Source organism: Leptidea sinapis, chromosome 34 (genome assembly GCF_905404315.1).
Source record: "Leptidea sinapis chromosome 34, ilLepSina1.1, whole genome shotgun sequence".
Taxonomy (NCBI): Eukaryota; Metazoa; Arthropoda; class Insecta; order Lepidoptera; family Pieridae; genus Leptidea; species Leptidea sinapis.
In genome coordinates, this window is record NC_066298.1 from 332,467 (window position 1) to 476,645 (window position 144,179).

The 144,179-nt window shown below is 33.7% G+C and overlaps 9 protein-coding genes and 1 long non-coding RNA gene across 39 annotated transcripts in view; 5 read left to right on the forward strand and 5 right to left on the reverse strand.

Moving 5' to 3' along the window:
- Positions 1–7,996, forward strand: part of LOC126974829 (uncharacterized) — a 17,490-nt gene extending 9,494 nt beyond the window's left edge. The window contains exons 6-8 of the mRNA XM_050822498.1: positions 2,797–2,905; positions 5,903–5,962; positions 7,040–7,996. Of these exons, the coding sequence (XP_050678455.1) occupies positions 2,797–2,905; positions 5,903–5,962; positions 7,040–7,219 (349 nt within the window). The 3' untranslated portion in view covers positions 7,220–7,996. The remainder of the gene's footprint in view (positions 1–2,796; positions 2,906–5,902; positions 5,963–7,039) is intronic.
- Positions 7,997–14,257: 6,261 nt separating this feature from the next.
- On the reverse strand, positions 14,258–78,058 carry LOC126974857 (E3 ubiquitin-protein ligase Bre1). 23 transcript variants are annotated; one of them, XM_050822546.1, is made up of 17 exons: positions 77,882–78,058; positions 77,623–77,780; positions 76,840–77,026; positions 76,159–76,344; positions 74,762–74,982; positions 73,024–73,284; positions 71,921–72,094; positions 71,225–71,482; positions 70,992–71,093; positions 70,577–70,695; positions 69,621–69,774; positions 29,100–29,255; positions 26,971–27,162; positions 24,214–24,406; positions 23,343–23,437; positions 22,313–22,444; positions 14,258–20,620 (listed from the first exon to the last, which is right to left on the reverse strand). In XM_050822546.1, the coding sequence occupies exons 2-17, from the start codon at positions 77,773–77,775 to the stop codon at positions 20,468–20,470; spliced, it is 2,736 nt and encodes a 911-aa protein (XP_050678503.1). In that variant the 5' UTR covers positions 77,776–77,780; positions 77,882–78,058; the 3' UTR covers positions 14,258–20,467. The 23 variants fall into 23 exon arrangements, with proteins under 23 accessions (XP_050678503.1, XP_050678495.1, XP_050678497.1 ...); XM_050822538.1 differs by having other exon boundaries at positions 77,623–77,787; XM_050822540.1 differs by lacking the exons at positions 69,621–69,774; positions 70,577–70,695; positions 70,992–71,093; ... (5 more) ...; positions 76,840–77,026; positions 77,623–77,780 and adding exons at positions 31,914–32,067; positions 32,870–32,988; positions 33,285–33,386; ... (5 more) ...; positions 39,133–39,319; positions 39,916–40,080 and having other exon boundaries at positions 77,871–78,058.
- Positions 52,157–62,772, forward strand: LOC126974877 (ribonuclease P/MRP protein subunit POP5). Of its 6 annotated transcripts, none has more exons than XM_050822579.1 (3): positions 52,157–52,248; positions 61,689–62,156; positions 62,417–62,772. In XM_050822579.1, exon 2 carries the CDS (start codon positions 61,774–61,776, stop codon positions 62,143–62,145), a length of 372 nt encoding a protein of 123 aa, XP_050678536.1. In that variant the 5' UTR covers positions 52,157–52,248; positions 61,689–61,773; the 3' UTR covers positions 62,146–62,156; positions 62,417–62,772. The 6 variants fall into 6 exon arrangements, with proteins under 6 accessions (XP_050678536.1, XP_050678533.1, XP_050678531.1 ...); XM_050822576.1 differs by lacking the exon at positions 52,157–52,248 and adding an exon at positions 56,885–56,904; XM_050822574.1 differs by lacking the exon at positions 52,157–52,248 and adding an exon at positions 61,489–61,599 and having other exon boundaries at positions 62,314–62,772.
- Positions 54,680–59,846, reverse strand: LOC126974863 (FGGY carbohydrate kinase domain-containing protein-like). 2 transcript variants are annotated; one of them, XM_050822557.1, is made up of 6 exons: positions 59,746–59,846; positions 59,479–59,608; positions 59,151–59,338; positions 58,201–59,066; positions 56,668–56,890; positions 54,680–55,294 (listed from the first exon to the last, which is right to left on the reverse strand). In XM_050822557.1, exons 3-6 carry the CDS (start codon positions 59,334–59,336, stop codon positions 54,938–54,940), a joined length of 1,632 nt encoding a protein of 543 aa, XP_050678514.1. In that variant the 5' UTR covers positions 59,337–59,338; positions 59,479–59,608; positions 59,746–59,846; the 3' UTR covers positions 54,680–54,937. The 2 variants fall into 2 exon arrangements, with proteins under 2 accessions (XP_050678514.1, XP_050678515.1); XM_050822558.1 differs by having other exon boundaries at positions 59,475–59,608.
- On the reverse strand, positions 62,132–65,943 carry LOC126974864 (caspase-8-like). The gene has a single exon (XM_050822559.1). The coding sequence runs from the start codon at positions 65,369–65,371 to the stop codon at positions 63,791–63,793; it is 1,581 nt and encodes a 526-aa protein (XP_050678516.1). The 5' UTR covers positions 65,372–65,943; the 3' UTR covers positions 62,132–63,790.
- A 4,581-nt stretch (positions 78,059–82,639) lies between the features above and the next one.
- On the forward strand, positions 82,640–83,764 carry LOC126974830 (piggyBac transposable element-derived protein 4-like). Its single transcript, XM_050822499.1, has one exon. The coding sequence runs from the start codon at positions 82,640–82,642 to the stop codon at positions 83,762–83,764; it is 1,125 nt and encodes a 374-aa protein (XP_050678456.1).
- An 8,622-nt stretch (positions 83,765–92,386) lies between these two features.
- On the reverse strand, positions 92,387–97,553 carry LOC126974862 (FGGY carbohydrate kinase domain-containing protein-like). 2 transcript variants are annotated; one of them, XM_050822555.1, is made up of 6 exons: positions 97,453–97,553; positions 97,186–97,315; positions 96,858–97,045; positions 95,908–96,773; positions 94,375–94,597; positions 92,387–93,001 (listed from the first exon to the last, which is right to left on the reverse strand). In XM_050822555.1, the coding sequence occupies exons 3-6, from the start codon at positions 97,041–97,043 to the stop codon at positions 92,645–92,647; spliced, it is 1,632 nt and encodes a 543-aa protein (XP_050678512.1). In that variant the 5' UTR covers positions 97,044–97,045; positions 97,186–97,315; positions 97,453–97,553; the 3' UTR covers positions 92,387–92,644. The 2 variants fall into 2 exon arrangements, with proteins under 2 accessions (XP_050678512.1, XP_050678513.1); XM_050822556.1 differs by having other exon boundaries at positions 97,182–97,315.
- On the forward strand, positions 94,470–99,844 carry LOC126974879 (uncharacterized). The gene is made up of 3 exons (XR_007731586.1): positions 94,470–94,611; positions 99,396–99,535; positions 99,715–99,844. It is a non-coding gene; the product is annotated as an uncharacterized LOC126974879 (long non-coding RNA).
- Positions 99,839–103,642, reverse strand: LOC126974865 (caspase-8-like). The gene has a single exon (XM_050822560.1). The coding sequence runs from the start codon at positions 103,076–103,078 to the stop codon at positions 101,498–101,500; it is 1,581 nt and encodes a 526-aa protein (XP_050678517.1). The 5' UTR covers positions 103,079–103,642; the 3' UTR covers positions 99,839–101,497.
- A 2,162-nt stretch (positions 103,643–105,804) lies between these two features.
- Positions 105,805–107,345, forward strand: LOC126974878 (mitochondrial translation release factor in rescue). Its single transcript, XM_050822580.1, has 3 exons — positions 105,805–105,954; positions 106,059–106,294; positions 107,047–107,345. The coding sequence occupies exons 2-3, from the start codon at positions 106,099–106,101 to the stop codon at positions 107,265–107,267; spliced, it is 417 nt and encodes a 138-aa protein (XP_050678537.1). The 5' UTR covers positions 105,805–105,954; positions 106,059–106,098; the 3' UTR covers positions 107,268–107,345.
- The last annotated feature ends 36,834 nt before the right edge of the window (positions 107,346–144,179 follow it).

The window sequence follows — 144,179 nt, forward strand, 5'->3', positions numbered from 1 at the left end:
ACCTACAGGCATGCGTAGATTCGCGGATGGTCGTCGCAGTCTACACGCAGCCAGATGATGGATAGGTCCTCTCCTTCAAGAAAACTCAGGCGTCGAGAACAGTCATCCTCCCTGACGTAAACGCACACGCCAACCCGCAGTATAAAGGAGTGTTCCAGATTATACCCCGGGATGCGAAGTGAAATGAATCGGCCAGATAGGATATCTGTGTCGTGATTAAATATAGCAGGGCCGGCTTCGCCGTCTCCATGTGAAAGTAGACGGCATTTAAAATGTAGGGAAGCCCCCTGATGTTGCAAAACTCCACAGCGAATGTGGAGGAGGGTGGTTCGAATCTCCTGCTCAGTTTGCTCCGAGTCAGCACAAGTTTGCTCCCTCCAGAATACGCGGGGCAGCCTGGGCAGCCACTATTAGGTACAGACCCTAATTGTGTCCGCCCAGGGACGAATTCTTCAGGTCTTTATAGCCTGGTACCTGGTACGTCCTGGAGTAGTCTATTTTCATCCCGATAGTTACCAGGTCTTTGTCGACGCCCGCTTGAAACGTCCGACCATTGCCTGGTCAGGAGTGTAGTGCCTATCCAACGCCCACGTCACAGACCACCAGCGACCCGCCGTGTTTGGCACTACAAGTCAACAGATTGGGATAGGATGCGTTCCTTTTTTGCATCCTACCCTTGAAGCAAGGTTTGTTTCCCTTCGGATAATCCCAGTGCCTGCGCCGTTGCAGTAGCCGATGTGATACTGCAGGGCATGGATATTTTATATTAAGCTCTATAGTACCGATCGGTGGCAGATCACAGCCCTGGTTCGATGCGTCAGTAAAAGCAGCATATGACTTCAAAAAACAGGCGTATCAAACTTGGGTTGCGGCGTAGGGCTCAAAGGATCCGAACTGCAAAGTTCTAAAGAGGAAATACAACCGTCCCTCCAGATTCTTTAAGCGGCAAATCGCCCGTGTTCAATCGAAGTATGTTGTCAAAATCGGCGAGCGCTTTCCAATTACCCGTTTGGCACACGTAAGTTCTGGTAGTTGTCGCTGCCCTTGGCTTACCAATGCACTTTCCTGTCACCGTTGTACATGATAAATGACACCTGGCCCATAGGATAAAAGAGAAAGCCGATCTTCTGTTCGCTCTTTTTGCCTACAACTCGACTCTTGATGACAGCGGAAATACACCGCCGACCATCCCGCGGTGTTAGAGCTCTATGCCTGAAGTACAGTTCATACTGGAAACTCTTCGGCTAGCTCTGTTTTCGTTGGACGTCAGGAAGTCGAGCGGGCTGGATGGCATTTCCACAATCGTGCATAGATCGTGTGATCGGAGTAGATACCGGTGCCAAAGCGTTTATTCCGGCACTCATAATCAAAAGGCGTATTACCTGACTCATGGAAGTCAGCACTTGTCCATCCGATCCATAAAAAAAGGGGGCCGTTCGGATCCGGCAAACTACATGCCTATTGCTATTACCTCCCAGCTCTCCAAAGTCATGATGAGCATAATTAGAAGGTCACCATTTGATCAACGATCGACTGTACGGCTTTCGCCATGGTCGGTCGGCAGGTGATCTTTTGGTGGACCTCCGGCTTCCACACTGGGCGCAGCATACAGGTATACGACGTGAACACTGGAGTGCCCCCATCCTGTGTGTCATCTCCCAAACTGACACCTCCAACATACATTGCTATGCAGACGGCAGCACTGGCGATGCCGTATACACGGGCTATGTAGATCTCTCTAGAGTAACGTCGACCAGTGCCGGGAGACACTTGTGTCTTCTATCGAATCCTTTATCGAGAAGTTCGCGTAATGGGGTAAATTGAACTTTGTCCAATTTAACCCCCAGAAGACTCAAGTTTGCGCGTTTACCACTAAAAAACCCTCATTTTTCGTATAACCGCTCTTCGACAACACTTCCCCTAAAGCCTCGCCTAGTATCGGAATACTGGGTCTCGAAATCTCGAGCGATTGCCAATTTCGTGGTCATCTGGAGGGCAAAGCCAAATGGGCTTCGAAGCTGGGTGTCATAAATAGATCACGGCAATACCTCAAGCCGGCCCACATTACAAAGCGCAGGTCCGGCCACATGGGGTATTGCTGTCATCTCTGGTCTGGCGCACCCCAGTATCAGCTCGATCCATTTGACCGCGTGCAACGCAGAACAGCTCGAATTGTCAGTAACCCAGTGCTCTTTGAACGGCTGGATCACTTGGCGTTGCGTAGAGACGTCGTTTAATTGTGCGTCTTCTACCGCATTTATCACGGAGAGTGTCCCGAAGAGCTGTTTGACCTGATTCCTGCCGCCGAATTCCACCTTCGCTCGACCCGCCACAAATTAGGATATCATCCCCAACATCTGGATGTGTGGCGGTTCTACACTGTGCGCTTTTCAAGCTTTTTTCCACGTACTCCAAAGCTGTGGAATGAGCATCCTTGTGCGGTGTTTCCGGGAGGATTTGACATGGGTACACACATCGTGCAATTTTGCACTTCTTTTCTGCACATTGTGTGTTATTTTAAGTTTTTAAACATAATAGAATAATAATAAATTGAATATAGTGTGTATAAAAAGAATATTTGGGTGGAGGTGCAAACTTATTTATTAATTTAACAATGAACTGTTACATTGTACCATATGCTATTAATACTTATCTCACAACATGAATTTATGTGTTTACGATGGCTAATTTCTGTAGAAATAGCTCGTATAATATATTGTAAATATTATCTACCCCAATATAGCACGTTGACATCACCTGTACAGTGTCGTAGGCTATAGCTAACCCATCTTTCAGAGAGAACCTCGAGGTGACGGAGAGGAATGCAGCAGATGTAGTGGTCAAAAAACTCGCCGAGATAGACGCGAGCAAGCATTTGATGGAGCACTATAGGCAGAGTATTGAAGTAAGTACATTGGACAAAATGGCGGCTGATCCTAATTTTTACTGTGGGAATAGGCATGTTGACTGATATTAAAAAAAAAGCTGTTCGGTAATCTATCATATATATAATAACAGTAGCCTTCCGAGAGCCTACAGCCCGGGAAAAAATTAAAGTTCAGGGTAGTAAACATTAGTGAACAACTTTTCCTTTGATATTTTTATTTCGCGTTTTAACTTTACCTACAGTATACAAATTAAATTTGGAACCAAAATTTAAACATCAACAACGGGACACGAACCCGCAACCTCTCGGTTCCGTCCGAGTTTTTTAATTTGTATAATTAATCCTAGAAGTGAGTGATGTCACTTTAAAATATCAAATTGTTTACCTACGGTACTTTATACAAACATGATTGTATTAATTTCACATAATTCTAGGTTCCGATTATATTTATATGTTTGTTAAATAATAAAAGTATCTATACTTTGTTTCACTATAAATTATTTATTAGATAATTCGACCGAATACAATCGTCCATTGTGTTTGGAAAAAAATGTGGGGCCACGAGGCCTCCACTCCTTTGTTGCTCTGACACCTGCAGACATTGACCATTCTTTACACAGATCGGTGTCGCGACTGTCCCTGCCGTGAAGCACTAATGTGCAAACAATGTTTTGTTTTGTTGCACTGTTTGAAGGATTGTCGTAGCTAGTGAAGTTACTGGACTAATGAGATTTACCTTCTTATGTCTTACTTAAACTACACTAACTAAATCTTAGCACCGATCACTACCGTTAATAATAGTTAACAAATATCTGTTGTTGATCTAATGATGAGGACATTTTTTTTAGATTTTTTTAATATCATTAAATTATGCCATAAATGAATGGATTCAATATTGATGTCATCATGCCTATTCGCAAATTGGGAGTCGAAAATGATCTTACCGTCATATACTGTTTGTCTGGTCTACACAAATGAAAGTTTTTAAAATGTCTGTATAATTATTTCACCTTACTGTATTAAAATTGATATAATCGGTGCAGGTATACTAATATTCGGTATTTGAACTTATAATAGTTATATTATTATTACTGTGCAACTAACTAAAATAAAACTTTATCAACAAACTAAATTCTGAACGTAGGTATCATATTTGTATCTATTTGCATTTACCAATGACGTTTATATAAATATAGACAAATATCGTCGTATGAAAACAAAGCCGAAATATGGAACATGCCACAATTTACACACTAATAAGCTTCGACTGTTATATCTATACATTGCCACATTTACTCCAGTTGTTTAAAATATTCTTAGTCAATAAGCAGCAATGTAAAACATTATTTCAGTTCAGGTTTGATACGGACAGTGACAGTTGACACACGACTAAGGAGAAAAGTTTGTTTACATTGTTATTAAGCACACTATTGCCGTTCCGCTATCAGGCAGCTAATGGTATGTCCATATTTGGATATAGAACGTCATTGGATTTAACTGTAATTTGAAATATGTTAAACATTATTTTAATTCTATTACCTATTTGCTAACTAAAGTGTTGTGGTCTTTCTGAACATTAAAGTAGCCTTTTTTCTCGGTATATTATGTTAGTACCGTAACTGAGTTAATATGAAACAGGTGTTTACAACATTCAGGCCCTGGTTGGCGATCTCGAGTCAAGAATAAAGATGCGAGGTGTACTCTCGATACTACCGTAACGTACACATACGCTGCTTACGCACACGCGCACGCTACATCGTGTACATACGACCACTCCATTGTATTATGCTCTCTCTTTCTCTCTCGTGACCTCATATTTCACAGTTGGTGGCCATTTGCGTAAAATAAAAAACTAGACAATCAGTTTCAAAATTGTCTGAAGCAAAACCTACGCGTCTATTAAGCATAGTTTTCCTTCAGTTGTGTTTTGACCGCGCTTTAAATACAAAGCCACGCAATTACAAAGTCTTAAGTGAAAAACTGTCCAAATAACAGTATATCCAAACTTAAAAAAGGATGGAGTGTCGTATTTTAGGTAAGTGCCTCTTTAAATTAACAAAATTATGTAATTGTCGTAAATTGTAATCGTTTCTAAAATTCCAAAATTTAAATCAAAATTGCGAAAGGGACGTCCGTCTCTTTTAGAACTATTAGTAGGTATCTAGTAATTACTAACTTGATTTAAAAAAAATGTTAATGAACTCCTTGCGATAAAGAAATCTAGATCATTAAATGTAAGAATTTTGTTCCTATTAAATCTATTTCACAATAATATTATAAAAATCAATTAAAAAATACCACCGACTGTTTCATTTCATCGCATTATTGCTTTTTCTTTGGCACACGTAGATAATTATTGAGGTATTATTATATATTTATATTTAATTATGTAGTACATGTATTGTGTAATAAAACTATACATAAGTATTATAGCAGTTGAATTTATCCTCACATATAAACCCTATTTAAAAACATTTAATTTGGTACCTATAATAGAAGTTTAACATGTACATATTTTGTTTGTATTTATTTGGTCATAAACATAGGTTGAGGGTATTTTTAAAAGATTGGTTCGACCACATAAGTTGATTGAAGTTGGTGTCAATATATGTATATATGTATTCAAAAAATTCTACTAATTACGTGTATAATTTATATTAATGTCATTCATTTTATATTTTCATTATTAAGTATATTTATGTGAATTATAGGGGAGAGCATACAAAATATGACAGCAAGCTTACAATATGTTAACTTAACAAGTTTTAGCAATATATATTTTAGTGTAATATTATGTAAATAAACGCCTGTTATATTTGCGGTATGCAAGAAAATAGTATATCGTAAAACACGCTACATACAAATCTAAATAAAATACCTTTAATGTTGTTCGCGATCTGGGCTTATAGAGTTGATATTATTTGCCAACAGTGCGAAGTCTGCTTGTAACATAGATGTTAGAACGTAGATGTAGGTGTGGCTGAGATTGTGTATTTATCAGTGTAATATTTTCAGACACTCAAAAACCAGCTGGTTCAGTCAACTGAGGAGGACGACCTCGAAGTAATTGAACAGGTATGTGCTACCAGGTGTTACATTTAAATTATTGATTTATCAAATTATTTGGTTGCGAAACTAAAACAGCAGTGGGCAGGGCACATAGCTCGTGCAGGGGCAGGTGGCTGTAGGAGCAGTTAAGTCCTCGAATGGCGACCACGTATCGGAAGAGAGGTAGGTAGGCCCTATAAGATAGACCGACGATCTGATCAAGATCGCCAAGTACTTAAGGTTTAAACGCGCGCGTATTAAACAGAATGCGCCATTTTCACGCTATTTAGTTATTGAGTGGAAAAAAAGGAAAAATTAAATATGAATATCTTTATTTGGAATTTTATGCATATAGATTTTTAAAATATAACAACACATACTTAATATAAACTAAGTTTGAAAAAAATATTCAAATAAGATTACTTATAATATACATAACATTGAAAACATACATCAAGAAGGTATAACTCAGTATTGATTATCAGTAGCTTCCTTCAAGAAGGCGAATTACTTGTGGTTGGAAAATCGAGGACCAATTTGACAATTAGAAATTACCTCACAATGACAAAGAACGGAGTTACCAACTTACTTTGCCTTATTAGGTATCTCGGTGTAATGTTAAATGTTGTTTTATTTATCTAGAACTTTGTTTTTTATGCCCTGTGCTTCCTCGGGGCATCTACCAGTGGGAGGCTTCTTTGCACAGGATGGCGGTTAGATTACGGGTACCACTACGTCGCTTTTTTCTGCCCTGATGCGGTAATGTGTAAACATTATCGATTTTCAGTTTGAAGAGCGTCGGAGCTACTGAAATTACTCGGTAAATAAGACTTAACATCTTATGTCTCAAGGTGACGAGCGCAATTGTAGGACATTTCAGAATTTTTGGGTTTTTCATTCCTGAGTGGTAATGTAGGATGTAGTAAAGTATATCAATCATCATCAGCCGAGCGTCCCGCTCGTCTCGTCCCTTATTGACAAAAAGAAAAAAACCTTGTGCGCCGATGATCAGAAGAACAATATAAACTGTCCTCGCGCTCGACGGTGTACGTTAATCGAGAGCGCCGGATAATGGAGTGTCGAATGTGGGTGTGACGCCTGCAGGAGCTGGTGTCGTGTCCCGAGGACGAGCGGCGGCGGCGCTACGACGCGGTGGACGGCGCCCTGGCGGCCCTGTCGCGCCGCGCGGCTCGCTCCTGGCCGCGCCTGGCGCCCGCGCGCCGCACGCTCGAGCACCTCGCCTTCGCCCTGGCCGCGCCCCCGCCGCCGACTGCCTGCGTCTGACCACCGCCAGACACCCTGCTCCGTCCGCTGGTGATCCAACAGAGCGTGCTCCACTCCGAGCATTCACCAGCAGTCAACACGTTTTGACGTATTCCACGACCGTCGGTCACCTGGACCGCTCCAAGAATACGGCTCACCCCGCCGAGTCAATTATTCAAGAATTATTCTTCTTATGTGTGAGCACCGGAATATTTCATACTTGAAGGCGCCCATGTAATGGTGTTCCAGTAGTCCCGTACTTTAACGATGTAATAGAAATAAATCAAAATTCTTAACTTGCTATAAGTGTTAAATGAAGGTAGTCCGAGAAATGTTATAATAAACGGAAGAACACCGTAGATGTTAAAATTTTATCGAGACGACCTCTCTAGAACGCGATTCTACTTATAATTAATGTTAGCTGTCTTGTCTAGAGAATTTTATTAGCAAGTAAGAAATTAATTGGAAATTGGAATTATATTGGCTTAGGTGTTAAATATGCAATAGAGAAATTATACACGAACAAGTTAAGATGTTAATATTTATTGTGTATTTGAATTCGGCTGGACCGAATAAATAATTTACACATTTTGACCACCTATATCCTTCTTTATTATATTAACAGCCTTCGCATAGTAAAATTTAGAAAAATCTTGCATAATTTTTGATTAGAATAATATTTAGAAACCTTATAACGCAATAGACTCCTAATACGTGGGGTAAACAATTCATTCAACCGACTTAGGTGAGCGAACGCAGATTACCAAATATATATAGGGAGGTCTGGCCAGAGATTATTACGAGGGGCGGTCAAAAAGTTCGCGGAATGGCGGGGTTGGCGGGGGTGAGGTCGCTCCTCCAGGTAGCCGCTACTTGAGTAACTCATAATTACTATATATGCCAATTTCTAGCCTAATTGGGTCATTAGCTTTCGAGTTACAAACGAGTGAACAAGTAAATCGGGAACAAACTAGCCACTATGGAGAAAATTGAACATCGCGCCGTCGTAAAGTTCCTCACCAAACAAGGAAAAACGCCTCAAACTATTTTGCAAGAGATGTTAGCTGTTTACGGAGACTCTGCTCCTGGTAAAACCATGATTTACAAATGGCACGGCCTTTTCAAGCAAGGAAGGGAGTCAATTGAAGATGATCCTCGACCTGGACGGCCCATTGAGGCCACTACGCCGGAAATCATTGAAAAAGTTGAAAAACTTGTATTGGAAGACGGAAGGTTGAAGAAGAAACAACTTGCAGCATCAGTTGGAGTATCAGAAACCACAATTTTAAATATTCTTCATCAACATCTTGGCATGAGTAAAGTGTGTTCAAGGTGGGTCCCGAGAATGCTCACGCCGCTGCAAAAACGTGAGCGCGTCAACTGTTCCCGCGAGTATTTGGACCGCTGTGGAGAAGTTAGGGAAGAAATTATGGCCCGAATTGTAACCGGTGATGAAACTTGGGTTCACCACTATGAGCCTGAGTCAAAGCAGGAGTCGATGCAGTGGCACAAAAAAGGCACACCACCCCCAAAAAAATTTAAAGTGTCGCAATCGGCCGGAAAGATCATGGCGACTATTTTTTGGGATACTGAAGGTATTCTTTTGATCGATTATAAAGAACGTGGTGTTTCTATAACGGGAGAGTACTACGCTTCCCTATTGGACCGATTAAAAGAAGCTATTAAAGAAAAAAGAAGAGGAAAACTGACAAAAGGTGTACTCCTTTTGCACGACAACGCGCCCGTTCACACGAGTCATGTTGCGACGGCTGCCATTCATCGATGCGGTTTTGAACAACTACGCCATCCACCCTACAGTCCAGACCTGGCCCCTAGCGATTTTTATTTATTCCCAAAGATGAAGAAAGAGCTGCGTGGAAAAAAATTTAGAGACGATGATGAAGTCAAGTCGGCGATTTCGGCGTATTTTGACGCCCAAGACAAAACCTATTTTTTCGACGGTATTAATAAGTTATATGCCAGATCCCAAAAATGTATTCGTGTTAAGGGGGAATATATTGAAAAGGAAAAATAACATAATGTATCATTTCATCTTTTTTCCCAGTCATTCCGCGAACTTTTTGACCTCCCCTCGTAGGTGAGTATTAAATTTATGCTATGCCCCCGAGAAGGTGCGCTTTTGAAATTCATTGCGGTTTGCGAAGGTAAAGAAACATTGTTAAAGCACTTCGGTGTGAGTCGGAATTGAGAATATTTGTAATATACATATAAAGAGGTTTTTATTTAATATTTACTACTTAAAGTATCTATGTCTAATATTACAATTCACAACTGTTGATTTATTCACGTACAAATAATAATAAATAAGATGTTAGTTTTATTATCTCATGTGTCATTCAGATGTTCCAGCGATGGTCTTAAACAATAGACAATAATGAGGATAGAATTAATACTTCACTGGAAACATTAATAAGAATGTTGCATTGAATTGGTTTCATGTAATTTTATTCTTAAAATTTCTTCATGTTTTTTTTTATATTGAATAATTTAATGATAATTGAGTGATTAGTTTTGATAAGATTGTTTAATTTGAAGTGATTATTAAAATCATGATGCAACATTATATAGAAATTCTGTTACATTCTTCATTAAGTGGTATAATATGTTAGTGTTAATAAGGGAATTGTGTTCAAATTTAAAATAATTGTTCGATATTTCGTATAACGGTGTGGATAGATACATTAAATACATCATATAGAAACGAATTGTCCCTTGTGTGTTAGATTCGGACCGCTACTTCACCCGGGGTTAATTCGTTATTCGTAATTTATCCTTTTTTTAGTACACTTGATTTGTGCAAAACTACATGATGGTTGATTACTAAAAGTCTAAGACACTCACGTTCGGGGTAACAAAGCTATGTTAAGATTTACTGTCTCCTGTGACCTGATAATTTGACACACTAACTTCAGTCTGAAAGTCGCCGTAGCTATTGAAATTACTGGGCAAATGAGACTTAACATGTTCTGTCGCAAGGTGACGAGCGCAATTGTAGTGCCGCTCAGAACGTTTGGGTTTTTCAAGAATCCTAAGGGGACTGCATTGTAATAACCAGGGCGTATCAATTACCATCAGCTGAACGTCCTGCTCGTCTCGTCCCTTATTGTCATTAAAAAATATAATTAATCATAATTTGCATTGACGTACTATAAATTAATATTAAATTAATTAGTGGCGGTAATGTTCAAAGTCTATGAACGAAAACTCTGCCTCATAGACGCGTAGGCAGAGTTTTGCTTCGGACATTTTTGTGATAGTGAGGCTAGTTGTTTATTGTGCGTCAATGATATTTGCTAAATTAATTTATCTTCGAGTTTATCATCCATCCAACGGGGTGGCCGTTTATCGAGATTCGCTTAAATCAAGTATTATATTATTGTATAATAGATCATCCGTCCCGCACAAACCACGAGCTTGCAGTAGACAATTATTACTACTAATTATATTAAATGCATTAGAAATGTGACGTTTACGTTACGTGCTAGCATCACGATATATTCAGGCACAATACATTAATAGAACAGTACTTTAACTTCTTAATTTACACGGTCGCTAAGCAATCTTGGGGAGACAAAACCATTGAGTGCCACGCCGTACGCTGCAGAGACTGGTCGCTGTCCGAGTTAAATTAACTGCGCCGCGCCGTTCGCGTCTTAAATTTTTTGTATTTACCAACCCTAGCGATTCGCCCAGACGTAGGTATAAATTTGAAGGAGACCACTTTTTTACGCTACTGTTCCATTACTTGTATTGTGATTCTGGCGGATGTGTACGTGCGGTGATAAACAATGGGATTGTTACGAAAGAATTCGATAGGCTTAATGTACATGTAGGTGTTACATAACATTTATAGTCATGTTTTGAAGTAGTTTGCTTTTTATATTTGGCAACATTTCATTCGTCCATATCAACAAGTCTGTCGTATTTTGTTATAATTAAATGAAGTCGTAACATAAGCAGGTGACCTAATATAATATAAACTAATTAATGTAATAAATAAATAGTATAACATATTTCATATTGACTTCATCCTGTTTGCTAAAATAAGTTATGTTTCTTAATTTAAATCATTTATAAATAACGTTAAGTTCTAAATAACTCGTATTTTTAATTTTTACTTTATCTTTTGGTAATTTTCTTTAAGATCAATGAATTAGTGATAAAAGTCAGTATAGTATTGATTGATTTTCTTATAAATTAATTCCTAAAGCATTTATTTTATTGTAACTTTATAGATTATAGACTATTATTATATTTTCTTGTTAAAGTTTATCAAAGGGCACGTAAAATTACATTAAAGTTAATGTTAGTTTGCTAAAAAGTTCTGCGAAACTTGTAATGGATATCTTTTTTTTATTCAATTTCAATACAGAGTTAAATCATATTCAAAGGGTCTAATAATAATTTTGAAATTCCTTTCTGTGCATATGTAATGTGTAGTTTCATACCAAATCTTCTTTGTGTGTCCATTTTCGACAATTATTTGGATTCTATATTTCTTGCCTGAATGCAACACAATGCAATACAATTTTACAAATGTAATGTGCCATTAATTATGTCAAAGTATAATAATTCCGTAAATCCCTATCTAGTCAAAATTATAAGGTAGGTTACGAACACAAAACAATAAATATTTAGATTGTGAAGATTGATTATTACTGTAGTGATACATATGTATTTTAATTAATAATAATAACTAAAAATAACATAACGTAAGAAAATTATACTAAGTATAAGACTGATAAAACAGTTTTGTTTTAGAGGTGCCACTAATATTTTGTGTAATAAGTAATTGTCAATAAGGCTTCGTGTAACTTAATGTAGTTTAGTATTATCTAATATTAATAATAGTAACGCTTCTATTGTTCTTGTCGAATGTTGAGATGGTTTTGTTGAAATTATGACTGATTTAAGTGAATAATGTTGTAAATACATACTTAGTTGTATAAATAAAATAAATAAATCAATCAAAATTATTTATTTTGTTTTTTCACCGCTACGCTCTTTCGCTAATTTATTTATTCCCATTTTCTACCAACATCTGGTACAGTAGCCCTTATTGCTCGGGATATGCTCCCTGTATGGTCTTTCTGGTAAGTTAAAGCAAAACTAGGTTTTGATATATTTATAGTATTATGTATGGGATAGTTACTTTAGTTGTTCGTTAATAGGTCTTATTTCAAACCATATTCAGTTCACATCTGCGGTGGACTAATAATACATTGAAAATTGGTTTACGCAAACTTCAATCAACTCGTACTTATTGGGCATCTACCATATAACCTACCTACCTACCATTACAGAAGAAAAAAATACCGACTTCAATACATTACACGTACTTTGAAACTAGATACCTAAAAAGATAAAATACATTATCTTTAAAATATTTTAAAGTTGGTGCCTAGTTTAACAGGAAAATTATGAAATTCAATACTTATGTCATTATATCTAACATTTATAGTGTATTACTGACATTAGTGTTAGTACGTAATATATTGGTCTCAAGCAGTCATGACACTACCAAAGTAGTTTATTATTAATTAGTGAGTTTATTATTATAGGAAGAGTTTGAAGGTACGTCTCATAACAATTCTAATAGACCAAACACGGCTATGATACTTGGTACTATTAAGGAGTCTACATTCTGGCTTCACCACAAGAACAGTTCTATTTTTATTCCCTTTGAATTTGGTAGGTTACAGTAGAGTACCTTTAAAAAGTTTAGGTGGCCATTATGTATAATCTGCTCGAACAGTTTCCACTTCGCCACATGATATTTTCTGTATTCAAATGTTTGATTTGTTATTAAAAAAAGAATACCACATTGTATGCCTCGCACAGAATCCCGGCGTGATGTAGCGGCCTAGTGCAGCTATGTTTCACATAGGTTAGTGTCCAGCACCGGAGGCCATCCCATCCTACAAGTCAGCAGATTGGGATAGGATGCGTTGCATAGATACCTTTTTGCATCCTACCCTTTGGGCAAGGTTTGTTTCCCTTCGGATTATCCTAGTGCCTGCGCCGTTGCAGTAGCCGATGTGATACTACAAGGCATGGATTTTATACCAAATTCTGCGGAACCGATCGGTGGCAGATCACAGCCCTGGTTCGATGCGTCAGTTAAAGAAAAAATATAAATGAGATGTTGGACACCTCCACATGCTTTGCAGACGACAGCACTGATGATGCCGTATACACGGGCCATGCAGGTCTCTCTAGGGAAATCCTCGACCAGTGCCGGGAAAAACTTATGTCTTCTATCGAGTCCTCTCTTGAGAAGGTCGCGGAATGGGGTAAATTGAACCTTGTCCAATTTAACCCCCAGAAGACTCAAGTTTGCGCATTTACCATAAAAAGAACCTATTTGTCGTATCACCGCTCTTCGACAACACTTCCTAGCATCGCCTAGTATCGGAATACTGGGTCTCGAAATCTCGAGCGATTGCCAATTCCGTGGTCATCTGGAGGGCAAAGCAAAATTAGCTTCGAAGAAGCTGGGCGTCATAAATAGAGCACGGCAACACTTCAAGCCGGCCCACATTCTAGCGCTCTACAAAGTGCAGGTCCGGCCACACATGGAGTATTGCTGTCATCTCTGGTCTGGCGCACCCCAGTATCAGCTGTTGTTGTGTAGAGACGTCGCTTCATTATGCGTCTTCAACCGCATTTTTCACGGGGAGTGTTCCAAAGAGCTGTTTCACGTGATTCCCGCCGCCGAAGTCTATCTTCGCACGACAAGCCACAAATTTATCCCTTCCATCTTGATGTGTAGCGGTCTTCCACTGTGCCCAGTTTTCAAGGAGCTTTCTTCCACGTACTACAAATTGATTTGTTTTTTAACATACATTCGTTTAATATGGAAAAAACCGTTTGTAAGTTTATTCGGATATGTAACCCATATAACATCCACCACAATGATATATTTTCATCAGTGAACTACAACCTCGAGTCACTATCGAACCCCTAAAAGGGAAAGGTATGTACTTCTTACTTATAATATTATTATGTTTCAGTGATATTTAAAAACATACAACAACACGTTTTCGACCATGTTTTATTCAGTTCTCCATTATTACACGAACGATGATTTGCACCTATTTGTAAACTTATTATATTCCTATAGAGCTGACACGAGAGTCACAGACCACACTCAACCCTCAAACTTGTATTTTATTTACACGTAAGGCGGCGCACACGCACGTAACCAAATGATTAAACGTTCTAATTATCATATACATAGTAAATATATCTACAAAAACACGACAAATAAGCTTGCAAATTACAATTCTGTAACTCAAGCACGCTGACAATACTGAGACAGCAAAACCGACAGCAAAAGTATAGCTTTATACGTCAAAATAGATTGAAATGTCAAAATTCTTATTATGCTATCTTTACAAAATATATATATAATATATAAGTAGATTGAAATAGTACCTAATACTTTGTTTGATAATGAGTCAATTCGAATATTGTTACATTTTGCTTTAGTCATCAAAACGGCGCTGATTTGCAATGTTTAACGCACAGTAATAACACAGTAGGTACATTATGTTAAATTACATTATTTAAAGAGATTGTTCTGTTTCTGTTAAATGCCAAAAATACATATAAAATTAATAACACAAAAAAAAAACAATTCCGACGTGTTTTTATTGCTGTCATCTGATATAGTTAGTAATGTATTCAATAGTTTTAATGTAGAAAACTTTAAAATACTGTTAAAACATCACAAATTACATATACTTTTAAGAATATTTAAAGATAACAAATTCTTATTTTAACCTTTAATGTGACTTCTTTTCAAAGGTTATTATTATTATATCGTTTCATAATAATTTATTAGGCCCATATGCTACAGATGACGTGTGACAGGTATGTTATCGAAACATTTTTTTAAACCTTTATCAGTCCAACATAACTTGGACTGAATTTACACATTTCACAATGAAAACGTTGATAAAGCGAGAACAGAAAAATACCTAAGTAATGATAACTCTAGAATTTAACGGCATTAATTAAGAAATACATAATGATAAAAAAAGATACACATACTTCTAATGAGACACATATGTATGAGTCCAAACAATCCAGGAAACATCTGCTTGTAAAGGAGAGGACGTGGGATAGTGTAGACTAGATTATAGTTGATAAAGAATCAAGAAAGCGTCAAGTATAATTATTGGTTGGTTATGTGGAGGAACTTCTGGCTTGCTTTATATTAGATTTTATTTTTTATAGTGATCACCGCCGCCCACTTTCTCTTGTAACACCAGAGGAATCACAGGAGCATTACCGGCGTTTTAGAATGTTTGTAAGCGCGGTTTTTTGAAGGTGCCTATGTCGTATTGTCGTATTATCTGGGTGATGGACCTCTGCTTAGTATAGTAGTAGTATGTAACTGTAAATTCGCTGCTACATAATGTAGTTTGAGCTAAAACAAAGAGATAAAGCTTCATACGAAGAAAGATTAGCGACATAATATGACGGCCGTGAAAACTGGGTAAAGAGCGTTTTCCTATAGATCTAGTTAGATATAATTACCGCCTCATAACTATATTCCGAGATTTATGAGGAATGCCGGTTTATTAGTATACTATAAGATATATCTTATAATAAAGATGGATTGAATTTTTGATGTAATTTTAAGCGCCATTTTACTTAACACAGTATATATTATAGATTAAAATGGCGGGAAATATATTTATTAAAATACTTTTTTATCAACACATATTAAAGCTTTGCTGGCCTCTGGTGAAGTGCTACGTTATATCCAGAATACAATAAACAAACTTAATGCCTTAGATAATTTATACGTCTAGATACTCTTGCTGTTAGACAACCGATAAAAACAGGCCAGGAATATTAGTTATTAGTTTAGTGTGCGTGACAAGCTACGTCTTACACTCGCGATTTGACACTGTGTTAGTGTGCGTGAATTGCTCAAAATAGAGGTTAGTTCTAAAGTGTATTACTATCGACGTTTTCACAGCTGTTTATCTAGACGTATAAATGATCTAAGCCTAATGGTTTTGAGATGTGATTGTTCGTTATGAAGACAAATTATGAAGAATTGCTTAGAAGAATGAGAAAAAAGATGGGTGTTGTCAGTCATATTATTTCAATCTTCATCAACACAACTCTAAAATGGCTTTCTTTTTTTTATTAAGAAATAGGTAGTGTTTAGAGCAAAATCCAGTGATTTTCCCAAACATAACGTATGCCCGTCTTTGTAATCTTTTAAAAGGTTGTGCTAGGTTTTTTTTACAATAAGCTTACTTACTTCCTTCTTAATATTTTTCATATTTAGTTCTCGGTTGACCATGAAGCGTTAATCCGTATACATTTCACACTATATCAGTTTAATTATTTCGCATTTAATATTATTTATTTCAAATCATAATTCTCGCTTTATTACTATTTAGTACAGTATGATAGAAATCATAAAAAAAACTGGCGATTGTTTCAACATCAGTCATATGTTAAGTAAATTATGCATCATGCTAACTTAACACACCTATACTTAATAACTTAACTATACTCTACTAACTTGTTCGATTCACCGTTCACAATATACAACACATAATAAAATATGTAAGTGATTCCTTCTACCAGATCACAAAATGCATTATAAATTCTTATAAACACTTTCAATTCATATTATAAATACATGGAACAATTATAAATTAAGGAATGAATTAGCTACGAACAAAATACTAGTCATCTTACATCACTATATTTAACATTTACAATAATTCTCAATCATCTTTCTCAGCATACTTTACCATATTATATTCATGGTGTTATCTTATGAGCTTTCATAGCTCTTTTCATTACCATTCCATCGTTTCTCTTCATGATCTTATACATCTGCATAAAAAAACTTTTCTTTAGGTTCAGTTATATTATTTTGTTGTCTAAACAATTTTAAATCAAAATGTATTGGTTATCAATTTCAATAAGTTATCACAACAAAACTATACACATAATATGAAATTTAAATAAAAATAAAAATAATGAAATAACTTCTATATGTTGATAAATCAGGCAAAGTGAAATATATTCGAAAAATCATATGTTCATTTGGTTCGTTTAATTATTGTATTAACGAGTCTCGAATTAAGTATATATAAGATTCATACTTTATTATATACAGGATATCTATATATCCATCCATCCAGTTACAATGGCGACACAAAAAAAAACAAACACACGGGTAAAACTACGAAACCCTAATCATAAAAAAGTCATAATGACACCTCGATACATCAATTTCGGTTGAAACCAATGCAATGAATGTGTGGCCAATCGACTGGCCCACGGACGTTTTGAAAAAGAAAAGGTACGAAGCACACGGATTCGGCGACCAAGAGTAATGAATGTAGATGAAGCGCGTGAGGTTTGTAAGAATAGAAGCAAGTGGCATTCTGTTGCCCCTGCCTACCCCGACGGGAACAAGGCGTGAGTGTGTGTGTATAAATCAATATATTTTATTTATCATTTGGTTTTACTTTTGAACAAGCTGTAAGTAATCTAATAGTCGCGCGGTAGTGTAGGTACTGACGCCTACTTGTACCACGTCGCGCCCTAGCCGTTCAGAACTAGCGCCCACGTAAAGGTGATTAAAATTATATTTCTTTTAGAAAATTTCAATTATTTACTTTAATATTTAGATTAAATTTTTTAAGATTACAGTTAAGTAATTCTGCCCGTGTGTTCATTTTATGACGCCATTATAGCACCACACTATGTATCAATACCTCAATTCCATAGAGTAACAATTCAGACAAGGGTTCCAACAGAAAACAACTCGACTTGTTACTGTATATTAAACGTAAATATCTTAGACTTATGGTGATAAGTAAGATAAGTAAGTAACAACTTAACTGCATTCACTTATCGACTTGTTTCTCTTTGGTAATCTCTCACATTTCAGACTTGTGACTTTGGAAGTGAGGTATCGATATAAATATATCGATACTATATATTATATATTTCAATGAGCTCTCGAATGAATATTTGTGTACACTATTTACTCTAAAATCTTAGAACTACATATTTTAGTACACTGAAGAACTGTGATAAATTAGAACAATATGTAGTGATACGTAGACTTAGGATGTAAACTAGTCAAAACTAATTGTGGCATGTTGCGGCCATCTTGTTAAATCAGCTAATTTGAGAGCTTCGTCGTTCATTGAGCCCCGATGATCAACTTAATGTGTAGGACGTCATAACTAAACTATTTGTTATTTTTAAAGTGATATCCCTCACATCTGGGATTAATTAAATTCAATCTGTAACCAACAATTACAATTCAAGTTCAACATCGTTCATAAATTTTGGTTAAAAATCGCAAGGAGTTATCCTGTTGGAGATGCCTGATCTATGGCCGGAGATAATTCTTATAATTAGAACACTTTTCATTTGTACCAGATTAATGCGCAACGCGGGATTCGAATAAGCGCTTAACTTAGCCAACCGTCCGAATGCCGCATGTTCCGTAAATCTTGGTATGTTTGTTCAACTTTCGAGTTGTGTTTTTTTTTTTATCCGAGAACTGAGGAAGATAACTTAAAAATAACAATTTTTTTAGTACACTTTTTTCCGCTAGATCGTCAGCGTATCTATACAAAATAGATAATGTTTAATGTTATTAATTGTTGTTTCTAAATGAATTAACAAAAAAATTATAACCTGATATATTTCCACTTTTGGACATTCTACCTATTGTGTTGTTTTTACTTATTTCAATTTAAAATTTCACTGAACAATTACCAATAAGTAAATAAACTTAAAAAGAAAAATTCATCAATGTTCAAGTTAAAGTTAAGTTAATGGCTAGATGATTAACGGCCAGTTCAATGTAGCGTTTAAGGACTTAGCTAGTTGGTTGTAGGCCATTAAGTTCACTGCCGACATTAAATGAAAGGTAGCTTCAAATTAACTGGCTGATTTGATCTGATGGCTGCAACATAAAGGTTTTGACCAACATCATGTAAAAAAATTATTAGCATTGTATTTGATACATGGAAAGAATAAGAAAATATAAATGAAATTTAGGTTGGGTTTGTCTTGTCAAGATTAGACTTCTACAATAGTCTTGGTTTTAGAAAAAAACCCGCATTTCATATTTAGACGAGTTTATTGCGTCATTCATTTGTTGTTATTAACATCTTTATTCCTTCCACTATTGAATTAAATCTCATGTCCCGTGTTCTCGACAATTCGCTAGCGAATAAATATTATTTCGTTATACAAATAGTTAATCAAAAAGTAACAGTGGTTCTCACAAAAGAATTATAAACTTTAGTTGTAGTATTTACGAGAGAATATGTAAATGTACTACCGTACAATGTTGTTAATAAAACTAAAAAAAATGTCAATATAGATACATACATAATCAATATACCAAGTTCGTAAATTTACAGTCATTTTCAAGTAGTCTTATGGGTGTACTTTCGTCATATTTATACTTATATGCCATCCGAAATATGTTTCATGAGATATGGCGGGAAAAATAATTATTTTTTGACAACCTGTGGTTGGTTTTGATTCAGCGATTGAAAATTGAGATCATTGTGAGGTTATTAACCTTAGAATAGTTTATTATTGTTGTTGTTTCTAAGGCTATTAGGCAATCTACAAAGTCATTTGTTGGTACTCAATGATAATGACTGTACCAATTGGTATCAATCATGCTGTCAACTGTTCTGGAGTTAACAACTTTAATCGTTAAACATAAATAATAAATTTACTAGAACAATGCACAGATATAATTATCCTCTTGTCTTAATAATATTGTCTATGGCAATAATTGACAACATTGTGACAGATGCTGACATGCTCTTGGGAGTTAATAGTTACTTTTATCAATAAAATCTATGAGATGTTGATAGTGATTATTGTTAAATATATAGTCTATGGTGATTGTTTGTCCGTAATGTAACGTAGATAAGAGCCTGAGACAATAAATCCATGTAATTTGTAGTACAATTCATCCCGACATTGACAAGTAAACTTGTGTGTATACGTAAATATTGAGTCTGTCATGTTTTAAATGACGTAAGCAGAACTCAGTCTACTCTGACATACATCTGTGGCGATCGTTTATCCCACAAAACCTGCAGCATTAGACAAGCATCGGGACACACAAAGTTGTCGTTTGTTTCCGATAGTCCTCTGGTAGAGCATAGTCTGCGGTGATCGTGAGTTCCGAAAGTCTCATAGCACTTGCCAGAGCTCTGCCTACGTCGAGAGGTAAAGTCTATGGTAGTCGTTAGCCCCGAAGGCCGCGTTACACTTGGGACACTTCCGCTGGCGTGTCTCGTACCGCGTGCGGAGACAGTCCCAGCAGAACACGTGGAAACACTTCGTCAGTACGGCGTCCTTCCGTTTTACCTGAAATATATTGTCATTTGTTATTTATAATTTAAGCATGCTGAATTTTTTTATGACAATAAGGGACGAGACGAGCAGGACGTTCAGCTGATGTTAATTGATACGCCCTGCTGATACAATGCAGTGCCGCTTAGGATTTTTGAAAAAATCCAAAAATTCTAAACGGCACTACAATTGCTCTCGTCACCTTGAGACATAAGATATTAAGTCTCATTAGCCCAGTAATTTCACTAGCTACGGCGCCCTTCAGATCGAAACATAATAATGCTTATACATTACTGCTTCACGGCAGGAAACGGCGCCATTGTGGTACCCATAATTTAGCCAGCATCCTGTACAAAGGAGCCTCCCACTGGTAAATCAAGGCCCTTAGTAGCCCCTTATGACACCGGTCTGGGACTTTCCAATTATTTTTATATAAACACAGGGCAAAGAAAATATCCACAAGGCCATTAGGCAAATAAGTCCATATATGGATATGTCAATCCTTGGCTATGAGTTACTCTTAAGACATGTCAAAATAAACCTTACAATTTACCGTAAGTCATAAATTTACTTTAAATATAATGCTACAAGTCGATCAGTTTAAAGTTACTTTGTAAAATTATTCGTGCAGCAGTCTTGTCTGTTAAAAAGATAATGAACCCATATTTCGGTAAAAAATATTAATCTATAATAGTAAGAATAGCGATAACAGTTCCTTATTCACAGAATTATATTACATAAATGAACATTTTGTCACTCATTCCATAAATAGAAATGAAAAGATAAATACAAAAAGAACACCCCGCTAGTAAATATTTTAAACGATTCGAATATTCGATTTTCTCTAATATCTAAATAAATAACTCTTTCTTTCCTTAGATTTTTCATTGCAACCTTTATGAGTTAAGAAATGTCATTCGGGATGGTGTGGCTAAATTATAAAAATAAATACTGTCAAGAACATACAAAGTAGTTATAAATTGTATTACAACACATTTGCTCGTAACGTAGATCTTATTGCATTGCTATAAGGCTCATAATCAAAAATACAAAACACGCGTTATCAATTTAAGTTAAGTTTGTATTGAAGCAAATCTGTTTTTTTTTTTTCTTAATAAGTCGTATGAAACGCGCGTGCGTTTATCATTACACTCTCAGCTCCCTTATCGAACTCGCTTGTGACATGCGTTCATAATACCACCTTGCACGTAATGACCAATAAAGCACACTAAGTTATATAATATAACATTGTACTATTATTGTATCGGAAATGTATTTAAAAATCAACTGTGTTATTATAAAAAAGTTTGACATGTGTTAAACACTTGTTTAAAAAAAAGTTCTATTACAAATCCGTGTCTTTCTGTTGTTTATCGTTCAACAATCTTTAGACACTGCTTATATTTAAACACGAGTCGAAGCTTTTCTTAGGTGTGTTTAACGGATATAATTAACAATTACGATAACGGAGAAATATATTTGACTCAAAATGTTTAGTTTAACATAAACACTATTTTATAGTAGAAAAAGATAAACTCCATTTTACACGTAGCTTTAACAAAACACGTGTCGAAGCCATGTTTAAATTATTTTTTGTAATAACACCACAATTGTTTATAAATGCTTAATCAGTTTTTGATAGTTCATTATCACTTTGGCTTAACAATTATTAAAACAATTATTTAGTTTAAAAATATGGATAATAACCTTGCAAGAAGGACATGTGAGTGTTTCCTTATATTCCCGGATCTCTTCTAGAAGCACCTCGTCCATGGAGCTACCCGCCTGCTCCATCTTCTTCATTCGCTCCGCTTTACGACGCAGGATGGCCAGTTCCTCCTACATTTACAAAATTATTAATAAGCTACTGTGATCTGATTGTAAAACTCATTCTCTTCCTCCCTTCTTCCTCCAACACACAGATATCCAACGCCAATCATTATCACTTCAGTAGGTATCGCGCTTAGCTTAAGCGCGATACCTTCACAGCAGCCGAAACCAATACAATTTTGCTATACAGCATGTTTTTAAATATTTCTTAAATATTTACTCAAAGTAAAAATTGTTCTTGTTGCTTTTAAATTATATGACCTTTATATATATTTATCATATAACCTTTTTTGTCTCTACTCATTTATTACGGACGAAATCTAAAAAAACACACGTCTAAATTCGTAGTACTAGTAAAATGTGTCCTTGAAACAACGCCGCATGCGAGACAGACGGACCGTTTTTTCAGACGCCTTGGACTAATAAACCGCTGGACACGTAACTTTACGTGTTTGACCTTACCCCTGTAGTCATAGCCTAAACAGCCTCAGTAAACTGTACTCGCAGTGAATCATTATCGCAAAAATGGGAATTGCGCTGTTTAGTTTTGTAAAAACGCAAATTGGAGAAAAAAGGCCAGATTTGTTTAGACAAAGTTATAGTATTTTAAACCAAGATAATGCGATTTCGGACAAGACCATGATGGTGAACTATTTTTTATCAAAAACTCACAAATACCATGGAGGAACCACAATACTGGTAGATATAACTCCAGTCAACTTCTTTCTTTATTCTAAGCTGAAATTACAACTTCGTAGCATCCGTTTTCATTCGGACATAAGGGAAAATTCGCGAAGAGAACTAAACTAAGTTCGGGAAAAGCGTTTAAATAAATTTGAATGAATAACCAACATTTTGAGTATTATTGATATTTTCCCGATAGTTTTTAACAGAGTAGTATACTTACATGTAATCGCTTGGTCTTGTAAGCCTCTGCCTCAAGCGCGCTCGTCTTTTCCGCAACCACTTGCTGAGCTTCCTTCATCTGTGCATGGTATTTCTCTGGAAATGAAAGTCCATATAAGCCTTACACATTGTAGACCGGTTTCTAGGATATTATTTAAACATAACCTTAAAAACTAACCTATTTTATCATGAATTTACCCGACCTAATTTGTTTATTCAGCGTTGTCCAGGATTTACTGTCACCACACCAAAGTAATGCCTTACCACTTTCTGGCTTCTATTATTAAGTGTGGTATCTGGTAGCGAGCGGTCTCCTTGACACCACAAGCAGCACAGTCGCTCGGTCTGTGGGCCATCCATGGGAGCGCCAAAATGGCAGGCAATTAAAGTGTTCGCATCAGTTGGCTTCTTTTAACGATAAAACTTCTATAAATCAATTTGTAACCAAACTGAACGGATGCGGGACTCGAACCCGCTACCTGACGGGTTCCGTCCGGCTGCTCTTTCCAACTGAGCCAACCGTTCAACACGTGGGTCGTAAATTTTCGGATATCTTGTTCAAGTCTCAGGTAGATGACTCCAGTGATGGTACAGGATTTACTTTACTGTTCATAACATGCTCAATCCCAATAATTGCGTATTAGGAAATTGACTTGTGATGTCGCTCTTTTAAATGTAATTAATTTGTTATTTTTAAAGTGAAAACTCTAACTTCTGGGATTTAATCTCATTTAGTTTACAAATTTAATTTATATAATTAATCCCAGAAGTAGGTGTTAACACTTTAAAAAGAAAAAAAATATTTAAAATATACAATTTTATGAAAATTATATTCTCTATTGCGTGTGTGGATGTGTGTGTATGTAAGTTACCTAAATGCAGTTTGAGATCGGCGGCGGACTGCGCCGACTCGATGGCCTTCCGTTTGTGCATCTCCATGGCCTGCTGACGCAGCAGCAGCTCCTTCTCCACGGCCGACAGCGTGCTCTGCAGCAGCCGTTCCTTCTCCTCCAGCCGCCGCGCCACCAGACCCATCGACTCGATCTGCTGGTCACGGGTCACCACCTGGGTGACACGCATGCTATATTTATTACCGACAGCCCACCTAGTTGACTTTATAAGAGCAGACCAACCTTGAAACCATTAATTATTATAACTAGTCTGGCCATAAATACTGTTACATAAAAACTTTTATTTTTTTCAACTTTTTAATTATTTTGAAATTGGAACACGTATATTATTTTAAAAGATTATTTCGATTTTGCGGCATTTCACATATTTTATCGTGTTCATTATCAAATTACAATATGGAATGGGGAGATTAAGAAAATAGGATTGCAGTGATCGCATTGCACAAAGTGGGTATGATGCAGCCGCCGATCATATTCCAGACACTTCAAAAGCTCGGTATCAGCCGTATGTTCGTATATCGTACTATCAACTGATACAGCAACACTACGTCTGTCGAAGACTAGAAAAGATTGAGGCGGCCACGTGTTGTTAGAACTACAAAGCCTGTTAAAACCAGAATTCGCCGAAACCCCATTAGGAAGCAAAAATCTTATCGCGAGAAATAAAGATTCCCGCTATTATAAAACAAGACCTGAAGCTCGGTGCTTATCGCTGATATACAGGACATGCCCAAAATCAATCTTTACAATTAAAGAGAGTGGATTGATCAAAACGCCTTCTGTCGCAATACGCAGGTGAAAGGCACAGAAATATCCTCTTTACCGATGAAAATATTTTCACAATTGAAGAACACTACGATAAGCAAAATGATAAAGTGTACGCTCACAGTTCCAGAGAAGCTGCTCAAGTTGTCGGAAAGGTACAACATGGTCATCATTCTGCGTCAGTGATGGTTTGGACGACATTTTTGTGAAAAAGGAGTGAAAACTTCAGACAAAGTGTATCAAGATACAGTTTTGGATCATATTGTGAAACCTCTCAGCAATACACATTTTAAAAATATACCGTGGACTTTCCAGCAGGACTCTGCACCTGGTCACAAGGCACGAACTACCCAAGCCTGGCTTGATACCAACGTTCCGGAGTTTATAAGAATTGAAGACTGGCCCTCATCTAGCCCAGACCTCAACCCTTTAGACTTCAAATTATGGTCAGTTTTAGAGGACATGGCCTGCTCTAAACGACACGGCAACATTGAGTCTCTTAAAAAATCTTTGGAGCAAGCAGTGGCAATATTTCCCTTGGAAACAGTGGGCAAATCCATAGATTCGTGGGCCTGTATAAAAGCTAAAGGTGGCCATTTCGAATAGAATATTATTTTGCTGAGACGTTAATAAATACGTAGGTATAAATTTTAATAATATTACGTTACTTCATTTAAAAAAAATGCATTTTCATTTGTAACAGAACTCATGGCTGGACTAGGTATATACCTTGGCCTCAGAATTATGACGACACTTCTGACATCTACTACAATATTTCGTACAACTAAATGCGTCCATTTGTACAGATTTGGTGAACGACGAGACTGTTAATAACACTTGTACTCAGTGATAATTGCATTTAAGTAACCACCACACCGTCACTGTCAACCCCGCGACTAAAACTGTTGTGTGTGTTGTGAACTGTTAAACTCAACCTCTTGTCTCGCACAGTCAATTCGTGCAGTATCTATATATTATGCCATACTCTCGCCGAAAAGTAGAAACCGACAAACCTAGGCCGCGTCGTATTTTTCTACAATTAATTTAACTATTTAGTACACTTTTTACATAATAATATAAATCTTGCCAAACATTAACAGTTTGTTGGCAAGTAATTGCGCTTAAAAAACAGTGAATTATGTATAGCTACTTACCTAATATTTAATTAAACTAAACTATGGGAAATATAAAAAAAGATTTATCTAAATATTAGTTTCAACGTGACGAGAATCGATATAATTGCGAGTGACACATGTCTTAAGCCACTTTGAGAAAATAAGAGTATTTTAAAGTTCTTATTTATTCAGACTGACAAGGCGAGGAGAGGGGAGGTACTTAACGCACGCGTCTGAGAAAACTTCCATCTCGCAAGCTGGCAACACATCTCCTGACCGCTAATATTGTCAATGTCAAAAGCATTTTTTTTTTGCTTTGCCGACTCTAAGGGACTACGCGCACTTATTCAGCTCTTTTCAGCTTTTGTCCATAGAAAACAACAATTTTGTATGGAGACGTGTACGCCTCGATTCAGCTTTCCGCGTCCATTTTGCTTTCGCGGCAAACCAGCATAAAATGAGGATAAATGTGCTTTTATTATGCGAACGCTCTCTAGCGTTCGGCGCTGTTCGCCGTCGCATGCGGCGGAATAGCTCTTTACAGGGATGGTTCACGACTCCATGTCGACAAGTTGCGACCTGTATTGTTCCTGCATTGATTTGACGTAATCATTATGCACGCAAAGATTAAAGAGTGCAGACGTGATTTAAAGTTATTATTCTCATTCTTACGAAGCCGTACGCGGCTGTTAGAAGCTGAGCTGTATAAGTGTGACCGAAATCGTTCAGCGAAACGCGAATGGAGCTGAATAAGTGGGCGTAGTCCCTAATATAATAAAACAACCTCTTCCAAAAAGTATAGTAGAAATTAATGGAATCTCAAAATCAGGTATCTGACCTGTTCTTGTAACAACTGCTTCTCTTCTCGCAGCAGTTTGTGCAATGAGTTAGCTTTGATCCTCTCCGACATGAGCTTGAAGTTGGCATCATCTTTCTCTCTCAGCTGCTGGATCAGGCGTGAGTTCTGTTCTTGCATATCCTCGAATGCTTGACCAGTGACTTCCATTTCATTCAGCAGTGCTTCTTCTTCCTGTGGTGATGTTAACGAACATATATAATTTATTGAAATTATTACTATTATTTATAAGTTAATCTTAACTTTGTTAATATTCTTAATAATACAAAGAGATTTGTCATTTGTAAGTCATTTTCATTTGTTTCAAATTTATGAATTATGACATAGGAACATAAGTGAATTTGCTAGAAACTCTCATAACCATAATGTTAACACCAAGAACAGACATAGACTTGTAATGCCTACTACTCGGCTAAGTCGAGTTAGTAAGGCTTTTTTGGGACGATGTATAATGCTTTTACAACAAGATCTCAGAAAATGCTCAAAACAAATGTAACGAAATTCAAAAGGATTAACTTTGCGGAAATCCATAATTATTATCCAAATGTTTTGAGTTTTCTTTAGTTTTAATTGCGCCAATATTTGTCTTTAAACAATTCGACACGTGTATCGCGTCTACAGGAAATGTTGACTCGCAAAACTCTGGCTCGTGCCATATTGGCGGAATTAGCACTAAAGAAAACTCAAAACATTTGGATGTTCAAAAGCATTGTTACATAATCGTTTGTGGGGTAAAGGTTACTATAACATAAATGACTTTCTTAATGATACCACAGATTGGAACTGGAGCGACCGCCCTCAGGCTATTAAATAATAAGTTTAATTGTACAATATTACTTTATAAACATATTTTTTGATGAATAAAAAAACCCCGCTGAGTTTGTTGCGCCCGGTCTTCTCGGGTCTGAGGCATACTTTTTCGAATGGGTGGTAGTTATTGACTTTTAATAGGTGATATTATATCCTATTTTGAAGAAAGAATGTGAATTACGGTTCCAACGCCCTCAACCCAACATGTGCTCAGCCAATTATCTGATACCTAAATTATAAATTTTGGTATGTTCAACTCTCCACTTGTGGCGCCATCTACAGTTAGTAGCCTGCTCAAACTCAATTATTAGGAAATTGACTTGAGATGGCAGTCTTTCACATCTAAACAATTTGCTATTTTTGAATTGATTCCTCATCAATCCAAACAGTCTGTGCATAAATTAAGTTGTTAGATGAACTTTTTATAAAATTATTAAAAAAATATATCTAACTAAAAAAGCAGGGTTCTCTACATTAAGCCATCGCTTCCCTCAACCATATTTTAGGGAATGACCTCCCCACGACAACACCACCACAAGTGAACATGATGAATCATGCAATGAGAACTAAACCAAATTACATGTGTATATAACACTTAAAAAATAATAATTTCTGTGCATGTTGTGTTTGTTTGTAAGTAATCACTACATTTAGTTCTTAGTTCTGCTTTTAATACTTGAGTGTATTATTGTAAAGAGATTTTAAATTAACATAATAAATAAATAAATAAAGTGTGTTTATTACATGCAATGCTCACAAATACTCCACATACAATAAAGGTATTAAAGTGTTATTCTTTAATCATTATTAACATCGTAATAGGATATTTCAAAAGTTTCGGTTTAGCTTTGCCCTAGTTGAGACATTCCGATGTGATTTCAGGACGCTTCTAAAATCGAACATCATTGCAGAGAGATAATCTGTTGAATTTATTGTTTTTTGGAAATTGTATAAGTTAGTTCAGACTGCGTTAAACAAAAATACATATATATTGGATGAAGGCGCATTGACTATTTTTTTACATTTCCATTTTAGAATTACAAACTATATAAATAAATTTATTTTACAGAAATTTACTTTTTTTAACATTACAATGGCTTGATTTATTTATTTTGTTTTCAACACTGAACTCAGCACACTCTGCTGGTGCATTTGAAAACTAATTCACGTTCCAATTAAGCATCAGCACAATTCGGCACTGTGCGGCACTAAGTCGAATTATGCTCTGTAACGCTGCCAATTTGTGCATGTTGAAGGTGTTAATTAGGTCTACAGCTACCATATAATGTATTATAGATTACTTGTGAGCCAGCGAAGGGTCTGGATATCGCGTGTATGGCGTCTGCATTGGGCCTAACGCAGGACAGCTGCTTCTGCAACTCATATTTCTGCTCCTCTAACTGCTTGATCTTCCTCAGAGCGTCCTCATCTGCCATACGCCGCTCGCGTTTGCTTTCCTACAACAAATAAAACGTTCAGTACTATTTACAAACATCATATAAAAATGTATTAAGAGAAACAGAGCCCATAAAAAGATACATAAGACTCTTAGTTAATATCTAACCAGGGTGGCGCTGGAATTCGCGAAATCCGTAAGAATTTCTCTGATGGTTAGAACCCCAAGTATTGTTACATACAGAAATTGGTTACGAAAAAATATTATAATATATTTTATTTTGTGTATACTGTACACCTTAGATAATTTGTCTGTGACAGCTGAGAAAATGTCAAAAAAATTGAGGTGAACAGTTAACCTCTATTTTGAGCAATGTACGCACACTAACACAAAGTGACATACAAGTCGCGAGTGTAAGACGTAGCTTGCACAATAAAGTAATAAAACTGGCCTGTTTCCATCGGTTGTCTAGTGGCAACTCTATCTAGACATATAAATAATTTTATCTACACCCATGCTTTAAATCCTCTATTAAAGGTTAGCGGTTAGAAAACGGTTAGCTTATTAAAACACCCAATGTCGTAATAGCCATTACAACATCCAAACGAGTGTTGTAATGTTGTACTGAATTTCATAACAACACTCCTTGGTTTTTTTTCGATCCCTTCATGCGCAAAGAGTTTCAACAAACAGCCACATTCTAATTGCTCGATGCGTGGTATTTGTATTAATTTCAAAAAAAGAAAATTTTCGTTTACGCGCGTTCCACACTACCAGAACGTGGCGCGCCGTAAAAAAAAAAGTAGGTTATTTGAAACCCCGCCATTTTTCTTGAAAAAAATGAGCGAATCAAGTTTTGACAGCACACCGTCGGATATTTTAAACGCTGCAAAAGAACATAATTTTCAAGTGAATTTTAATAATTGCACTATGCAAAATGTAAATTACTACTAAAAAATAATTCTTTCATTAATAGGTACTTAGTTTATTTGTATATAATCAGTAATGTATGATATTAGGTTACTACTAGGACTGGCTGTTTTAATGTTAGCAGTAAGCTGTTTCAGAATCTTTTAGAGAATTCATATTCTGGGTGTAGATAAAGTTTGTAGGCAACTGCTGATAATTAGGTATTAAAACATTCATGTGATACTATTATCACACTCGGCTTCGCCTAGTGTGATAAACCCACATTCGTGTTTTAATACCCCTTAGGACACAACAGTTGCATAAATAACTATTAGCTAGACACTATGGAAGTTTGTTTCTGTTGCAAAACATGATAATATATATAAAGAATTAAGTTAGGGATGTTTCGCAATTGAAATATTGTTTAATGTTGTTTATATCCATTTGATTTGAATGCATTTAATTCAAGAAAAAATAATAAACTGTATGTGCTGTGAAATAGGTTAGCCGGTTCTATAGATTTTGGTATTCCATTTTACCAGACAGTATACTAGGACTCAATGAGAACAAATTTAAAAAATATAATAAAATAGCTGATACCCCGCGACGTCCTTCGCGTAAATATTTTTACATCTTGGGTTCCATTATTGGACTTTTAGTAGGGATCCCTAATTTTTTTGAAAATGTAATGTACACTATATCAACCGGGGATAATGTAGCTTCCCAACAGTGAAAGAATTATTCAAATCAGTTCAATAGTAGCGGAGCCTATTCAATACGAACAAACAATCAAATCTTTCCTCTTTATAATATTAGTATAGAAGTATAGATGAAATTCATGACATTTACCAAGTGTTATTGTAATATGTTATGTTTTTGTAACTTCCTATGATGAATAAATATATTTCTATTTCTATAATGTTATTGCAAATTATGGATTTAAAAAAAATATTAATTATTTTAAAATAATATGTAAATAAACATTTTTACAGCGCTTAATTACTTCTGCAATCATTAATTATTCAAAATCAAAGAACTAACAATAACATCAAAACCAGTGACAAGCAAAAGAAAGATTTACTAAGAAAGTACAATAGAAGAAATCGGCCATTTCTATTTTGATAGCATAATGTGATATCATATTCTATATAGTGCTATACATCACATATTGTTTTTATTCATTATTGGTAAATGATATTGTTTTTTGTCAAAGTTGTATTGTTGTTGTATTGTACAAAAAAATTACCAGATTTTTATGTATGACATCAGTGTTAACTTTTTTATTTCAGTTGATAGGAGATGTGACAAATATTCAACAAAAAATAATGATTTGGAGATATGCTTGAATTCAGTCATTCATTCTTTCAATATGGGTGCAGATTTATCAGTACCAGAATTTATTACCCTTAAATTCCATCATCATTATTAGAATTTTCATTGTTATAGCAACATTATAGGAGGACAAGAGTCAGTTCAGTGAGATGCTATACTTTATTTTTATTTTTATCAAAATACGCCCTGCCCATTACAATGTAGTGCCGCTCAGGATTCTTGAAAAGCCCAAATATTCTGAGTGGCACTACAATTGCGATTGTCACTTTGTGACATAAGATATTAAGTCTTATTAGCCCAGTAATTTCACTAGTTCGCAAACTAGTAAAATCAAAAAAAGTAAGACTACACATTACTGCTTCACAGCAGAAATAGGCGCCGTTGTGCCCACCCATAATCTAGTCGTCATCCTGTGCAAAGCAAAAATGTTAAATTCTTCATCACCAGTACTTGTTATGATGATGAACAAACTACAAACCTGAGCCATTTTAGCCTTTTGCCGATGATCCTCAAGTTCCTGCCTGGCTTTCCTCTCGGCTGCCATCAGTTGCACTTTATCCCTTTGCTCCTTACTCACACCCTTGTACATGTCAAGAAGAAGTTTAAGCTCCTTTTGCTCATTTACTGCTTTCCTGAAATATAATAAGCAACATGTGAAGTTGAATTAATTCGCGTGTTCAGGTGTCCCACATCTGTCTGTCAACAAGGACATTTGATCTTTGCAACGGCTCTGCAGCAGAGGTCATTATTATAGGCAACATGGAGGAAAATTTTTACGTTTTTCGGTTGTACCATCTAGTCAGCTATTATTGCTATTACTAATGCATGATCCTCAGACTAGATACTTGTTTTATATTTTTCATAAATTCATCATTACCTTAAATTAAGAAATCCAATCTGTGAATATGGTATGGTATACAAGTTCCTGTTCCCGCAATTAAACCACCTAGGTGAATCCATTTTGCATGCAGTGTTAGTGAGTTGCTCCAATCAACCCAGCTCAGAAATTTAGGATATTCCTGGGATGGTTGCAGACCTCTACGAGCAACCTTGTATGTTGTTGTACTCATTCCAGAGTTATGTGAATGACCATATCATCCTCAGCGAGATATCCTATGCACATAGGGCTATCCGTTACGACAAATAACAAAATACAAATATATGTCAACCAGTAAATGAACTTGAAACACCAAAATCTTACATTATTTTATGGAAAAGGAGGACAAACGAGCGAACGGGTCACCGGTATTAAGTGATCACCGCCGCCCACATTTTCTTGCAACACCAGAGGAATCACAGGAGCGTTGCTGGCCTTTTAGGAAAGTGTACGCACTTTTCTTACACGCACATATATTGTTTAACAAAATTCTAAAAAATAATAATATGGATCATCAATTTAGAATTGCAATTTAATATAGAAATCGGTATCCATACTTGAGCTGTTGCTTGAGATCCTTGATGATAAGCTCCTGCTCCTGAATCTTGGCTCGTCCGTGGTCCTTGCTGATGGAGTGCTTCATCTCACACCCACCACCGCTAACACCTTCCTCACTCTGGACATACAACAATCAATAAAACATACACACCTGTAACAAGTTTATTCACCGATGTTAGCAACCCGCCAGGGCCTTTGTTGTAAGCAATTGCTCTCTCGATCTCAAGCGGAGTATAGATATTGCTCCAACCATGGGAATTGTTGATTGATGCAAAAGGTCTATTACTGAATCTCTTCATAATTGCCTTCTACTAGTGAGAAAAGTTAGCAACAAGTTAGTGTGCTCTGGTGAACAAATTTTGCTACCTATTGTGGTTAGTAGGTTATTATTAAAATTAATTATTAGCATTTAACCTCCGGATCTGGTTCCTCCTTCTTTACAGCAAGTGGTTTCTCATCTGTCTGATCTGAAGAGTTGCCAACGCGCGTAGTCTGTTCCTCCATTTCTTTACGAAGCTGTACAAACAAATAAATTTTGCACAAACGCACAAACCCATTCAAAACACACACACAAGAACAATCCACTTGCTCTTAAATGTTCAAATCATAAAATAAAAAAATAAAATAGAAATAGGAAAAATACTGACTTTATTTAGTTCCTGACTGGTATCCTTGTATTTTCTTTTATATCTATGGACCTCGCCCTTCAGTTGTTGATTATGATTCTGCAGTGAAGTAATCAAATGTCTCATCTCTCTGTTAATGGGCCCCGTCTGTTCGTTAGCCGCAAGATTCTGTTCAAATTCAATCCGTAGCATTTCATATTCTTTCCGCAGTTGACCGAGAACATCTTCTAGCTGAATCATCTCCGCTCGTAACGCCTTTTGCCGTGCCAGTTCTTCACTCTGAAATTGTTGAAGCAAACATTAACAATGACTTAGTTGAATAATTCAAACTGGTATTTTGCAGAAGACAAAAGTTACACAATACATGTACGGTATTTATTGTTGAAAATTTTATTATATTCATTAGATTTTAATTATTATATTAATCTACAAATACCTGATCCTGATACACTTTAATCATTTAGTATTTTTATGTTGTGAAAATAATGCCCATAGATTAAGGATTTTCGAAAGTTTTCTTGACATTTATTTCTGTTATTTACAAATATAAAAAACTGATTGTTGCTGCAACGTTTTTTTTTTGGTAATTAAAACTAGTGGTATATACATCTATAAATCTCCCAACCACAAAAAAGATTTATACAAGAAAGCATCAATCCCAGAAACTTTTAAGAGACCATAATCTATGTTATTGAAGAACACAAAAGTAACACTAACCTCCATAATTTCAATTTGTCTCATATGCAGATTTTTAGCATTCTGCAGTTGAAGTCTTGTCTCATCTAGTGCTGTTTTCATTTGCATCGACTCATTGTACAAAACAGAGAATTGACTCTGAAGACATTTGTATTCTGTGGTCTCTACGATGACTGACTCTGGTAATTGGCGAATCTGAGGAGATAATTATTAATGTATTTAAAATAATGTAGACGGCACATAAGAAAAATACTATTTCTATAATATAATTAGAGACAGAACATTTTTAGTACTTAATGTTGATAATTATTCTTTAAAATAGTAATACAGACACTGTTCAGGCATTATCTCTATATAAATTTGAATGTTTTATTAAAACATGGCTCTGTCATAAATCCTATTACTCCACAGCTGAATATCTAAGTGATAGGACAGCCTGGGTTTAGATTATGATTATTTTATAGCAATAGCAATGATAGTAGAATATAATATATATTATTATATATATATATATATATAATGGGTTTCTTGCACCAATTTGGCCATACTCTAAAGCGAAGACAGCTACATTCCTGTACCTTTAAGGGCCTACTTTATAACTGTCTATTTTATCATTTCTCATTAATGAAATATTATGAATAACTACTGACAGGTGTGGTTTATGAATATTATTATTTTTGAGTATATTGTCTAAAATATTATAACAAGATCTGAAACACGAATTAAATAAAATGAGACCTGTAACATTGATTTAATTTTCGTTTGGTTAAAATGATAATGATAATGATGTACCTATTGTGATGTGCAGGATTATCACATTTAATTTATAATTTATATATATTTAAAACACCAACTGATGAATGTTGAAATAAAGCTTATGTAACTTGCGTTTTGGTGATTTAGCGCACTTGATTATAGACAACTCCTCCTGAAGTAGGTAAAAGAGCAACTGATTTTGTATATCGACACCTTTATTAGATTAATTCTTTTTAATCTATACCGGTAAGTGTAACTTAAGTTACCCAAAATGTTGTTCATGCACCTCATGTAACATTAAAATATATTTTTAATAATAAATATGTAAATATCATGCAAAGAGTATTAATATTAGAAACATTACATACATCCATTTTTAACTTCTCCAATTCTTTAAGGGTATCCCTGTGTTGTCTATGAAGCCTTTCAAGTTCAACTAAACGATTGTTTGCTAATTCTTTCTGCTCTTCTAATTCTGCTGCAATATCTTCCAGCTTTGCATTAGCTACCACTGAGTGTGGAGTTGGTGCACAGTTCGGTGCTGGTGTGTTACCAGACTGATGATAACTCTTCAATTTTTCTATAGCCTCCGCTAAATGATTTTCCAATTTGTCGTTACGTGATCTCACCTGTGGTTAAAATAACATAGAAATTACTGAAGTATGTGCATGAAATGAACGTGTGTCAATGTGCTAGAAACAATATATTTATATACCAGTGGTAGGCTCCTTTGCACAGGATGCCGGCTAGATTATGGGTACCACAACGGCGCCTATTTCTGCCGTGAAGCAGTAATGTGTAAGCATTACTGTGTTTCGGTGTGAAGGGCGCCGTAGCTAGTCAAATTACTGGGCAAATGAGACTTAACATCTTATGTCTCAAGGTGACGAGCACAGTTGTAGTGCCGCTCAGAATTATTGAGGTTTTTCAAGAATCCTGAAGGGCACTGCATTGCAATGGGCAGGGCGTATCAATTACCATCAGCTGAACGTCCTGCTCGTCACGTCACTTATTTACATAAAAAAAAAACATACAGTGTTATAATAACATAAACATATTACAACAACTTGTGGTAAACATCATGAAGCTACATCTATACTAATATTATAAAGCTGCAGTGTTTGTTTGTTTGAACGCGCTAATCTCTGGTACTACTGGTCCGATTTGAATGATTATTTCAGTGTTGCGTAGTCCATTTATCGAGGAAGGCTATAGGCTATGTTTTTTTTTTTCAAAATTAGGGATCCGTAATAAAATTGCTATTTTGTAACACAAGGTGTAAAATCGAAAACCTATTTTTGCGTGCGCTGCAAAAACTATTGACAATAGAACAAAATGATGTACAGGCATCATAATATAGGCAATATTTTATTACTTATAAAACTATCGCGTGAATTATACTTTATATGGCAAAACAACGTTTGCCGGGTCATCTAGTGAGTTTATAAAGGGGCTTTAACATAAATCATATAGTAATAAAATTAAGCACTGTGCAGTTGAATACAGTACTCCAATCACGGTACCAGAAACATCAAATCATATGAATACCCTAAGCATATATAATAGACAAAGTAAAAGAGAGAAGGAAATTAAAAATAACCAGGCTTCAGAGGAACTATCGGAAATGATAAATGAAGCAGTAAATAATGACATGCTTAGCCTTTATATGGTAAACTATACAATTTTAGGTGACCTCCAAGGAACCAGACAAGATACATGCAATATAATCTGCTATACTATAGTTGTATGTCAAAGAAGCTTTAATATATTTTTAAATTTGTGCTCAGTGAGTCCTTGTTTAAATAACAGTCTCGACTTTGCCTCTGCAACTAACAACAAGTTTCTAACTCAAGTATGTTTATAGTATTGTATAATTACAAAAGAATGATCCACTTTACAGCCCTTTTGTGAACAGATGGTCAAATATCATACAAAGACAAAATTATGAGGAAAATTGATACCGCTATTTATTTTGCACAAAAAATTGTGGACAATCCTTATTAATAAATTATTAATATTATTATTAATTATATCAGATATATATATGACAAAACCACAAAGCACAGCATGGAAGTGTCACAAGGATAAAATATAATACTACGCTACCTTCATTAATTCATACTGTAAATCGTCAATTTGATTCTTCAACTCTGCATTTTCGGTGTCTCGACTATTAACAGCATCTTGCAGCTGAGCAACTCTTAATGTCATGGCATGATGGTTCTCATGTAGTGTTGTGCTCAGAGCTTGCAATCTGCGGTTCTCGGCTGTGACTTCTTCATTGGTTGTTCTGATTATCTCATCCATAGAAGGTGCAGGATTACCTTCTAGAAATAGAAAACAATGCAAACAGGAAAACAAGTAGATGAGAGTTTTTTTAAATCATTATGTAAAGCACTTTGTAAGCATTTACTGCATATGTTATAATCTATTCTCTTCTGTTGCTAAGAGCATTATGTCAATTTGCATATAGTTCAATTAGAGTATGGAATCTACTCATTATTATTTGTATTGGGGAACTTGTGGAAATCACTATGCATACACTTCTGCTACTAGAAAATATACAGTATAGAATATTTTCAATATCATTTCACTATGTAGAACAATATATATTTTGCAATCAGATTGAGGATGTATTGAAATCTTGAAGATGGTTATTTGATTTCTCTGAACAGAGACCATATTAGAGTATTAGGTGGGACAATAACTTGCCACTGCAGAATATCAATCAACAAAAATTAGTTAATTGAACGAGGTCAAATAATGACAGTTAGGACAAAGTTATACATTTTACCATTTACCACCACTACCACTTAAGAAAACTTGAATTAAAAGAAAAGGAGTTTTGAATACAATAGTGGCTTCAACCTACTAGTATTAGGTGAATATTGTTTCCATGAAATATATTAATTTATTTTAATAAGAAGAAGTGAGCAGGTAGTGCACCAATAGTAAGTTATACACCCTGCCTTAGTTCATGTTTTATTACAGTCAGGTAAGTTTTATGTATCGAAAGTCTGAGCAAAGTCTAAGTATTCTATAGATCTCAACCTCAGTGCATTGTTTATAACACATCCCATGGCAAGGAAATAAGTGAGTATGAATAAAAGTCCAATAGCAGGCTTTTAGTCTCATAAAAATAATGGAAAAAATATGTATATTTTAGTTATGTGATGTCTACAATAAATGTCTGTCTGGGAAACAGAAGCATAGAGGAATCTGTTAAAATATAATAATTATGAGTTTGTGGATAAAATTCTATGGTATCATGTATTTTGAATTGAATCAAAATATTGTGATATATTTAAAACCTTTAATTGCATGTATTTATTTGCCACCTGTTTGATATTTGATCCTTTGAATCCCATTCAGGAGTTGTAAATATTAAAACTTATGCTCATGGAAATATTTCCTTGCTCTGCTACAATACCATTATGTGATAGCTACTAGCCCAGAATATCTAAATATTCTCAAACATGAGTAGAAACGAATATGTGACCTACCTTCTCCTTCCCCTTTAATAGCTCGCCAGATTTTGTCATTTCTTTGCTGCAGTCTATCAAAAGCTTGCAAGACCTTCGCTACAGCTCTCTTACTGACTTGAACTCTGTTTGCAAGCTGGGCATCCAACTCCTCTTTATCCCATGTAGACAACTGCATGAGGAAAGATGTTGTAGCTTCATTTTCATCTAAAACAACAAAATAGAGCAATTCTCAGACAAACTTCTCACAATTTAAATATTTTTAGAATATCTTTTATAAGATGTCACATATCAGCAAACAATATGTCATATTTATAGAAGAGTGCATATAATGTTATTTTTAATCACACTATCTTGTTTTGTAAAGCATTGACATAAATATAGGTACAATATCCTCGAATGTCATGATTGCACTAACCTGTTCTTATGTAGAACAACTATATGTGCAAGGAAGATATGTATTTAACTTGTTTATTATCATATGTTTTTCCTATGGAAGAGTGGGACCTCCTACTACAGGCTATTCATGCTTAAAAAAGAAGACCCCAACATTAATATTGTATGTTTTTGAATTTTGTTGTAGTAAGAGATTCATTATTACTATAATCAGATAATAAGTATCTTAGAGACTTCTGAATGCAATTGGTACTCTGCAGATTACATACAGTTCAAATAAGATGTTTAAAAAATATAGAAATTTACTTTTGTTTTCTGATTCGTCCGCTGTCTCAGCATCAAACCTTTGTAATAAAACTCTAATATCTTCATTCAGGAGATTCCAGTATCTGTTAACAACACACAAGACAGCATCATCTTGAGTTTGACGCTTCTCCAATTGTTCAATCCTAGCACGGAGCTCTGCTTCACATCTATGTCTTTGTTCTATTCTCTAAAAATGTTTATGTTGATTATATTATTTATTTCAGAATAGAAATTATAACCTTACATTACTTACAGAAATGTTTAGTTTACATGCTGTATATTTAATTAAATAAGACACTGTTAACGGATTAAAACAAGTGTAATTGTAAATGTTTTTACATTAGATTTTTGTGTACAAGTTACATTTTATGTTAGTTAACCCAAATTACTTACAGAAACTTACTTAAAGAAAATACAATGCTGTATATTAATTGATAATGCAGATTTTATTAATATTCTAAATGTAATAATATTTACAGGCTTTTTTATGTAAATGTTTATAATTATTATACATAACTTGTTGGTTAGAACAAAATATAATGTAACCCTTTCCAAATAAAAACAAACAAATAAAATACGAATGGTAGCTTAATACTTTCATATCGACCACGTTTGACTTACATTTAAACAAAATTACCAATCAATGTGATCAGATGTGATGTGTTTAGTTTATCCTCAATGTTATGGAAAACAAAGTAAAACAGCTGATCCGAAGTGTTATATGTAAATGTGTCACGATTAGATTATACCTTTCAATAGCAAACAAAAAAATGATATAAGCACCTGAGCTAGTTTTTTATTTTGGAACTGAAGGACTTTTATGTCCATTTCTTCCAGAGTGGATACAGGACCGATAAGGTGTGGTTCGAAGTGAACTTTCTTAATCGATGGCTGACTGCTGCCATTTCCACTCTCCTCGGCAGATCTTTTGGACATTTTAGCTAAAAACTTTACAAATATTTATAAAATTTGCAAGACCTGAGAATAATCATGAAGGAAGCGTTATACCTACTTTCGGCCGAAATACGTACCTACTACCTACCTGCTCGTCTCGATACCTAAACGGTAATAATAATACCGATTTCTTAATTATGATGATTTTTAAATATAAACGTCTGTTTGATTACATTTCTTAAGTCTTTCATCTTTTCGTAGCATAATCAAGATAATTACAAAAAATTTAGAAATCAACCCGTCACGAATATTGGATCGAGTTGATAACGAAGAGTATATCAAGTATGTCAAAAACTACTCTTATCTATGACCACTTGGACCACATACAAACGTAACGTTTTTTTCTTTACAATCGTGTCAAAACGTTTTTGGCTCGGACGTTCTCTGCATCTGCACCATCCGCACTTCTAGTTTTCTAGAGTTCAGTGTTCACTAGTTTCTAGGTAGATTAACGTGATATAATTTTTACTAAGGTAGGTAAACGAATAAAACTTTAGGTAATCGATAATAAGTGCAGCAATTTGAATAAAATATAAAAATATAAGTTAGTACTAAAATTAGATGAAATAGTCTAATAAAAAAAACTCAGTAAAACTAGTCCCTGAGACTAGCAAGAGCAACTAATGCCCGGTTCCTATAATGATAATTTTTGGTACGCCTGCCAGTAATATTTACTAAGCGACGTATTTGAAAACTGTTTCTATAAATAACTACCGATAACTGTCAGTAAGATATTGTATGGAAAGAACGATTTAAACGTATCTATAACATTTTTTACCGTGTTCATACTGTAAAAGTTACCAGCCATCTTGTTTCGAACGGTGCCAACAGGCACTTATTGTTACAAACACCCAGAGATTAATAATAATAATTCTTTATTGGCATAATGTGTGTATACAAGTAACCAAAATAAATCCTTTACGAATCAACACATTAACCAATAAGGGCATGCAAATTACGTTACCTCCATGTCAGATAATAATAAAATTCCAAGATTACAGCACATAATATTTCACTGTTACATAATATTAGCATCTACACAAAATATACATGTCAAAAAAGTTAGATACAGCATAAAAATTATAAATAATTAGCCATTGATATAATTGAGTTTTAAAAGGACCGATATTCAACATTTTAATAGCATCGCGAAGTTTATTAAATATTTGAATACACATGGCATGACAATTTTTAGTGAACAAAGTAGTCCTGGGTGCTTTTTTATAAACAAGTCGACATTTCCTTGGCAGTGGTGAAAAGATATTTATGTCTCTTTACAAAAATGCTTATTTCGTAAATGTATAGGTACGGCAAGGTTAACAACTTTAGATTAATAAACAGCGGTCTACACGATTCGTACGGACCTGTCCCACAATTCGCACGGAAACATTTTTTTTGTGTAATAAATGCTTTTTGGATGTTTACGCCATTACCCCAAATTATAAGACCACAATAGATGCAAATATACTACAAGAGAGGCTTTGCAAAGAAATTCAGAATTCTCAAGCACCGCGAAGTTAGACCACCCGTGTCCCGTGTAACGTAAGCATGTGTGTAACGGTTTTGTGGCTACGCAAGCAACTTTCATTTACGTTTTTTCAATAGTTTTTGTTTTATGGTGTACATGTTTTATATATTGCTGAAAACAATGATATTGTATACAATAAAGAGGTAGATATCCCACTAGCTCGCGCAAAATGTTGCAGACAAATTCAGACAATTGTCGTAATTTCATTTAGTCGGCTAATAGCAGCGAGCTAAGCGGAACGTTTTCGTGGCGTGACAATAATAATCTAAAATGCCAACCTGTGTGTTAAGAAAATGTAAACACTGTGTTTGCAAGAAATATAAGAATGAAGGTATTTCATACCGTACGAAAGTATATAAAAGAACGGTGGTTCGAGCAAGATAGAGATTATGATGTCAACTGCAGCGCGACAAGGACAAATAGTATGTGTCATAGATTAATCAACCAGAAGTGAAATCGTAGGCAGAATACATAGCGTTCGTATCCACTTGATTGCGGAACTTGAGTTTTCTTGTTAGTTAGTAAGCGTCTTTCCTAAATAATATTATGATGAATGTAATAAGTTACGGCTTTCATATTCTTATAATAAAGGTGGTATAGAAGGAGATTAGTAATAGCAGGGTATTTGATATTTTATTAGTACTTAATCTTGGAATGTATGTAACGTACCAGGAGGTCTACTCGCAAAATCGACGACACATTTGGAACGATACGATAATACTCCGAATATACCGCAACTACCCTGTCTGCTGCGGGATGATCGAGGTAGTATATTTTAGGACAATTTAGGAAATGATGTAAAAAAGGCGTTGTTGCAGTTAATGTAATACGAAATTTAAAATTTTTTAGTAAACAAGTGCGTATAGCTGAACTATCAAACCACAAAAACAAGTTTTAGGGTAGGTAGCGGACGTAGACAGTAAGTGCTATCTGCTTGCGTAGGAGTTTTTTCAGTAACACTGGACTTTCCAATCAATGGATATTTTTTTGTTTCTCCCATTATCTTATTGTAATAAACCCTCAACAAAAATACATTCATAAATACTATAATATACAAGAAATAATAATTGTAAACTTAAAACTTTTTGGGAGCCGTCGTTAGTAAAATTGTAAAAATGGAACCCTTATTGTTATACACTTCGGTTTTGTTTTGATATGTCTGTATGTTTTTATTATTATTTATTATTTAAATCAATAACACCTAATTTACCTAAATTAAATGTAGTTTGACTACTTTATAACTTTTATTACATGACCTCATGAATGAATCGTATTTTAGGCATAAATCACGGTGTACGGCAAAAAATATCTGGTGAATGATTCTGTGTTTTTGCTATGCAAATACGAAGCAATTTGCAAATTAGACTTATCTCTTTTTCACTTGCGATAATTGCATTTACTATCCTTCTTTGACGTGTAATCGTAATGTAGTGTGCTATTGCAATGTTAAATTATTCATGTGTGCGTTTGTATATCATTTACAAACACCGAATGTTGTCTAGGTAACCTATCTATACTTTTAAATATCATTGGCTGAAAAAGTCATTTCATTGCCATTTTGATAGATGTAGTGTATCAACAGAAAACATAGATTAACACAATGATATTTAAAAGTATAGACAGGTTACCTAGACAACATTCGGTGTTTGTAATTGATACACTTACGCACACATGAATAATTTAACATTGCAATAGCACACTACATTACGATTTCATGTCAAAGAAGGATATTACATGCAATTATCGCAAGTGAAAAAGAGATAAGTATAATTTGCTAATTGCTTCGTATTTGCATAGCAAAAACACAGAATCATTCACCAGATATTATTTTTTACCGTACACCGTAATTTATGCCTAAAATAAGATTCATTCATGAGTTCATGTAATAAAAACAAATGCATTTTTGTAAATTAATGAACAAAAATCAGTTTGGTTTCACTAGGGGCTTATCAACAATTTTTGACGCCTGGGAAGAGTCACAGGATGCATTTGTGATTTGTCAAAAGCATTTGACTGCGTCCACCATGAAACTTTACTCCTAAAACTAAAGCATTATGGAGTGAAAAATAGAGCCCTAAATCTGTTAAAATCATATTTAAGCGAAAGAGTTCAGATAGTCGATGTAAATGGCAAACGGTCTTCGGGTAAACCTGTGGGAATAGGTGTTCCACAGGGTTCTATTCTCGGTCCTTTCTTGTTTCTTATATATATTAACGATCTACCGTTTGTGGTAGATGATAGCCATGAGATTGTATTGTTTGCTGATGATACTTCACTTATTTTTAAAGTGAAGCGACGTGCGGATATTGATGACGAGGTAAGCAATGCACTCTAAAAGATAGTGCGTTGGTTTGAGACGAATAATCTGCACTTAACACGTTAAACACCGATAGAAAAAAATAAAAATCGTAAAAATACTTTTGGTTGTAATTTGTTTATTATGTTACGATACGTATAGAAAATAAGTTTTATTCAATTCTGTACATGGGTTACATAGTTACAGTCAAATACATAGCTGAGGTCACCGGTGCACCCCATGGCGCACAAATACAGAAAATATATTTTCCGGTACCCGGCGCCGCGCCGGCCACCCGCTACACCAGTAGTGCGCTCGCGCTTACGGTGATAGAACGTGTGTTACTAGATCAATTACGTTCCTACTATCTTAGCTGTCATCATTTTCTTATTGAATAGTTAATGTGCGAGCCTTTAGATATGGATTTAGCTATGGAGGACTTCGAATTAACGCAGGATGAATGGAAGCAAATCAACGCGTTAGAAATTTCTTTTTCGATCGCTTCTATAAACAATGACGCTCTCGTAGAATCGGATAGTGAACCCATGCAATTACCGAAAAAGAAAAGACGTTGGGTTATCGCAAGTGATAGTGATAGTGACAGTGAGTCGGCTGAAAATTTTGTTGCCGCCAATATATCGCAAAATGACCGTATTACCTCAAAATGGTCGAGGCCAAAAAGACGACAGCCATCAGTGATTCCTTTCACCGAGTTCGAGGGTATGAAACCTCCATATTCTAATTTGCTGAAAGAAGCTGGCCCTGACCAGTATTATGATCTATTGGTGCCTGAAGAAATTCTTGAAATGATTGCTGAGCAGACAAATTTGTTCGCAAGTCAAAACATCACAGCCAGGCAAACAAAGCCTGGATCAAGGTCTCATTCATGGAAGCCAACAAACAAGACAGAAATAAAACAGTTTCTTGGGCTGGTCTTGTTTATGGGCGTAGTAAATCTGCCGAAATTAGCTTATTATTGGAGCAAAGACAAGATACTTGGATAAACTTTTCCAGCCACCGTTATGAGTAGGAACCGCTTCGAGTTACTACTGCAATACCTACACTTTAGCGACAATTTATCTGTCGACAGAAACGATCGTATTGCCAAAATAAGACCTTTAATCGATGCTCTCAATGCTACTTTCCAGAAATATTATTCGCCTAAAGAAGATGTTTGTGTGGATGAAAGCCAAGTACCTTTCAGAGGTCGAATAATATTCAGGCAATACAATAAAAGTAAGCGACACAAGTATGGCATGAAGCTATTTAAGTTATGTACTGTTCCCGGATATACTTGCAAACTTAATTTGTATAGTGGGAAAAACATTGACGCAATAAATACTACGCCAACAAATGTGGAGATGGCACTATGTGAAAATATATTTGACAAAGGACACACGCTAGCAACTGATAATTGGTACACTAGCTTGCAACTGGCTTATCGGTTATTGGAGAAGCAAACCCATTTAATTGGCACATTGCGAGAAAACAGAAGAGGATTGCCTAAGGCTGTTGTTGATTCGAAACTGCAAAAAGGTGAAACAATGGCTATGGAGAATGAAGATGGAGTAACAGTGCTTAAATGGAAAGATAAGAGGGACGTGCTTATGCTGTCGACAAAGCATTCGGACAAAATTGCTGTGGTGGTGAAAAAAGGCAAACAGATTCGTAAACCAAAAGTTATTTTGGATTATAATAAATCGAAAGGGTCTGTAGGCATGAGTGACCAGATGGGTGCCTATTCTTCGCCATTGCGGAAAACCGTAAAATGGTATAGAAAATTGGCAATAGAACTACTTCTAAATACGGCAGTTGTAAATGCTTGGGTCATGTACAATGAAAATAAGCAGAGCAAATCTTCAATTGTCGACTTTAGGAGGGCTCTCATAAATTATTTGACTCGGCCAGCAGATTCCCAAGAAATAATTATCAATGAAAGACCTAAAAGACTCAAGCATGTTCTAAAATTAAAGGAAGGAAAAGTAAGAGACACGCGTCGTTTTTGCGTGCAATGTTATAAAGATTCAGTACAAGAATTTGGTCGTAAAGTAGCTAAGAATAAAGCTAAGAAAGTGAGTACGTACTGTGTGCAATGTAAGGGGGAGCCTCACTTTTGTCTAAAATGTTTCAATTATGTCCATCGCTAATATGTTGATGCTATAAAAGGTTTCTTATCTCATCCTTTACAGCATGTTTTGTCAAATATTATGGCTAATTATTTATATTTCTAATGGTTGTCTGTAATTATGCTTACTAATGAGAACTTTATTTTATTTTTCAGTAAAACTGATTTTTATGTTTGTATTTCATTAAAAAATAAAGACTGCTAATTTTCGTTTAAATAATAAAGACTAATTTGAATTATATAACCTGAATTTTTATTTTGGTTACTTTTTTCGCTATCTTTCATTTTTTCAATTCCTTACAAGGTATGTTTGTCCCACTGCGCAGTATAGTTCTACAGCGCCGTGCCGGTCACGGATTACGAATAAAGTAACAGTCAGTATGGCCGGCGGCGAGAAAAAGTAGTTTGAATATGACTATACGTTGAGGTCACCGGTGACCCCCATGGCGCTATGATAGAGGAAGGGTGAGGTCACCGGTGACCCCCATGGCGTTTAGCGTGTTAAGCAGTAAAAAAACAAAGTATTTACGGTTCATTACACCAAACACAGCGGAGGCACAAACCAACGTACTTATAAATGACCAGAGATTGGAACTTGTGGACACTACGGTCTTCTTGGGTATCACGTTAGATAAAAAGCTTCAGTGGGGTCCACAAATATGTGGACCCCACTGAAGCTTATAACCCATCTAGCAGATAGACTCAGCTCTGCGGCATATGCAGTTAGAAAGATTAGAGAGTACAGGAATGTTGCGACCGCTAGATTAGTGTACTTTAGTTATTTTCACAGCATCATGACGTACGGTATATTACTATGGGGTCATGCTGCTGACATTGATATAGTGTTTGCACTGCAAAAGAGAGCTGTTCGTGCTATATATCAGCTTGGTTATAGACAGTCTCTCAAAGAACAATTTAAAGAAATAAATATTATGACTGTTCATTGTCAGTACATTTATGAAAATTTAATATATGTTCACAAAAATCGTCACCTTTTTGCTCTTAATAGTGATTTTCATTATTATAACACAAGAAATAAGGGATTGCTTGTAACTAATTCTAGTAGGCTTCATAAGATACATAATAGCTTTAAGGGTAAATGTATACACTTCTACAATAAAGTCCCAGCCACTGTTCAGGCATTATCTATAAATAAATTTAAATGTTTTATAAAAAAATGGCTCTGTCGTAAATCCTATTACTCCACTGCTGAATATCTAAATGATCGGACAGCCTGGGACTAGATTGTGATTATTTTATAGCGATAGAAATGACTGTACAATATTGTATATTTTTATTGAAAAGAGCGCAAAAAAAAAGAATGCTGGGAGTTTCTTGCGCCGCTTCTTCTCTCTCAGAGCGCCATTTGTTTCCGAAGCGGTAGTAGTATCTAGTAGTATAAGAAATGACATCAAAAAGAATTCTAAACGAATCAATTTTGAGAAAATAAATGCCTTTTATGCCTTTTAAAAGTTATAAAGTAGTAAAACTACATTTAAATTAGGTAAATTAGGTGTTATTGATTTAAAAAAATAATAATTTCTTATTGATTATAATATATAGCCATATTGATAATTAAAATTATTTGTACATAAAATAATGAAAAACAATGTCTGTAACATATCAAAACAAAACCAAAATGTACTAACAATAAGGTTACATTTTTAAAATTTTACTAACGACGGCTCCCAAAAAGTTTTAAATTTACAATTATTATTTCTTGTATTTTATATTATTTATGAATGTATTTTTGTTGAGGGTTTATTACAATAAGATAGTGTGAGAAACAGAAAATGATCCATTCATTCTTCTGCTGTTAGCAAGGGATATACCGAAAGGGCAGTGTTACTGAAAAAACTCCTACGCAAGCAGATAGCATTTACTGCCTACGTCCGCTACCTACCCTAAAACTTGTTTTTGTAGTTTTATAGTTCAGCTATACGCACTTGTTTATTAAGTATAGTATTAAATTTCGTATTACATTCACTGCAACAACGCCTTTTTTACATAATTTCCTAAATTGTCCTAAAATATACTACCTCGATCATCCCGCAGCAGGCAGGGTAGTTGCGATATATTCGGAGTATTATCGTATCGTTCCAAATGTGTCCTTGTCGATTTTGCGAGTAGACCTCCTAGTAAGTTATATACATTCCAAGATTAAGTACTAATAAAATATCAAATAGCCTGCTATTACTAATCTCATTCTATACCACCTTTATTATAACACTTTGAAAGCCAGAACTTATTATAACCATCATAATATTATTTAAGAAAGACGTTCACTAACTAACAAGAAAACTCAAGTTCCGCAATCAAGTGGTTACGAACGCTATGTATTCTGCCTATGATTTCACTTCTGGTTGATTAATCTATGACACATACTATTTGTCCTTGTCGCGCTGCAGTTGACATCATAATCTCTATCTTGCTCGTACCACCACGTTAATAATTCGAGATTTATTTGTAAATAAGAAATAAAATCGTGATAAAATACAAATACGACGTTCTTTTATATACTTTCGTATGGTATGAAATACCTTCACTCTTTTATATCTTGCAAACATAGTTTATACATTTTCTTAACACACAGGTTGGCATTTTAGATTATTATTGTCACGCCACGAATACGTTCCGCTTAGCTCGCTGCTATTAGCCGACTAAATGAAATTACGACAATTGTCTGAATTTGTCTGCAGCAATTTGCGCGCGCTAGTGCGATATCTACCTCTTTATTCTATATAATATCATTGGATTAACATGACAAAATGTACAGGATAAAAATCTTAGGATATTATAATTTTCTACCCCGGTCTACTTTTTGCTTCATATAGTATAAGATTTTATAAATAATCGGATCTACTATTACTTAAAAAAAATTTAGATTAGATTCCCTACCAAATGGTATATAAATATCTATTCATAAAATCGTTTTGGAAGAACGGCTCCAAACGCGAGGAATTTCTGTTGATCATCATTTTCGTGGGAATATATCAAAATATTACTATAAATTCAATTCAATTCAATTTTCTTTATTTGCGAATTTGGGTGATACACAGGTGTTGAATATAAACAAAAATATATGAGCAGCCAAACTGCTTAATTACGGCATGCAACTTTTAAAAAGACATATTACTATACTATTATATAATGTTCTTAATATTATCATCTAAATGTCGAAAATCTAAATGTCAAAAAACTAAATAGATGTCAAAAACAATATTTATAATAGTTAAAAATTGTCCGTAAGGTAATCACTGATTGCATAATATGTCTTATCTATTAGGAACATTTTTAACTTTTGTTTTAAATTCGGGATCTCCTCCGTTTCTATAATAACCCTGGCTAAGTGATTATATAAACGAGGCCCAGCGCAGAAGAGGCTTTTTGTAAAATGGGCACAATTACTGGGTGGCTGTTGGAGCTCAATGGCATGTCTTTTGCTCTTGCGATTATGAAATAAATTTAAATTACTTTTTACAAATACAATAATTTCATAAATATACAGACATGGCATTGTGAGAATTTTGTATTCTTTAAAATACGGCTTGCAGCTATCTGTCATTTTTAATTTAAAAATGGCCCTTAAACATCTCTTTTGTGCCTTAAACACAGCTTATATATTCAGGGGTAATATAATACAATATCTTAATAGCGATGCCACATATCCATGGTAAACCGCCAGTAGCACCGACACGTTTACTGTTTTACCCAACATATAAAGTGCAAAGGAGAATTGCCTTAACTTAGTACAAATATGATCTAAATGTTCCTACCAATTTAAAGTAGAATTAATATTCAGACCTAAGAATTTTGTTACATTTACTTCGTTGACAGTTTTACCTTCATAATTTACATTCAAAGCATACGATGTTTTTTCTCTGACCTTAAAAATCATTAAGTTCGTTTTATCTAAGTTGATTATGAGTTTATTACGATTAAGCCAGTTTATTATAATATCTAGTGTATTCTTAACATTAATAATAAGGTCATTTAAGGTTTTGTTTGCAAATATAACTGTACTATCATCAGCAAACAAGACCATGTCATGGTGAGTTACATATTTTGGTAGATCATTGATATATATAATAAATAATAGTGGCCCTAAGATACTTCCTTGAGGAACGCCGCGTTGAATTACTTTCGACTGTGAATGGTAATTAACAAGCTTTGTATATTTTAGGTTGACCTTAGTAATCTGTGTTATTTGTTTTCTATCTGTTAAGTATGAATTAAGAAGGTCTAATACGTTACCTCTTACACCGTAGGCATAAAGTTTCTTTAATAATACTTTGTGGTCAACAAAATCAAAGGCCTTGGTTAAATCCATAAATAAAGCACAGACTGGAACCCTATCATTTAAATTACGCATGACAGAATTAAGATATTTGCCATGTTTATATTTTTATTCTTTCGAAAACCAAATTGTTCCTCTGCAAACAATTTATTTTTTGACTCATAGATAACCTTTTCAAATATTTAGAAAGAATGGGGACAAGTGCTATGGGTCTATAGTTATTCATCGATTCCTTGTTAAGTTTCTTGAAGAGTGGTTTTACTATTACAGTCTTCAGTTTATCGGGAAACACACCTTCAGAAATACATAGATTAATGATAAAGCTCAGTACCGGTGAGATTGTTAGAGATACATTTTTTAAAATATTAGTAGTTATTTGATCATATCCAGTACTATTTGTATTGTTGAGCGATTTAATAGTCTTATTAACATCAAATGGGGTAGTAGGTTTTAAAAATAAAGAATTGTAATTATTACTTTTAATCACTTTGGTAACTGAAGTATTGTCATTTTGGATGTCATTATTAGGATATTGCTTAGTAAAGAAATCATTAAAAGAATTTGCTATTTCTAACGGATCTTCAATTATCTTACTACCAATAATTATTCGATTTATCTCTTCCTTGGGAGCGTTTATTTTATCATAATTAGATTTCACAATGTTCCATGTTGCCTTGGATTTATTAGTAGCACAGTTGATTTGATAAGTGTTCTGAGATTTTTGCGTTAATTGTATGATTTTGTTTAACCGTTTAGAGTATTCTTTCAGTTTACTTTTATTATTATCACTACGGTTTTTTCTGTATTGCCATAGTAATGCACGTTTTTTCTTAGAACAATTTTTAATGCCCCTAGAAATCCACCTTGGTCGTTTTTGCAGATAGTTATTTATTTTTATTACTGGAAAACATAATGAATAGAAAAGTATAAATAGATCGTAAAAATGATTAAAAGCAGACTCAGGATTGTTAGTCTCATAAACCTCATTGAATCTAAGACAACCTAGATATTCTCTAAATTTTTCCAGGTTTTTTTTACTATAGTCACGTGCTTCTGAAAACCAATATTTCAAACAGTAGCTAACTTTAACCGGACACGATAATAATTGCGCCGTATGATCAGATAAAGCACAGTCAAAAATGTTACCTTTGCACCCTTTAATATTATGGATAAAATGATCAATGCCAGGTCCACTGATTAGTCATGTAGGTTCATTAAAAGCTAGTTTAAGATTAAATGTTTTTAAAAGCTGAAGAAAAGTCCTAGATACTTTGGTATCATTAAGAGTATTGATATTGAAATCACCGCAAAGAATTATTTTCTTTTTACTATAGCAGAACTCTTGTAGGAGAGAATCAAGATTGAGAAAAAAGGTATTAAAATCACTTTGTAAAGTTTTTGGCGGTCTATAAATACATAATATTATAATTTTATGTTGTAAAAGTTCCACTGCATAGCATTCTATTATATTGCTTTGGCAAAATTTAGTAACGGGAAAAGATTTAAACTTATGTTGCTTGTGAACTAATATAACTGAGCCTCCTTTATAAAGGCATGTATATTGTGGTTTTATTTTATAAAGAACATATAATGCTTATTACAAAAACATAAAAGTTGCTAAATAAAACAATATGTAATTATCATTGAAAATCATAATTTATTCTAAATACACCAATTTTTACACTTATTGTCGAAAGAAAAGTCTGTGTGAAATAAAATAAAAACACAATATGAATGATTTATATATGGTCTTATAGCTTGTTTCAATAGCTTTCAGTGACACTCAAATCACCCTGGTTGTAAGCATTTTATTACTACACGTAAAATAATACGCACGGGGTGAACGCTGCGCGAGCGCCAAACTCACGCCGATCTGAGGCTAAGATTTAGAGGCGGAGAGCGCCGATACGCACATGGTAAACAGCTGTTGTAGTCTTCCCATTGTAATTTTTTATTTTTCATGAACATGTTAAAATGTATAGAGTTACAAAATATAATTAATATTAAAGCATATTATAATTTTTTAAGTATATATACTTACATACTACTTATATTAAAGGTGGCACAAGGTACATCAGTATAAAAATGAGATATAGATCATATATTGGTAAACATTAAATATACATTGAATACACAATGAATTGTTAATCTATTAACATTGCGTATCAATGTTAATTATTATATAATGAATGTAAAATAGTTTTTTTATATTTTAATCTAAAATTTTGAATATTTTTCAATTGTCTAATTGGTGGCGGTAAATTATTCCAACACTTAAAAGCACTGTATCGAAAATTACCCCTGAACGCTGTTGAATGATGCCGGGGCACTGATAATATCTGCGAGGCAGATCTAGTTTTTATATTGCTTGCGCTGCGTTGCCCTAGCCATTCAAGTTTATTAAACAGGTAAAGAGGTGTTTTATTATGGACGATACCGAAAAGTAATGTTGCTAAATGCAGACGCCTCTGACCTTCCATATTGAGTATATTAGCTTCTTGCAAAAAATTTGGGGTAATGTGCTGCCTGGGCGGAATATTGCAACAGAATCGAGTGCACGGATTTTGCACTCGTTGGATGGAACATTTTGTTTTGTATAGTAATCTTGGCCCATACACCACGTCACAGTAATTGAGCTTTGATAGTACAAGTGTTTCACATAATTTGAATCGAAGTTCTGTACTTAGATATTTTCGAATTTTGTAAATAACTAACTTTAAGTCTATAAAAACAATTTGATATTACATATTTTTCGAAACGCGCTTCGTGCAGCCGCTCAATGTCCGTGTTGTTGATCATCACCTTCGGATTGTACTGCTCAGTCGTTTTCACAATCATAGGGGTGCCAAGAATAATTTGTTTTTTGAGGGATTTAAAATTAAAGAGTTACGATCTGACCAACTGTAAATATCATTTAGATCAGTATTTAACAGATTTGTTGCATGTAATGTATCCTTGGGATAAAAGGAGACATACAATTGAATATCGTCAGCGTACGTATGATAGTTTGTATTGTTTATATTGTAGATTATATCTGCACTGTAAAAATTAAAGAGCAGAGGTCCTAAAATTGATCCCTGGGGAATTCCTCTGTTAATAAGATCACAACTAGATAATTTATAACTGCCGACATCATCTTTGACTGCAACTGTTTGAGTTCTACTATTTAAATATCTAATGAACCATTGTACAGCCTCGGGGCTCAACCCGTAGTACCCTAATTTTGTAATTAATAATGATGTATCAACAGTATCGTATGCCCGGGAATAATCAAGGAGTACTATAATTGTGGCCTTACCTTCCTCCTGAGCATCCAAGATGTTGTCAACTACATCCAGTAAAGCAGTGGTAGTACCTCTTTTTTCCTGAAACCTGATTGATGGTCCGGTAATATATTATTCGTCTCCAAAAACGCATTAATTGTTTGTGGACAATTTTTTCGATAATTTTGGATGTGCAAGGAAGTATGCTTATTGGGCAGAGGTCTGTGTACAGTTCAGGTCAGTCATATCTTTTTTAGGTAAAGGTCGCACTAGTGCGTGGCGCCAGAGATCAGGAAAGGTGCTAGACTGAAACGAGGTGTTAATAATATTTGTTAATATGGGTATAGTATGATTGTGACAAGGTAAGAAGTAGCATATCAAGAGACACATCATGCAATCCAACAGCCTGTGATTTTATTTCTTTAATTGCTGTTGAAGCCATTTTTTCATCCACGTGTTCAAATTTAAGGGCCGCTGTGCCACGATGAGACTCAAAATAGGTTCGGGTTGCAAGCGTTATTTTGTTAGTACCTGGAATGTTAATAAAATGGTTATTTATGTCTTCGGGATTGTTGAGGTGAGAGGGTAGTACAGTGTAATGTTAGGTTACCAGGTCCTTTATATGTTTCCACATTTCCTTAGGTTTGCGAGCAATAGCGTTTACGTATGTACTGAAGTACGCTTGTTTTTCTCTTTCTAAAGCCATTTCCTCCACCTTTCGAAACCTTGGGAAGATTCAATAAAGCTGTTATGATTACTAGTGTACGGTAGAGATAACTTCGGCATGTCAACAATTTGAATGTAAACTTCGAATATGTTAAATATTATCGGTCTTTTATGATATAGGTAAAAATTAATTTTAATAGTGGGTGTAATTTCTGTCTGCTCGGTCTGGTAGTACAGTTTCACCTTTGCTATCCGAAGAATTCTACTATGCTAAATACTTCTATGCTACATCATTTGAAAAATTCACAAACTTGTTCGATAGCATAAAATCATTTATTCAAAATTGTCTGTTATATTGATGTAACGCTAAATTAGAGTAAATGATATTATGTTAAGACTGAAAAATGAAACTAGTAACTAATAACATTCGCTAACAAGAAATAAAGTATTTATTCATCACACACAACATATTACATAATATCATAATAAAATTAACAAAATTAAATAACAATGTAATGTCACGAAAACGACACTCACCACTCAGCATATTTGGAATTGGGATTATCTTTTATATATCCTTACCAAGCCGTCCTGTTATTGGAAAGCACGGTTCCAGATGTCACAGGTCTTAAAAGTGTCCGTAAAAATATTGAATTTTAATTAGAGTTTATAATAATTAACACATCATATTTCTGTACTGCATCTGATCATGGAACATTTTAAGGAAAACATTAAATTTTTTATCATGAAATGATTTTATATTCTTATTTGGCTGAATAGCATCCGCCTTTCCTCCCATGTTCTCAATGGCCGATTGGACACTGTTAAAATACTGAGATGCGCATGCACCTAGTATAGCCGATCCAACTAAAACGGATTCTTTTTCATGTGGTTTCAGTATTGGTATTCCAACTGAGTCAGCTTGTATTTGTATGAAGAGTGGATCTTTAGCTAAACCACCACAAATAAGCATAGATTTGAATGGTCTATATCCCGCCTGTACTAAGGCTTCAATTATATGTCTCGTGCCATACTAAAAAAAGGAATACATTAGACTATTAATTTAAAGGTCCAGAACAATAACAGAAATATCACAGAAATTGTGAAGATTTTAAATCAATAGGTCAAAAATAAATATGATAGTTTGAGAAAGTTATTTACAATTAGATACCCAAGATTAGGTCCGGCGTCTTTCGAAGAGCGGTGATATGACACATGAAGTTTTTTGATGGTTAACGCGCAAACTTGAAGGGGTTAAATTGAACAAGATGCATTTTACCCCATACAGCGACCTTCTCAAGAATGAATCTTTACAAGATACAAGTTTCTTACGGGTCGACGATTTGCCGTGATAAATATTATATTAGGGTTTAACCCTACCTATTTTGGTAAATCCCTCTAAGTATAAGCAGGAGTCAGACGGTCAATAAATATCACGATCCAATATCACGATACCTGCCTCAATATATGTATATTGAATCAACAAGTCTTACTACATTTTGAATAGTTATTGACTTCAATAATGTCAGTTTCCAGAAGATCAAATTCAAATATTTTTATTCAAAATAGGATGTGACATCACAATATATTGAAAGTCAAAAACTATCACCCATCATTCCAAAAATAATGCCTCAGACCTGAGAAGTACGGGCACAACAAACTCAGCGGACTTTTTTTTTCATAAAAAAATATGGTTACAAAGTAATATCGTACAATTAAACTTATTATTTAATGGCCAGGCAATGTGAACATTATAAGATTTTTTCATCACAATTCCGATCATTCTTCCGAGTAGACACGTGTTTCCTAATAATGGACGATAAAAGTAAGGCCTGTATTGCCATTCATATTGGCCTTATACTAAATTTCGGCAATACTGGAATGTTTTGATGTTTCAATTTTATTTAAATGATTTACGGAAATTTCATCTTAGGCTGTTTGTTTTCTTTCGAACAACCTCTCTCGAGATGTCTGTCTTCTAACTTTTGTAAATAGATACAAGGCGATCGAGTGCTTTATTTCATTTATATTATAAGTAGTGGGCATTTGTTACATTAGACATCTCCGGTAGAGTTTTAAACAGTTGAATAAAATGTTTGAGAACTATGTTATTACATTGTTCAGACTCTTCTATAGAAGACGGTGAAGCCGCACTCATTCGTCTTCACTAAGATCGATTACGTACTGACGATATTGACAGCACGCACGCTCACAGTTACTATATATATATATATATATGGGCAGATATTAATGGATCACAAATAATCTAGATTTTACACATCAATAAATATTGAAGAGATCTCAAGGATCACGGTAATTATTGACCGTATAGTTTGAAATGGTCTAAAGAAAAATATTGGGACTTTCAGTACAACTTAATTGTATTTGTTTATTTTAAATACTCACAGCTAGAGCTTGTAATGTTGCCAAATATAGTAGTGCTAAATTTTCCTCACTTTTATCAATTTTTAGTCCAACTATCATACCAGTAAGACTGGGATCTGCTATTGGTGAACGATTCCCATGAAAATCAGGCCACACATGAAGATCTTTTGTTAAAAAGTTTACATCACTTAATCTTCTGGACTTAGCCATCCCTTGAAGTAATTTTCGTAAATGCATCCTTAAGCTGTAAAATATGAGGTATGACATTGTATTAAAACTTAATTTTACAATAATTTATTTACATACACATAACGTTACTACATTGTAACGTAATATATTAATATTTTGCCCGCCTAATAACCAGATACTGATAATAGACTTAGATTTTTAGCCACAACTCCAATTAAAAATTAGGCGCAGTTACTTGCAATAACTTGTGCTAAATTAAATTTTTATAACATATTTTATACATAGATATCTATATACTTACCCCCTTATTCATAATGGTCCGCTAACTTTAAACAGCCGCTAAGGAGTGTTTTTTCTCATTCTGACTTAGGTCAATAGAAGAAGACAGAGTGTGAATTAGCAATGCTTTAAGTTAGCAGACTATTATGAATAAGGGGGTTAATATATAAGAAAGAATGTTAGCCCAATTGAAATGAATTTTTGCTTAAATATAAAGGACGGCATGACTACTGCGTCCGAATATTACGTAAGTATGCGCCGGGTAGGGTTCACTGGTGGCAATTATTTTTGTCTTTTGAACAATAGGTCATATTGATATGAAATGTTGGATATATGTGGTAGAATTGGAACACCATTAACTAATATGGTTAACTACGGTTATGGTTAACCTACGCTCGTAAATGCGGTCGAAGATGCGGGTATCAGCTTATTTCTTTAATAAACACTAGATTCGCTGTCAGCGTATGTACCTAAATGAGATAGCGATAGTGTGTAACATGTTGTGTTCATGTTTTCGTTTTGGACGATTTGTACAATGTAATTTAGACAACGTCCCAGATTTTGATAACAAATACATACATAGAACGTCATTAACTACTACATTTAATAATTACTACCTAGCTAGCTGTTATGTTATTAAATGATAAAATTAAACATTGCTTTGTTTGTTTGTCAGTATGATAATTTTTAACTTCTTATTAATAAGACTTTTTGTAAACATTCATTACAGATGAACCTGCATATTTATATAGTACTAAAGATCTATAAAATAAATATTTTTTATTCTTGACAATTTTAGTTGAAAAGTTTGTAATGTTGTAAATAAAATTCACATAATATTATACTTGATCAACAACGATAGTGTTGTTTCAACTAGATAATAAAATGTCAACATAGGTCATTAAAAGCAGTCTATTAAACTGTAGTTATAATACCTATATAATATGTTGTGACAGTATGTCTGTATAGAATGAAACACATGTTTGCATTGGCTTAACATAGATACATAGTATGAATGAATATGTTACACACATTCCCCATTATATTTTTTACCATTAATGACTAATATTTACAAAAAGCACTTACTTGCCAGTTTCAAGTTTCTGTAATAGCTTTGACCCAGCTGGATGACTTGATAGTATGTGATCAAGTAACATTCCAGATGCGCTTTGCCCTGCTTCATTAAGCCACAAATTTGGCACCATAGCACTGAAATATGGACCCCATACACCTTTCACTTCAATGGGTTTGTTATTTACAGCCATATGACAAGTTGATGTACCACATATGAGGCTAAGACGACTTGACATATCCTGCTCAATTTCACCTCCCATAGTACCAATCATACCAAGGCCACCAGCATGGGCATCAATAATTGATGTGGCCACTGGAGTATTTGGCAGCAAACCCAACAAATCAGCAATGTTAGGAAGCAACCCACCACAGAATTCTCCAGGCATTAAAACTTTATTACCAATCTTACAGAAGTTATTTTCTGCTAAATCATCTAATCCTATTTGATTGAGAAAATTCAAGTTCCAACCATGGCTACCACTAGACAAACATTCATAATTCCATTTGCAAACTAATGAGCACATAGAGCGAGACTCATATCCAGTGGCTTTCCATGTGAGAAAATCAGGGAGATCAAAAAAATGTCCATATTTTGTCCACAGTGAAGGCAGGTGTTTCTTTAGCCACATTAACTTTGGAATTTCCATTTCTAAGCTAACTTTTCCACCAACAAATTTCAGTATTTCATGACCAGTTTTGTTTATGAAGTCTGCTTCATCCTGAGCCCGATGATCCATCCACATAATTATATTTTGCTGATTAATCTTGGACTGGCTAACACTTAAGGGGTTACCATTATTATCTAGTGCAACTAGAGAGCAAGTTGCATCAAAACCAATACCTTTAACTTCCTTTGGGTTTATACCAATTATTACATCCTGTTAATTCGGAAAACAATACCAATAGTTAGTTATTATTCAATTACATCATGTAGGTAACTCATATCTGACTATTCAGCATACCTTTATGACATTCACACAAGACTCCCAAATATCAGTAGATGATTGTTCATAGAAGTCTGCTTGGGGTCTCCATATCTGAAGATTCCTTGCAGAACTTTTAATAACCTGGCCATAGCAATCCACTAATGCAGCGCGGGCACTAGTGGATCCAACGTCAACTCCAATAAAGTAAATTGATTCAGACATATCTCAAAACAGAATCCAAATAAGACAATTTATTTTTAAATTTACAATATCCAGCAATTAACAAATTTGAAATTATGTATTGTAGTACAAATGATTAACTTATATTATTGTGCATATCAATATAGAATATAGATATACCTACTGATTAGAGTAATATAACATTATGACAAAGATACTGTTAAACATAAACAGTTGATAGTTGATACGCTCTTGACTTGATGACCTTGTATTCATAATTGAGATAATCTAGGAACAGCTTCATGTCCGCTAATCTAGAATTTTATATAACATATACTACTTTACTTCGACATCTAAGGTTTTTCATTTACTTATACAATTCATTTATATTTTACTTAAATTATATATAATTTATGAATAAAATCAGTTTCTTCTATAACGTTATACATACCTACTTGATACATTCTATTTCCCGCCACTTTTTTACTTCTTATTTTTTTTTAACATTCTTGAATGACATTGTCCATTCAATTGGCTTTTAATGAAAAAATAAAAAAAATTAAAAGGAGCAGTCGATTTGTATTTATGTCACATAGAGAGAAAAAATATTCAGTTGTTATGAGTGCTCTGCAACCTTTACCTAGGTTTCCATTCCTGTCTGCTCAGTTTAACCATTTTATTATATATATTAGAAACACACAATGAAAAAGGCCATACAGTGATATTTTTCTGGGTACCTGGTCACTCTGACATTTTGGGAAACGTACAATCTGATTAGGTTGCCCACGAGGCTATTTCATGCGGAGAAATGGCAAACCATTACTCATAACTATGATTATTATTATGAAAATATTCCTTTCGGGTATTGTGAATGGGTTGACTTCTGGCAAGCCTATAGGTGGTAGAGCAGAGCATTTGCTAGGATTCTAAACTAATCAGTCAATGCCATGGTTCTCAGACTTAGAATGGAGGAAAAGGAGAATCACGCGAAAGCATTTGGACCACGGTTGCTTTCTTGATCAACTGTCGAAATTTGGAATTGTGAATAGTAATTTTTTCGAACTTGTCGAATGGATGACCTGAACCATATATTTTTATTTGGATTGGTACGAATGGACCGATTAGATGGCCGGCCAGATCCCCGGACCTTACACCATTAGATTTCTTCTTTTGGGGATACGTGAAAGAAATGCTATACAAAAAACGATACGAGAACGTGGGTGAGCTACAAACAGCATTGTGCCATATCATATCGAGTATACACCATAAAATGATAAAAAAATCAAAAGGCAGCAGACTCGTTAAAAGATTGGCGATTTGCGTAAGACATTAGTTTTTGGCCATTCTTTCGATTGGCATCATAAGAGTAGGGGTGTTTTTTTTTTACATTTAAGTCGGTTCGATTCCGAGACGAGGCAAGTAATTTTTAGAAAATCTTTGAATGCAGAATTACTAACTTTTAAAAATAAAATAAAGTCTTCTTTCAGTAAAATAGCCTATCTTCGATATTTAAGGTACTTTCCCTTCATGTCCCATAGCTTTGGGACACCTTGTATAAGTACATAAATGGTTATAATTTATATTGTTACGAAAAATAAAACTGGCTAGAATTCTATATACATCAATATTTATATTACTTATATAAAAGGACTGAAATTGAAGTAGGAAAAGGAATTTTAATAAACAAAAGCGAGGAAATAAAAGCGGAGCGGTCATGTCGAGGACAGGCAATAGTGGAGGCAAATGCAAGGAGGAAATAGAAAGTGCGATGAAATATAACACTGCATAAAACTCTGGAAATCCCGGTTTTATTTTGGGCATTGTAGGAAAACATTCATTTTACTTTGTTCCTTTCTTTTAAAATACTATGTTACTGAAGAGTTATTAGTTTTTGGCCATTCTTTTGACTGGCATTATAAAAGTAGGGGTGTTTTTTTTACATTTCAGTTGTTTCGATTCCCAGACGAGGCAAGTAATTTTTAGAAAATCTTTGAATGCAGAAGTACTAACTTTTAAAAATAACATAATGTCTTCTTTCAGTAAAATAGCCCATCTTCGATATTTAAGGTACTTTCCCTTCATGTCCCATAACTTTGGGACAGCCTGTATACTAAATTTACCTGATTCTTTTCCAAATCTCAATCTTTCAATCAACTTCCTATACTTTTTGCATGGCTGATGCACAAACCGTGCAGGCCAAGAAAGGTGACAATAAAAAAAACAAAAGTGAGAATTAAGAGCTCGTTACAGTGAAAATATTATAATAAATATATTTGATATAAAGAATGGTTCGTTTTAAGAATAGGTACATGTCCTAAAATATAAATGATTACTTTAAAGAGTCTAAGCACTCTTTGCTTACCAAGTAGGTGCTATAAACTTACATTTTTTCAGATACATTACAATTGAAGTGTGTTCATCAGAAGTTCCAGAAAATAAACCATTGGCTCTGAAGTCTTACTTATTTCATGAGGCCCTTATGGATAAAATACAGCAACTTCATGGTGATTTTGGTATTGCTGCTGTTAGAACAGGTTTACTTACCAAGTATTGTAATGAAAACACTAGAATTGCTATAATTAGATGTCGACATGGACCTCATAAATTTGTTACAAGTGCCTTACCTTTTTTAACTAAATTTGGGAAATTAGATGTTACACTAAGAACTCTCCATGTTGGTGCAACATTAAAACATAGCTTTGTGTTTATACAGAAACATCAAAGGAGCTATTTAGATTTAATGTGGTCAAAGCTTAAGACTGATGATGAAAGAAAAGCACTAGAAGCAGCTGTTTTAGATTTCACAAAAACAGATGTGTCTCTGAATAAAGAAGGCCTTTTAAAATTATAATTATATTATAAGTAAGTATACAATAAAGTACAAAATGGTATTATTATTATAAAATGATTTTACATTATTATTTGATAAATATACTTTTAAAATGATCATGTTCATTGCTTTTTCCACAAATTTATATGATTAAGTAATAAATTATAAAGTTCCAACATTATTTTGTAGGAAATAACAGGGTATTTAGAATTGAGTATATAAAATAAAAATGTCAATCTAACTACTTCTATGTCAACAAATATTGAGGTTAGAATTTCTTGTTTTATTATAGTACCACCTATCAGATTCAACAGAGCAAGAAGCATGATACACTGACAGACTGTTAAAGAGCAGGTGAAATAAGTCTCATAACAAAGTGGTGGTCATTTACAGAAATAAGACAGCTCTAATGGTGATGGCCAGAACTATGAGAAGAGACAGCAGGAAAAACTAGACAAAATTGTAATAACTACCAACCACAAGATGAAGATGATGAGGGCAGAAAGTTGTGGGAAGGCAATACAGTATTATAAAAACAAGTGCTATTTGGAAAGCAAAGAATATATGGAAGAAGCTGGAGGATGCTTATGTGAATTAAAATATTTTATAATATACTGTAAATAGCAGCAATAAAGGATTATTAAATAATATGGATAATTATGAGTAGACCTATCAGTCTCAAACAAAATGTGATGAAGTAAATTAGTTACCAAAACAACCTCTAGAAGATTTACATAAATTATCACTGTAATTATTATGAGAGTATAAAAGCAATATCTAATAGCAATCTATCAATTGTTCAATTTTTAAAATCTGGCTAACGGATAGATTAACCCACATTCTGTTCCCTACTACATTTGAGAATGAAATCCATTACTCAAAAGCACAAGATAATACATATTATTATACACATCTTTTGGATTCACATACATTAGTAAATATACAAAGTAAGAATGGTAAGAACACTAGAAGGCATCTAAAATATTAGCACCTAATATTATCAATAAAAAGCAGTAAATTATTGTAAACAAGTATTAAACTTTTTTCTGCTGATATATTGGCGAATTGTGCAGTACACCAATTTATTGTTAACAACTATGTTACCACGATTCATACAAATAAATCATTTCATTTCATTTCATTTCTGATCAAGCAAACCTGAAACTGCATTTACTGAGTAAAAATATTCTTAATTCAAATTGTAAACAAGAAATGTTTTTACCAGTAATTGGACATCTTTCTTGATCACTACACTTTTATCTTCAGCCTGGTTATCAAACATCAAAGCTTACCAATATCTAGTTACCAGCTAAATTACTAAAAAGTTTTATCTAAGTATATGTATTATCCTAGACAGATATTTTACAATAATACTTTTTATTGTTTTCTTTACAATCTAGCCTAGGGCTAGTAAGCAATTTGTTTTTTTAGATCCATCCATTGACATATAATAAACAACAAGAATGGGAGTGTATTCAAAGCCTCCTATTAAAAGTGTGATTGTGAGTCTAGTTGTTTATAGTATGTCAATGACTAAATCTAAAAATTTGTCCATTAGCACTTTTTTATTTTAGTCTATGAATGGGAAGACATTGTGTTACTACAATAACCGAGAAGGTTTAGCTGTTACGACACATTAATCTTATTCATAGCCTTGGCACAGTGGTCAATTCATTTTCAAATACAGTTTTTTTCTTAGTGTAGATTCAAATATTGGTACTTGTGCCTTTTGTATCTTAGTACAGATTTTTGTTACAATATGTGTCACTTTAGTAAATATGTCATATAAATGTTCCTTGTTTGCTAACTTTTTGAGCATTATGCATAAAATTTGAATAAATATAGAGCCTGCCTCTTCATTTCTATAGGCCTTATATTCAGGCGCTGTCGCCCAGTAAATTAGGAAATCTGATTTTCTAAGAAACTCAGTTGTTGAAGGGCCATCTGCAACAAATCTATTTCTGTTGTTTTCAGGCTCCACATCAACTTGACAGGCCTGGACTATAAGAACTTTAGGTTTTCCATGCAACTTTTCACCAATATCTGAATCTAGCAGTTTTTGTATATCTTCAATTTTTACTTGAACTGAGTCTGCAGTAAAGATACAGCCCCTTACACCATGTGACAAAACACATAAAATAAAGATACTGTCATCTTCTATGACAAAATCTTTGATAACATCTCTTATAAATGTAAACATCTGCTTATGGTCTAAATTTGTAGCAGATTTGACCTCAAAATTAAGTAATTTCATGATTTTTTCTAAAGCATTTTTATCTTTAGTGGAGCCATGGCGGGTTTCTAGATTTGTGATCATTTTATTTTCAATGCTCTGTTTTAATGGATAGAACTCATTCTGATTAATAATACAGCATACACCCACCCTTTCTGTATTTTTGATTGAGTATGCATCCTTATAATTTTCTATATTATCTGATTTGAATTCATATGAAATATTTTCATCAACCAATTGATTTAGTAAATCAAATGCATCATTGCTCTCCTTTTCACATGTTGATTTTTCTATTACCAACTGTGATTTTTTTGTCACATTAATATTTGTGTTTGAGTGCCCAATGGCATTGTCATAGTCAAAAGAATCTTGCATGTCAATGAGATAGGAAGTGTAATCATTTAACTCCGGAAATCGTTTAAGTATCTCAGGCAGGCAGCCAAAGTCAACTTTGTTTTCATGTAAATTATGAGGCTGGGGTAAAATAATTAACTTTCTAGACATTAACTCAAGAAATATTAATTCACAGCTTTCATATTCTATTGTATCTATATCAAAAGATAGTAAAGATTTCTTAAGTTTATCTAAATTCTCTGCTGTTATATTCTCACATAATCGATAAAGCAACTTTTTTCCAGGATGCACATTGCTTGTGATTAATATATTATTTGGGTGATAGTGTTGTTTCACAACATCAACATCAAAGCCTAATCTTTTAATGATGCGATAAAGTCGGCAGATACACAAGGCTTCCAGAAGCTCATATTTCCATGTAGGGCGATTCTGTGAGTGAGTAACCCAATTTAATAATAAACTGATATTGTCGTTTTCCACATTCTTTGATGATCTTTGATAAACAAGTAATCGTTGCAATGCAGTTTCAGGCACCTCATACAATAGAAAAACTAATGATATAATATCATATGGTTCTAAATCATTTTGCATCTTAAAAATAGTATCTAGATTTATGTTTTGTAGACCACTATCCAGTGGATGTTTGTTATTGCGTATCATTTTAAAAACCGTTACACCACTTTAAACATACATGTAACAAACTTAAAAACACTGAATACTTAGATATAATATAATATATACAACAATACAATATTCTTTAAACACTTACGTATAAAATGTATAGATAATATTGTTATAATAGGTAGGTATGATAAATTATTATGTTAGGGAAGGGAAATCCCGTTAATGTTAACAAAATCTATCTTTAAAGTACAGATATATTACAAAGTTTACCTACATTTTTACAAGTAAATAAGTCGCATACAGACTATTTGAAAAGTAACTTCGGGAAATCGTCGTTGAAATTGATGAGGCGTCCTCTCTATAAGATTCGCGAAGTAGCTTTCATGAAATTGATGGTCAGACTTAGTGAACCGACTAACAGTCTCCACATGGACATGTATATAAAATTGTCATATTATATTAATTATCACACTGACACAGGTCCCGGGTTCAAATCCTAAATATATATTCCTCAATTTTGAATATTAATGCTATTTTTGTATGGTCAATAATTAAATAGGTGTATTGTAATAAAACTGACTAAAGAGAATATAACCACTACGTTCAAAACTGACTACACTTCTCTAATCTATTCTATTACGATTCTATTTTTTCTACTGTGGCAGGTATACCACATGTTAGCCAATGTCAGTAGACCACCAAGCTGGCAAGCTTACCTTACGGTATTGAATTGTATTCTAATTCTAATGAATACAGTACAGTCATGATCAGTGCTAAAGATTGAAACAAGTTTTATTTTCTTATTTTATACCTGAAACAAATATACATATTGTTAGACTTAAATTATTAAAAATAAGTATATAGTATATTATAGTATTTGAGTATATAATTACACAAAATAAAGGACAGGAAAAAATAAATAGGAAGTTGGGCTGGGAACTTCATCAGCTAAAAAACTGTACAAAGAAGGATATGTACTGTACAGGTAATAGGATATTTCAAAAGTTTCGGTTTAGCTTTGCCCTAGTTGAGACATTCCGATGTGATTTCAGGACGCTTCTAAAATCGAACATCATTGCAGAGAGATAATCTGTTGAATTTATTGTTTTTTGGAAATTGTATAAGTTAGTTCAGACTGCGTTAAACAAAAATACATATATATTGGATGAAGGCGCATTGACTATTTTTTTACATTTCCATTTTAGAATTACAAACTATATAAATAAATTTATTTTACAGAAATTTACTTTTTTTAACATTACAATGGCTTGATTTATTTATTTTGTTTTCAACACTGAACTCAGCACACTCTGCTGGTGCATTTGAAAACTAATTCACGTTCCAATTAAGCATCAGCACAATTCGGCACTGTGCGGCACTAAGTCGAATTATGCTCTGTAACGCTGCCAATTTGTGCATGTTGAAGGTGTTAATTAGGTCTACAGCTACCATATAATGTATTATAGATTACTTGTGAGCCAGCGAAGGGTCTGGATATCGCGTGTATGGCGTCTGCATTGGGCCTAACGCAGGACAGCTGCTTCTGCAACTCATATTTCTGCTCCTCTAACTGCTTGATCTTCCTCAGAGCGTCCTCATCTGCCATACGCCGCTCGCGTTTGCTTTCCTACAACAAATAAAACGTTCAGTACTATTTACAAACATCATATAAAAATGTATTAAGAGAAACAGAGCCCATAAAAAGATACATAAGACTCTTAGTTAATATCTAACCAGGGTGGCGCTGGAATTCGCGAAATCCGTAAGAATTTCTCTGATGGTTAGAACCCCAAGTATTGTTACATACAGAAATTGGTTACGAAAAAATATTATAATATATTTTATTTTGTGTATACTGTACACCTTAGATAATTTGTCTGTGACAGCTGAGAAAATGTCAAAAAAATTGAGGTGAACAGTTAACCTCTATTTTGAGCAATGTACGCACACTAACACAAAGTGACATACAAGTCGCGAGTGTAAGACGTAGCTTGCACAATAAAGTAATAAAACTGGCCTGTTTCCATCGGTTGTCTAGTGGCAACTCTATCTAGACATATAAATAATTTTATCTACACCCATGCTTTAAATCCTCTATTAAAGGTTAGCGGTTAGAAAACGGTTAGCTTATTAAAACACCCAATGTCGTAATAGCCATTACAACATCCAAACGAGTGTTGTAATGTTGTACTGAATTTCATAACAACACTCCTTGGTTTTTTTTCGATCCCTTCATGCGCAAAGAGTTTCAACAAACAGCCACATTCTAATTGCTCGATGCGTGGTATTTGTATTAATTTCAAAAAAAGAAAATTTTCGTTTACGCGCGTTCCACACTACCAGAACGTGGCGCGCCGTAAAAAAAAAAGTAGGTTATTTGAAACCCCGCCATTTTTCTTGAAAAAAATGAGCGAATCAAGTTTTGACAGCACACCGTCGGATATTTTAAACGCTGCAAAAGAACATAATTTTCAAGTGAATTTTAATAATTGCACTATGCAAAATGTAAATTACTACTAAAAAATAATTCTTTCATTAATAGGTACTTAGTTTATTTGTATATAATCAGTAATGTATGATATTAGGTTACTACTAGGACTGGCTGTTTTAATGTTAGCAGTAAGCTGTTTCAGAATCTTTTAGAGAATTCATATTCTGGGTGTAGATAAAGTTTGTAGGCAACTGCTGATAATTAGGTATTAAAACATTCATGTGATACTATTATCACACTCGGCTTCGCCTAGTGTGATAAACCCACATTCGTGTTTTAATACCCCTTAGGACACAACAGTTGCATAAATAACTATTAGCTAGACACTATGGAAGTTTGTTTCTGTTGCAAAACATGATAATATATATAAAGAATTAAGTTAGGGATGTTTCGCAATTGAAATATTGTTTAATGTTGTTTATATCCATTTGATTTGAATGCATTTAATTCAAGAAAAAATAATAAACTGTATGTGCTGTGAAATAGGTTAGCCGGTTCTATAGATTTTGGTATTCCATTTTACCAGACAGTATACTAGGACTCAATGAGAACAAATTTAAAAAATATAATAAAATAGCTGATACCCCGCGACGTCCTTCGCGTAAATATTTTTACATCTTGGGTTCCATTATTGGACTTTTAGTAGGGATCCCTAATTTTTTTGAAAATGTAATGTACACTATATCAACCGGGGATAATGTAGCTTCCCAACAGTGAAAGAATTATTCAAATCAGTTCAATAGTAGCGGAGCCTATTCAATACGAACAAACAATCAAATCTTTCCTCTTTATAATATTAGTATAGAAGTATAGATGAAATTCATGACATTTACCAAGTGTTATTGTAATATGTTATGTTTTTGTAACTTCCTATGATGAATAAATATATTTCTATTTCTATAATGTTATTGCAAATTATGGATTTAAAAAAAATATTAATTATTTTAAAATAATATGTAAATAAACATTTTTACAGCGCTTAATTACTTCTGCAATCATTAATTATTCAAAATCAAAGAACTAACAATAACATCAAAACCAGTGACAAGCAAAAGAAAGATTTACTAAGAAAGTACAATAGAAGAAATCGGCCATTTCTATTTTGATAGCATAATGTGATATCATATTCTATATAGTGCTATACATCACATATTGTTTTTATTCATTATTGGTAAATGATATTGTTTTTTGTCAAAGTTGTATTGTTGTTGTATTGTACAAAAAAATTACCAGATTTTTATGTATGACATCAGTGTTAACTTTTTTATTTCAGTTGATAGGAGATGTGACAAATATTCAACAAAAAATAATGATTTGGAGATATGCTTGAATTCAGTCATTCATTCTTTCAATATGGGTGCAGATTTATCAGTACCAGAATTTATTACCCTTAAATTCCATCATCATTATTAGAATTTTCATTGTTATAGCAACATTATAGGAGGACAAGAGTCAGTTCAGTGAGATGCTATACTTTATTTTTATTTTTATCAAAATACGCCCTGCCCATTACAATGTAGTGCCGCTCAGGATTCTTGAAAAGCCCAAATATTCTGAGTGGCACTACAATTGCGATTGTCACTTTGTGACATAAGATATTAAGTCTTATTAGCCCAGTAATTTCACTAGTTCGCAAACTAGTAAAATCAAAAAAAGTAAGACTACACATTACTGCTTCACAGCAGAAATAGGCGCCGTTGTGCCCACCCATAATCTAGTCGTCATCCTGTGCAAAGCAAAAATGTTAAATTCTTCATCACCAGTACTTGTTATGATGATGAACAAACTACAAACCTGAGCCATTTTAGCCTTTTGCCGATGATCCTCAAGTTCCTGCCTGGCTTTCCTCTCGGCTGCCATCAGTTGCACTTTATCCCTTTGCTCCTTACTCACACCCTTGTACATGTCAAGAAGAAGTTTAAGCTCCTTTTGCTCATTTACTGCTTTCCTGAAATATAATAAGCAACATGTGAAGTTGAATTAATTCGCGTGTTCAGGTGTCCCACATCTGTCTGTCAACAAGGACATTTGATCTTTGCAACGGCTCTGCAGCAGAGGTCATTATTATAGGCAACATGGAGGAAAATTTTTACGTTTTTCGGTTGTACCATCTAGTCAGCTATTATTGCTATTACTAATGCATGATCCTCAGACTAGATACTTGTTTTATATTTTTCATAAATTCATCATTACCTTAAATTAAGAAATCCAATCTGTGAATATGGTATGGTATACAAGTTCCTGTTCCCGCAATTAAACCACCTAGGTGAATCCATTTTGCATGCAGTGTTAGTGAGTTGCTCCAATCAACCCAGCTCAGAAATTTAGGATATTCCTGGGATGGTTGCAGACCTCTACGAGCAACCTTGTATGTTGTTGTACTCATTCCAGAGTTATGTGAATGACCATATCATCCTCAGCGAGATATCCTATGCACATAGGGCTATCCGTTACGACAAATAACAAAATACAAATATATGTCAACCAGTAAATGAACTTGAAACACCAAAATCTTACATTATTTTATGGAAAAGGAGGACAAACGAGCGAACGGGTCACCGGTATTAAGTGATCACCGCCGCCCACATTTTCTTGCAACACCAGAGGAATCACAGGAGCGTTGCTGGCCTTTTAGGAAAGTGTACGCACTTTTCTTACACGCACATATATTGTTTAACAAAATTCTAAAAAATAATAATATGGATCATCAATTTAGAATTGCAATTTAATATAGAAATCGGTATCCATACTTGAGCTGTTGCTTGAGATCCTTGATGATAAGCTCCTGCTCCTGAATCTTGGCTCGTCCGTGGTCCTTGCTGATGGAGTGCTTCATCTCACACCCACCACCGCTAACACCTTCCTCACTCTGGACATACAACAATCAATAAAACATACACACCTGTAACAAGTTTATTCACCGATGTTAGCAACCCGCCAGGGCCTTTGTTGTAAGCAATTGCTCTCTCGATCTCAAGCGGAGTATAGATATTGCTCCAACCATGGGAATTGTTGATTGATGCAAAAGGTCTATTACTGAATCTCTTCATAATTGCCTTCTACTAGTGAGAAAAGTTAGCAACAAGTTAGTGTGCTCTGGTGAACAAATTTTGCTACCTATTGTGGTTAGTAGGTTATTATTAAAATTAATTATTAGCATTTAACCTCCGGATCTGGTTCCTCCTTCTTTACAGCAAGTGGTTTCTCATCTGTCTGATCTGAAGAGTTGCCAACGCGCGTAGTCTGTTCCTCCATTTCTTTACGAAGCTGTACAAACAAATAAATTTTGCACAAACGCACAAACCCATTCAAAACACACACACAAGAACAATCCACTTGCTCTTAAATGTTCAAATCATAAAATAAAAAAATAAAATAGAAATAGGAAAAATACTGACTTTATTTAGTTCCTGACTGGTATCCTTGTATTTTCTTTTATATCTATGGACCTCGCCCTTCAGTTGTTGATTATGATTCTGCAGTGAAGTAATCAAATGTCTCATCTCTCTGTTAATGGGCCCCGTCTGTTCGTTAGCCGCAAGATTCTGTTCAAATTCAATCCGTAGCATTTCATATTCTTTCCGCAGTTGACCGAGAACATCTTCTAGCTGAATCATCTCCGCTCGTAACGCCTTTTGCCGTGCCAGTTCTTCACTCTGAAATTGTTGAAGCAAACATTAACAATGACTTAGTTGAATAATTCAAACTGGTATTTTGCAGAAGACAAAAGTTACACAATACATGTACGGTATTTATTGTTGAAAATTTTATTATATTCATTAGATTTTAATTATTATATTAATCTACAAATACCTGATCCTGATACACTTTAATCATTTAGTATTTTTATGTTGTGAAAATAATGCCCATAGATTAAGGATTTTCGAAAGTTTTCTTGACATTTATTTCTGTTATTTACAAATATAAAAAACTGATTGTTGCTGCAACGTTTTTTTTTTGGTAATTAAAACTAGTGGTATATACATCTATAAATCTCCCAACCACAAAAAAGATTTATACAAGAAAGCATCAATCCCAGAAACTTTTAAGAGACCATAATCTATGTTATTGAAGAACACAAAAGTAACACTAACCTCCATAATTTCAATTTGTCTCATATGCAGATTTTTAGCATTCTGCAGTTGAAGTCTTGTCTCATCTAGTGCTGTTTTCATTTGCATCGACTCATTGTACAAAACAGAGAATTGACTCTGAAGACATTTGTATTCTGTGGTCTCTACGATGACTGACTCTGGTAATTGGCGAATCTGAGGAGATAATTATTAATGTATTTAAAATAATGTAGACGGCACATAAGAAAAATACTATTTCTATAATATAATTAGAGACAGAACATTTTTAGTACTTAATGTTGATAATTATTCTTTAAAATAGTAATACAGACACTGTTCAGGCATTATCTCTATATAAATTTGAATGTTTTATTAAAACATGGCTCTGTCATAAATCCTATTACTCCACAGCTGAATATCTAAGTGATAGGACAGCCTGGGTTTAGATTATGATTATTTTATAGCAATAGCAATGATAGTAGAATATAATATATATTATTATATATATATATATATATAATGGGTTTCTTGCACCAATTTGGCCATACTCTAAAGCGAAGACAGCTACATTCCTGTACCTTTAAGGGCCTACTTTATAACTGTCTATTTTATCATTTCTCATTAATGAAATATTATGAATAACTACTGACAGGTGTGGTTTATGAATATTATTATTTTTGAGTATATTGTCTAAAATATTATAACAAGATCTGAAACACGAATTAAATAAAATGAGACCTGTAACATTGATTTAATTTTCGTTTGGTTAAAATGATAATGATAATGATGTACCTATTGTGATGTGCAGGATTATCACATTTAATTTATAATTTATATATATTTAAAACACCAACTGATGAATGTTGAAATAAAGCTTATGTAACTTGCGTTTTGGTGATTTAGCGCACTTGATTATAGACAACTCCTCCTGAAGTAGGTAAAAGAGCAACTGATTTTGTATATCGACACCTTTATTAGATTAATTCTTTTTAATCTATACCGGTAAGTGTAACTTAAGTTACCCAAAATGTTGTTCATGCACCTCATGTAACATTAAAATATATTTTTAATAATAAATATGTAAATATCATGCAAAGAGTATTAATATTAGAAACATTACATACATCCATTTTTAACTTCTCCAATTCTTTAAGGGTATCCCTGTGTTGTCTATGAAGCCTTTCAAGTTCAACTAAACGATTGTTTGCTAATTCTTTCTGCTCTTCTAATTCTGCTGCAATATCTTCCAGCTTTGCATTAGCTACCACTGAGTGTGGAGTTGGTGCACAGTTCGGTGCTGGTGTGTTACCAGACTGATGATAACTCTTCAATTTTTCTATAGCCTCCGCTAAATGATTTTCCAATTTGTCGTTACGTGATCTCACCTGTGGTTAAAATAACATAGAAATTACTGAAGTATGTGCATGAAATGAACGTGTGTCAATGTGCTAGAAACAATATATTTATATACCAGTGGTAGGCTCCTTTGCACAGGATGCCGGCTAGATTATGGGTACCACAACGGCGCCTATTTCTGCCGTGAAGCAGTAATGTGTAAGCATTACTGTGTTTCGGTGTGAAGGGCGCCGTAGCTAGTCAAATTACTGGGCAAATGAGACTTAACATCTTATGTCTCAAGGTGACGAGCACAGTTGTAGTGCCGCTCAGAATTATTGAGGTTTTTCAAGAATCCTGAAGGGCACTGCATTGCAATGGGCAGGGCGTATCAATTACCATCAGCTGAACGTCCTGCTCGTCACGTCACTTATTTACATAAAAAAAAAACATACAGTGTTATAATAACATAAACATATTACAACAACTTGTGGTAAACATCATGAAGCTACATCTATACTAATATTATAAAGCTGCAGTGTTTGTTTGTTTGAACGCGCTAATCTCTGGTACTACTGGTCCGATTTGAATGATTATTTCAGTGTTGCGTAGTCCATTTATCGAGGAAGGCTATAGGCTATGTTTTTTTTTTTCAAAATTAGGGATCCGTAATAAAATTGCTATTTTGTAACACAAGGTGTAAAATCGAAAACCTATTTTTGCGTGCGCTGCAAAAACTATTGACAATAGAACAAAATGATGTACAGGCATCATAATATAGGCAATATTTTATTACTTATAAAACTATCGCGTGAATTATACTTTATATGGCAAAACAACGTTTGCCGGGTCATCTAGTGAGTTTATAAAGGGGCTTTAACATAAATCATATAGTAATAAAATTAAGCACTGTGCAGTTGAATACAGTACTCCAATCACGGTACCAGAAACATCAAATCATATGAATACCCTAAGCATATATAATAGACAAAGTAAAAGAGAGAAGGAAATTAAAAATAACCAGGCTTCAGAGGAACTATCGGAAATGATAAATGAAGCAGTAAATAATGACATGCTTAGCCTTTATATGGTAAACTATACAATTTTAGGTGACCTCCAAGGAACCAGACAAGATACATGCAATATAATCTGCTATACTATAGTTGTATGTCAAAGAAGCTTTAATATATTTTTAAATTTGTGCTCAGTGAGTCCTTGTTTAAATAACAGTCTCGACTTTGCCTCTGCAACTAACAACAAGTTTCTAACTCAAGTATGTTTATAGTATTGTATAATTACAAAAGAATGATCCACTTTACAGCCCTTTTGTGAACAGATGGTCAAATATCATACAAAGACAAAATTATGAGGAAAATTGATACCGCTATTTATTTTGCACAAAAAATTGTGGACAATCCTTATTAATAAATTATTAATATTATTATTAATTATATCAGATATATATATGACAAAACCACAAAGCACAGCATGGAAGTGTCACAAGGATAAAATATAATACTACGCTACCTTCATTAATTCATACTGTAAATCGTCAATTTGATTCTTCAACTCTGCATTTTCGGTGTCTCGACTATTAACAGCATCTTGCAGCTGAGCAACTCTTAATGTCATGGCATGATGGTTCTCATGTAGTGTTGTGCTCAGAGCTTGCAATCTGCGGTTCTCGGCTGTGACTTCTTCATTGGTTGTTCTGATTATCTCATCCATAGAAGGTGCAGGATTACCTTCTAGAAATAGAAAACAATGCAAACAGGAAAACAAGTAGATGAGAGTTTTTTTAAATCATTATGTAAAGCACTTTGTAAGCATTTACTGCATATGTTATAATCTATTCTCTTCTGTTGCTAAGAGCATTATGTCAATTTGCATATAGTTCAATTAGAGTATGGAATCTACTCATTATTATTTGTATTGGGGAACTTGTGGAAATCACTATGCATACACTTCTGCTACTAGAAAATATACAGTATAGAATATTTTCAATATCATTTCACTATGTAGAACAATATATATTTTGCAATCAGATTGAGGATGTATTGAAATCTTGAAGATGGTTATTTGATTTCTCTGAACAGAGACCATATTAGAGTATTAGGTGGGACAATAACTTGCCACTGCAGAATATCAATCAACAAAAATTAGTTAATTGAACGAGGTCAAATAATGACAGTTAGGACAAAGTTATACATTTTACCATTTACCACCACTACCACTTAAGAAAACTTGAATTAAAAGAAAAGGAGTTTTGAATACAATAGTGGCTTCAACCTACTAGTATTAGGTGAATATTGTTTCCATGAAATATATTAATTTATTTTAATAAGAAGAAGTGAGCAGGTAGTGCACCAATAGTAAGTTATACACCCTGCCTTAGTTCATGTTTTATTACAGTCAGGTAAGTTTTATGTATCGAAAGTCTGAGCAAAGTCTAAGTATTCTATAGATCTCAACCTCAGTGCATTGTTTATAACACATCCCATGGCAAGGAAATAAGTGAGTATGAATAAAAGTCCAATAGCAGGCTTTTAGTCTCATAAAAATAATGGAAAAAATATGTATATTTTAGTTATGTGATGTCTACAATAAATGTCTGTCTGGGAAACAGAAGCATAGAGGAATCTGTTAAAATATAATAATTATGAGTTTGTGGATAAAATTCTATGGTATCATGTATTTTGAATTGAATCAAAATATTGTGATATATTTAAAACCTTTAATTGCATGTATTTATTTGCCACCTGTTTGATATTTGATCCTTTGAATCCCATTCAGGAGTTGTAAATATTAAAACTTATGCTCATGGAAATATTTCCTTGCTCTGCTACAATACCATTATGTGATAGCTACTAGCCCAGAATATCTAAATATTCTCAAACATGAGTAGAAACGAATATGTGACCTACCTTCTCCTTCCCCTTTAATAGCTCGCCAGATTTTGTCATTTCTTTGCTGCAGTCTATCAAAAGCTTGCAAGACCTTCGCTACAGCTCTCTTACTGACTTGAACTCTGTTTGCAAGCTGGGCATCCAACTCCTCTTTATCCCATGTAGACAACTGCATGAGGAAAGATGTTGTAGCTTCATTTTCATCTAAAACAACAAAATAGAGCAATTCTCAGACAAACTTCTCACAATTTAAATATTTTTAGAATATCTTTTATAAGATGTCACATATCAGCAAACAATATGTCATATTTATAGAAGAGTGCATATAATGTTATTTTTAATCACACTATCTTGTTTTGTAAAGCATTGACATAAATATAGGTACAATATCCTCGAATGTCATGATTGCACTAACCTGTTCTTATGTAGAACAACTATATGTGCAAGGAAGATATGTATTTAACTTGTTTATTATCATATGTTTTTCCTATGGAAGAGTGGGACCTCCTACTACAGGCTATTCATGCTTAAAAAAGAAGACCCCAACATTAATATTGTATGTTTTTGAATTTTGTTGTAGTAAGAGATTCATTATTACTATAATCAGATAATAAGTATCTTAGAGACTTCTGAATGCAATTGGTACTCTGCAGATTACATACAGTTCAAATAAGATGTTTAAAAAATATAGAAATTTACTTTTGTTTTCTGATTCGTCCGCTGTCTCAGCATCAAACCTTTGTAATAAAACTCTAATATCTTCATTCAGGAGATTCCAGTATCTGTTAACAACACACAAGACAGCATCATCTTGAGTTTGACGCTTCTCCAATTGTTCAATCCTAGCACGGAGCTCTGCTTCACATCTATGTCTTTGTTCTATTCTCTAAAAATGTTTATGTTGATTATATTATTTATTTCAGAATAGAAATTATAACCTTACATTACTTACAGAAATGTTTAGTTTACATGCTGTATATTTAATTAAATAAGACACTGTTAACGGATTAAAACAAGTGTAATTGTAAATGTTTTTACATTAGATTTTTGTGTACAAGTTACATTTTATGTTAGTTAACCCAAATTACTTACAGAAACTTACTTAAAGAAAATACAATGCTGTATATTAATTGATAATGCAGATTTTATTAATATTCTAAATGTAATAATATTTACAGGCTTTTTTATGTAAATGTTTATAATTATTATACATAACTTGTTGGTTAGAACAAAATATAATGTAACCCTTTCCAAATAAAAACAAACAAATAAAATACGAATGGTAGCTTAATACTTTCATATCGACCACGTTTGACTTACATTTAAACAAAATTACCAATCAATGTGATCAGATGTGATGTGTTTAGTTTATCCTCAATGTTATGGAAAACAAAGTAAAACAGCTGATCCGAAGTGTTATATGTAAATGTGTCACGATTAGATTATACCTTTCAATAGCAAACAAAAAAATGATATAAGCACCTGAGCTAGTTTTTTATTTTGGAACTGAAGGACTTTTATGTCCATTTCTTCCAGAGTGGATACAGGACCGATAAGGTGTGGTTCGAAGTGAACTTTCTTAATCGATGGCTGACTGCTGCCATTTCCACTCTCCTCGGCAGATCTTTTGGACATTTTAGCTAAAAACTTTACAAATATTTATAAAATTTGCAAGACCTGAGAATAATCATGAAGGAAGCGTTATACCTACTTTCGGCCGAAATACGTACCTACTACCTACCTGCTCGTCTCGATACCTAAACGGTAATAATAATACCGATTTCTTAATTATGATGATTTTTAAATATAAACGTCTGTTTGATTACATTTCTTAAGTCTTTCATCTTTTCGTAGCATAATCAAGATAATTACAAAAAATTTAGAAATCAACCCGTCACGAATATTGGATCGAGTTGATAACGAAGAGTATATCAAGTATGTCAAAAACTACTCTTATCTATGACCACTTGGACCACATACAAACGTAACGTTTTTTTCTTTACAATCGTGTCAAAACGTTTTTGGCTCGGACGTTCTCTGCATCTGCACCATCCGCACTTCTAGTTTTCTAGAGTTCAGTGTTCACTAGTTTCTAGGTAGATTAACGTGATATAATTTTTACTAAGGTAGGTAAACGAATAAAACTTTAGGTAATCGATAATAAGTGCAGCAATTTGAATAAAATATAAAAATATAAGTTAGTACTAAAATTAGATGAAATAGTCTAATAAAAAAAACTCAGTAAAACTAGTCCCTGAGACTAGCAAGAGCAACTAATGCCCGGTTCCTATAATGATAATTTTTGGTACGCCTGCCAGTAATATTTACTAAGCGACGTATTTGAAAACTGTTTCTATAAATAACTACCGATAACTGTCAGTAAGATATTGTATGGAAAGAACGATTTAAACGTATCTATAACATTTTTTACCGTGTTCATACTGTAAAAGTTACCAGCCATCTTGTTTCGAACGGTGCCAACAGGCACTTATTGTTACAAACACCCAGAGATTAATAATAATAATTCTTTATTGGCATAATGTGTGTATACAAGTAACCAAAATAAATCCTTTACGAATCAACACATTAACCAATAAGGGCATGCAAATTACGTTACCTCCATGTCAGATAATAATAAAATTCCAAGATTACAGCACATAATATTTCACTGTTACATAATATTAGCATCTACACAAAATATACATGTCAAAAAAGTTAGATACAGCATAAAAATTATAAATAATTAGCCATTGATATAATTGAGTTTTAAAAGGACCGATATTCAACATTTTAATAGCATCGCGAAGTTTATTAAATATTTGAATACACATGGCATGACAATTTTTAGTGAACAAAGTAGTCCTGGGTGCTTTTTTATAAACAAGTCGACATTTCCTTGGCAGTGGTGAAAAGATATTTATGTCTCTTTACAAAAATGCTTATTTCGTAAATGTATAGGTACGGCAAGGTTAACAACTTTAGATTAATAAACAGCGGTCTACACGATTCGTACGGACCTGTCCCACAATTCGCACGGAAACATTTTTTTTGTGTAATAAATGCTTTTTGGATGTTTACGCCATTACCCCAAATTATAAGACCACAATAGATGCAAATATACTACAAGAGAGGCTTTGCAAAGAAATTCAGAATTCTCAAGCACCGCGAAGTTAGACCACCCGTGTCCCGTGTAACGTAAGCATGTGTGTAACGGTTTTGTGGCTACGCAAGCAACTTTCATTTACGTTTTTTCAATAGTTTTTGTTTTATGGTGTACATGTTTTATATATTGCTGAAAACAATGATATTGTATACAATAAAGAGGTAGATATCCCACTAGCTCGCGCAAAATGTTGCAGACAAATTCAGACAATTGTCGTAATTTCATTTAGTCGGCTAATAGCAGCGAGCTAAGCGGAACGTTTTCGTGGCGTGACAATAATAATCTAAAATGCCAACCTGTGTGTTAAGAAAATGTAAACACTGTGTTTGCAAGAAATATAAGAATGAAGGTATTTCATACCGTACGAAAGTATATAAAAGAACGGTGGTTCGAGCAAGATAGAGATTATGATGTCAACTGCAGCGCGACAAGGACAAATAGTATGTGTCATAGATTAATCAACCAGAAGTGAAATCGTAGGCAGAATACATAGCGTTCGTATCCACTTGATTGCGGAACTTGAGTTTTCTTGTTAGTTAGTAAGCGTCTTTCCTAAATAATATTATGATGAATGTAATAAGTTACGGCTTTCATATTCTTATAATAAAGGTGGTATAGAAGGAGATTAGTAATAGCAGGGTATTTGATATTTTATTAGTACTTAATCTTGGAATGTATGTAACGTACCAGGAGGTCTACTCGCAAAATCGACGACACATTTGGAACGATACGATAATACTCCGAATATACCGCAACTACCCTGTCTGCTGCGGGATGATCGAGGTAGTATATTTTAGGACAATTTAGGAAATGATGTAAAAAAGGCGTTGTTGCAGTTAATGTAATACGAAATTTAAAATTTTTTAGTAAACAAGTGCGTATAGCTGAACTATCAAACCACAAAAACAAGTTTTAGGGTAGGTAGCGGACGTAGACAGTAAGTGCTATCTGCTTGCGTAGGAGTTTTTTCAGTAACACTGGACTTTCCAATCAATGGATATTTTTTTGTTTCTCCCATTATCTTATTGTAATAAACCCTCAACAAAAATACATTCATAAATACTATAATATACAAGAAATAATAATTGTAAACTTAAAACTTTTTGGGAGCCGTCGTTAGTAAAATTGTAAAAATGGAACCCTTATTGTTATACACTTCGGTTTTGTTTTGATATGTCTGTATGTTTTTATTATTATTTATTATTTAAATCAATAACACCTAATTTACCTAAATTAAATGTAGTTTGACTACTTTATAACTTTTATTACATGACCTCATGAATGAATCGTATTTTAGGCATAAATCACGGTGTACGGCAAAAAATATCTGGTGAATGATTCTGTGTTTTTGCTATGCAAATACGAAGCAATTTGCAAATTAGACTTATCTCTTTTTCACTTGCGATAATTGCATTTACTATCCTTCTTTGACGTGTAATCGTAATGTAGTGTGCTATTGCAATGTTAAATTATTCATGTGTGCGTTTGTATATCATTTACAAACACCGAATGTTGTCTAGGTAACCTATCTATACTTTTAAATATCATTGGCTGAAAAAGTCATTTCATTGCCATTTTGATAGATGTAGTGTATCAACAGAAAACATAGATTAACACAATGATATTTAAAAGTATAGACAGGTTACCTAGACAACATTCGGTGTTTGTAATTGATACACTTACGCACACATGAATAATTTAACATTGCAATAGCACACTACATTACGATTTCATGTCAAAGAAGGATATTACATGCAATTATCGCAAGTGAAAAAGAGATAAGTATAATTTGCTAATTGCTTCGTATTTGCATAGCAAAAACACAGAATCATTCACCAGATATTATTTTTTACCGTACACCGTAATTTATGCCTAAAATAAGATTCATTCATGAGTTCATGTAATAAAAACAAATGCATTTTTGTAAATTAATGAACAAAAATCAGTTTGGTTTCACTAGGGGCTTATCAACAATTTTTGACGCCTGGGAAGAGTCACAGGATGCATTTGTGATTTGTCAAAAGCATTTGACTGCGTCCACCATGAAACTTTACTCCTAAAACTAAAGCATTATGGAGTGAAAAATAGAGCCCTAAATCTGTTAAAATCATATTTAAGCGAAAGAGTTCAGATAGTCGATGTAAATGGCAAACGGTCTTCGGGTAAACCTGTGGGAATAGGTGTTCCACAGGGTTCTATTCTCGGTCCTTTCTTGTTTCTTATATATATTAACGATCTACCGTTTGTGGTAGATGATAGCCATGAGATTGTATTGTTTGCTGATGATACTTCACTTATTTTTAAAGTGAAGCGACGTGCGGATATTGATGACGAGGTAAGCAATGCACTCTAAAAGATAGTGCGTTGGTTTGAGACGAATAATCTGCACTTAACACGTTAAACACCGATAGAAAAAAATAAAAATCGTAAAAATACTTTTGGTTGTAATTTGTTTATTATGTTACGATACGTATAGAAAATAAGTTTTATTCAATTCTGTACATGGGTTACATAGTTACAGTCAAATACATAGCTGAGGTCACCGGTGCACCCCATGGCGCACAAATACAGAAAATATATTTTCCGGTACCCGGCGCCGCGCCGGCCACCCGCTACACCAGTAGTGCGCTCGCGCTTACGGTGATAGAACGTGTGTTACTAGATCAATTACGTTCCTACTATCTTAGCTGTCATCATTTTCTTATTGAATAGTTAATGTGCGAGCCTTTAGATATGGATTTAGCTATGGAGGACTTCGAATTAACGCAGGATGAATGGAAGCAAATCAACGCGTTAGAAATTTCTTTTTCGATCGCTTCTATAAACAATGACGCTCTCGTAGAATCGGATAGTGAACCCATGCAATTACCGAAAAAGAAAAGACGTTGGGTTATCGCAAGTGATAGTGATAGTGACAGTGAGTCGGCTGAAAATTTTGTTGCCGCCAATATATCGCAAAATGACCGTATTACCTCAAAATGGTCGAGGCCAAAAAGACGACAGCCATCAGTGATTCCTTTCACCGAGTTCGAGGGTATGAAACCTCCATATTCTAATTTGCTGAAAGAAGCTGGCCCTGACCAGTATTATGATCTATTGGTGCCTGAAGAAATTCTTGAAATGATTGCTGAGCAGACAAATTTGTTCGCAAGTCAAAACATCACAGCCAGGCAAACAAAGCCTGGATCAAGGTCTCATTCATGGAAGCCAACAAACAAGACAGAAATAAAACAGTTTCTTGGGCTGGTCTTGTTTATGGGCGTAGTAAATCTGCCGAAATTAGCTTATTATTGGAGCAAAGACAAGATACTTGGATAAACTTTTCCAGCCACCGTTATGAGTAGGAACCGCTTCGAGTTACTACTGCAATACCTACACTTTAGCGACAATTTATCTGTCGACAGAAACGATCGTATTGCCAAAATAAGACCTTTAATCGATGCTCTCAATGCTACTTTCCAGAAATATTATTCGCCTAAAGAAGATGTTTGTGTGGATGAAAGCCAAGTACCTTTCAGAGGTCGAATAATATTCAGGCAATACAATAAAAGTAAGCGACACAAGTATGGCATGAAGCTATTTAAGTTATGTACTGTTCCCGGATATACTTGCAAACTTAATTTGTATAGTGGGAAAAACATTGACGCAATAAATACTACGCCAACAAATGTGGAGATGGCACTATGTGAAAATATATTTGACAAAGGACACACGCTAGCAACTGATAATTGGTACACTAGCTTGCAACTGGCTTATCGGTTATTGGAGAAGCAAACCCATTTAATTGGCACATTGCGAGAAAACAGAAGAGGATTGCCTAAGGCTGTTGTTGATTCGAAACTGCAAAAAGGTGAAACAATGGCTATGGAGAATGAAGATGGAGTAACAGTGCTTAAATGGAAAGATAAGAGGGACGTGCTTATGCTGTCGACAAAGCATTCGGACAAAATTGCTGTGGTGGTGAAAAAAGGCAAACAGATTCGTAAACCAAAAGTTATTTTGGATTATAATAAATCGAAAGGGTCTGTAGGCATGAGTGACCAGATGGGTGCCTATTCTTCGCCATTGCGGAAAACCGTAAAATGGTATAGAAAATTGGCAATAGAACTACTTCTAAATACGGCAGTTGTAAATGCTTGGGTCATGTACAATGAAAATAAGCAGAGCAAATCTTCAATTGTCGACTTTAGGAGGGCTCTCATAAATTATTTGACTCGGCCAGCAGATTCCCAAGAAATAATTATCAATGAAAGACCTAAAAGACTCAAGCATGTTCTAAAATTAAAGGAAGGAAAAGTAAGAGACACGCGTCGTTTTTGCGTGCAATGTTATAAAGATTCAGTACAAGAATTTGGTCGTAAAGTAGCTAAGAATAAAGCTAAGAAAGTGAGTACGTACTGTGTGCAATGTAAGGGGGAGCCTCACTTTTGTCTAAAATGTTTCAATTATGTCCATCGCTAATATGTTGATGCTATAAAAGGTTTCTTATCTCATCCTTTACAGCATGTTTTGTCAAATATTATGGCTAATTATTTATATTTCTAATGGTTGTCTGTAATTATGCTTACTAATGAGAACTTTATTTTATTTTTCAGTAAAACTGATTTTTATGTTTGTATTTCATTAAAAAATAAAGACTGCTAATTTTCGTTTAAATAATAAAGACTAATTTGAATTATATAACCTGAATTTTTATTTTGGTTACTTTTTTCGCTATCTTTCATTTTTTCAATTCCTTACAAGGTATGTTTGTCCCACTGCGCAGTATAGTTCTACAGCGCCGTGCCGGTCACGGATTACGAATAAAGTAACAGTCAGTATGGCCGGCGGCGAGAAAAAGTAGTTTGAATATGACTATACGTTGAGGTCACCGGTGACCCCCATGGCGCTATGATAGAGGAAGGGTGAGGTCACCGGTGACCCCCATGGCGTTTAGCGTGTTAAGCAGTAAAAAAACAAAGTATTTACGGTTCATTACACCAAACACAGCGGAGGCACAAACCAACGTACTTATAAATGACCAGAGATTGGAACTTGTGGACACTACGGTCTTCTTGGGTATCACGTTAGATAAAAAGCTTCAGTGGGGTCCACAAATATGTGGACCCCACTGAAGCTTATAACCCATCTAGCAGATAGACTCAGCTCTGCGGCATATGCAGTTAGAAAGATTAGAGAGTACAGGAATGTTGCGACCGCTAGATTAGTGTACTTTAGTTATTTTCACAGCATCATGACGTACGGTATATTACTATGGGGTCATGCTGCTGACATTGATATAGTGTTTGCACTGCAAAAGAGAGCTGTTCGTGCTATATATCAGCTTGGTTATAGACAGTCTCTCAAAGAACAATTTAAAGAAATAAATATTATGACTGTTCATTGTCAGTACATTTATGAAAATTTAATATATGTTCACAAAAATCGTCACCTTTTTGCTCTTAATAGTGATTTTCATTATTATAACACAAGAAATAAGGGATTGCTTGTAACTAATTCTAGTAGGCTTCATAAGATACATAATAGCTTTAAGGGTAAATGTATACACTTCTACAATAAAGTCCCAGCCACTGTTCAGGCATTATCTATAAATAAATTTAAATGTTTTATAAAAAAATGGCTCTGTCGTAAATCCTATTACTCCACTGCTGAATATCTAAATGATCGGACAGCCTGGGACTAGATTGTGATTATTTTATAGCGATAGAAATGACTGTACAATATTGTATATTTTTATTGAAAAGAGCGCAAAAAAAAAGAATGCTGGGAGTTTCTTGCGCCGCTTCTTCTCTCTCAGAGCGCCATTTGTTTCCGAAGCGGTAGTAGTATCTAGTAGTATAAGAAATGACATCAAAAAGAATTCTAAACGAATCAATTTTGAGAAAATAAATGCCTTTTATGCCTTTTAAAAGTTATAAAGTAGTAAAACTACATTTAAATTAGGTAAATTAGGTGTTATTGATTTAAAAAAATAATAATTTCTTATTGATTATAATATATAGCCATATTGATAATTAAAATTATTTGTACATAAAATAATGAAAAACAATGTCTGTAACATATCAAAACAAAACCAAAATGTACTAACAATAAGGTTACATTTTTAAAATTTTACTAACGACGGCTCCCAAAAAGTTTTAAATTTACAATTATTATTTCTTGTATTTTATATTATTTATGAATGTATTTTTGTTGAGGGTTTATTACAATAAGATAGTGTGAGAAACAGAAAATGATCCATTCATTCTTCTGCTGTTAGCAAGGGATATACCGAAAGGGCAGTGTTACTGAAAAAACTCCTACGCAAGCAGATAGCATTTACTGCCTACGTCCGCTACCTACCCTAAAACTTGTTTTTGTAGTTTTATAGTTCAGCTATACGCACTTGTTTATTAAGTATAGTATTAAATTTCGTATTACATTCACTGCAACAACGCCTTTTTTACATAATTTCCTAAATTGTCCTAAAATATACTACCTCGATCATCCCGCAGCAGGCAGGGTAGTTGCGATATATTCGGAGTATTATCGTATCGTTCCAAATGTGTCCTTGTCGATTTTGCGAGTAGACCTCCTAGTAAGTTATATACATTCCAAGATTAAGTACTAATAAAATATCAAATAGCCTGCTATTACTAATCTCATTCTATACCACCTTTATTATAACACTTTGAAAGCCAGAACTTATTATAACCATCATAATATTATTTAAGAAAGACGTTCACTAACTAACAAGAAAACTCAAGTTCCGCAATCAAGTGGTTACGAACGCTATGTATTCTGCCTATGATTTCACTTCTGGTTGATTAATCTATGACACATACTATTTGTCCTTGTCGCGCTGCAGTTGACATCATAATCTCTATCTTGCTCGTACCACCACGTTAATAATTCGAGATTTATTTGTAAATAAGAAATAAAATCGTGATAAAATACAAATACGACGTTCTTTTATATACTTTCGTATGGTATGAAATACCTTCACTCTTTTATATCTTGCAAACATAGTTTATACATTTTCTTAACACACAGGTTGGCATTTTAGATTATTATTGTCACGCCACGAATACGTTCCGCTTAGCTCGCTGCTATTAGCCGACTAAATGAAATTACGACAATTGTCTGAATTTGTCTGCAGCAATTTGCGCGCGCTAGTGCGATATCTACCTCTTTATTCTATATAATATCATTGGATTAACATGACAAAATGTACAGGATAAAAATCTTAGGATATTATAATTTTCTACCCCGGTCTACTTTTTGCTTCATATAGTATAAGATTTTATAAATAATCGGATCTACTATTACTTAAAAAAAATTTAGATTAGATTCCCTACCAAATGGTATATAAATATCTATTCATAAAATCGTTTTGGAAGAACGGCTCCAAACGCGAGGAATTTCTGTTGATCATCATTTTCGTGGGAATATATCAAAATATTACTATAAATTCAATTCAATTCAATTTTCTTTATTTGCGAATTTGGGTGATACACAGGTGTTGAATATAAACAAAAATATATGAGCAGCCAAACTGCTTAATTACGGCATGCAACTTTTAAAAAGACATATTACTATACTATTATATAATGTTCTTAATATTATCATCTAAATGTCGAAAATCTAAATGTCAAAAAACTAAATAGATGTCAAAAACAATATTTATAATAGTTAAAAATTGTCCGTAAGGTAATCACTGATTGCATAATATGTCTTATCTATTAGGAACATTTTTAACTTTTGTTTTAAATTCGGGATCTCCTCCGTTTCTATAATAACCCTGGCTAAGTGATTATATAAACGAGGCCCAGCGCAGAAGAGGCTTTTTGTAAAATGGGCACAATTACTGGGTGGCTGTTGGAGCTCAATGGCATGTCTTTTGCTCTTGCGATTATGAAATAAATTTAAATTACTTTTTACAAATACAATAATTTCATAAATATACAGACATGGCATTGTGAGAATTTTGTATTCTTTAAAATACGGCTTGCAGCTATCTGTCATTTTTAATTTAAAAATGGCCCTTAAACATCTCTTTTGTGCCTTAAACACAGCTTATATATTCAGGGGTAATATAATACAATATCTTAATAGCGATGCCACATATCCATGGTAAACCGCCAGTAGCACCGACACGTTTACTGTTTTACCCAACATATAAAGTGCAAAGGAGAATTGCCTTAACTTAGTACAAATATGATCTAAATGTTCCTACCAATTTAAAGTAGAATTAATATTCAGACCTAAGAATTTTGTTACATTTACTTCGTTGACAGTTTTACCTTCATAATTTACATTCAAAGCATACGATGTTTTTTCTCTGACCTTAAAAATCATTAAGTTCGTTTTATCTAAGTTGATTATGAGTTTATTACGATTAAGCCAGTTTATTATAATATCTAGTGTATTCTTAACATTAATAATAAGGTCATTTAAGGTTTTGTTTGCAAATATAACTGTACTATCATCAGCAAACAAGACCATGTCATGGTGAGTTACATATTTTGGTAGATCATTGATATATATAATAAATAATAGTGGCCCTAAGATACTTCCTTGAGGAACGCCGCGTTGAATTACTTTCGACTGTGAATGGTAATTAACAAGCTTTGTATATTTTAGGTTGACCTTAGTAATCTGTGTTATTTGTTTTCTATCTGTTAAGTATGAATTAAGAAGGTCTAATACGTTACCTCTTACACCGTAGGCATAAAGTTTCTTTAATAATACTTTGTGGTCAACAAAATCAAAGGCCTTGGTTAAATCCATAAATAAAGCACAGACTGGAACCCTATCATTTAAATTACGCATGACAGAATTAAGATATTTGCCATGTTTATATTTTTATTCTTTCGAAAACCAAATTGTTCCTCTGCAAACAATTTATTTTTTGACTCATAGATAACCTTTTCAAATATTTAGAAAGAATGGGGACAAGTGCTATGGGTCTATAGTTATTCATCGATTCCTTGTTAAGTTTCTTGAAGAGTGGTTTTACTATTACAGTCTTCAGTTTATCGGGAAACACACCTTCAGAAATACATAGATTAATGATAAAGCTCAGTACCGGTGAGATTGTTAGAGATACATTTTTTAAAATATTAGTAGTTATTTGATCATATCCAGTACTATTTGTATTGTTGAGCGATTTAATAGTCTTATTAACATCAAATGGGGTAGTAGGTTTTAAAAATAAAGAATTGTAATTATTACTTTTAATCACTTTGGTAACTGAAGTATTGTCATTTTGGATGTCATTATTAGGATATTGCTTAGTAAAGAAATCATTAAAAGAATTTGCTATTTCTAACGGATCTTCAATTATCTTACTACCAATAATTATTCGATTTATCTCTTCCTTGGGAGCGTTTATTTTATCATAATTAGATTTCACAATGTTCCATGTTGCCTTGGATTTATTAGTAGCACAGTTGATTTGATAAGTGTTCTGAGATTTTTGCGTTAATTGTATGATTTTGTTTAACCGTTTAGAGTATTCTTTCAGTTTACTTTTATTATTATCACTACGGTTTTTTCTGTATTGCCATAGTAATGCACGTTTTTTCTTAGAACAATTTTTAATGCCCCTAGAAATCCACCTTGGTCGTTTTTGCAGATAGTTATTTATTTTTATTACTGGAAAACATAATGAATAGAAAAGTATAAATAGATCGTAAAAATGATTAAAAGCAGACTCAGGATTGTTAGTCTCATAAACCTCATTGAATCTAAGACAACCTAGATATTCTCTAAATTTTTCCAGGTTTTTTTTACTATAGTCACGTGCTTCTGAAAACCAATATTTCAAACAGTAGCTAACTTTAACCGGACACGATAATAATTGCGCCGTATGATCAGATAAAGCACAGTCAAAAATGTTACCTTTGCACCCTTTAATATTATGGATAAAATGATCAATGCCAGGTCCACTGATTAGTCATGTAGGTTCATTAAAAGCTAGTTTAAGATTAAATGTTTTTAAAAGCTGAAGAAAAGTCCTAGATACTTTGGTATCATTAAGAGTATTGATATTGAAATCACCGCAAAGAATTATTTTCTTTTTACTATAGCAGAACTCTTGTAGGAGAGAATCAAGATTGAGAAAAAAGGTATTAAAATCACTTTGTAAAGTTTTTGGCGGTCTATAAATACATAATATTATAATTTTATGTTGTAAAAGTTCCACTGCATAGCATTCTATTATATTGCTTTGGCAAAATTTAGTAACGGGAAAAGATTTAAACTTATGTTGCTTGTGAACTAATATAACTGAGCCTCCTTTATAAAGGCATGTATATTGTGGTTTTATTTTATAAAGAACATATAATGCTTATTACAAAAACATAAAAGTTGCTAAATAAAACAATATGTAATTATCATTGAAAATCATAATTTATTCTAAATACACCAATTTTTACACTTATTGTCGAAAGAAAAGTCTGTGTGAAATAAAATAAAAACACAATATGAATGATTTATATATGGTCTTATAGCTTGTTTCAATAGCTTTCAGTGACACTCAAATCACCCTGGTTGTAAGCATTTTATTACTACACGTAAAATAATACGCACGGGGTGAACGCTGCGCGAGCGCCAAACTCACGCCGATCTGAGGCTAAGATTTAGAGGCGGAGAGCGCCGATACGCACATGGTAAACAGCTGTTGTAGTCTTCCCATTGTAATTTTTTATTTTTCATGAACATGTTAAAATGTATAGAGTTACAAAATATAATTAATATTAAAGCATATTATAATTTTTTAAGTATATATACTTACATACTACTTATATTAAAGGTGGCACAAGGTACATCAGTATAAAAATGAGATATAGATCATATATTGGTAAACATTAAATATACATTGAATACACAATGAATTGTTAATCTATTAACATTGCGTATCAATGTTAATTATTATATAATGAATGTAAAATAGTTTTTTTATATTTTAATCTAAAATTTTGAATATTTTTCAATTGTCTAATTGGTGGCGGTAAATTATTCCAACACTTAAAAGCACTGTATCGAAAATTACCCCTGAACGCTGTTGAATGATGCCGGGGCACTGATAATATCTGCGAGGCAGATCTAGTTTTTATATTGCTTGCGCTGCGTTGCCCTAGCCATTCAAGTTTATTAAACAGGTAAAGAGGTGTTTTATTATGGACGATACCGAAAAGTAATGTTGCTAAATGCAGACGCCTCTGACCTTCCATATTGAGTATATTAGCTTCTTGCAAAAAATTTGGGGTAATGTGCTGCCTGGGCGGAATATTGCAACAGAATCGAGTGCACGGATTTTGCACTCGTTGGATGGAACATTTTGTTTTGTATAGTAATCTTGGCCCATACACCACGTCACAGTAATTGAGCTTTGATAGTACAAGTGTTTCACATAATTTGAATCGAAGTTCTGTACTTAGATATTTTCGAATTTTGTAAATAACTAACTTTAAGTCTATAAAAACAATTTGATATTACATATTTTTCGAAACGCGCTTCGTGCAGCCGCTCAATGTCCGTGTTGTTGATCATCACCTTCGGATTGTACTGCTCAGTCGTTTTCACAATCATAGGGGTGCCAAGAATAATTTGTTTTTTGAGGGATTTAAAATTAAAGAGTTACGATCTGACCAACTGTAAATATCATTTAGATCAGTATTTAACAGATTTGTTGCATGTAATGTATCCTTGGGATAAAAGGAGACATACAATTGAATATCGTCAGCGTACGTATGATAGTTTGTATTGTTTATATTGTAGATTATATCTGCACTGTAAAAATTAAAGAGCAGAGGTCCTAAAATTGATCCCTGGGGAATTCCTCTGTTAATAAGATCACAACTAGATAATTTATAACTGCCGACATCATCTTTGACTGCAACTGTTTGAGTTCTACTATTTAAATATCTAATGAACCATTGTACAGCCTCGGGGCTCAACCCGTAGTACCCTAATTTTGTAATTAATAATGATGTATCAACAGTATCGTATGCCCGGGAATAATCAAGGAGTACTATAATTGTGGCCTTACCTTCCTCCTGAGCATCCAAGATGTTGTCAACTACATCCAGTAAAGCAGTGGTAGTACCTCTTTTTTCCTGAAACCTGATTGATGGTCCGGTAATATATTATTCGTCTCCAAAAACGCATTAATTGTTTGTGGACAATTTTTTCGATAATTTTGGATGTGCAAGGAAGTATGCTTATTGGGCAGAGGTCTGTGTACAGTTCAGGTCAGTCATATCTTTTTTAGGTAAAGGTCGCACTAGTGCGTGGCGCCAGAGATCAGGAAAGGTGCTAGACTGAAACGAGGTGTTAATAATATTTGTTAATATGGGTATAGTATGATTGTGACAAGGTAAGAAGTAGCATATCAAGAGACACATCATGCAATCCAACAGCCTGTGATTTTATTTCTTTAATTGCTGTTGAAGCCATTTTTTCATCCACGTGTTCAAATTTAAGGGCCGCTGTGCCACGATGAGACTCAAAATAGGTTCGGGTTGCAAGCGTTATTTTGTTAGTACCTGGAATGTTAATAAAATGGTTATTTATGTCTTCGGGATTGTTGAGGTGAGAGGGTAGTACAGTGTAATGTTAGGTTACCAGGTCCTTTATATGTTTCCACATTTCCTTAGGTTTGCGAGCAATAGCGTTTACGTATGTACTGAAGTACGCTTGTTTTTCTCTTTCTAAAGCCATTTCCTCCACCTTTCGAAACCTTGGGAAGATTCAATAAAGCTGTTATGATTACTAGTGTACGGTAGAGATAACTTCGGCATGTCAACAATTTGAATGTAAACTTCGAATATGTTAAATATTATCGGTCTTTTATGATATAGGTAAAAATTAATTTTAATAGTGGGTGTAATTTCTGTCTGCTCGGTCTGGTAGTACAGTTTCACCTTTGCTATCCGAAGAATTCTACTATGCTAAATACTTCTATGCTACATCATTTGAAAAATTCACAAACTTGTTCGATAGCATAAAATCATTTATTCAAAATTGTCTGTTATATTGATGTAACGCTAAATTAGAGTAAATGATATTATGTTAAGACTGAAAAATGAAACTAGTAACTAATAACATTCGCTAACAAGAAATAAAGTATTTATTCATCACACACAACATATTACATAATATCATAATAAAATTAACAAAATTAAATAACAATGTAATGTCACGAAAACGACACTCACCACTCAGCATATTTGGAATTGGGATTATCTTTTATATATCCTTACCAAGCCGTCCTGTTATTGGAAAGCACGGTTCCAGATGTCACAGGTCTTAAAAGTGTCCGTAAAAATATTGAATTTTAATTAGAGTTTATAATAATTAACACATCATATTTCTGTACTGCATCTGATCATGGAACATTTTAAGGAAAACATTAAATTTTTTATCATGAAATGATTTTATATTCTTATTTGGCTGAATAGCATCCGCCTTTCCTCCCATGTTCTCAATGGCCGATTGGACACTGTTAAAATACTGAGATGCGCATGCACCTAGTATAGCCGATCCAACTAAAACGGATTCTTTTTCATGTGGTTTCAGTATTGGTATTCCAACTGAGTCAGCTTGTATTTGTATGAAGAGTGGATCTTTAGCTAAACCACCACAAATAAGCATAGATTTGAATGGTCTATATCCCGCCTGTACTAAGGCTTCAATTATATGTCTCGTGCCATACTAAAAAAAGGAATACATTAGACTATTAATTTAAAGGTCCAGAACAATAACAGAAATATCACAGAAATTGTGAAGATTTTAAATCAATAGGTCAAAAATAAATATGATAGTTTGAGAAAGTTATTTACAATTAGATACCCAAGATTAGGTCCGGCGTCTTTCGAAGAGCGGTGATATGACACATGAAGTTTTTTGATGGTTAACGCGCAAACTTGAAGGGGTTAAATTGAACAAGATGCATTTTACCCCATACAGCGACCTTCTCAAGAATGAATCTTTACAAGATACAAGTTTCTTACGGGTCGACGATTTGCCGTGATAAATATTATATTAGGGTTTAACCCTACCTATTTTGGTAAATCCCTCTAAGTATAAGCAGGAGTCAGACGGTCAATAAATATCACGATCCAATATCACGATACCTGCCTCAATATATGTATATTGAATCAACAAGTCTTACTACATTTTGAATAGTTATTGACTTCAATAATGTCAGTTTCCAGAAGATCAAATTCAAATATTTTTATTCAAAATAGGATGTGACATCACAATATATTGAAAGTCAAAAACTATCACCCATCATTCCAAAAATAATGCCTCAGACCTGAGAAGTACGGGCACAACAAACTCAGCGGACTTTTTTTTTCATAAAAAAATATGGTTACAAAGTAATATCGTACAATTAAACTTATTATTTAATGGCCAGGCAATGTGAACATTATAAGATTTTTTCATCACAATTCCGATCATTCTTCCGAGTAGACACGTGTTTCCTAATAATGGACGATAAAAGTAAGGCCTGTATTGCCATTCATATTGGCCTTATACTAAATTTCGGCAATACTGGAATGTTTTGATGTTTCAATTTTATTTAAATGATTTACGGAAATTTCATCTTAGGCTGTTTGTTTTCTTTCGAACAACCTCTCTCGAGATGTCTGTCTTCTAACTTTTGTAAATAGATACAAGGCGATCGAGTGCTTTATTTCATTTATATTATAAGTAGTGGGCATTTGTTACATTAGACATCTCCGGTAGAGTTTTAAACAGTTGAATAAAATGTTTGAGAACTATGTTATTACATTGTTCAGACTCTTCTATAGAAGACGGTGAAGCCGCACTCATTCGTCTTCACTAAGATCGATTACGTACTGACGATATTGACAGCACGCACGCTCACAGTTACTATATATATATATATATATGGGCAGATATTAATGGATCACAAATAATCTAGATTTTACACATCAATAAATATTGAAGAGATCTCAAGGATCACGGTAATTATTGACCGTATAGTTTGAAATGGTCTAAAGAAAAATATTGGGACTTTCAGTACAACTTAATTGTATTTGTTTATTTTAAATACTCACAGCTAGAGCTTGTAATGTTGCCAAATATAGTAGTGCTAAATTTTCCTCACTTTTATCAATTTTTAGTCCAACTATCATACCAGTAAGACTGGGATCTGCTATTGGTGAACGATTCCCATGAAAATCAGGCCACACATGAAGATCTTTTGTTAAAAAGTTTACATCACTTAATCTTCTGGACTTAGCCATCCCTTGAAGTAATTTTCGTAAATGCATCCTTAAGCTGTAAAATATGAGGTATGACATTGTATTAAAACTTAATTTTACAATAATTTATTTACATACACATAACGTTACTACATTGTAACGTAATATATTAATATTTTGCCCGCCTAATAACCAGATACTGATAATAGACTTAGATTTTTAGCCACAACTCCAATTAAAAATTAGGCGCAGTTACTTGCAATAACTTGTGCTAAATTAAATTTTTATAACATATTTTATACATAGATATCTATATACTTACCCCCTTATTCATAATGGTCCGCTAACTTTAAACAGCCGCTAAGGAGTGTTTTTTCTCATTCTGACTTAGGTCAATAGAAGAAGACAGAGTGTGAATTAGCAATGCTTTAAGTTAGCAGACTATTATGAATAAGGGGGTTAATATATAAGAAAGAATGTTAGCCCAATTGAAATGAATTTTTGCTTAAATATAAAGGACGGCATGACTACTGCGTCCGAATATTACGTAAGTATGCGCCGGGTAGGGTTCACTGGTGGCAATTATTTTTGTCTTTTGAACAATAGGTCATATTGATATGAAATGTTGGATATATGTGGTAGAATTGGAACACCATTAACTAATATGGTTAACTACGGTTATGGTTAACCTACGCTCGTAAATGCGGTCGAAGATGCGGGTATCAGCTTATTTCTTTAATAAACACTAGATTCGCTGTCAGCGTATGTACCTAAATGAGATAGCGATAGTGTGTAACATGTTGTGTTCATGTTTTCGTTTTGGACGATTTGTACAATGTAATTTAGACAACGTCCCAGATTTTGATAACAAATACATACATAGAACGTCATTAACTACTACATTTAATAATTACTACCTAGCTAGCTGTTATGTTATTAAATGATAAAATTAAACATTGCTTTGTTTGTTTGTCAGTATGATAATTTTTAACTTCTTATTAATAAGACTTTTTGTAAACATTCATTACAGATGAACCTGCATATTTATATAGTACTAAAGATCTATAAAATAAATATTTTTTATTCTTGACAATTTTAGTTGAAAAGTTTGTAATGTTGTAAATAAAATTCACATAATATTATACTTGATCAACAACGATAGTGTTGTTTCAACTAGATAATAAAATGTCAACATAGGTCATTAAAAGCAGTCTATTAAACTGTAGTTATAATACCTATATAATATGTTGTGACAGTATGTCTGTATAGAATGAAACACATGTTTGCATTGGCTTAACATAGATACATAGTATGAATGAATATGTTACACACATTCCCCATTATATTTTTTACCATTAATGACTAATATTTACAAAAAGCACTTACTTGCCAGTTTCAAGTTTCTGTAATAGCTTTGACCCAGCTGGATGACTTGATAGTATGTGATCAAGTAACATTCCAGATGCGCTTTGCCCTGCTTCATTAAGCCACAAATTTGGCACCATAGCACTGAAATATGGACCCCATACACCTTTCACTTCAATGGGTTTGTTATTTACAGCCATATGACAAGTTGATGTACCACATATGAGGCTAAGACGACTTGACATATCCTGCTCAATTTCACCTCCCATAGTACCAATCATACCAAGGCCACCAGCATGGGCATCAATAATTGATGTGGCCACTGGAGTATTTGGCAGCAAACCCAACAAATCAGCAATGTTAGGAAGCAACCCACCACAGAATTCTCCAGGCATTAAAACTTTATTACCAATCTTACAGAAGTTATTTTCTGCTAAATCATCTAATCCTATTTGATTGAGAAAATTCAAGTTCCAACCATGGCTACCACTAGACAAACATTCATAATTCCATTTGCAAACTAATGAGCACATAGAGCGAGACTCATATCCAGTGGCTTTCCATGTGAGAAAATCAGGGAGATCAAAAAAATGTCCATATTTTGTCCACAGTGAAGGCAGGTGTTTCTTTAGCCACATTAACTTTGGAATTTCCATTTCTAAGCTAACTTTTCCACCAACAAATTTCAGTATTTCATGACCAGTTTTGTTTATGAAGTCTGCTTCATCCTGAGCCCGATGATCCATCCACATAATTATATTTTGCTGATTAATCTTGGACTGGCTAACACTTAAGGGGTTACCATTATTATCTAGTGCAACTAGAGAGCAAGTTGCATCAAAACCAATACCTTTAACTTCCTTTGGGTTTATACCAATTATTACATCCTGTTAATTCGGAAAACAATACCAATAGTTAGTTATTATTCAATTACATCATGTAGGTAACTCATATCTGACTATTCAGCATACCTTTATGACATTCACACAAGACTCCCAAATATCAGTAGATGATTGTTCATAGAAGTCTGCTTGGGGTCTCCATATCTGAAGATTCCTTGCAGAACTTTTAATAACCTGGCCATAGCAATCCACTAATGCAGCGCGGGCACTAGTGGATCCAACGTCAACTCCAATAAAGTAAATTGATTCAGACATATCTCAAAACAGAATCCAAATAAGACAATTTATTTTTAAATTTACAATATCCAGCAATTAACAAATTTGAAATTATGTATTGTAGTACAAATGATTAACTTATATTATTGTGCATATCAATATAGAATATAGATATACCTACTGATTAGAGTAATATAACATTATGACAAAGATACTGTTAAACATAAACAGTTGATAGTTGATACGCTCTTGACTTGATGACCTTGTATTCATAATTGAGATAATCTAGGAACAGCTTCATGTCCGCTAATCTAGAATTTTATATAACATATACTACTTTACTTCGACATCTAAGGTTTTTCATTTACTTATACAATTCATTTATATTTTACTTAAATTATATATAATTTATGAATAAAATCAGTTTCTTCTATAACGTTATACATACCTACTTGATACATTCTATTTCCCGCCACTTTTTTACTTCTTATTTTTTTTTAACATTCTTGAATGACATTGTCCATTCAATTGGCTTTTAATGAAAAAATAAAAAAAATTAAAAGGAGCAGTCGATTTGTATTTATGTCACATAGAGAGAAAAAATATTCAGTTGTTATGAGTGCTCTGCAACCTTTACCTAGGTTTCCATTCCTGTCTGCTCAGTTTAACCATTTTATTATATATATTAGAAACACACAATGAAAAAGGCCATACAGTGATATTTTTCTGGGTACCTGGTCACTCTGACATTTTGGGAAACGTACAATCTGATTAGGTTGCCCACGAGGCTATTTCATGCGGAGAAATGGCAAACCATTACTCATAACTATGATTATTATTATGAAAATATTCCTTTCGGGTATTGTGAATGGGTTGACTTCTGGCAAGCCTATAGGTGGTAGAGCAGAGCATTTGCTAGGATTCTAAACTAATCAGTCAATGCCATGGTTCTCAGACTTAGAATGGAGGAAAAGGAGAATCACGCGAAAGCATTTGGACCACGGTTGCTTTCTTGATCAACTGTCGAAATTTGGAATTGTGAATAGTAATTTTTTCGAACTTGTCGAATGGATGACCTGAACCATATATTTTTATTTGGATTGGTACGAATGGACCGATTAGATGGCCGGCCAGATCCCCGGACCTTACACCATTAGATTTCTTCTTTTGGGGATACGTGAAAGAAATGCTATACAAAAAACGATACGAGAACGTGGGTGAGCTACAAACAGCATTGTGCCATATCATATCGAGTATACACCATAAAATGATAAAAAAATCAAAAGGCAGCAGACTCGTTAAAAGATTGGCGATTTGCGTAAGACATTAGTTTTTGGCCATTCTTTCGATTGGCATCATAAGAGTAGGGGTGTTTTTTTTTTACATTTAAGTCGGTTCGATTCCGAGACGAGGCAAGTAATTTTTAGAAAATCTTTGAATGCAGAATTACTAACTTTTAAAAATAAAATAAAGTCTTCTTTCAGTAAAATAGCCTATCTTCGATATTTAAGGTACTTTCCCTTCATGTCCCATAGCTTTGGGACACCTTGTATAAGTACATAAATGGTTATAATTTATATTGTTACGAAAAATAAAACTGGCTAGAATTCTATATACATCAATATTTATATTACTTATATAAAAGGACTGAAATTGAAGTAGGAAAAGGAATTTTAATAAACAAAAGCGAGGAAATAAAAGCGGAGCGGTCATGTCGAGGACAGGCAATAGTGGAGGCAAATGCAAGGAGGAAATAGAAAGTGCGATGAAATATAACACTGCATAAAACTCTGGAAATCCCGGTTTTATTTTGGGCATTGTAGGAAAACATTCATTTTACTTTGTTCCTTTCTTTTAAAATACTATGTTACTGAAGAGTTATTAGTTTTTGGCCATTCTTTTGACTGGCATTATAAAAGTAGGGGTGTTTTTTTTACATTTCAGTTGTTTCGATTCCCAGACGAGGCAAGTAATTTTTAGAAAATCTTTGAATGCAGAAGTACTAACTTTTAAAAATAACATAATGTCTTCTTTCAGTAAAATAGCCCATCTTCGATATTTAAGGTACTTTCCCTTCATGTCCCATAACTTTGGGACAGCCTGTATACTAAATTTACCTGATTCTTTTCCAAATCTCAATCTTTCAATCAACTTCCTATACTTTTTGCATGGCTGATGCACAAACCGTGCAGGCCAAGAAAGGTGACAATAAAAAAAACAAAAGTGAGAATTAAGAGCTCGTTACAGTGAAAATATTATAATAAATATATTTGATATAAAGAATGGTTCGTTTTAAGAATAGGTACATGTCCTAAAATATAAATGATTACTTTAAAGAGTCTAAGCACTCTTTGCTTACCAAGTAGGTGCTATAAACTTACATTTTTTCAGATACATTACAATTGAAGTGTGTTCATCAGAAGTTCCAGAAAATAAACCATTGGCTCTGAAGTCTTACTTATTTCATGAGGCCCTTATGGATAAAATACAGCAACTTCATGGTGATTTTGGTATTGCTGCTGTTAGAACAGGTTTACTTACCAAGTATTGTAATGAAAACACTAGAATTGCTATAATTAGATGTCGACATGGACCTCATAAATTTGTTACAAGTGCCTTACCTTTTTTAACTAAATTTGGGAAATTAGATGTTACACTAAGAACTCTCCATGTTGGTGCAACATTAAAACATAGCTTTGTGTTTATACAGAAACATCAAAGGAGCTATTTAGATTTAATGTGGTCAAAGCTTAAGACTGATGATGAAAGAAAAGCACTAGAAGCAGCTGTTTTAGATTTCACAAAAACAGATGTGTCTCTGAATAAAGAAGGCCTTTTAAAATTATAATTATATTATAAGTAAGTATACAATAAAGTACAAAATGGTATTATTATTATAAAATGATTTTACATTATTATTTGATAAATATACTTTTAAAATGATCATGTTCATTGCTTTTTCCACAAATTTATATGATTAAGTAATAAATTATAAAGTTCCAACATTATTTTGTAGGAAATAACAGGGTATTTAGAATTGAGTATATAAAATAAAAATGTCAATCTAACTACTTCTATGTCAACAAATATTGAGGTTAGAATTTCTTGTTTTATTATAGTACCACCTATCAGATTCAACAGAGCAAGAAGCATGATACACTGACAGACTGTTAAAGAGCAGGTGAAATAAGTCTCATAACAAAGTGGTGGTCATTTACAGAAATAAGACAGCTCTAATGGTGATGGCCAGAACTATGAGAAGAGACAGCAGGAAAAACTAGACAAAATTGTAATAACTACCAACCACAAGATGAAGATGATGAGGGCAGAAAGTTGTGGGAAGGCAATACAGTATTATAAAAACAAGTGCTATTTGGAAAGCAAAGAATATATGGAAGAAGCTGGAGGATGCTTATGTGAATTAAAATATTTTATAATATACTGTAAATAGCAGCAATAAAGGATTATTAAATAATATGGATAATTATGAGTAGACCTATCAGTCTCAAACAAAATGTGATGAAGTAAATTAGTTACCAAAACAACCTCTAGAAGATTTACATAAATTATCACTGTAATTATTATGAGAGTATAAAAGCAATATCTAATAGCAATCTATCAATTGTTCAATTTTTAAAATCTGGCTAACGGATAGATTAACCCACATTCTGTTCCCTACTACATTTGAGAATGAAATCCATTACTCAAAAGCACAAGATAATACATATTATTATACACATCTTTTGGATTCACATACATTAGTAAATATACAAAGTAAGAATGGTAAGAACACTAGAAGGCATCTAAAATATTAGCACCTAATATTATCAATAAAAAGCAGTAAATTATTGTAAACAAGTATTAAACTTTTTTCTGCTGATATATTGGCGAATTGTGCAGTACACCAATTTATTGTTAACAACTATGTTACCACGATTCATACAAATAAATCATTTCATTTCATTTCATTTCTGATCAAGCAAACCTGAAACTGCATTTACTGAGTAAAAATATTCTTAATTCAAATTGTAAACAAGAAATGTTTTTACCAGTAATTGGACATCTTTCTTGATCACTACACTTTTATCTTCAGCCTGGTTATCAAACATCAAAGCTTACCAATATCTAGTTACCAGCTAAATTACTAAAAAGTTTTATCTAAGTATATGTATTATCCTAGACAGATATTTTACAATAATACTTTTTATTGTTTTCTTTACAATCTAGCCTAGGGCTAGTAAGCAATTTGTTTTTTTAGATCCATCCATTGACATATAATAAACAACAAGAATGGGAGTGTATTCAAAGCCTCCTATTAAAAGTGTGATTGTGAGTCTAGTTGTTTATAGTATGTCAATGACTAAATCTAAAAATTTGTCCATTAGCACTTTTTTATTTTAGTCTATGAATGGGAAGACATTGTGTTACTACAATAACCGAGAAGGTTTAGCTGTTACGACACATTAATCTTATTCATAGCCTTGGCACAGTGGTCAATTCATTTTCAAATACAGTTTTTTTCTTAGTGTAGATTCAAATATTGGTACTTGTGCCTTTTGTATCTTAGTACAGATTTTTGTTACAATATGTGTCACTTTAGTAAATATGTCATATAAATGTTCCTTGTTTGCTAACTTTTTGAGCATTATGCATAAAATTTGAATAAATATAGAGCCTGCCTCTTCATTTCTATAGGCCTTATATTCAGGCGCTGTCGCCCAGTAAATTAGGAAATCTGATTTTCTAAGAAACTCAGTTGTTGAAGGGCCATCTGCAACAAATCTATTTCTGTTGTTTTCAGGCTCCACATCAACTTGACAGGCCTGGACTATAAGAACTTTAGGTTTTCCATGCAACTTTTCACCAATATCTGAATCTAGCAGTTTTTGTATATCTTCAATTTTTACTTGAACTGAGTCTGCAGTAAAGATACAGCCCCTTACACCATGTGACAAAACACATAAAATAAAGATACTGTCATCTTCTATGACAAAATCTTTGATAACATCTCTTATAAATGTAAACATCTGCTTATGGTCTAAATTTGTAGCAGATTTGACCTCAAAATTAAGTAATTTCATGATTTTTTCTAAAGCATTTTTATCTTTAGTGGAGCCATGGCGGGTTTCTAGATTTGTGATCATTTTATTTTCAATGCTCTGTTTTAATGGATAGAACTCATTCTGATTAATAATACAGCATACACCCACCCTTTCTGTATTTTTGATTGAGTATGCATCCTTATAATTTTCTATATTATCTGATTTGAATTCATATGAAATATTTTCATCAACCAATTGATTTAGTAAATCAAATGCATCATTGCTCTCCTTTTCACATGTTGATTTTTCTATTACCAACTGTGATTTTTTTGTCACATTAATATTTGTGTTTGAGTGCCCAATGGCATTGTCATAGTCAAAAGAATCTTGCATGTCAATGAGATAGGAAGTGTAATCATTTAACTCCGGAAATCGTTTAAGTATCTCAGGCAGGCAGCCAAAGTCAACTTTGTTTTCATGTAAATTATGAGGCTGGGGTAAAATAATTAACTTTCTAGACATTAACTCAAGAAATATTAATTCACAGCTTTCATATTCTATTGTATCTATATCAAAAGATAGTAAAGATTTCTTAAGTTTATCTAAATTCTCTGCTGTTATATTCTCACATAATCGATAAAGCAACTTTTTTCCAGGATGCACATTGCTTGTGATTAATATATTATTTGGGTGATAGTGTTGTTTCACAACATCAACATCAAAGCCTAATCTTTTAATGATGCGATAAAGTCGGCAGATACACAAGGCTTCCAGAAGCTCATATTTCCATGTAGGGCGATTCTGTGAGTGAGTAACCCAATTTAATAATAAACTGATATTGTCGTTTTCCACATTCTTTGATGATCTTTGATAAACAAGTAATCGTTGCAATGCAGTTTCAGGCACCTCATACAATAGAAAAACTAATGATATAATATCATATGGTTCTAAATCATTTTGCATCTTAAAAATAGTATCTAGATTTATGTTTTGTAGACCACTATCCAGTGGATGTTTGTTATTGCGTATCATTTTAAAAACCGTTACACCACTTTAAACATACATGTAACAAACTTAAAAACACTGAATACTTAGATATAATATAATATATACAACAATACAATATTCTTTAAACACTTACGTATAAAATGTATAGATAATATTGTTATAATAGGTAGGTATGATAAATTATTATGTTAGGGAAGGGAAATCCCGTTAATGTTAACAAAATCTATCTTTAAAGTACAGATATATTACAAAGTTTACCTACATTTTTACAAGTAAATAAGTCGCATACAGACTATTTGAAAAGTAACTTCGGGAAATCGTCGTTGAAATTGATGAGGCGTCCTCTCTATAAGATTCGCGAAGTAGCTTTCATGAAATTGATGGTCAGACTTAGTGAACCGACTAACAGTCTCCACATGGACATGTATATAAAATTGTCATATTATATTAATTATCACACTGACACAGGTCCCGGGTTCAAATCCTAAATATATATTCCTCAATTTTGAATATTAATGCTATTTTTGTATGGTCAATAATTAAATAGGTGTATTGTAATAAAACTGACTAAAGAGAATATAACCACTACGTTCAAAACTGACTACACTTCTCTAATCTATTCTATTACGATTCTATTTTTTCTACTGTGGCAGGTATACCACATGTTAGCCAATGTCAGTAGACCACCAAGCTGGCAAGCTTACCTTACGGTATTGAATTGTATTCTAATTCTAATGAATACAGTACAGTCATGATCAGTGCTAAAGATTGAAACAAGTTTTATTTTCTTATTTTATACCTGAAACAAATATACATATTGTTAGACTTAAATTATTAAAAATAAGTATATAGTATATTATAGTATTTGAGTATATAATTACACAAAATAAAGGACAGGAAAAAATAAATAGGAAGTTGGGCTGGGAACTTCATCAGCTAAAAAACTGTACAAAGAAGATTGCATTAAAGGACAATTGAAGAGCAAATGATCCACATTTCCTTCATATAGGTCACATTCACAAAGAAAGTTTACTCTAATCCTAAGTTTAGCTAAAAATGATGGAGTGTAAGCGCGGTTACACGACAAACAGTTGATATTACTGACACGGGAGTGGGTCAGGGATTTTAAATAATACTCCGCTTATAGGAACGAGTCTTTATTTGCGTTCACTTTTTCTGAACCTGCACTTCGCCGGTCTGCCGCTGTTCCTCTTGTGGGCGGCGTACCTTCAACGCGTCACACCGCACCGAACACTAAGTCTCTTCTATCTTCTTCCTCTTGGAACACTTTCACTTTTCACTACTTCTTCTTTTCTTCTTCTTCTTTACACTTTCGAGTCAGAACTAGAACTGCCGTAGGCCACGCTTAGTACGGCTGATATACCCCCGGATCCGTTCTACTTTCAAAATGATTCTCCCATTCCATCTTTAAATTTAAATTGTACTAGAAAATTCTTTTAACTATTTTTATCCTGCTTACACATTTTCCATCCCTTTTTTTTCTGTTCGATTTGAACCTGAACTTACTAGAAATTTCCTTTAACTTTACAAAACCCAAAAAAATCCATACACTGGTAGATGTATCGAACCCGGGTCTACAGCGTCTAAAGTAAACACTTTTCCGCTGAGCTACGAGTATTGCTGACGGAGCTGTTGAAATTAACAATGTATTGAAGTTTGACAACTCTCGCCATATACTTCGAAGGGTTGCTACGCAACATTACTGTTTTATCGGGAATCTTAAATTTGGAAAACCAAGGTTTTAGAGGTATTTCAGGTTGGAATTCTTCACAAAAAGTACCTTTTCAAATTTTTGGATACTTGCCATATATTGGCCCAACTCTCATACATCTTGCGTATTAGGATGGTGCGCAATTCATGAGATAAAATTTCAGAATATTGGGGGGAACCTGTTTGGATTAGCTGACCTTGCACAGGAATCTTTATTTTCATTACCGAGGACGCCTGAATGACCTGGAATCAAAGCTAAAACTAGGTTAATATTAAGGTCGTTCACTCGAGTCAAAGCACTCTCAATGATTCTCTTATTTTGAGTATAATTGAAAACTGACTTTTCGATTTAAATGGATTCTATAGTATTGATTGAAGGCAACTATTAGAGTAGAAGTGTTCCTGCAATGAGACGTAACAATTAAAATTGCTTCAAGGATGGCAAATGATTCCCCAGTTAAAACATAAGTGACAGATCGGCACCGATTACTAAGTATAATTCTAGTCGAGGGATTCCAAATTGCAACACCAGACGGACTCATGTCTGTTTTTGCAGCATCAGTGAAGATCTTATGCCAATTTTGGAAATGTGAGTACATTGTTAGAGAGAAAATTTGATAGTTGATTCCCACATGGGTAACAAGTAGGCATATGTAAAACTACTCTGTGGTAGTTAGTACCTAGTACGGTCTACGTAATAATTATTACTAATTTTGAATTTATTGCAAAGAGGATGTAAATACACCGAAATATCACAGACGTACGAAATATTTAGTATCTATGAAACGTGCAGTGATTTGACTGTAGTTTGAAATAGTATTTTACGTATAGCGATTCATAAATCATTATTAAATTCAATATTGTTGATGTTGAATGGTCAATAGATTGTGGACCACCTGTGGATTATAGTGATTGGAGATGAAACTGAAAGTTAAAATTACAACTTCGAATTACTTATTGTAAAATTATAATAAAATTGTTATTTGAAGGGTTTGTTTATTATAATGTCGATAACTAGAAATGAAGTATTAAAATTGTATAAATCTATGTTACAATATTCTAAGACTATTACATTAACTGATGCTCAATATTACAAAAGAAGGGTTGCTGCTGAATTTAAGAATAATAAGACCCTAACAAATTTAGATGAGATAACACATGCCTATAGGGTAAGAAACTATTGACTATTATATAAAACGTTTTATTATTTTTGTACTGCTACAATCTTGTTACGTATTGTATTATATACCTAGTTATTATTAATTTATTTCAGAAAGGAGAAGCTTTATTGAGAAGAGGTTCAATTGTATAAAATGTTCTCCAGATTTAGACTATATTGTAGAACTTTTCAGTCAACATTCACGGCTTCCAAGCATACTATAGATTACTCAAAGGTTCCAAAGATTAATGAAAACGATTTAGAAGAGCATTTTGTGAGGGGAAGTGGCCCTGGTGGTTCAGCTGTTAATAAAAATGCCAACTGTGTTGTTCTATCTCATAAGCCAACAGGTAACTGTGTTAAGAAAACCATTAAACTTATTTTGTTTTTCTATCCATTATTCTATTCCACTAATATCAATGACAGCAATTTTTTTTAAGTATACTAGTATAGCCTGATGACGACCTGTATAGCCGAGTGGTTAGCGATCCTACCTACTAAGCTAGAGGTCCCGGGTTCAAATCCCGGTAGGTGCAAGCATTTATATGATGAATATGGATGTTTGTTTCCGAGTCATGGATGTTTAAATTTATTTATGTATGTTTAAGTAAGTATATTGAATTAAATATATCATTGTCTTGTAACCCATAACACGGGCTATATATGCTTAACTTGAGGCAAGATAATTTGTGTAAAAAGTGTGTCAATATTATTATTACTAGTCTAGACAACCTGACAGCCAAATAATGTGTGACCAATTTTGATTTTTGAATCTGTGTGTTAGCTAATGGTTTCATATTCAAAACATCAAGGAGCTGATGCCAAGTGCGGCTGATTGTTTATGATTTGTCAATCAAAATTGGTTACAGTAACATTACCTATGCTAACTTTTCATATTTGCTGTATTTCCATTACATAGGTTCCTCTGTCATCTACATTTTGTTTGTCAATATTCTAATATGTTTTGAGTCTATGCAAAAATAAAAGAAATAGTAAAAGAGTTGAGTAAAAGACTAACTACAAGCGAGCCTGTGACAGTTCTATACAGTACTTAGGTGGTCGACTGGCATTTTATAATATTCTCACAATAACTGAATTTCAGGGATTGTTATAAAATGTCACAACAGTAGATGTCAAGATGAAAACAGAAAAAATGCAAGAGAAATGCTGATATCCAAACTCGATGATATTATGAATGGTGAAGACAGTGTTGCAGTACAGAAAAGGAGAATAGAAGAGAAAAGAGTAAAGAGAGCTGAATATAAAAAGAAGAAAAAGGCAATTCTCAAAGAAGAATGGAAGAAACGTGAAGGATTATCATAGATCTATGCAAATACAGTTATATATAGTTAGATAAAATTCAATAAATTGTATTATTATGTTGAATAATTTTACACATTATTAATGGTATTTGATTTCACCTTTTATAGTGTTTTATGACAGTCTTCTAGAATCGGAATTCACATAGGTAAACATTAACAGTTTATAAAAAGCACTTTTAATCTATTTAGTTATAATAATATAATCAGCAAGCAGGACTGAATTAAATAGAAAAAATAAATTGATGAGGCGAGCAAGACAAGCAAACATGCCAGCAACAAATAACTTTTTACTCCTACTTCCTTAAGTCGCTTTACTAAATTTTTTGTTGTTGAGTGATGTATAAGCTTATACAACATCCCAGAAAATGTACAAAACAAATTTGAAAGAATAAAATGTTATATTGGTAAAGATGATAAATGCCTCAGTGATACCACAGATTGGGAATGCAGTGATCACACTCATATTATATTGTAACAATATTTTATTTAAAAGAAAGAACCCTGTTAGATATTTGCCCACGTTCTTTTCAGAGCCCGAAGGCCATCTTACAGCAATAGTTGTCTATTATGAATTGACTTCCGTTCCATGATTTGAGTCCTGTCGGGTGACTCTCCGCGGCCGTGAAGCGTCTCTTAGGCCGTTCCCGTTTTCGCCGAAAAGCTATGTAAGTGTCACCCGAGTCCGACATGTGGGGCCAGTTTCGGGGTCTAAATACGTAAATTTACCTCTAAAAAAGTCACGGACCACATTATATAAAATTTTAAAACCGCGCTGCACCTTGAAAAAACAGTGCAATCAACGATTCAGACATTTTTGTATTGAGATTTGCTGATATTATGTCGTGATTTTGTTCAAAATTCAGACCCATAACAAACTCGACAAGCTTACAAACACAACTGATAGATGGCGCATATATGGGCTTAAATCATCAAATGACTCGCTTCGGGAAAATTTCAAGTTGATATACATCCCAAATTAGTCCCTTCCAGTTCCATCCTAAAGGCATAATATATATAAATTTAATGTAGGTATTTAAGAAAAAACATTACTGAATTCCCGAAAATTTCAAGAAGAAAGACTAAACTGTATGATCTATGTACCTAATAGGTTAGCTAGTGTTACAAAGAGTCCAAGCCCCAAGGTTTTCAATTTAGCAATAAAATACCAGACAATGTAGGTACTAGGATTCACTGAGCACAAATCTAAGAAATATAGTAAAGTTTCTTTAAAAAAGAAGGCTCAGTATCATATAGAAGATAATAATGCATGGTTCTTGACTAGTTCTGTGCAGGCCAAGCAAAATAGTATATGTAGTATCATATTAAGTAGGCTAAGCAATTTTGTTATCATATGATTTCAAATATGGGCTTGGAGTTTCTTATTCGTTCTTCTCCCCTTGTCAAAGCCCCTTTACGAAGCTAGCAAGCGTAGCTTCGTGACGTTTAGAAAGTGTTGTTGCAATTAGTTATTCAAATTCAAATATTTATATTTTTAATAAGGCTTAAAATCACTTATTGAACGTTAAAAACTACCATTCATTCGAAATAGTGTGCCTCAGACCTAAGAGGATTGGCGCAAGACGTTCTGCGTGCATTTTTTCTTAATTAAGTTACAATAATATGTCGTACACTTCAATGTATAATTAAATAGCCTGAGGGCGTTTGCTCCATGCCCAGTCTATGGTATCATTAAGAAATAATTTATGTTATACTACGTTTATAACTATAACGTTTACCACACAAATGTTCTTTAACAATTCTTTTGAATTTCAACGTTTCAGCAGTCAGAGGATTCTACCTTTGCTTCCTTCTGTCATTTAAATGTTCCTCTTCACCTTTTCTTAACCTGCTCAATAAAGATCAAAGCTTTTATGTTTGTTGGATTATTAAACTGTATTATCATTATATTGATATAATTACATTTGATAACACAATGTTACTTGTAATTTGTATCCTTATTTGACCTTTGTGATTTGTAAATGTTTTAAATGATGATCTAAATCTTATTACTTACTTATATTAGAGTAATCGAAAAATCTCTTTATCCCTTATCGGTATTAGTTGAGTTATAATTCTGTGCTTTATGCTGCAATAAATGAAACGCGCGGCTTTTTGTAATGCTGTTGCCCGTGATTCTACTGTACTTTTCTTACAAACTCGCGGAACCTCTGTTCCTGTGTATCTACATAATATGCAGCGTGGACATACAATAGAGATATTAAATAAACATATGGGTAGACCGTAATAACGTACTTAATCGAAGGCGAATCACTCTTTTTTATGCATTGATAGGTTCCTGACTATTGACTTTATTGTGTGACTTTTTAATATAATCGCCAATAATCAACGATATGACAAGACTGCTTCCATGTTTTAAATGAGTTCACTACTGACACCTACCTATTTCGTGTCTACTTGTGCGACCAGGTAAGGATTTTTATTTTTTATTCCTATATTTTTATGTTTGAAAATTTAAATTCTATACTATAATCTTTAGATTTATTTTTAGGTTATATTTAAGTAGCTGTGCCCGTATGTTTATACGTTATTTAATGCCATTGTAGCTGTATAGGTAACAAAGTTCACTCACTTCGTTAAGCATTAAATTCAGTAGGAATAATAATAATTAATAATTAGTTAATATAATGCAAACATCAAAAATGTTGCCTTACGCGAGGCTGAAAAGCGACCGACATTATGAAGTCCTTGACCCAAATATCAATCTGTCCCGCTGCTCAGTTTTAGCTGAGAAACACCAATATCACTACGAATAACTAACCGACGTTATATTTTTTATTTATTTATTGAAAAGACCAACAGCTTAAATATTAGAAAAAAATCTTAAATATTTGTGTAGATATAACAGCTAATTACAGTACTATCTATAATCTATATAAACAAAACACTTTTGCCTTCAAAATCAGTTAGAATTGAACGCGTCTAAGTGCAACATTCTGATATTCACTCGTAAACGTAATGTACTATTGTTTGATTATGTTATGTTATTAGTAATAGTCTGATGACATACGGTATTTTACTTTGGGGACATGCTGCCGATGTTAACACCATTTTCACACTGCAGAAGCGAGCTATTCGTGCCATCTATAAATTAGGACCAAGTGTGTCACTAAGGGAATAATTTTAGGAAATAAAAGTTTTGACTTTGACATCGCAATACATATATGAAAACCTTGTTTATGTAAAAAAAAATATAAATTCGTTTAAAAAAATTTGTGACACTCATAATGTCAATACTAGAAATAGGGATAGGCTTGCTGTTCATGTAAGTCGACTCCAAAAAGTCACAACTTCATTCAGAGGTCTGTGTATACGTTTTTATAATAAGGTCCCTATTGACATTCAGAACTTACCTTTAAATGAATATAAATCAGTGCTAAAGAAAAAGTTGTATACAAAAGGGTACTATAAAATATCTGAATATCTGGATCTAAAGAACCCTTGGGACTGAGCTGCTGGGCTGTTACATGTCTGTCTTAGTTTGATAAATGTCATTATAGTTATATAATTTAAATATTAATATTGTTTTTGTTCCTGTTTTTTAATCAATTTTAATAATCATTATCATGAGTTATGTAATTTGAAACAAAATTGTAAGTAGAGGCATTTAGTAAGCATTGCATAATATATAGATGAACTTGAATTGTTTTGTTATTCGGTAGATTTCTCGTGACAGGTATTGTCATGCTCGCTTAAATGCCTCTGCTTGTGGCGGCGACGTGGGGCGGGTCGTCCCCTTCCCTAAAATATGGTCGAGGGAGGCGATGGCTGGTCCATGCGTCATGCTCGTGAACGGGTGCTACTCGTGGGGGCTGGATGATCTTGTTACCGGGAGGGCTGCTTGATGTGTTTTTTTACTATTATTATTTCCTTTAAAGTTAAAGTTATTATATATTTTATTTTATGAAATGCTCACATAATGCCTCTATTTATTTACGGTATGTGTGGATTGATGCATCTACTATACTCAATAACTCTTGTGTTTATAAGTATTAATTAACTTTTTTTTTCTTTTTTTGACTTACTCATGTAAGCCTTTAAGTTTTTGACATTTGAGTATTTTTGTTGCGCCACTTTGCATATATTGTAATTGAAATGATTTGTAAAACAACTAAAATGTAAATCTTGACTTAAAAGAGTGGCAATGAGTTTCTTGCTACTTCTCATTAGCTCAACCCTTTACTAAGTAGCGGTAAATTCAATAAGAAACAATATTTTTATATTTTTTATTGACATTCATAAGTGTTATTTCTGTGACCTACATGAATAAAGTGTTTTTGAATTTGAATTTATTATTACTATTGTTTGACTACTTAAACGTACTAAACTTCAACGTAGCTGTCTTGTTCGAGATCTTGGTGTTCACCATGATTCAAAATTACTTTTTGATAATCAAATTAATACAATAAAACCACTAAAGCTCATGGTTTCATCATACGTAACTCAATAGTCTTTTAAAATATCAAAACTTTAAAAATACTGTTCTGTTGATTTGTCAGGCAATCTAGCGTACGCCTCTTAGTTTTGGAACCCATCTTACTTGAAGTATGTTAACCGCATCGAAAATATTCAAAGGAAATTCCTCAAACATCTTTGTTACCGTGTGAAAGTCACATACCGCTCTGATGACTACCTCAATCTTTGCAGTAAACAACATCTCCTGCCTTTAAAGTATCGTCGTGAAATAGCCGATATTACTCTCCTTCTAAAAGTAGCACCATGATTTACTGACTTCGCCACACTAACCTAAAATAAAAGAATCGTAGATTGTTAACCGAGGGTCGCAGGAATCAATTCCCGAGGTATTTAGACGGCTATAGGCCGAGTAGGAATTGATTTTTCATACTCGGAAAGTAATGTTGTTCTGATCTGATTATTGGGTGGAAAATGCTGCTTCCCTCCATAGAGAGGGAAAAACTCATAGAAATTACTTCCCATCTAAGCCGGTGTGAACTTAGCGCAAACTTCTTTGAGCGGAATAAGCCGCAACAATTACGCGGTGAGTTCCATATTTAAAATTCACAAAGTCGACATAAATTGTCCTAATTTGACAATTAATTTTAAATAGGTACTACTAATATTATTACATATTATTATCTCTGAATAGTTTAGATAAACAACTAGTTATATTTTCCTCATATTCGAAATGAAAAGTAGAGTGTTTAACACGGGTAAAAAATACTTTATTTGGCGAGCAATAACTTCAACAATCTGTTAAATAGTGTTAATAATCTAGATCTCTTCTGTTCAATCGTAGACTCTATAAGATGTACCAACAAATTCTTTACTAATAACCCTACATAATCTTAAGTTGTTACGTTATCTTTAACTTTATTGATTGTAATTTTTTTATGACATTGTAATTTAGGAATTGTATATATGCTCACGTTGCCAGTTCCATTTTTCTACTCTAGCACTAATTGTGGAACACTATTATTGCCTCTCTGTAAACATCTTTAGTATCATTTAAGTTTTCAAAGCTGTTCAGTTGTTGGTTTTCCTAATAAATAAAAATAAAAATCAACTTATGAATATTCAACTTAACTAATAATATCTATGTGTAGGTTAAAAACGTTTATGAATGCGAATGTAATATATATCTATTATATATAATGTTTATATGTTTGGATGTGTATGTGTGCGTGTAGTGTGTGTCCAAATGGTCTGTATTTTGAATTGGAGCTACAATAGGGTTCACTTAATATCTCATCTTTATGACGCGATATATAAGATTTATTTTCCTATGTTCTTCCCCATTCATATGGCCACCTCCTCTATGCAAATCGGCATATTAATATTTTTCCATTATTAGAAACATATGGGGCGCATAAACTATTAATATGTGAAACGCTTGAGTAGTTTTTTTAATATTGTTGTACACACTTTTGTTTTCTTTTTAGCATCTAATCCTCACAATCCAATACGTACCCACGACGCTCGAGTAAATCTCTATTTAGCTCTTTGGCTCCCCTACCTTTATATAAATTGATATAATTTTGTCAGGCTATCCAATACCCGGCAGATAACTATGATATCTGTTTTTACATTCATCCTATCATTTTAAATTATTTGCTAGATAACTCTATTTATACATTGTGAAACGAAAATGATGTCTCTATTCGATAGATAAGTAGCAAGGAGCCTATTCGTAACTTTACTTGGACATTGTGAAACAGCCCCTAAGTATTATGATTTAATAGGCATTAGCCTAAAATATGTGAAATGTTTTAAAGAACATACTAACTGTTAACTGTTTGCACCTACAATACCCATTAGATTGTAAAGTGCATCTAATATAAGAAGAAATCGTATTTAAACTTCAAAATGTTTTGTATCCTATTGAAACAAAAAATCTGTAATTATCTGAGAAGTACATTCATGAATAGGGGCATCGACTTTCATAAGCTTGAATATACTACCGGGATGGAAACCCCATAATTCAAAATACAAATACAATACAAAAAGAAAAAGCTTATAAATATAAACATCTTTAATATTTCTTTGTTGAAAATCCTTTTAGCTCGCTGTTTTCCACTAAAACCATTAATACAGGGTTGGTAAGCCATTATCTTCGAAACAAAAGTTACAAATACTCGAGAAGATACTTCGTTAAATTAAATAGATTGTTCGCTAATATTTCAAGTTACTCCAGGAAAGAGTCAAGAACAATAATATATAATCTCGTTTTATATGAAGTAGTATAAGTTATCTATGTTATTTTGAACGTTTCTCTACTGACTACTACTAAGTCTAAACTAAAAATCTCGAAAGATTTCCTCCCCTTTTTAAATCTTTTCTCAGATGTCAATAGTCTCAATTAGTTTTTGAGATATTTAAAAGAAGGTTAACTCACATTATTCAGTTAATTATTTATAACTATTCCAATTCAAGTGAACGGATTTTTGTTTTTCGAAAATCAATATAAAATCATATTCTAGCTTACCTGCAAACTTTGTGTTGCTAGGTACTTTAATAAAAAAAAATCAATAATAAAAAATTTTGAAACATAGATGACCGATTCTCATACAATGAATACATATATGAAATTTATCATAAAACAAAAATTATTTATTCGATTTCCATTTTTAAACCCTTTTGTGGATCTGTGGACGGAACAGAATACTTAATAAAAAATCACTATACAAAAATAGGTGTTGATCGATAGAAGTTGTATGTATGTTTTAATGCTCAATCATCTTAATATATATATTTCTTCTGTGCGTGTGTATGTCACTGAACTCCTCCTAGACGGCTGGACCGATTTTAATGAAACTTTCTGTGTGTCTTCAGGTGGATTCGAGGATGGTTTAGATTCACAATTGAACTACCTCCTAAACGGCTGGACAGATTTTGATGATTTCTTTGTGTGTTCCAGTGAATTTGAGATTGGTTTAGATTCTCAATTCCGTCCATATAATATAATTCTCCTGCTCATGTGTATGTTAATGAAAGCCTCCTAACGGCTGGACCGATTTTTCAAATTTAAGACGTGTACAGGATAACGTCTGTCAGGTCCACTAGTAGAAAAAATAAAAAATAATATTTAGGGGTTATCCTTAGACACCCTTATCATTTAGGGGTATGAAAAATAGATGTTGGCCGATTCTTAGACCTAGTTAGTTTAGTTAGTTTAGCTGGGCTGATTACACACTCTCCAAGCCTCAAGCCTCTTAATTGGGCCATTGTGCGTTTTTAAAAATGTCTTCTTACTCCAACCAGCCCAGATCATTCCAGAAGTCTAGTAGTCTTTTTAAGTTTCTGCAGGCATCTGGAAGCGATGCCGGTGATCGGAGTATTTGTGCCCGTTGTTCGGCCACACTGCTGCACTCCATAAGCACGTGTTCTGGCGTTTCCTCTGCCTCCATGCATCGTCTGCACAAGGGGCTGTCTATTACACCTATGATAGACAGATGCTTGTTCAAGGGACAGTGACCGGTGACTACACCTACAATTGTGCATATATTGTCCCTGTGTAGTCTCATTAGGTTGCGGGCGGACCTGTTTGGGGGCACAAGAGACGCATTCTTTGTTTGCCTGCAACCTTTGCTGTTTCTCCATTCTATTAGGTGGAATTGTTCCGTTTTTTCTCGTAGCCATTTTTAATTTGGGCCTGAGGTATGGGTAGTAGTGGCTCCGGTCCATATGTAACGGCTTCGGATCCCCTCTTGGCTAGTTCATCTGCGGCATCTTTGCCCAGTGAGTTGCTGTGTCCTTTAATCCATTGCAGAGTGACTCTGTTCTTGTTTACGATAGATTGAAGTGCGATATGGCATTCCAGTATAAGGACAGTTGTTATGGTGTTGTTTTGTAGCGCCTGAAGTACGGATGCACGGTTTGAGATTATCTTTATGTTAAGGTCTCTGACATCATGTTTGCTACTGTCTGAGCTGCTTTAGTGATTCCAATACATTCTGCTTGAAATATTGTGTTGAGGTTGTCTAGTGTTGTTGATTTTTTTATATTTAGGTCGTTCGAGAAGACTCCAGTGCCGTGTATGGATTTGGATCCGTCTGTATATATTCTGACTTCGTTGATGCCAGAGTTATCATTTGCTTCCGCATTCATTCGAATATCGTACTTTCGATCGAATACATGATGGCACAGTGTTCAGTCCATGGGTGCAACAAGAAGTGGTATTTCCTTCAAGATTCCCTTTAGGAGTTTTTTCTGTGTTTTGTATTCATAGACCGTTTGGTCTTAGTCTTAAGGCAGCCTTTGCCTCTTCCTGTACGACTAGATCTAAGGGTCTAGATTCTTAGACCTATCCGATACGCACATAAAATCTCATACAATTAGGTTTAGCCGTTTCGGAGGAGTTTGGTAATAAACGCCGGGACACGAGAATTTTATATATACGAGATAATAATTACCTCAACAAAAGTATAGTAGGTTAAGTAGATTGCATAATAAATTATTATTCTTTCACTGGGATTACCTTGTTGTTATTTCTTGCATCTTCCTTTTCCTCCTCTTTTGACAGGTCGACCAGACACCAGAAGCAGCACTCGTTCACGAGTTGACGTATGGACCAGCCAGCCGTCGCACATATTTGAGGGAAGGATACGACCCGGTACACGACGCTGTCGTCAGCAATGCCATTTTAGTAAGCATGACGAACCATGTTATAGTATATAAATATAATAAACTACATAATTCAGAACTAAATTTATTATCATTCATTGTTTAATAGTTTCGGTTCTCTGGAAAGTAATTAATTGTTTCGTATTGAATTATGCTTTTCCATATTAATTAGGGATGGATACTTTTGTATTAAATATTACTTTATAGACTTAAGGGAAGTTTTTTATTATATTCGTTGTATGTTGAATGGAGATAGATCATAATATAAGATGTCGAGAAGTTTCTGTATAATACATTATATATGTTACACTCGATACAATTTTATTCATTCGGGTGCTGTAACAACAATGCGCAACAAATGAATTCCCGGGAAATGAGACTAAATCTTTAGTTCGACATTGTTGTTCCAAATAGGACAAGGTCAGACAGCCCGAATCCGGTTTCGCTATTGTACAAATATGAGAATTCAACTCTGGTCAACAGTTGCGAAATGGACTCCTATACTAATGGTAGTGACGTACAAGTATTACATTATATGCACTTTTAACAGTAAGTCATATTTGAAATAATAATTAATAAATACTAATTAACAATGAATAAATAAAAATTTAAAGTGCAAAATTTTAAAAATTATATTTAATAAATCACATTTAGGTCGCAATCTACAGGAAAAGTGCCCAAAAAGCTGGCAACGTTGCCTCTTTTAATTGCCAAACTTATTCTTTACCAGTGGGAGGCTCCTTTGCACAGGAAGCCGGCTAGATTATGGGTACCACAACGGCGCCTAATTCTGCCGTGAAGCAGTTATGTGTAATCATTACTGTGTTTCGGTCTGAAGGGCGCCGTAGCTAGTGAAATTACTGTGCAAATGAGAGTTAACATTTTATGTCTCTAGGTGACGAGTGCAGTTGTAGTGCCACTCTTTGTGTGTTAGTTTAGTGGTTTTGTTTAGTGTTTTTGGGTTTTTCAAGAATCCTGAGCGGCACTGTATTGTAATGGGCACGGCGTATCAATTACCATCAGCTGAACGTCATGCTCGTTTATATGTTGCGTCCCACACCAGCTGCCACGACTCCAAGGAATCAATGTCATACCATCAGGCCTCTTCTTATCGTGAAATACCGTTCGGCACGTTGACGGTATATAAATATGTTGGATGGATAAATTAATGGAGAAAATACTAAAGGCTTTAAAGATTAGAATGAAAAACAAAGATTTCAGCATGTCAGTAAAGTGGAAAGTATTTAACTCATGCATTCTTCCTTATTTGACTTATAGCTGTGAGACATGGGCTATGTCAACATGAAATGAAAAGAGGTATCCTCGGTAATAAAAATGTGATAAGGTTAGAAACTTTGAATAACGAACTAAGTTGACCGATATAATGAAAGTAATACTTACATCAATTGAAATGGAAATGGACAAGTCATATGATAAGAACTAAGGATGAATAGTGGAGCAAACTGGAATCCTAGAAACTTAACTAGAAGTACAGTTAGGAAAAAAGCGGGGCCCTAATGGCGACGAAGTATTCGAAGTAAGTAAGTTATTCGAAGAAGTCATTAGAAGGAGTTAGAGGAGGCCCTTGCCAAGACGCAAACTGAGACAAGAGACATTAATCATTATACAGTTAATAAGTAAATAGAATTACTTTGTTTGGTTTATTTATGTGTTACTGCTCTAGTCCTCAGAAATAAAGGCTAGTTTTATTTTATACTATTTTTGTGACAACAATAGATTGTTTATGGAAATCTTGGTTTTCAATGTTATAGGTATCTGTTATTTTAATATTGTTTTACACACTCTGTATTATTGTTTATTATTATAATATTGTTGTATAGGTATATACTTATTATAAGGTACCACCAATAACTCTCACTCACACACATCACAAATAACACAAGTATTTTCATCGCTTTTTATAGATAATAATAAAAGTAATAATAAATCACTTATTTCAGGCATTTCACTAATATCACTATGAAGAATGTTCTCCAGGAATACTCAGTCTGGATGAATAAATGAATCGAGAGTGCCTATATTTACGCCTAAGAATTATTGTTTTCGAATGATGTCGAGTAGTGGTATAAATAAACAAGTAAGCAACTTGTTTACGTAACAACCAGTTCTGTCATACTCAGTCTTAGCATGTGAGATATAAGATCGAGATTCCCTCACGTTAGTACTAATAGAGTTTTATATTCTGTAATAGTTCCTAGTCTGTCTGATGTGACCATTAAAACCCTATTAAGGCTTAATGGGTCAGGAAACGTGCGCGCGTATAATCCCCGCGGGCTGTAAATTTGTAACAAGGATAGAATCTTGTTATATTAACGTCTGAGTGACGTCAGTAGGCATTCTTATATACAGTACTTCGGATTGGTTGAAGTATCAGCCCGAGTGTCAGCACAGAACAGTTTAAAGAGATACCTATTCTGTTGCCTAGACCTAACTTAACTGTCTGTAATCTATCGCCTTGCAGGCGGAAATGCTGCCAGTATTCTTGGTACACTTCCCCGTAATGATAGTTTTAATTTAATGTATTCATAGTATTGTAAATATAGTTATAAGATTTGTTTTGTTTGAATCATTATTTCAGGTTTTTTTTTTCATTAGGACAAATGAAAGACGTCGATTTCGTGGCTGCACTCATTGGTGATACCCAGGGGCGTGCATTCCATATATGCCAATAAGCATAGCCTACCTACCATATTTAGAGTCTAAATAATATACCTACACTAGATTCCAAGATAATTCAGATAAATTTAGTTCTTTTATTCTATAATCGAACCTCTATTGAACACCCAACCAGTAAGTTTTTCGTTACGCGATATACTAAATACCTAAAGTTAGCAGTTCCGATAATGCTTACTAAAGGCTAGTAGAATACGTTCAATTTCTATAACAAAATTTATTTGTCAAGGCTATACGACCACAGCAAAAAATATACAATTACTATGTATATCGTTCTTAAATATGACCATCGCAATTAGACATCTTTAACACATCCGGGGTAGGCATGCTTATGACACTTCGAAATGACAATTAGCTGTCACGAATTAAACCAATGAAAGAAATTATATCTACAATATGATTTATAAGTAATTATTATGACGTGTCTCGTTCGCTTAGTGTCCGAGTTTGAACCTTATTGCGCTCTTATAAGAGTGTTGACATTGTGGGGACAGCTGTCGACGTGTGCAAATGACGAGTCGCGAGCGAGTTGTCTCCGGGCCCCGTTGCGCATTAGACGAGTGTTTATTAATAAATAATGGACGTGTAATTACTCCTTTGATTTAATCATGGCCCATGAGGAGATGACTCAATAACATCTTACATGACATATTCATGATTGTGAGATATAAAATATGACATTTCCGGAAATAAAAATATATTGTTCAATGTTCACTAATCAACAATGACAGCACCATTTTTTTAGTTGTTGTCACAGACTAATATGATGCTTACGCATTGTGTTTTCGTCAATCGTGTACAATGTACATATACGGTGTGAATAATTAAGCTAATTACATTAGTTATTTGTTTTGTGTTGATTTGTTTATTGTTAATTATATTGAGTGTTTATATTGGAAGGAAAAAAAAGTTGCTGTGTGTTTTCTGTTTAAAATAGGTAACTAGTTAGGAATTAAAATATAATGGAGGAATTCCAGTACTTAACGGGATTGTGGCGTAAATACGATTTGTTTACATAAATTAGGTATGTATCCTTTTGCACAATTTTCGGTCGTAGATAAAATAAAAATTGTTTCTCTTTATAGACCAATGCTAATATTAGTTTAACTCAACAAAAAGGTAAAATTATGAGATATTTCAATACCAAGTATTACGAAAAATGCACTTGGCTAGCCGGATGCCGCCATTCCAATTTATTGTTCTGCTTCCCCTGCTGTTTATTTTCTACAACGAAAACTGTGTGGAATGATACTGGTTACGGTGACTTGAATAATTTGACAAATCTTGCTGAAAACACGATCAATCTGACAGAACGTCAGAAAAATTTTGGTAAGTGAACTTATATTTATCCTTATAACAGGTACAAATTTTTTAAATGTTAATCGCAAGTACAACTAGTTAGACTTAGAGTGCCTACCGCGCTGGAAAACTAATGCTCGCCCCTGGTGATACCCATACCATAAACATAAAAACAATATATCTAGAGGAACTACATTAAACAGCTATAAGTAATTTTAACCCCTAAAAATTGTAAACAAAAAATAACGAAAAACACGTTTTTATAGAAAACCTAACTAAAAATTAAGTTTGAATTAAGAATAAGTACTTACTGCAATTTTTTTGATAAAATTTAATTAATAATAGTGTAAATAAGATAAAATGTATTTTATTTAAGAAAAAAACCGTGGGGTGCTTTATAAGATATTATCGAAATAATAATCCTTCTACTTACAAACAAACATACAAGTGAATCTAGCTAAAAAGCGTGTAATATCGCAAACTTCCCCATCTCTCCCGAATACATATGTTCTTACCCCATATATTATCAGTCTGTGTCGTAAAGAACCTCGCTGTACTGTTTTAATAATGTTTATGGATGAAACGGGCGGGTAAGCCTGCGTATATGGAGATGCCGATGATATGAGAAATGCATAATAGAAAGTATTAAATGGAAAACTGGTACGTATAGACGTAGGCTATAATATCTGCTACTACTTGGCTAAGTCGAGTCAGTAAGTCTTTTGTGGGGTGATGTTATGCCTATACCTATGCTTTTACAAAAAGATCCCGGATAATTATCAAAACAAATGTATTACGAAATTCAAGTGTGTTAACGTTTTACTATAACATAAATGACTTTCATTATGATCAGATTGGAAATGGAGCGACCGCCGTCAGGCTTTTTAAATTATTGATTGTATCGAAATTGTATTCTTGCGCCCGTTCTTCTTAGGCCTGATACATTAATTTCCGAATGGGTTTGATTTCATTTCCAATTTGAATACAAATATTGAATTTGAATGAGAATCATATGATTTGTTTTAATCAACTCTCTTTCCAAAAATAGCGTCGTTGTTTTATAATTATTTTTGGTTACATGATACACATATTGCGACTTTGCTAAAAAAAACGCAATACCAGAGGAATACCAGACTCTTATGGTATACGTAATTTTACATAACTTCCGTTACCTATACCTACCATGTTACTCATGTGGTATAGGTTCAGAAAACTGTAGCCTTTAAATGATTCCACAAATAGTATCGGTCGGCGAGTGCAATAGTAATAGTTTATGTTACAATTTTGACTAAAAATTATTATGACTCATATAAACGATCCTATACAACAATAACGTTCTATACATAACGTCATTGGTATACAAATGTTTTCTTATGACATTATCATGTAAAATTATGCTCTGTAAACCGACTTTACAAAAAACCAATTTTATTTTAAATAATATTTAAGTATAGCTTTAAAAGAAATCTAATTTAAACATATTATATGTCACCATCGAGGATTATGAGCCAATATTGTGTATTGCTAGTAAATTGCTTTTAATGATATCACATGCAGCACCTAACAAACTAATTTGTTGTGTAAACAGCCATTGTAAATTAATCTGATTTAAAAGAGTGGCCGTTGAGTTTCTTTATGTTCTTCTCACGTGATCTCAAGATTAAGTAATCTTAAGTAGAATCTTCTAAGTAGAAGCGCCCACGCATTTCCGGTCGGTCGCAAGTGTAATCTCGCTGACATAGCGTCTGGCTCATAGGATACGTCTTAGAAATTAAGCATTCAGTGTTAATACCATAGAAATCTTTATAATTAAGCATTCGCGGTTAAGACCATAGAAATCTTAATAATGGTACATAATTAAATTTAAAATCAACTAAATTGTACTTTACTACTACGAGTACTACTTTTAAAAAATATCGCTCTGCGAACAAGTCTTGGTAGTATTATACACTTTTATTAAAAACTTGTTTATAAAATTTAATGTTAAAATTGAATACCGAGTGATTGTTTTAGTTATTATTTATTATTAGTATATAATATTTTTTTCTGTATAAAAATAAAATATTTTTCTTTAATATAAAGTTTTTTTCTTACTCTAAACACATACTTATAACTTCTAATGCGTGCAGGGAACATAAGTACACACATTTTCTTTTTGAAGTGAACACTTATTTAGCATCGTTCTGATTTGAAAGTCGGCGAAACGAAAAAGTGTGACAGTAAAAAGAGACAGACACATTAATTCATAAAATTTAACGTGGGAGAAAATGAGATAGGAAGTATTTACTATACAGTGTTTTGGTACCAGGCGACCATATTTGAAGAAGAGATTGTCTTATGTATGACGTAAATATACCTTAATATATTCTGACGTCATGCGCACGACTTATTACTACATAGACACCAGGAAAACATAAATATGGTAGAGGTGATAGTAATGTCTTTCAAAGAGGTTGAAGTCATGTGTCATTTCAGTTCATAGCACAATGCAGGTTTCACTTCTGACATGTGTACTTTGCACGCACGCAATTTTTTAAAAGGTATCTATGTTGTATCGTATTGGAAACATTATTTTAGTTACGATGCTCTCCTATACTTTGGTTGTACATCGCAGATAGTCCCTTGAAAACCGTTCTGTAGAAAAGCCACACATCCTGATGGTTGTGATAATGTATCTTATATATATAACCGCAGGCTTTAGCCCTATTTAAGATTGTAATACAATATCAGCGAAAAAGGCGCGCGAAGCAGCTCAACCGGAAAATAAGAATGAATTATGAAAAATGATTTTCAACGCACAAACGCGTACTGACGGCGAAAACGTATTAATCATTGTGCCTTCGTAATAGCAAGTAATAGATGCATGATGTTTCACTGTTACTCTCGTCTGGGAATTGTAAATCATAGTAAATGTTACACATTTATTTAAATAAATGTTCAACTAAGTTTCAATTGTAATTCATTAAAAGGCACTGTTGTAATTTTCATAATAAATACGGAAAGGAGCTTCGTCTTGGATAAAGAAAATAAGGTAATGAAAAGCAAACTTTACTCTTTCGAATTCTAAAAATTATATTTCGCATCTGAACGGGCATCCGACCCATACAGATGCGAATTGGTATATTAAATTATATATTATTCGATTTTCGCTACGAAATTGCTATATTTGCAATATTTTAGCGGGCGAATTTTGCGAATGTCACGTTTAACGTATGAGATAATATTGTGACATTTTCATTTGTGACTTTTTTAGAAATGGCTATGGGAATATATCGATATTATGGTAGCAGTATTATCGTATGTATCCATCCCTACTCTGAGCTAGACAATAATTCATATTCCATACAAAATATACTCTTAAAAATTTCCTCAGTAATTGTTTGTACATAATATGTATGTAGTAATAATATATTATTACTGTTGTAAATATGACATATTTGAGACTTATGACAACATACAACTTTTTAAATTATTATTGAAATTAAGTTTAATATTATAATGAAGTGTATTGTTATAGTTAAATTAAATTAATTTGTAATATTTTTTTTTATGTTAAATCAGTTATTTTCTATTAGTTAATAGACTGTATCAGTTTGTAATTAATGTAGGTGGGATTCTTAGAGCACTTTTGTATACTTACAAATAATCAATTTGATTATGAGGCTTTTGGATTTTCCAAACTATTAAATTTTTTTGACTAAATATATATCAATTATAATTAATCCACAAAAACGGCAAGTGATTTTCAATAACACGACCGAAGTGAAACCTTCAGTCTTCCTTAGCCGCCTCCAGCCGAGTTTATCCGAATTGTTAATTTGTTTATGCGTGAATAAAAGTGTTGAGAATTAGTTCATGTGCTGCTAGATGTCAACCTGTCAATGTTCAATCCTAGGATAACCTAAGGATAACCTTCCCACTCAGTCCTATTATCCAGCGGGAGCCGACGAATATTAAAATTTTTGATTAATGTCCTATAGAATCCTTTTAGGTCTTTACATTTTAAAGTGAAACTTTTATTACATTGCCTCAAATTTTAATCTATACTATTATTATCTATCGCATTACAATCCAAACCGATTTTAGTAGGGATGAAGTTTTATCATTAATTTCAACTATTGCTTTCAAGTCACTTTGGCCGCGCGGCGCCATATTATCTCTGGTTCTATTCAATTGAGGCTCTGGAGACTAGGTTCCAACGCCACACCCCTGATCAAGGCTTTTTTTATCACCTTATATTAAAATTTTCGTAAAGAAGTAAAGCATTCGTTTTTTTCTTTCGGTTCATGCTGATATAATATAATACGTTGGATGAGGGCAGCGCCGGACCGATCTTCGTGGAAATCTCTGTTATTTTGTGAAACAAAGTTTAAATTGCATCGTGATTTCATAAAACCACACAATTTATTTTTACTTTTATTCAATTATCTATTACCCATCGCAATTATCAGTCTATCAATCACACTTATCTTAGATTTGCGAAATAAAGTTATCCACGTGAGGACCTAGACTGGTATTACTTTTTATTTCAATGTTGACGAAATTCTGTTAGTGTCAAAGACAAGACAGGAAGTATTTAGTTTTACATCATATATTAGCAGGTGGTTATAAAATACCTACACAGGCTTGATGAATGTATATAATTATATATTGAATACATTATCATTATCAAAATAACACATAAATTTCCGCACAAGCAACATAATAATATCAAAATATTCTTCTTTCATGTTTCTGTAGGATCCTACTGGAAAAAGAGAAATTTTATTCAATCTTTTCCTCCTCCAAATAACGATTAATTATTTCTTGCAAGAAATCGGTATTGAATAAATATTTAGCTCAAGTTAAGCTTTTTATTTTAAACATTGAAATTCAATCTTTCGTTTTAGAATTTTATTACCTAAATATTAAATTTCGTTTTTCATTGAAAACTTTCGTCTTTCGATTGGTATCGTGACATATTTATATTTTATACGAGAACATAATTCTTTAAATTCTTTCAATTTTTCATTCTGACTTAGGTCAATAGAAGAAGACAGAGTGAGAATTAATTAAGTTAGCAGACTATTATGAATAAGGGGGTAGAAGTTTACTGGGCAAATTTATAAATACATGCCTATACGCTCCCAACCCACACGCATGCAGATATGCAGTTCAAGTTGAGCGACCTACTCGTAAGTGAGGAAGCGGCGAAGGCAGGACAAGAAATTAATATACGGAAGACTTAAAAATGAGGTGCGGGACAACCGTTACTCATTGTCACAGAGGAAGTGGAACGCGTGCAGAAACTTGCATATCTCGGCAACTGAGTGTATAGAGCCACAACCTGAGAGTTGAACAAGATTTACCAACATTTACGAGTCATGCGTACTGGACATTAAACATAAATATAAATTTTTATAACAAAAACTCGGTTGGTTCAGTTGGAAAGAGCGCTCGGACGGGACCGAGAGGTCGCTGATTTGAGTCCCGCACCGTTCATAAATTTTGGTTACTAATGTTATTTGTATACATTTACAAATCAACTTCATTCTGTTATTTTTAGATGTTGGTGTGCGCGTGCAACGTTAAAATTCTCAGTCATAATTTTTCCCAAACGCACCAAAAGGAGTATAAGTTAAAAGGAATTATATTAGGAAGTACTAATTTTGCCTTTAATACTTATCTTTCTTGCCCTTTAATCTGTCTGGCCACGAATTTTTGGATTTACGGACTGTTCCTATGGAAAATTTAATCACTGCTTGTTCTAGAAATTTCTAAAGCGACTCAATGTCGGCGTGTCATTTAGAGCTGGACATGTCTTTTAAAGCTAACCATAATTTGTAGTCTTAGGGGTTCAGTTCTCGGACCGAGCGTCGTGGAGGTCTTTGGGGGAGGCCTTTGTCCAGTAGTGGACGCCTTCCGGCTGATGATGATGCAGATGCAGAGTCTGCTTAAAAGCCTAAGGTACATTTTCAAAAAGTGTATTCGTAAGAGGTTTTACAACTTCATCTAAGACGGTCTCTTGATGCACTTTCACTAAAATATTCACTGCTTTTTTACAAAAAGCAAGCTCCTTGATAAGGCACCAAACGCTACACTTTTCCAACCACTAATTATGAACCTTCTTTTTGTTAAAGTGCTCTTCGATTGAGATTTTTTTATCATCTGCACCTTTCTCTCGCGTATCGGATTAACTACGTAGATGACAAGGGTAAATACTTCTGTTTCTTGTTTCTCTGCTGACACGATATGTTTATTTACAGATTAATTATAAACAACAATAAATGAATATATATCTAATAATAAATTCTTAGATCGTTTAAATCTCTAGATAGACTATGACAGCTGTGAAGACGTCGAAATAATTGAGTTAAGAGTTAACCTCTATTTTGAGCAATGTACGCGCAAAACACTAACTCAAAGTGTCATCCAAATCGCAAGTGTAAGACGCAGCTTGTCATGCACATTAAGCATTAAACCTGGCCTTTTTTTATCTGTTGTCTCACAGCAAGAGACTCTATCTAAGCGTATATAATTATGTTAATTAATTATGTAAGAATAATCTCTATTACCAGCAGCGAGCCCTTTGAGACCTCTGACGTACAAGAAAAAATCTAGTTCATTATGGCGGAGTACAGACTCATGAATGTCGTTAGGCAAATTACTGAATTAATTTTCTCTGAAAGCCTTTGCATCCCGATTGTAAAAGGAGCATGGGCAACTCTGTGAAATGGCTGAAAACCTTTCTGTTAATTTTGTATCCTATCACCAGATAAAAGTAATTAAGAATATTGAACGATATACCCTCCAGGTATAATTGGTATACTACTAGGTGTCTACATAGCCCGCCCTTTATGGAGTAAATAATACTCTCATCACCGTAAGGCGGGCGTGATCCATCCGATGGTACTATCGATGGTAATATGTAAGCTGGGATTGTTGGAGGCCCAGTACACTGCCAACGCACGTGGTATCAATATGGGTTTTTCAACTGTGTTAAAAAAGAAGGAAGCACTTTTCAAGTGCATTTCTTTTACTTCAGAACTGTTAACTAAAAATAGCTTTATTCAGTTTATTACTTATAATATTTAAATTGAAATTAAATGTATGCTAGAACAATGCACCTAAAACTAAAATCCTTAAAAATATTGTATGATTACTAAAATATATCACATATTAAAAGAATTCCCTTATTCATGGTTCCGATGATACTGGCTTAGAGAACAGAACTTAGTTGCTGTTGAAAGATTTTGAAGGTTTTCGTATTTCTTATTCTAGTTTAGTCTCATTTAGAAAATATCAGATCTGAAAATAGAATCCATGAGTGGGTTATTGTGGGAACCACTCAAGTTTTATACGCACACGTATAGAACTTTGAATATTGTGTACAACAAACGAAGAAAACGCATGCATAAAATATTCTATAAAAACATGTCTAAAATTGCAAATGGCAAACGGTCTTCGGGTGAACCTGTGGGAATAGGTGTTCCACAGGGTTCTATTCTCGGTCCTTTCTTGTTTCTTATATATATTAACGATCTACCGTTTGTGGTAGATGATAGCCATGAGATTGTATTGATTGCTGATGATACTTGAAAGTGATGACGAAGTAAACAATGCACTCTCAAAGACAGTGCGTTGGTTTGAGACGAATAATCTGCACTTAAACAGTAAAAAAACAAAGTGTTTACGGTTCATTACACCAAACACAGCGGAGGTACAAACCAACGTACTTATAAATGACCAGAGATTGGAACTTGTGGTCACAATGGTCTTCTTGTGTATCACGTTAGGTAAAAAGCTTCGGCGGGGTCCACATATTGCCCAACTAGCAGATAGACTCAGCTCTGCGGCATATGACGTTAGAAAGATTAGAGAGTACACGAATGTTGCGACCGCTAGATTAGTGTGCTTCAGTCATTTTCACAGCATCATGACGTACGATATTTTACTCTGGGGTCATGTTGTTGTTTGCTCTGCAAAAGAGAGCTGTTCGTGCTATATATCAGCTTGTTTATAGACAGACTTTCAAAGGAAAATTTAAAGAAATAAATATTACGACTGTTCATTGGCAGTACATTTATGAAAATTTAATATACGTTCACAAAAATTGTCACCTTTTTGCTCTTAATAGTGATTTTCATTACTATAACACTAGAAATACAGGATTGCTTGTAACTAATTCTAGTAGGCTTCATAAGATACATAATAGCTTTAAGCGTAAATGTATACGCTTCTATAATAAAGTCCCAGCCACTGTTCAGGCATTATCTATAAATAAATTAAAATGTTTTATAAAAAAAAATGGCTCTGTCGTAAACCCTATTACTCCACAGCTGAATATCTAAGTGATGGGACAGCCTGGGACTAGATTATGATTGTTTAATAGCGATAGAAATTACTTGTACAATATTGTATATTTTTATTGAAAAGAGCGCAAAAAAAGAATGCTGGGAGAGTTTCTTGCGCCGCTTCTTCTCTCTCAGAGCGCCATTTGTTTCCGAAGCGGTAGTAGTATATTAGTATCTAGTATATTAGAAATGACATCAAAATAATTCTAAAGGAATCAATTTTGAGAACTTAAATGCCTTTTAAAGTCCATCATCATAAAATAACTGTCAGTGTAATTGTGGATCTTGTCAACATTATTGTAACGAGTTGTTTTTATAAATAATAATTAATTGACAGTTAATTGTACGCTCATATTAATTGAAAATGACGATGTACGATAATTTTTTCGACCAATTTCTCTGCTATACACCTATATATGAGTATACTCAGTTTTTTCGACCAATTTCTCTGCTATACACCTATATATGAGTATACTCAGTTTTTTCGACCAATTTCGGGTGAACGCTGCGCGAGCGCCAAACTCACGCCGATCTGAGGCTAAGATTTAGAGGCGGAGAGCGCCGATACGCACATGGTAAACAGCTGTTGTAGTCTTCCCATTGTAATTTTTTATTTTTCATGAACATGTTAAAATGTATAGAGTTACAAAATATAATTAATATTAAAGCATATTATAATTTTTTAAGTATATATACTTACATACTACTTATATTAAAGGTGGCACAAGGTACATCAGTATAAAAATGAGATATAGATCATATATTGGTAAACATTAAATATACATAATAAAGTTTCAGAATTGTTAATCTATTAACATTGCGTATCAATGTTAATTATTATATAATGAATGTAAAATAGTTTTTTTATATTTTAATCTAAAATTTTGAATATTTTTCAATTGTCTAATTGGTGGCGGTAAATTATTCCAACACTTAAAAGCACTGTATCGAAAATTACCCCTGAACGCTGTTGAATGATGCCGGGGCACTGATAATATCTGCGAGGCAGATCTAGTTTTTATATTGCTTGCGCTGCGTTGCCCTAGCCATTCAAGTTTATTAAACAGGTAAAGAGGTGTTTTATTATGGACGATACCGAAAAGTAATGTTGCTAAATGCAGGCGCCTCTGACCTTCCATATTGAGTATTAATATACTCAATAAGCTAATGCTTCTTGCAAAAAATTTGGGGTAATGTGCTGCCTGGGCGGAATATTGCAACAGAATCGAGTGCACGGATTTTGCACTCGTTGGATGGAACATTTTGTTTTGTATAGTAATCTTGGCCCATACACCACGTCACAGTAATTGAGCTTTGATAGTACAAGTGTTTCACATAATTTGAATCGAAGTTCTGTACTTAGATATTTTCGAATTTTGTAAATAACTAACTTTAAGTCTATAAAAACAATTTGATATTACATATTTTTCGAAACGCGCTTCGTGCAGCCGCTCAATGTCCGTGTTGTTGATCATCACCTTCGGATTGTACTGCTCAGTCGTTTTCACAATCATAGGGGTGCCAAGAATAATTTGTTTTTTGAGGGATTTAAAATTAAAGAGTTACGATCTGACCAACTGTAAATATCATTTAGATCAGTATTTAACAGATTTGTTGCATGTAATGTATCCTTGGGATAAAAGGAGACATACAATTGAATATCGTCAGCGTACGTATGATAGTTTGTATTGTTTATATTGTAGATTATATCTGCACTGTAAAAATTAAAGAGCAGAGGTCCTAAAATTGATCCCTGGGGAATTCCTCTGTTAATAAGATCACAACTAGATAATTTATAACTGCCGACATCATCTTTGACTGCAACTGTTTGAGTTCTACTATTTAAATATCTAATGAACCATTGTACAGCCTCGGGGCTCAACCCGTAGTACCCTAATTTTGTAATTAATAATGATGTATCAACAGTATCGTATGCCCGGGAATAATCAAGGAGTACTATAATTGTGGCCTTACCTTCCTCCTGAGCATCCAAGATGTTGTCAACTACATCCAGTAAAGCAGTGGTAGTACCTCTTTTTTCCTGAAACCTGATTGATGGTCCGGTAATATATTATTCGTCTCCAAAAACGCATTAATTGTTTGTGGACAATTTTTTCGATAATTTTGGATGTGCAAGGAAGTATGCTTATTGGGCAGAGGTCTGTGTACAGTTCAGGTCAGTCATATCTTTTTTAGGTAAAGGTCGCACTAGTGCGTGGCGCCAGAGATCAGGAAAGGTGCTAGACTGAAACGAGGTGTTAATAATATTTGTTAATATGGGTATAGTATGATTGTGACAAGGTAAGAAGTAGCATATCAAGAGACACATCATGCAATCCAACAGCCTGTGATTTTATTTCTTTAATTGCTGTTGAAGCCATTTTTTCATCCACGTGTTCAAATTTAAGGGCCGCTGTGCCACGATGAGACTCAAAATAGGTTCGGGTTGCAAGCGTTATTTTGTTAGTACCTGGAATGTTAATAAAATGGTTATTTATGTCTTCGGGATTGTTGAGGTGAGAGGGTAGTACAGTGTAATGTTAGGTTACCAGGTCCTTTATATGTTTCCACATTTCCTTAGGTTTGCGAGCAATAGCGTTTACGTATGTACTGAAGTACGCTTGTTTTTCTCTTTCTAAAGCCATTTCCTCCACCTTTCGAAACCTTGGGAAGATTCAATAAAGCTGTTATGATTACTAGTGTACGGTAGAGATAACTTCGGCATGTCAACAATTTGAATGTAAACTTCGAATATGTTAAATATTATCGGTCTTTTATGATATAGGTAAAAATTAATTTTAATAGTGGGTGTAATTTCTGTCTGCTCGGTCTGGTAGTACAGTTTCACCTTTGCTATCCGAAGAATTCTACTATGCTAAATACTTCTATGCTACATCATTTGAAAAATTCACAAACTTGTTCGATAGCATAAAATCATTTATTCAAAATTGTCTGTTATATTGATGTAACGCTAAATTAGAGTAAATGATATTATGTTAAGACTGAAAAATGAAACTAGTAACTAATAACATTCGCTAACAAGAAATAAAGTATTTATTCATCACACACAACATATTACATAATATCATAATAAAATTAACAAAATTAAATAACAATGTAATGTCACGAAAACGACACTCACCACTCAGCATATTTGGAATTGGGATTATCTTTTATATATCCTTACCAAGCCGTCCTGTTATTGGAAAGCACGGTTCCAGATGTCACAGGTCTTAAAAGTGTCCGTAAAAATATTGAATTTTAATTAGAGTTTATAATAATTAACACATCATATTTCTGTACTGCATCTGATCATGGAACATTTTAAGGAAAACATTAAATTTTTTATCATGAAATGATTTTATATTCTTATTTGGCTGAATAGCATCCGCCTTTCCTCCCATGTTCTCAATGGCCGATTGGACACTGTTAAAATACTGAGATGCGCATGCACCTAGTATAGCCGATCCAACTAAAACGGATTCTTTTTCATGTGGTTTCAGTATTGGTATTCCAACTGAGTCAGCTTGTATTTGTATGAAGAGTGGATCTTTAGCTAAACCACCACAAATAAGCATAGATTTGAATGGTCTATATCCCGCCTGTACTAAGGTTTCAATTATATGTCTCGTGCCATACTAAAAAAAGGAATACATTAGACTATTAATTTAAAGGTCCACAACAATAACAGAAATATCACAGAAATTGTGAAGATTTTAAATCAATAGGTCAAAAATAAATATGATAGTTTGAGAAAGTTATTTACAATTAGATACCCAAGATTAGGTCCGGCGTCTTTCGAAGAGCGGTGATATGACACATGAAGTTTTTTGATGGTTAACGCGCAAACTTGAAGGGGTTAAATTGAACAAGATGCATTTTACCCCATACAGCGACCTTCTCAAGAATGAATCTTTACAAGATACAAGTTTCTTACGGGTCGACGATTTGCCGTGATAAATATTATATTAGGGTTTAACCCTACCTATTTTGGTAAATCCCTCTAAGTATAAGCAGGAGTCAGACGGTCAATAAATATCACGATCCAATATCACGATACCTGCCTCAATATATGTATATTGAATCAACAAGTCTTACTACATTTTGAATAGTTATTGACTTCAATAATGTCAGTTTCCAGAAGATCAAATTCAAATATTTTTATTCAAAATAGGATGTGACATCACAATATATTGAAAGTCAAAAACTATCACCCATCATTCCAAAAATAATGCCTCAGACCTGAGAAGTACGGGCACAACAAACTCAGCGGACTTTTTTTTTCATAAAAAAATATGGTTACAAAGTAATATCGTACAATTAAACTTATTATTTAATGGCCAGGCAATGTGAACATTATAAGATTTTTTCATCACAATTCCGATCATTCTTCCGAGTAGACACGTGTTTCCTAATAATGGACGATAAAAGTAAGGCCTGTATTGCCATTCATATTGGCCTTATACTAAATTTCGGCAATACTGGAATGTTTTGATGTTTCAATTTTATTTAAATGATTTACGGAAATTTCATCTTAGGCTGTTTGTTTTCTTTCGAACAACCTCTCTCGAGATGTCTGTCTTCTAACTTTTGTAAATAGATACAAGGCGATCGAGTGCTTTATTTCATTTATATTATAAGTAGTGGGCATTTGTTACATTAGACATCTCCGGTAGAGTTTTAAACAGTTGAATAAAATGTTTGAGAACTATGTTATTACATTGTTCAGACTCTTCTATATATTATAATGTTAGAATAGTACCAAACTTAATAAATTTTCTATGTGATTTACAATACTTTTAATTTTACTTTCAACAACAGATGATAAATAATAAAACATTAATAATAATAATTGTAAAGAGAATAATTGTAAGCCTTTATTGATTCCAACAATCTTCAAATACATAATATTATCTTTAGACTATGCGAATAATATAAAATTTATGTTATTGCAATCCCATTCCGAGTCGTATAGGCCTTGTCCTTGCTGCCATTATCCAGGCCTCCTCAAGCTTACTCCATATATCCCTCATCTGTGCTAAATTCCATTCTTTTCCTGTCATTTTTTTTATTTCATCAACCCATCTGTTTGTTGGGCGGCTTCTTTTTCTCTTTCTTGATGGTTCTTTCCAAATTATCGTTCAAGCGTCCATATTATGTCCATTAATCTCGCAGCATGACTTACCCAGCGCCACTGTTGTGTTGCAGCGTACTAATGAGCATCGTTTAGTTTTGTCCTATTCTTATGCTTTCACTTCTAATCTTTTGAATTTCTCTTATTTTCAACAGACTTTATTCCATCGCTTTCTGGTAGGTCGCTGTTTGTTATTATTTTTGTATTGTATGTCCATGTTTGACAGCCGTTAGTGTCAGTAGAATGCAGGTATCCGTCACAATCTTTTTCAGATGCAGAGGGAATGACTCTTTTAAAATTTCTTTCAAACTTCACAATTTATTACAGCTTATATCATCCTGCGTTCCGCTTCTTCCTCCTCGCTGTTATGTCCTAATGACAATCACCAGCGAATCTCAGTAAGTCGTTTTTCTTTTATGATAATCCCGTACGCCGACCAGAGTAAGTTATCGAAAATGAGTTATAGTACTGCTATAAAACGCTTACGTGACAAAGGATCACTCTGTCTTACTCCTCGGCGGATTTTTATGTTCGCTCCAAGTTGTTCTAGTTTGAACCTGCTTTATACTTCCATTATAGATGCTTTTGAGTACTTTTATATACTTATCATGAATATAGCTTTTCTCTAGAACCATATAGATTCACGCCAAATTGTATCGAATGCATGGTCAACAAAAGCTATGTATAGTAGTCTGTTGAATTCCTTGTTTTTATCTTGTTGTATAACATGTAAATAGAAAAACCAAAACGGAATCATGCTTGTTCAATAGATCGATTTGTGGAGTCATTTTACTTTATAGAATTGATTTGAATAGTTTGTATACACATAAGTAGTAGACTTAAAACAATAATACGAAACTAAAATTAGCTGTTACCTAACTTTTAAACAGTAAGTTGTCTTGCCTTTTTGTTTTACCAAAGTTATTCACTGACTGAGGAAGTTTCGTTCCATATCTCGGGTCATCTATCAAATTCATAAGGCACCTGCACAGCTCTTTACCGAAGTTTTGGGCTGACGAACCCCATGAACCTATCAACTCCACACCAAAGGAAAGAAGTATATTTAATAAGTGTTTTCAGCAGCTTCCGCCTGTTTATATATTTAAAAAGAATTACTGTTAGAATTTTTATCATCAACTTACCAACGTATCTCGATCCGAAATTGGTTAGGTAAATTGTGGTGCACATTCCGCAAAAGATACAAAAGAAAGAATTGGATAGAGAAACACAATTAGTGCTTAAGATAACCCCACTGGGCATTACCTGTCCCCTCGGAGAATTAAGGAATCTCTTAGCTCCAGTGCTGTAGTAGGTACTCGCCTATCGTGGACTGTATGGTGGGTTAGATGCTCACTGGTTTTTAACAGGTGCTACGAATGTTTATTTAATAAAGTTTTGACGTAGAACGAAACGTCGCTCACGGGCGTAAAAGCTGTACAGTATAGTTTTAGCAAGAAGAGTTCATGCAAGAGCATAGGCGATAAATACCAGCTAACCCGTAAAATAAACTTGATCAGCGTTGAATCATTCGGCCTAACGGCATCACCTAATATCATCACCATTAATTGAGGCATATACTCATCCGTTTACAGATGGTAATAAATTTTATGGGCTATAACAATATGCATAAATAATTGTGTTGTTGTTATTATTATATTTACAAAAGTCATTATCACTGAGTATGTTCCCCGCCCTTTGGAAAACGCTTCCCCTAACATTTTCCACAATGCGCTGCCCCTCGCCTTTCTGCTCCAACATATTCTAGCCATGCCACAAATTTCATCTATTGATTTTTCCGCTGCGTGGACATTCTTGGCTTTCTGACTCCTTAGGAAGACCAGTCCAATTGAACTCAAATGGAAGTCCATCTCAGTTTTTTATGACAATAAGGGACGAAAGAAGCGGAACTTTCAGCTGATGTTAATTGATATGATTCTATTACAATGCAGTTGCAGTGCCGCTTCCGGATTCTTGAAAAACCCAACAATACTGAGCGACACTACAATAATTGTGCTCGTCACCTTGAGACATTAAGATGTTAAGTCTCATTTGCCCAGTAATTTCACTAGCTACGGCGCCCGACTGTCAAAAATACGGACACAATAACGCTTACACATTACTGCTTCACGGTAGAAATAGGCGCCATTGTGGTTCCCATAATCTAGCCGGCATCCTGTACAGGAGCCTACCACTGGTATTCAGTTTTCTACCTTAACCTTGCTTTTTATTTGCATTGCATCAAATTTTATCAAAATCTCTTTATTCATGTTGTTCAATTCATAATATGAATTACTGAAGTTGACTTTTCTTTTTACATTTACCACCACGTCGGAGAAGGTAGAGCTTCATCAATCAACGGCTTCATCGTTTTATAAATAATTTCAATTACAATATAATATGTAAAGTGATGCAACAAAAACACTCGATCTTGAAAAATACCGATTCTGCAAGACTTCTTTGAGACTCCAGTTTCATGTTCAATGAACTAGTTACTTAACCTCCGTTTGAATAAACTCAAAATAGAGTAGAATAAATGGATGCAAAGTTCAGAGTGTTGCTATAAAGTTAAATGTATCGTGAAAGCTGTACGTATCTTCTACATTGTGTGTGTTAACGGTATTTCAATGTTTTTGCGCGCACCGTGTGCTCCTGGGAGCGTGTTTTGATATCTAAAAGCTTTTTGTGTCGCGATTTATTGGAACTACGTTTTATTCTTGATCGTGAAACTAACAGTATACGTGCGTTTGTATAAAAAATGTTGATTTTTCTGGAAATAGAGAGATTGGATTATTCGGTGCGTAATTTGATTTTGAAAATAATTGTTCAGAACATTTGTGTGGTAAAGGTTGCTATAACATAAATGACTTTCTTAATCATACGATAGATTGGGAATGGAGCGACCGCCCTCAGGCTATAAAATAATAAATTTTATTGTACTATTATAATCATATTTACATTGTAATCATATTCTTATAAAATAAGAAGCCCGCTGAGTTTCTTGCGTTCGTTCTTCTCACGTCTGAGGCATACTTATTCGAATGGGTGGCAGTTTTTGACTTTCAATAAGTGTTATCATATCCTTTTTTTTAACCGACTTTGAAAAGGAGTTAGCACATAACAAAATAGTATTTAATTAATATAAAAGGTATAAGATTTGCATAAGAGGTGTATAAAATTAAATCTCTATTGAGTTATTTTATACTTTTGAGTTTTTGAAGTCGGTTTTTAAACGTAGTTTTTTTTTAATAAAAATATGTAACAGGAAGGATATGGTTGGTACTTACCGGTTTCAACTGCTAAAGCTTGGAGGCGGTCACATGAAATATTATATTATGTGGGTAACACTGAAAATGTTTAGAAATCGCCAGTTAGAAACATTGCTCATGAAAACTTTTGTTGAATTTAAATTTTAGAACTCTTTGGTAACCTAATGTAGTATATTGCATTCATTTGTCATTTGATTTTGTGAATTGGCGGCAAATCTAAAACTCTTATTACACATGAAAATAAACCTAACACCAGAAATTTTCGGTCAATGATTTATTATGACTTTCGTTGTGGGCTTACTCAACATCAAAGCTATGATAGACTGCGATTTCTTAATGAAGCCCCATCTCGTGCCGCTATTTACGATTAAGGCTTAATGGGTCAGGAAACGTGCGCGCGTATAATCCCCGCGGGCTGTAAATTTGTAACAAGGATAGAATCTTGTTATATTAACGTCTGAGTGACGTCAGTAGGCATTCTTATATACAGTACTTCGGATTGGTTGAAGTATCAGCCCGAGTGTCAGCACAGAACAGTTTAAAGAGATACCTATTCTGTTGCCTAGACCTAACTTAACTGTCTGTAATCTATCGCCTTGCAGGCGGAAATGCTGCCAGTATTCTTGGTACACTTCCCCGTAATGATAGTTTTAATTTAATGTATTCATAGTATTGTAAATATAGTTATAAGATTTGTTTTGTTTGAATCATTATTTCAGGTTTTTTTTTTCATTAGGACAAATGAAAGACGTCGATTTCGTGGCTGCACTCATTGGTGATACCCAGGGGCGTGCATTCCATATATGCCAATAAGCATAGCCTACCTACCATATTTAGAGTCTAAATAATATACCTACACTAGATTCCAAGATAATTCAGATAAATTTAGTTCTTTTATTCTATAATCGAACCTCTATTGAACACCCAACCAGTAAGTTTTTCGTTACGCGATATACTAAATACCTAAAGTTAGCAGTTCCGATAATGCTTACTAAAGGCTAGTAGAATACGTTCAATTTCTATAACAAAATTTATTTGTCAAGGCTATACGACCACAGCAAAAAATATACAATTACTATGTATATCGTTCTTAAATATGACCATCGCAATTAGACATCTTTAACACATCCGGGGTAGGCATGCTTATGACACTTCGAAATGACAATTAGCTGTCACGAATTAAACCAATGAAAGAAATTATATCTACAATATGATTTATAAGTAATTATTATGACGTGTCTCGTTCGCTTAGTGTCCGAGTTTGAACCTTATTGCGCTCTTATAAGAGTGTTGACATTGTGGGGACAGCTGTCGACGTGTGCAAATGACGAGTCGCGAGCGAGTTGTCTCCGGGCCCCGTTGCGCATTAGACGAGTGTTTATTAATAAATAATGGACGTGTAATTACTCCTTTGATTTAATCATGGCCCATGAGGAGATGACTCAATAACATCTTACATGACATATTCATGATTGTGAGATATAAAATATGACATTTCCGGAAATAAAAATATATTGTTCAATGTTCACTAATCAACAATGACAGCACCATTTTTTTAGTTGTTGTCACAGACTAATATGATGCTTACGCATTGTGTTTTCGTCAATCGTGTACAATGTACATATACGGTGTGAATAATTAAGCTAATTACATTAGTTATTTGTTTTGTGTTGATTTGTTTATTGTTAATTATATTGAGTGTTTATATTGGAAGGAAAAAAAAGTTGCTGTGTGTTTTCTGTTTAAAATAGGTAACTAGTTAGGAATTAAAATATAATGGAGGAATTCCAGTACTTAACGGGATTGTGGCGTAAATACGATTTGTTTACATAAATTAGGTATGTATCCTTTTGCACAATTTTCGGTCGTAGATAAAATAAAAATTGTTTCTCTTTATAGACCAATGCTAATATTAGTTTAACTCAACAAAAAGGTAAAATTATGAGATATTTCAATACCAAGTATTACGAAAAATGCACTTGGCTAGCCGGATGCCGCCATTCCAATTTATTGTTCTGCTTCCCCTGCTGTTTATTTTCTACAACGAAAACTGTGTGGAATGATACTGGTTACGGTGACTTGAATAATTTGACAAATCTTGCTGAAAACACGATCAATCTGACAGAACGTCAGAAAAATTTTGGTAAGTGAACTTATATTTATCCTTATAACAGGTACAAATTTTTTAAATGTTAATCGCAAGTACAACTAGTTAGACTTAGAGTGCCTACCGCGCTGGAAAACTAATGCTCGCCCCTGGTGATACCCATACCATAAACATAAAAACAATATATCTAGAGGAACTACATTAAACAGCTATAAGTAATTTTAACCCCTAAAAATTGTAAACAAAAAATAACGAAAAACACGTTTTTATAGAAAACCTAACTAAAAATTAAGTTTGAATTAAGAATAAGTACTTACTGCAATTTTTTTGATAAAATTTAATTAATAATAGTGTAAATAAGATAAAATGTATTTTATTTAAGAAAAAAACCGTGGGGTGCTTTATAAGATATTATCGAAATAATAATCCTTCTACTTACAAACAAACATACAAGTGAATCTAGCTAAAAAGCGTGTAATATCGCAAACTTCCCCATCTCTCCCGAATACATATGTTCTTACCCCATATATTATCAGTCTGTGTCGTAAAGAACCTCGCTGTACTGTTTTAATAATGTTTATGGATGAAACGGGCGGGTAAGCCTGCGTATATGGAGATGCCGATGATATGAGAAATGCATAATAGAAAGTATTAAATGGAAAACTGGTACGTATAGACGTAGGCTATAATATCTGCTACTACTTGGCTAAGTCGAGTCAGTAAGTCTTTTGTGGGGTGATGTTATGCCTATACCTATGCTTTTACAAAAAGATCCCGGATAATTATCAAAACAAATGTATTACGAAATTCAAGTGTGTTAACGTTTTACTATAACATAAATGACTTTCATTATGATCAGATTGGAAATGGAGCGACCGCCGTCAGGCTTTTTAAATTATTGATTGTATCGAAATTGTATTCTTGCGCCCGTTCTTCTTAGGCCTGATACATTAATTTCCGAATGGGTTTGATTTCATTTCCAATTTGAATACAAATATTGAATTTGAATGAGAATCATATGATTTGTTTTAATCAACTCTCTTTCCAAAAATAGCGTCGTTGTTTTATAATTATTTTTGGTTACATGATACACATATTGCGACTTTGCTAAAAAAAACGCAATACCAGAGGAATACCAGACTCTTATGGTATACGTAATTTTACATAACTTCCGTTACCTATACCTACCATGTTACTCATGTGGTATAGGTTCAGAAAACTGTAGCCTTTAAATGATTCCACAAATAGTATCGGTCGGCGAGTGCAATAGTAATAGTTTATGTTACAATTTTGACTAAAAATTATTATGACTCATATAAACGATCCTATACAACAATAACGTTCTATACATAACGTCATTGGTATACAAATGTTTTCTTATGACATTATCATGTAAAATTATGCTCTGTAAACCGACTTTACAAAAAACCAATTTTATTTTAAATAATATTTAAGTATAGCTTTAAAAGAAATCTAATTTAAACATATTATATGTCACCATCGAGGATTATGAGCCAATATTGTGTATTGCTAGTAAATTGCTTTTAATGATATCACATGCAGCACCTAACAAACTAATTTGTTGTGTAAACAGCCATTGTAAATTAATCTGATTTAAAAGAGTGGCCGTTGAGTTTCTTTATGTTCTTCTCACGTGATCTCAAGATTAAGTAATCTTAAGTAGAATCTTCTAAGTAGAAGCGCCCACGCATTTCCGGTCGGTCGCAAGTGTAATCTCGCTGACATAGCGTCTGGCTCATAGGATACGTCTTAGAAATTAAGCATTCAGTGTTAATACCATAGAAATCTTTATAATTAAGCATTCGCGGTTAAGACCATAGAAATCTTAATAATGGTACATAATTAAATTTAAAATCAACTAAATTGTACTTTACTACTACGAGTACTACTTTTAAAAAATATCGCTCTGCGAACAAGTCTTGGTAGTATTATACACTTTTATTAAAAACTTGTTTATAAAATTTAATGTTAAAATTGAATACCGAGTGATTGTTTTAGTTATTATTTATTATTAGTATATAATATTTTTTTCTGTATAAAAATAAAATATTTTTCTTTAATATAAAGTTTTTTTCTTACTCTAAACACATACTTATAACTTCTAATGCGTGCAGGGAACATAAGTACACACATTTTCTTTTTGAAGTGAACACTTATTTAGCATCGTTCTGATTTGAAAGTCGGCGAAACGAAAAAGTGTGACAGTAAAAAGAGACAGACACATTAATTCATAAAATTTAACGTGGGAGAAAATGAGATAGGAAGTATTTACTATACAGTGTTTTGGTACCAGGCGACCATATTTGAAGAAGAGATTGTCTTATGTATGACGTAAATATACCTTAATATATTCTGACGTCATGCGCACGACTTATTACTACATAGACACCAGGAAAACATAAATATGGTAGAGGTGATAGTAATGTCTTTCAAAGAGGTTGAAGTCATGTGTCATTTCAGTTCATAGCACAATGCAGGTTTCACTTCTGACATGTGTACTTTGCACGCACGCAATTTTTTAAAAGGTATCTATGTTGTATCGTATTGGAAACATTATTTTAGTTACGATGCTCTCCTATACTTTGGTTGTACATCGCAGATAGTCCCTTGAAAACCGTTCTGTAGAAAAGCCACACATCCTGATGGTTGTGATAATGTATCTTATATATATAACCGCAGGCTTTAGCCCTATTTAAGATTGTAATACAATATCAGCGAAAAAGGCGCGCGAAGCAGCTCAACCGGAAAATAAGAATGAATTATGAAAAATGATTTTCAACGCACAAACGCGTACTGACGGCGAAAACGTATTAATCATTGTGCCTTCGTAATAGCAAGTAATAGATGCATGATGTTTCACTGTTACTCTCGTCTGGGAATTGTAAATCATAGTAAATGTTACACATTTATTTAAATAAATGTTCAACTAAGTTTCAATTGTAATTCATTAAAAGGCACTGTTGTAATTTTCATAATAAATACGGAAAGGAGCTTCGTCTTGGATAAAGAAAATAAGGTAATGAAAAGCAAACTTTACTCTTTCGAATTCTAAAAATTATATTTCGCATCTGAACGGGCATCCGACCCATACAGATGCGAATTGGTATATTAAATTATATATTATTCGATTTTCGCTACGAAATTGCTATATTTGCAATATTTTAGCGGGCGAATTTTGCGAATGTCACGTTTAACGTATGAGATAATATTGTGACATTTTCATTTGTGACTTTTTTAGAAATGGCTATGGGAATATATCGATATTATGGTAGCAGTATTATCGTATGTATCCATCCCTACTCTGAGCTAGACAATAATTCATATTCCATACAAAATATACTCTTAAAAATTTCCTCAGTAATTGTTTGTACATAATATGTATGTAGTAATAATATATTATTACTGTTGTAAATATGACATATTTGAGACTTATGACAACATACAACTTTTTAAATTATTATTGAAATTAAGTTTAATATTATAATGAAGTGTATTGTTATAGTTAAATTAAATTAATTTGTAATATTTTTTTTTATGTTAAATCAGTTATTTTCTATTAGTTAATAGACTGTATCAGTTTGTAATTAATGTAGGTGGGATTCTTAGAGCACTTTTGTATACTTACAAATAATCAATTTGATTATGAGGCTTTTGGATTTTCCAAACTATTAAATTTTTTTGACTAAATATATATCAATTATAATTAATCCACAAAAACGGCAAGTGATTTTCAATAACACGACCGAAGTGAAACCTTCAGTCTTCCTTAGCCGCCTCCAGCCGAGTTTATCCGAATCGTTAATTTGTTTATGCGTGAATAAAAGTGTTGAGAATTAGTTCATGTGCTGCTAGATGTCAACCTGTCAATGTTCAATCCTAGGATAACCTAAGGATAACCTTCCCACTCAGTCCTATTATCCAGCGGGAGCCGACGAATATTAAAATTTTTGATTAATGTCCTATAGAATCCTTTTAGGTCTTTACATTTTAAAGTGAAACTTTTATTACATTGCCTCAAATTTTAATCTATACTATTATTATCTATCGCATTACAATCCAAACCGATTTTAGTAGGGATGAAGTTTTATCATTAATTTAACTATTGCTTTCAAGTCACTTTGGCCGCGCGGCGCCATATTATCTCTGGTTCTATTCAATTGAGGCTCTGGAGACTAGATTCCAACGCCACACCCCTGATCAAGGCTTTTTTTATCACCTTATATTAAAATTTTCGTAAAGAAGTAAAGCATTCGTTTTTTTCTTTCGGTTCATGCTGATATAATATAATACGTTGGATGAGGGCAGCGCCGGACCGATCTTCGTGGTAAATCTCTGTGGGAGGACTTTGTCCAGCAGTGGACGTCTTACGGCAGATGATGATGATTAATATGTTATTTTGTGAAACAAAGTTTAAATTGCATCGTGATTTCATAAAACCACACAATTTATTTTTACTTTTATTCAATTATCTATTACCCATCGCAATTATCAGTCTATCAATCACACTTATCTTAGATTTGCGAAATAAAGTTATCCACGTGAGGACCTAGACTGCTATTACTTTATATTTCAATGTTGACGAAATTCTGTTAGTGTCAAAGACAAGACAGGAAGTATTTAGTTTTACATCATATATTAGCAGGTGGTTATAAAATACCTACACAGGCTTGATGAATGTATATAATTATATATTGAATACATTATCATTATCAAAATAACACATAAATTTCCGCACAAGCAACATAATAATATCAAAATATTCTTCTTTCATGTTTCTGTAGGATCCTACTGGAAAAAGAGAAATTTTATTCAATCTTTTCCTCCTCCAAATAACGATTAATTATTTCTTGCAAGAAATCGGTATTGAATAAATATTTAGCTCAAGTTAAGCTTTTTATTTTAAACATTGAAATTCAATCTTTCGTTTTCGAATTTTATTACCTAAATATTAAATTTCGTT

Bases quoted from the DNA above. Each gene is read 5' to 3' on its own strand.
- LOC126974862 (XM_050822555.1), bottom strand. From the start codon at position 97,043: ATGTCTGAATCAATTTACTTTATTGGAGTTGACGTTGGATCCACTAGT. The intron at 94,598-95,907 runs GTAAGTGCTTTT...CATATTTTACAG, and splicing joins CAGAAACTTGAAACTGGCAA to CTTAAGGATGCATTTACGAA. The intron at 93,002-94,374 runs GTGAGTATTTAA...TCCTTTTTTTAG, and splicing joins CAACATTACAAGCTCTAGCT to TATGGCACGAGACATATAAT.
- LOC126974877 (XM_050822574.1), top strand. From the start codon at position 61,580: ATGGTTCGTTTTAAGAATAG. The intron at 61,600-61,688 runs GTACATGTCCTA...ACATTTTTTCAG, and splicing joins ATGGTTCGTTTTAAGAATAG to ATACATTACAATTGAAGTGT.
- LOC126974878 (XM_050822580.1), top strand. From the start codon at position 106,099: ATGTTCTCCAGATTTAGACTATATTGTAGAACTTTTCAGTCAACATTC. The intron at 106,295-107,046 runs GTAACTGTGTTA...ACTGAATTTCAG, and splicing joins TCTATCTCATAAGCCAACAG to GGATTGTTATAAAATGTCAC.
- LOC126974864 (XM_050822559.1), bottom strand. From the start codon at position 65,371: ATGATACGCAATAACAAACATCCACTGGATAGTGGTCTACAAAACATA.
- LOC126974865 (XM_050822560.1), bottom strand. From the start codon at position 103,078: ATGATACGCAATAACAAACATCCACTGGATAGTGGTCTACAAAACATA.
- LOC126974857 (XM_050822546.1), bottom strand. From the start codon at position 77,775: ATGTCCAAAAGATCTGCCGAGGAGAGTGGAAATGGCAGCAGTCAGCCA. The intron at 72,095-73,023 runs GTATGTAATGTT...TTATCTCCTCAG, and splicing joins TGGAGAAGTTAAAAATGGAT to ATTCGCCAATTACCAGAGTC. The intron at 22,445-23,342 runs GTAAGTATACTA...TTGTAAATGTAG, and splicing joins ACAAGACCAAGCGATTACAT to GAGGAACTGGCCATCCTGCG.
- LOC126974830 (XM_050822499.1), top strand. From the start codon at position 82,640: ATGAGTAGGAACCGCTTCGAGTTACTACTGCAATACCTACACTTTAGC.
- LOC126974863 (XM_050822557.1), bottom strand. From the start codon at position 59,336: ATGTCTGAATCAATTTACTTTATTGGAGTTGACGTTGGATCCACTAGT. The intron at 59,067-59,150 runs GTATGCTGAATA...CCGAATTAACAG, and splicing joins CTTGTGTGAATGTCATAAAG to GATGTAATAATTGGTATAAA. The intron at 56,891-58,200 runs GTAAGTGCTTTT...CATATTTTACAG, and splicing joins CAGAAACTTGAAACTGGCAA to CTTAAGGATGCATTTACGAA.